Source organism: Brachionichthys hirsutus, unplaced genomic scaffold, assembly GCF_040956055.1.
Source record: "Brachionichthys hirsutus isolate HB-005 unplaced genomic scaffold, CSIRO-AGI_Bhir_v1 contig_783, whole genome shotgun sequence".
Taxonomy (NCBI): Eukaryota; Metazoa; Chordata; class Actinopteri; order Lophiiformes; family Brachionichthyidae; genus Brachionichthys; species Brachionichthys hirsutus.
The window spans coordinates 181,937-305,498 of record NW_027180366.1 but is presented as its reverse complement, the minus strand read 5'-3'; the positions used below and the strand labels follow the sequence as shown (position 1 = coordinate 305,498).

Here is a 123,562-nt window from a genome sequence, read left to right as displayed (position 1 = left end):
GAGTTTTTTTAATCACAGAAGCGGACATTGGCTGTTAACTGAGCTAACAGCTGTGCTTACACCCACCCAGCTCACAATAGAGCCGCACGGCCATTAGACAAGGTTCATTAGCTGGGGTTGAGGATACTAATACGGCTGTCTTATTAGCATCGGAAATCAAAAGAGGGCATTAGCAGGTGATATGTGGGGTAACTTCCCTTCACTCTGTCAGTCCAGGGTTATTTGGCCTCCTGCCTTCTCCCAGGAGAATGGAGCAACACTGAGCCCTGCAGGAGGCCGAGGGCAACTGCAGCAAATACAATGTTTTTATTTGTTTCACTGTATGTAACCATGAAAACAGAGATCAGAAAACATCTTTCACTCAACAGCCAAAATTCATTTAAATGTATGATTTATGACACAGATAAAGGATTGCGTAAACACGGATTACTCTTCAGCCTGATTTGTCGACTTGTGAACTGATGCTGTGGAAGCATCTGGGGTCAGAGCTGTAACAAGCACTTGTGTTAATACCTGACAATCCGTGAATGCACTGACAAAGACGCACAAGCGCGCGCACGCACGCACACACACACCACACACACATTTTTTTCAACACTTTCATCAGCAACAAGGCATCACAGGGTTATTGATTGTAAACAGAGTAAACAGTTGACACAGGACACTCAAGTCTGGGATTGTTTTACTTGTCAGTGCAGGAACCGGAGTATTAAGCATCTCACACAACTAGTAATCCAGAGTGTGCAGCAGAGTGAACAGGTTAAGAGAAAGAGTTTAACCCTTTAAAGCCGAGAGTATTGTATTTGATACACTTGGCCTTTCAGGATTTTCATAAATTTGATTTGAAAAAAAAAAAAAACCCCAAAAAACAATCAGGCACATGCATCTACATTTTCCATGCAAATATTTGTCATGTAGAACTCCTATCTGTCTTCAATCCTGCTGCAGTGTTGGATTATGTTAATGGTCTATGACTTGAGGAATCTGCACTGCACACACTGAGACATACGGCATGACATTGATTACGTCCAATCCAAAGGGTGTGCCTCTGAAGTGAGCCAAACGCCAAGAAAAAGGTTTAATAAAGGTTTACTACTGCCACCTAGCGGACACTATCTCTTTCAAATATATCTCTGTCTGCATATGATCTTATGAAATGGGACATGGACACTTCAGGCTGTCTTTAAAGATGCATCCTACAATTGTTATTCTGAAATATGTGAATTTGTCTAAATATGTGAACATGTGATATTTTTTCTCGACCTTTGAGTTCCAATCATGAAGAGTTTACAAATAATTTCAAACTTTTCAATGGAAGCTACTTGTTCTCCTCCTTGCCCTCTTCACTTTGTCCACACTAAGTTGAAGCTTCCTCCCTGCAGCCATCAGAGGGTAATTGACAGAACGCGTTGGGCTTGGGTCCCACAGGGCTGTTTGTTTACTGAGAAGACTTGGCATCAGGATGCCTCTCTGCTTTATCGCGTTGTCTTTCTGAACCAACTGCAGAATGCAAATCCTTGAAGACTTCCACTCCAACCTGCCAAGGCTCATTATTTTTCATGCTATTTTGAGATAAACAATGCAGAGCAGCTCTGTGCCAGGAAGGGTTCCTCTTATCATACAGGAATAAAGATGGAGATGCCAAACAGACCCTCAGGTAAAGAAGCAAAGGCTTTGCCAAATAATTTTCTTGCACAGTTAATTCACCTTTAGAGTTTGGGTTGCTGATTAAAAATAGAAATGTTTTTAAAATTTGAAAAAGTCAACCTTCGGTCAAATATCCAGATAGCTCTAGATTTAACAACGGAATGTGAGGTATTTGTTTTACTGATCATTTTTTTACTCCGTATACCTGCCGGATACGCTGCCAGGTCACCTTTAAGACTTAAGGCCAGTGTGACAAATTGCAGCCTCTCATTTGAATGGAGCCAGTCTGACAACACAGCAGGGGGTACCCCCCCCCCCCCCCCCCTCAAAAAAAAAAAGGAACAATGTGTGGTCACCCAGGTTAGAAGTTTAACAATGTGTGACTTCTGTCACTCAAATCCAGAGAACATTTTGATTTTTGTCAAGTTTACGTGCCAAATGTTTGTGTGTGTGTGTGTGTCCCGTCTTTCAATGGGATCTCTTTAGAAATAATCTCTTCACAAACAGGACAGGAGGAATGATTACATCTGCCAGTAACTCGTTTCATGTACATTTGGGCACATTGGAAGATTAACTCAAAAATGGGAACCCAGAGAATACAAAAAAAAGATTGCATTGGAATTAGCAAATGATTAGAAAAGTGTGCAACTCATCTTTTGCCCAACAAGCACTGTAGGGATAAATACCACTTGTTCAATTGATGACATTAATTGAATTCTATGAGAAATACTCAACTCTTATCTTTTGTCCATTTAATACACATGAAAACACACAAACACAATCCAGGTAAAAAAAATAATGAAAAAAAACACTGTCATGATTAAGAGGGTCAAACCTCCATCTTTCCCTGCCACAAGCCTCCCCCCCCCAACTCCTGCTTGTTCTTGGCCTTATCTCTATCACCATGCATACAATTACCCCTTCCCCCTAGCTCTGTGCTTTACCCCCCCCCCCCCCAACATACACCTTAATTAGCATCAGCACAATAGTTAAGTTCAGAAGTTTCAGTCTTTAACTGGCTCGATCCGACTGACTGGTTTAAACATTTGAATGTGGTTCATGATTTTGTTTCGTCTTTTATACAACCGACGTGATATATTGATATAAATTCACCGTACAAGGCCCGACATGTCTTTTGTCATGAACTAGAGCAGAACTCAGATATTACATTCAGCCCCAGTAGAGTCCAATATGATGAACTGTTCAAGCAAGAACAAAACCAAAGGTGCATGACGGTCCAGTTTATTGATATACAGCCAAACAGCAGAGATTTTGGTTCCTACAGAAAGACTATAATGCAGTGCATGATCTGTAAAACACTTTGTATGAAATAAGAAATTGAACTTTAAAAGTTATTGGAGATAATTGGATTGAAGGAATAATTGCACCAAAAATACTTATTTATATTCATGTAGCATGTAAACGTTAGAAACAGATTTGCTGGGAAATCCAAGCTTGAACAAAAGGCACATGACACAACAGTGTGTGCCACATTAGTGCAAATCAAGTGTGTTAAATGTTCAAAGTCCAAAGAGGTATTTTCTCAGCTGTGTGCATCAAATGAAAAGATGACATTACATTCAATAATCAAAAAGGTTTATAAAAAGAAAAAGTGTGCCTATACAGGCAGGCATGAATCATCACAAAAAGAAAAATTACATTTAAGGTACAGTAAAAGCATAAAAAGAGGTTCAAAAGAAACAAGCGTGGAAAAACAGCCTTTTAAAAAAAAAACTGCCACCATCAACATCTTTGAAATGCCTGTTGCCCTACAGGCAACATGCGAGGTTTAAACACAGCTAGTTTCTTTTCACACATGTGCAAATGTCTGGGAGGAAGGAATGAGCTGCGGTGGTAGTGGGGGGGGGGGCAGGCAGAGGAAAGACACATTGCATTTAGATGCTAAACCAGTGTAGTTTGTAGTCTTTAAGAACATGACAACAAGTTGCAGGTAGTAAGGTTACAAAGAAAACGCAGAAGCTGACGCACATCATTTTGAGGTTTTTCACTGCCAAGAAGTTTTTCCAGACAAAACCCCCATTTTTACAGGATTAAAGCCATGCAGATTTACCCGTGAACCAGTGACACCCCATGATACAGAGCTCGCTTCCACATGTAGTATGTTGAGCGTGGTGTGAAGGGGAAGTAGGACCTGAACTCCTTAAACGTGGGGAAGGACTTCTGCTCAAAGCGTTGCTGCAGGAACAGTTTGGCTTTGGCCTTGAAATTGGCCAGAGCCACAACATCCATTGCAAACGTCTGCTCCTCTATGGGTGCCTGAGCCTGGACGGTGTGCTTCGAGTGTGGGGCATCACAGATGGGCATGGGGGGCTTCTCTAGAGAGTTACGCATCTCAACGAATGGATGCACTTGCTGACTCGCCATCACCCGCTCGGTGATCTTGGCTTCGGCCACGGCTCTCTCTGGACCCTCGGGAAGACGGATCAATGCGCTCTGATTGAATGCCTTCTTTCTGCCGTTTTCAGCGCTACGCCACAGCCAGTAGAAACAAGGGGACATGGATGGGAACTTGAGCTTGAACTTTGTCAGGGACCATTTTGACTTTTGCACATGCTGCTTGGCGACATCCCTGAGCTGCTTCTTACTCATGTACGCCACCGTGAAGCTTCTGTGTCTTCGCCGCCAGATCTTTGTTCTGGGCAAGATGGGCTGGTTGGTGATCGGTGACAGACTTGTAGGGCTTTGGCTTTTGTCAGCATCTGAGCTCTCCTCGCTGCTGCCAGTGCTGCCTTTGTAACCTCCGTTAAACAGCATGGCTTCTCTTCTCCAGTTGTAGTAAGTTGATCTCGATATCCCTGGGAAATTCCTTTTAAAGACCCTAAAGGGAAGCGCGGCGTTCATCGCAATGCAATTTTGCAGACAGCGCTTAGCTTCCTTCATCTGGGTGACATTTTGGGCCCGCTCCAGTTCCAGTTTTCTGAGCCGCAGCCCAAACATGCTGGCTACACTGTCGTGGTTGTCGGGCTCGCCCTGCTTTGCTTCCGGTGACGACCAGCTCTCCTGTTCGGTGCTCTCTCCGGGGCTTATCTCCCCTGTTGATGAGTTGGATAAGTTTCCTCCAGTTTTCAGAAGCTCCTGTTTCCAGTTGTAGTAAGATGACCTCGAGATTTCTGGGAAAAACTCCTTGAACTGATGCAGAGGGATGAGCTTACCCTCCAAGTAGCAAGCTTGCAGGAAATACTTTGCCTCGTACCTTGCTGCCGACTTTTTGCAGCGCTCCTGCGTCTGCCTCTTCCAGCGATAGAAGGTCCTCTTGGTGATGTTGTACTTGTCTTTCAGACTCGGGTAAGACAACTGCGACTCCTGGTTCAGCAGCTCCTCTGGGATGATTGGCAACTCCCTCTCCTCACCATCGGGGCTACCAATTGTGTTTTCTCTTGCCTGGACTACGGCCACAAAATGCTTTTGTCTAAACAAGGACTCAGACTGCAGCTCGCCCGACCACATGACATGGATGGTTATTCGCTCCAAGTCATTAGGCCAGGTTCTTGGACGGATGACACGGTTGAAATAAGGTCGGATCTTCAGGTTAAACATGGGGTAGATGGAGTAAATGTTGAACTGCAATACAGACGCCAGGGCGTACAAATGCCACATGTTGGCATAGGAGCCAGGGAAGCAGGAGGCCTTGACATCTGCATCAAAGATGGCCTCCAGGACTGTCACCGGTAGGTTGAGCATGTCCTCAGACTCCTCAGCACAGAGGCTGAAGCGCACAGCCTGAAGCATCATTTTTGAATCAATCATCCCAGAAAGGTAATATTGCTTCCACAGTACCATGTCCACTACTGTCCTGACCTGCAAAGAACAATATGCAGCAATCAATACTGCAATCAAGAAGTCGACGTGAAAGGAAGTAAGATAGGCCTGCATTGATGGTTGAAGGAAAACATTAAAAATGAACCACTGCTCACCTGCAGCTCCAAGCTCAGCTCAGTGTCGCCCACTAACAGCAAGCTTACAGCGTCAAACAGTCGGTTGCCCGCCCCCTTGCAGTTTAATGGCAGAAGGCCCAAGGGTGCATCCATCGGGTAGAGGCCGCGGGCCGCGTCGTCCACACCTGCCCACTCAGGGAAATCGCGACAGGGAGTCACTGGCAGCTGGAACTGAGCGAGGACCTGGTGCACCTCCCGGGCCGCTCTGGTCAGCGCTTCCAGGCCAGAGCTCTCTGTGGCCTCTTGGAGCTCCCCCAGGACAGACAGCAAAGCCTCCTTCCTCTGAATCATATCTGGTATCTGATGAGAGCTGGGGCAAAGGAGGACGCAGCGCCAAGGTAATGAAGGAGTGGGAACTCCCAGTCAGCAGTTCTTTACATTTCATGCCTTTGTCAACAATAGAGGATTCGGTGTAAAATCAAACAGCTGCTTCTTAACTGGAGCCTGCAATAAAACGCATCTACTTCCAGCAAAATGAAGAATCTAATTTAATTTAGTAAGGCACAATTTAAATACAAATAACTTTCGTTCAAAGCAAAGAAATAAAAATAACAGCCGTTTTCCTGGTAATGATTTTCTCCTACAAACCACTGTTTAACCAAAAGACAATATTTCAACACGACAAATATAATTTAATTAAAACGATTCCAACGCTTCATTTCAGTTCCGACTTTTACCTGAACTTGTGGCGTTGAACTCAGTTCGAATTAAGTTTCGATCTGCGCTTAAAACACAACACGAAACGCAAATCCGGATACAAAAATGAAATGAAATAAATAACAACACATTTCACGGAAAGATTGCAACGCGTCATTTTCCTACCGGCGCGTCCGCGGGGTCGGTTTCACAGCTGATGCTGTTGATCTGCTGCCCCGGAGTTTCACTCCATTGTGTGCGTGGAGCTTCCAGAGTTTGTCCTCCAGTGACCACGCGTGATTTGGGGGAGCGACAAGCAGCACCTCCCTTCAGGAAATTGTTAATGGTCGATTCGCGTTGTTGTCTCTGCGTCGGCAGACGCCTCCCCCCTCCTCCTCCTCCTCCTCCTCCGCCTCCTTCAGGATGGTACATCCAGGGTCAATTTCAATGTGAAGTGTTAACAAAAGCCGACGCGTCATGGTCCATTAGAACACGGCTTGTAGCTTCACTCGATCAGTATCGGTGCTTTCAGGTTTTATTTCTTTTTCACTTAGCCAATGACGTCATTCATTGATTTGCTTTTATATCTAAAACACATTTTAATGCCAACAGTTCACTCTCAAGGTTATTTGTTAAAGTGATCCTGATGAGTTAAAACTGTTTTGGCAACATAAATGAACTTTTCTCATGTCCACTGATATATTTTGCATGATGTTTTTTTTTTTTTTTTGTATCCATCCATCCATTGTCAGCCATGGCGGGGGGGGGGGGGGGGGGGGTTGCCTGCTCAAAAAAAACACCAAGAGCAAAGACGAAGAATCAACCTGTTTAAGTTTAAGGTCTTGAACTAAACTTGAAGTCTCGTTGATTCTTCGTTTTTGCTCTTCGTGATTTACCTCAACCCGGAACCTGCACAGACGTAAGAAACAGATTTGCAGCAGCGAGCAAATGCATTTTATTTTTATTTTTTTCTACATACGAGGAATGTACTTTTTCTTCAGTCTGCGCTCCAGATACAGTGGCAGAAGCTTGTTTGTGGATTAGAGTGGATACGTGCAGACAGGGTGTGGACATGGTAGAGGAGGGTCGGCCTGTTTCTCCACTGTATCACTCTTAACACCTCCTCTTTGCCTTTTGCAGGATTTCAGTAATCAATGCCTTTTGTTCCACACACACCCACAACAATCTCAGCCACTGTCCCCAACCCCCACCACCTCTACTGTAGCCCCAGTCTTTTACCCACACTCTCACACATCAGGGGACAGCAGCATTTGGTCCTCGTGGATCCGTGCACTCCAAGCGCTTTGCAGACAAACTGGTGCCTGAGTGCATCGGGGTTAGGGCTTTGACCCAAATCTTATCAGCCGCACTGACAATGAGCGTGTGTGTGAGTGTGTGTGTGTGTGGGGGGGGGGGGGGGGGAGAGGAATTTCCACAATTCATCATACTGATTTGTATTTCTGACACCACAAGCTGAGTTAATGTAGACACCCACTTGTTAAGAGGTGTGGCGTTAAGTTCCTTCTCTTAATACAGAGGCTTCAAATTGTTCACTCCTCGCCTGGTTGAAGTTTTTTGAAATGCAAGTTTACCGTTTCCTCGAATTTGCAGCATTTACATGGCCTGTTTTGAAAGGCTGCAGCAAAAACATCCGTTCTCCTTTCAAGGTTAATATCAACATCCTAAATATGCCTCCTAACAGATCCCTGAGGGAGTCCGAAAATGTACCCTCTTTATTTACATACGCTCTCACTGATCTTATGAGCCGGGTGATTTTTGTGTTTTTTTTATTTATTTACAATTTATACTTGAATGTTGTTCTCTTACATTACCTTCACTTCTATCTCACAAAAATGCTAATAAATTGGATCCTCCTATTCCCTTCCATTTAACATGATACGAAACAGAGGCCTATAAATGACCGTGGCAAGGCTTCCTGGCTTGATTTCCAGTCACATTTTGCTGTCGATGTCTTCAACCCCCTTTTAGAGTGTTGGCTGGAGCCAATCACACGCCTTAGGTGTGTAGATTAGATGTGCTGTGCTGCACTGTGAACACAGTAGTGGGTTGGCTTGCAAGCATTTAAAATGCAAATAGGGCAACACTGGGACCGGCTCCGGCAGTCTCTCACCTGCTGTGGCTGAGCGTATCTGAGGATATGCATATGTTCGGGTGTGACTGTGTGTCTGCTGAGGGTCAGGTAGAAAAGACATGAACACGTATTTAATTTAACTTGGCACACTTCCACAGACAAACTCACAGGGTGGTGGTTTCAACATTCTAACACTGCCACCAGAGGATGCTGCATGTTTGATATTAAATGTTGCTGTTGTGTGTGTGTGTGCGTGTGTGTGTGCGTGTGCGTGTGCTATAGTGATGTTATAAGGGTCGCCAGCATGCCGGGTCCTATTGTGGTGGACAGTTCAGTAAATTAATCCCGCAAGAGGACGCTTCACAGAATGTTCATTAACTGTGCTGCATATTTCTAGTTTATGAGACGGTGAAATGTCAGATCTGACACATGGAAGTTTTGGAGATAAGGTCAGAGAGGACAGACTTCGATGGTTTGGACATGTCATGTCAGGAGAGACAGGGACTATATTAGTAAAAGGATGTTGACGATGGAACTGCCAGGGAACAGGGCCAGAGGTCGACCCAGGAGAAAATACATGGACGTAGTGAGGGAGGACATGAGAGTGGCTGGTGTTGGGGAGGACGATGCAAAGGACAGGGTGAAGAGGAGAAGGATGAATCGCTGTGGCAACCCCTCCTTCTTTTTTTAATCAAACTGGAGAATACTTATAGGTTCTGTTGTGGTAAAATTTGAAGGTCCCCTGTCAACCTCAATTTTGGACAACAGTAATGTCACTTCCTGCGCTTGACGGCAGTATCATGCATCAGATGTGGAAAACTGGTCTGACTGCTTCCACATGCGACTAGATTACGTTCCATTTCCCTTCCAGCAGATGGCGATGTGGTCTTTAAAAACTTCAGTGAAGAAATGTAGGATGTTTAGACCGTCCAACTGCTTCTTCATTTTTGTGTGTAATTGTTCTGAATCTGAATAATGAATACACTTAGGTTTTTTTGCCATTTGTAAATTGTGTTTACTATTCACTCTGAGTTTAGCAAATACATGTTCTTTCCACGCACAGTAGAAGTTTGGAGTCCAAACTGCTGCTGAATTCATTTTTATTTGCTCACATGTACAAATGATTATTGACAATTTCAGGCCAATGCACGACTGTGTTGCAAAAATATAATCTTTAGTGTAACAGCAAACTAACTGGTCAGGGAGAGACTGTCAAAATGCATAGAGGTCCAAACAAGTTGTTTATAATGAAAAATAGATGCAAATATTTACATTTCTACTTTAAAACAATCTCATTAATACAGCAAGTATTTGTTGCAAGTTTAACATCAGCTGGAGAGGTACTGTCCATAGAGTGGACAGTTACATACATAGCATGTCTTATGGCCATTTAACAGGCGACATTCACATTTTTAAATATAGTGTGTTTCGCATTTCAGTCTAAACGCCTGAGGTGACCCACAGGTGTGACACCGTGAAGGTCTTAGTGCATCTGAGACTTCTCCCTCCCAAACTCTCCAAATGGTCTTCCTGTGCCAATGACAACAAAAGATGACACATACAGCGGAAACTTGTTCTACAGGGTTGAATTTCAACAGTCAGAACAAAATACAGATTAAACAAGGTGATAAACGGCCACACACATGCGAAACGCAGCCAAGACCCACTCGTCAGAGACGCTAGCACAATCAGCTGATACGGTAAGTTCAGAAAATAAAATGAAGCCCCCCCGGTCCAGATATGTTACAGTATGTGGTACATAACAAGAGGCATTTGCAAATGCCAGTAAATAAGAAATCTTTTTGTAACCTTTAATTTGAATTTTAGAGGCGATGTACGTGCTAAGGCATCCATTTTTATTTCTTTGCACTTTATTTAAAACATGCTTTTTGTCAGCGCACAATAAAACCATATTGTTGTAGTGTCGGGTACAAATTTCCATTTGTATGTTAACACTGCGGCTTTGTATTTATATTGTCTGAAAGTTTCACAGACCTCAGAGCTCCGTCTCCAACATCCTGAACACCATCGCATTCACAAGTCTCCATCTTTACAGTTGAAAGTTAAATTATTGCCATAAATAATATACAATATTCCTTTTTAAAACGAAAGCTAAGTGCACCAGCTATTGTCCGACGCATTTGGGAATGACTGGTCTGACGGTAAAAGAGGTTTTATAGGTAGCTTTCATCTGCCTATGCTCTTGTAAAAGTGCCCCGGGCCGACAAACAAAGCCATCTGCGATGTCACAGGCTGGAAGACTCTTCCCGCGGTTGCCTCGGTGCATGGCGGCTTTGCTGAGCCGCCTCGCAGTCTTCAGAATGTTCCTCGAATCCCCGGGCGTACATGAGGACGAGCGTGACCGTGGCAAAGGTGGCTGCGTTCACGGGGAAGGCCCGAACCAATGTGGAGGTGAGGCCTTTAGTGAACACCATGTAGCCCTCTTTCCTGATGCTCTGTCGCACGCAATCGGCAATGCCGCTGTACTGGTGAACTCCGCCCACCCCGTCGGCCTGCATCCTCGACTTGATCACATCCACAGGATACGTAGAGAGCCAGGAGGCAATGCCAGCCATGCCCCCGGCGAACAGTAGTTTGGGGACCATGTAGCTGTCACCTGGCTCACAACCGAGGTTGCGCATCAGCACATCGAATGCCAGGAAGTACATGCCAAAGCTTGGCGCTTCGCGCAGAAGCGTGGTCACCATGCCTCTGTTTATACCCCTCAGGCCTTCTTCTTTGTAGATGTGTGCCAAGCAGTCCCAGGAGTTCTTGTACAGCTTCCTCGAGGACTTCTCCGTGCCTAGCAGTTGCATGCGGGTCTTCACCAGCTCCATGGGGCAGCAGACGACGCACTGGATGGTTCCTGCCGCCATGCCGGCAAGGAACTGGTTCTTGGGGGTGTCCCCTCCCAGCAGTCGCATCGCGTTTCCTTGCGCGCCGAACACTAAAGCATTGATGAATGTAAGGCCCATCATCGGGGATCCAATGCCTGAATACAAGCCCAGTAGCTGTGGGGAGGTTCAGAGATATGTCATGAGACAAAGTCAGTTAACTTCCCACTCTACAATAATTTAGCTTAAAAATTATATATAGCAACTTTCATTCTTACAAGTAAAACAGGTAAAAGCCTAGAGTGCTTTACTTGTAGGGTTATATTACTCCACACAGCCACAGTGATAGTGTTTTGTCCCACCCAACAGTTCACTTCAACACGTGGCGGAACTCAGAGATTAGTTAACAATAGGGCTGAGATATTTATCTTAGTTTTACGGATTGAACTTGACTTGTTGTTCTGGTATTTGATGATTGAAAACCGGTCTGATTGTCTGCATTTAGTATCGCTTTGACCTGATGTCTGTGAAGGCATCACATCAGAACATGATCCCATGCTACTCATTGTGGAAAAACTACAGCGAAGGTGTAAACAAAACTCGACTACAACAACTGAAGGTTCCTTATTCAACCGAGAGCGAAGCCATGAGGCAACTCTGACTTCATAGACCACAATGGCCATCTCTGTACAGCGCCGATTGTGTGGCCTTCATAAAAGATAGCTACGGCAAGCGGCTGTCGCGGGCCGTCACGTGCAGTCCTGCGGCCCGAAAGGGAAGATGACACGTAGAAACAAACAACGGAGAAACTTCAGAACCTGTTGAAATCTTCACATGCAAGGCGAGAAAATCAATCCACATACCGATTCTCTACGTATGATGGACTGGAAACAGTGAATCGTCCCACGGTACAGAGGCCTCTGAGAACTCTGGACCTGCAGCCTCACCTGGAATAGAAGACATTGCACAGCAAATAGTGAGACTTTAGAAGCCCAGCTCTCCTACTGACATTTAATGCATCATCATAGAGCGATCGATATTCAGGTCAGTTAGTGGAAGATAGTACAGCAATGACATGGTGTACGTAGCATTTAGCGCAAAGCATGAATGCATGATGGATACATCCTGATACATCTTTTGAACAGTTAAGGAAAAGTTTGAGATTTTAAAGTAAAACCTTATTATTATTATAATGGAATCTTAAATTCCATTGTTCATTAACAAAAAAAAAAGACCTTTGCCCACCTTAACCGTGTCAAATGGGTGTCCTACCAGGACTCCAGCAGCACCTGGTGACAGAGGGAAAACACACTTTAGGCAGTACTTTTTATTTGCTGTCACTAAAAATGTTCCAAATGCAAATAAATCTTTTCAAAACCAATTTTAAACCGATTAAAGGCATTATTAACCGGGGAGTGATCTTCATTTGCATTTTCATGACAATGTAAATGTTGTTACCCTCGCCGAAGAGGAGGCGAGGGTATTGCAATTGGGTGCGTTTGTTTGTTTGTCTGTCTGTCTGTTTGTTTGCTTGTTTGCCTGTCCGAGCGCATAACTCAAAAACTAGTAACCCAATCGACTTGAACTTTTTACACAAGCAAGGTTCTGTCCGTGGCTCGGTCCTCCCCAAGAATGGCGTTGATCCGGATCTGGATCCAGATTCTAGAATTATTTTTACATCTGGAATTGTGCCTGTGCTGTAAACTGCCACTTTAAGAGGGAGGGACACGAATGGCATGATGGGAAAAAGAGTCCAGAAGATGGCTTGTAGTACATTCCGGAGCAGCAAGCTAGAGCAGGTTTGACCCCTCCGATCCGGAAGCCCTGTTTACTGTCTCACAAGATCGAATAGTCTATTGGAGGCGAGGGTCTGCAATCTCTGATTGTCGTTTTCTAGTTTATTGTTGCCATTTCATTTATGTAACTAAGACGATTAAATATAGTATTAAGTATTAGTACACAATGGCTTCGTCTTCATAGCCCAGACACAGGCCTCATTTTCTGTTTATAATAAAAAGCTACACTCACTAACACGTCGGGCATATTGAACTGGGTTCATGTCCATTTGTCCAGTCTTTGAAGGTCAGACTTCCGGCCTGCAGTGTTGAGTGTGCTGCAATCTTCCCCAGAGGAACACTGCCTTATCGAGCCAAAGGCAGCTCGCCGGTCATTGTCACCCTTCAAAAATTCTTTATTGCACCTTTGAATGTTACGTAACATCAGCTCGAGAAGCGCACGGCCCTGTTCTGATTACAGTCTGGGTTTCTTCTTACCAGAGCTCATGCAACCCAAGAATAGTTTCCAGCCTGATCAAGGGTTCAGGCCGAAATGAAAGAGTATATCTGTGTCATTTGGGCTAGCGGTGAAATGAAAGAGTATCGAGCGTCTTTTCTGAAATGATTTTAAAGCTATTTAAAGCTCCACTCTCTACACCTCGCCTTAAACTTACTGATAACAAAGACAAAACAGCCACATTACTCTGTGGATCATGTTGTGATATCTCCTATTGTGTTTCAGAATGATGCATTATGGTTGTTTTTATGTTTTATGTCTTTTACTGGACATCAAAACCATTTTCATTAGCATTAACTGTCTCTGCCTGCACACACATTCCCATAGTGGGCACATTCCCATAGTGGACACTGAATAAATGCTAGGCTCTCCCTGCACCATGCCATCATTCAACTTTTACTGGAAGCATTCACATTATTCCATTGTTTATTCATTCATTTGTTCAATTAATGGTAATTGAAGTAAACAAACTGAACTTTACAACAACAACAAACAAACAAACAGACAGACAGAAACGGTACGGGAAGCGCTTCTTCATTAAGACTGATCGTTTTTCTTTACCGAATCAACTTTTTTTGCCTTTGAGAATTTATGTAACCTGAACTTGTTCAATAGGAAGTCACGTCTGCGTAAAGTTTCTTTAAATAGATACCGATCCCGTGGTTTCCTTAGTCATCAGTGACTAACATGACTTGCATCCAATCATCCTCTGCTGTAGAAGTTTTATGGGCTAAAACTTTCCATGCATTCAAACCAGTACTGACTTCTGTGAAACCCACAGCCACAACACTAGAGGGAGCTCAAACAACAACCTGATTACACCCTCCTATAAGACAAACATGGGTAAATGATCTTTTTACAATACTGCCACCCAAGGGTGGAACTGCTTGACTCCTGCCCTCAAAACATGCACCTCTTTGGCCTCCTTCCTTAGACAGGATGTTTGACTGTACTTGTACTGTAATACATCCTACTGTTTGACTGTACTTGTACTGCTCTAACAGTCGACCTAATAAATATATTCATCTTCATCAGGGTCAAATATTTGTTTTGCTCTCACTCATCATGTGACAACATTTTGGAAGCGAGACCGGTTCTCATCTAAGACCTCGTCCATTTGAACATCCTCAGGCATTAAAAGGCATGTATTCACACACACACACACCTACACACACACACACACACACACACACCTACACACACACACACACACACACACACACCTACACACACACCTACACACACACACCTAACAGGCTTAGACATGATTGACTCGTTTTACAAACGGATCATGTGACCAAACAGGCGCTTATGTGGGATTAGCCTGTTGTGGTTTGTTTACAACACACGATGATAATATACTCCTTTACAGGCCAGATGGAGACTGTTAAAGTGTAATTATGTGTTTGAATGCCAATATTATACAACAAACTGTCTGCACAGTGTCTTCAGTCATTACACAGCTGATACAAAGAGGAAACAGGGATGAACTTGGCATTATCACGTGTACCAAGGGAAACAAGAAAACTCAAACATGAACCACAAAACGCTCCTATAATTTAGGATTTGATCGATTCAGAGTAAATTGTTCCTACAAGCAGAGGAATTTAGAAAACGCACACGCAATCCTGTGATAGAATTGCGTCACACATCAATAAAAGGTGTACGGAACGACAGGCTTCTGTTTTTTGACACTAAAGGAGAAACGGCTCGTCGTTTCACCCTGACGAAATGAAGTCAGTTTGTTTTACTCATCGGACAAATGACAAGACATCACAAATCCACCCAGGAAGGACTTACCTCCGATGCACCCCGCAACGAAGTCCATCAGCCTCCCTGCGCGTCACCTCGAGGGGATAAATGTTCCTAAAACATTGCAGAGGTTCTCGACAACTATGTAAAACGCCGTTGCGTGTCAGAGCTGGTAAAATACTGAACGCTGCCCCTGGTTGTTTTATCGAATTGATGCTTTTAGTTAATAGTATAATCGCGCAAGGAACAGCACAAACGCGTCCCCCGAGAGCCTTCGTGAAGACCTGATAATGTTGACACACTTATTAAGTTCTTCAGCGTGCTCTATTTCCTCCCAAGGAAACTTTCCTGTTTCAATACACCGAACCAGCGCCTTCATTCAGCGAGGACGTCCTGTCCGCTGTCTGTCAAATACAAGCAGGTTAGCTAAGTAGCAGGGGGCGGGACTTACCGAGTCGAGTTTCTATCCAATCCGAAAGAAGAGATACAGCCCACGCCCCCGCCCGAATCCGTAATCCTAATCGCTCATTGGCTACATACCTCAAGGGCTTCCAATGTTGCACACGTCATCAGTACCGTGTGACGTTTTGCGTTGTGTGCAAGTGACGTGTTTGGGGACCTGTCAGCAGGTGGCGGCAGACTTTGAAGCTCAATGTTTGTCCTCCGCGTGACGATTGTTTCCGCCCCCTATTTGCCGAAGACACGTCACCGGGAGGGAACCTTTCGCACCCAATGAAATTGTCGCAGCTTTTTAAGTTAGCTTCACGGCAGCTACCAGTGACGTAACAGGAAGGAACGTGCCGAAGGTTCGGTTATTGCTGGAAGAGAAGCATGGACTCGCATCTGATAAGCGGTTATTGATTTGTCGCTAGCCGAGAGGATGCATATCGCTGATTTTGTGTCCGGATCACTGGCAGGTAATGGCGAATGCTTGTCTCCATGTTAGCATGAGCTGTCCGGCCTTTCTACGATATCGGGACTGCGTTTGAGGTTATTTTGTCTTGCATTTTATTTTACCTGAATGATAAGATCTGTAAATCTGTAACTTTAAGCCAGCTGAACCCGCCGATTGAATTGACCTGTATTAGTAGGTGGTACCTGAACATGCTGATGTTTTGCACACCGGCTTTCTTTGGACACGCGTAGGTGCATGTGGAGTTGCTGTGGCCTACCCTCTGGACACCGTGAAGGTAGAGGACTTGTATCTGAGACTGACAAAAGAGCTGTTTCACAAATGCATTTTTTTCATCCTGATTTATTTTTATTTTTTACTTTCCAGGTCCGGATCCAAACTCAGAAACGGTTCAGTGGAATATTGCAGTGTGCAGCGGCAACATTCTCAAAAGAAGGGGTAAATGGATACATGAATGGATGCATGCATGACTGGATAGATGCACGTTATGATGCCAGGTGGTTGTTCTTTTTTGTACGCCAGCTGAATTAATGTTTGGAAAAAGAATCTACATGAGGTAAGTCTTTAACTGTCCGTTAGTTTAACAACAACAGAGCTTTTAGCAACAGCTTTCTTAGGCAAAAATTAGCTTAGACTTTAGAACTTTCCATGCACATCTGCCTTACTCGGGCCAAAACCTGAAATGGGCAAAGAACCTCCTGTTTTTAAATACTGGTGGTTGTTAATCTTTCTCTCTCTCTCTCTCTATCTCTCTCTCTCACTTGCCTTCAGGTGCATGGCTTCTTCAAAGGCATGTCGATACCTGTTACCACAATCTCTTTCGCTTCCTCGGTTTTGTTTGGCACATACAGGAACTGTCTGCAATGTCTAAGCCAGGCAAGAGGAGCTGGTTGTGGTCCGAACACCAAACTAGAGGTTTTCCTGTCTGGCCTGGTGGGGGGCGTAGTTCAGGTAACACGTACCTTTTACCTGAGGCTTTAGACTGTAATTGCCAATGTAGTGCATCGGTGTGTTTGCGAAATTGCACTACAATTGAGCTACAAGGATTCATTGATTATTCAGCGACTTATTTTGCAGCTTGTTCTCTATTTTCACAACAACATCCTACTGACTTCAGAAGCTCAATGCCGATTGGCTTATTTCACTTGCAGTTTTTCAATTTCCACAAAGATGAGAATAATACAGATTTTCAACCACACAGTAATATCTGTATTCATTTTATGACATAAACACACAGGAAGACACTTAATGAATTAATAGAAAATATATAATCTGATTGATTTGACATTAAGCACACAATAAATGCATATTTACTGCGTTATAGTAAGATTTCTGCTCCTCACCTGCCTCCAACAGGTTTCAGTGTTGTCTCCAGGCGACATGGTGAAGGTACGTCTGCAGTGTCAGACGGAGTCCAGGCGGAATCGAAGCTGTACCACCAGCATGCCCAAACCCAAGTACCGTGGTCCAATTCACTGTCTGCTGAGTATTATCAAAGAAGATGGGATCAAGGGCCTCTACAGAGGAGCCTTTCCACTTATGCTCAGAGACGGGCCATCGTTCGCCACATACTTCATGACCTACACAACCATCTGTGAATGGCTGAGGGACGCGGACAAGAATAAACCAAGTATGTGATATCAGTATGTTATTAACTTTCAAGAAAAGGCTTAGATTTGTATGTCTTTGTCTGTTTTTACCAAATCGATGGCGTAGACCCGTTACCTAATTTTAATACTAACGGTGTGACTCCATGTGATTATTTTGTTTTCAGATAGAATTAACTACATATATCTGAAATGTAAGAAATGAAATGTATGCTTATTTGCCTCATTCTGCACTTAAAAAAAATAGATAATTGCAGTTTCATGAACTGTAAAGGAGCTTGATTAGCGTGATGACTCATTAACGAAGATATCTTAAGGGCAGTTAAGGCAAAAGTAATTTTCCTTTTATCTTGCAGAGAATTAAAACCTTTTCAAGAACTTTCAAATATCGGTGGATCTATTTAAAGTGGGTGCTTTTTTCTTTCTTTCTTCTAGATTGGAGTCATGTAATGCTTGCTGGGGGGGTATCAGGAATGGTAGCTTGGACAATAGCAACACCCATGGATGTGATCAAGGCCCGGATGCAGATGGACGGAGCTCGAGGAACGAGGCAGTTCAAGGGTTTTTGCCACTGTGTGACTGAGACTGTGAGGGTGGAGGGGGTTGGGGTCTTCTTCAGGAGCTTGGGTATCAACTGTATCCGTGCATTCCCCACCAACATGGTGGTGTTTCTTACATATGAAAATTTCACCAGGTTCCTCACTGCTGGACGTGACCACGATGACGTGCCTCAATTCAGGCTCAAGTAATATTGACTGCTTCAGGTGCCGGTGCTTCACGTTCTGCTGGGTTTGGTTGCATCATAGCAGATATATTTGTTAAAGACCGTGTTGAATTGCAGTGTCTTTGAGGGCCGTCTATTGTGTATGTAACTTTTAACAAGGTAGGGTAGCGGTATTGCAAGTACAGTACTCACAAAAATGTGCCAGTAATGATCACCACTGGCAAAAGATTGGAGTAGCCACACTTTGGCCACTAGAGGGCGCCCTCTCCCAAGTCATTGCATTTTTCTTTTTGACACAGTGCCCAGAAATCTGAGCAGTTTTAGACTAGCAGTAGAATTAATTTATGTGTTTAATATATTGAAGCTTGAATTTTCCCATGTTTTTGCAGCATGTGTGTACACAACACTCTAAAAGTCCACGCAGTAGCAAATTGTAAAACTGGATTGCCTTATTATTTATTTATTTTTATTTCGGGGAACTGGAATTATGAAGAAATTATTCTTAAAATGGAATATACTAGGAAAGAGTGGCGTCAAGCCTATAAAGTTTGTATCAGTGAAACGGACTGCGGAAGAACATGCTGTTATGAGAGGTGTAGAAATCCACGATGAAATTGTCTGCATAGCAACCGACTTCTTTAATTCTCCCTTCCTTCTGAACTTGAACTGAATTTGTCTTGCCTAAAACGCAGCCGTGCAACCGCTGACATGTGAGTGAAAGAGGCGTTCAAGGACAAAGAAATATTTACCGTACACATTTTCTTTGATAAATGTTTAGCGGTGATAAATGTTCAGTGATGCCTTAATCTGATTTACTGCCTGAATATCATTAACCTAACACAATTTCCAAGCGGTCATTGGTATGTTTGTATTATCACCAAAAAAAGCAAAACAGGTGGTTTTATGAGCACCGGGACCTCACCTGAAGTCGACACAAAACCCAAATGAATGTGTGTTAATGTGTCTGTAACATGATTCCATTAAAAAAAAAATGTTTCTCTGCTTTAGGTGCATGTGCTTCTTATCAAGGGTCAGACTGAACTAGTCAATAGCTGAAGCATTATTTTTAAGAGAATATGATTGACTTTTATTCCAGACAAATTTAAATCGTCATCTAGTAAGAAATCTGCACGCGTTTGTAGCCAATCATCCTATTTTTGCCGTAGCCCCGGAGGAACGTGGATTTACTGTAATACGAAAGGATGCAGAGGGGAAAAAAATAATTACGGTATTAAGTGTTTTCATCTGCTCTGCTTGTGCAACTGACCTGTAATTAATCTCATTGTGAGTGCGGTAAAGAGACGTTCTAAAGAATTAACCGCAAAGATTTAACTTCCTCACAAACAGGTTTTACAGCTGATTTTAAGTTTGGAACTCATCAATTGATTGGTTTTATTGTTAGCATCAGGCCCCGGGTAACGACTAGAAGGCCCTCCCCCTTTCGCCAGTTGTTGTTTGGGATATTCTGGGAGCTTTGAGCTCTCCCCTCTTTGTGCCGTGTGTGTTGCTGCAGGGTACATTTGCAGCTTCGGCGGTCTGGGCCTGCAGCTTCGCATGGCATCAATCAAAACCGCACAAAGCGTTGAATAAGAGCTGATGATGAATAAGAATGATGGAGGCAGAGGTGGAGGTGTAGAGGACTAGCTGAATAAATTAGTGTGATACTCACTGCAAATTTGCTTGTACTATAGTTTGCTGTCAGCAACATAAAATCACAGAGAAATGGCACAATCTTCTGTCGTCAAGTTCAAGACCACGCACGCACTTTCCTAGCAAGATACGGGGAAGAAAAGCAGAGCAAAACCAGAACAATGAGATGTGAAGCGGTAAGACGAACGATGGAGCTGTCAAGCAGCGCAAGACGCGACCTTCCAGCGGCCTTGACAATGGCATCTGATAGGCCAGTCTGTCCGACACGCAGCAGTGGAGGGTCAGCCGCACGCAAACACACAGGAAACTTTGGCAGAAGAGGCCAAGAAGGCTCTCCTCATCCAAATAAGAATAACAGAGCATTTCGTGTGATGCAAGTGCTGATCCAGTCTCAACAGCCCCGGCCTAGCGCCTCCCTTTCCCAGCCAGGACGGCAACCATTAAGAGCGAGAGGGTTCATTCATTGTTCTGCGATGCCTTGTGTCTGGGTACCCCCCCAGCGTCCTGCATTTTTTGCATTTAAATAACGTGAATGTTCTTCAATTCAAACCGACCATGTTAAGTATGGAAAACACAGGATTGGAGACACCGCATGAGCCTTTAAAAGAGATGTAATCAGGCACGTTATTGGTGCATTGCTGTCTTGTTGCACCAGAAATGCAAAGGCTGCTACGTAGCACGAGACACGGTGATGATGCAGAGATCGGTTGTGAAGTCATTTAACACACCACCAACATAAAGGTACCTTTTTTTCCTCTCGTATTATGCTTTCACACCTACATTGGTGCCTCAGAAGTCATCAACAGGACAGTGTTTGCAAGATGTTGGATGTGTGGAAGATTTCCACCCATTAATCTTAGATCCTACAGACGTGTGTAGATTAAACCGCAGTGTAAATGGTAAATAACAAGCGTACACAAAAAGATAATACAAATAAAGAAGTTGAAGATAACTTAAAACTAAGGACTTTCAACGGAAACAAGCCCGCAAGGGCTTTTTTGAAATGCTCCTCTTAGACAGGATGTTTGACGTTATTTGTACTGTAATACATGCTACTGTGTGACTGTACTTGTACTCTAACATTCTATCTAATAAATATATTCATCATCATCATCATGCAATGAAACACAATAATAATAATAATAAAAAAAACTGAAGGAATTAAGAGCAATCTCAGAATAAGAACATAAAATTTAAGGTGACAATAAAAAGATCAGAACTAAAATATAGCTAGGAAGTAAAAAATCAAATCACTCCTAATTTGTTCATGTTAATTTGTTATGTCTGGGGTTATGCGCTACAGGAGGGTAAGGCTACGAATAAATATTCAAAGCACAGTGAATAGGAATGAGTCGCAGGCTGCAGTTACAAACCTGAACGTTGAATAAGTCGCACGCGTGAGCTGTTTGTCTGAACTTCACCGAATCATTCCCTCACTGGAGATCAGGGGAAATAAATTTGACGCTAAGGGTTTAACGGACAGAACATGAGCTGCGTATTAAGAGAACAAGGCTCGGAAACATTCATGTCTCCCATATTTATATGATCAAGTGGCAGTTTAATCATTTAAGCCATGTAATGTCAAGTTTATGGTTTCCTGCCGCGTATTAAATAGAAGCAGCTCCTCTGAAGATGATAATCACGCCAGGCATGCAGTACAGAGCACGCCCGGACACACCGGACAGTTAGGCATGACTCACAATGGAAGACTACAATAATACCTGCGTTGTTCTTTTTACTGGATTCCAGTTCAATCTGTGTCATGTTGACAATAAATAGATGTAAAAAAATGCTGTACGATTCAACTAAGGGTTACAGTCAAAGTTGGTTTCTTCCAACCATGACTTTGTTCTGTCCCTGACTGTTATTGTACTCAAAGGAACCCTGCAGTTCAGAACTCAGGGGGGCATTGGGCTTCTTGACAAAGGACTCTTGTATCCTTTCAGAAGACAGCGTGAGGCCGCAACCTTTTGTTTCCCTCGGCTCAGCTTCAAACGTCTGCTCGGACTCGACCTCCACTCAACGTCAAAATAAAAGTGTGCACCAATTATTTTTTTGTTGTGTGTCTGCTTTGCTGCAGGGTTAGGGCTGTTGTGCCATAGTCGGAGCATAAATCAAGCAAAGTTCCACTCTGAAACGACACAAACACATAAAAGCACAGGGAGCAGAGGGCACCAGCTGGGGGGGGGGGGGTGTCGGTGAGGTTATGACCGATTTAATTTTGAGTTGGAAAATTAGAGCGGGAAAAAGTAAATAAAAAATAAGATAAAGAATAAACTGTGACAGCAGCTCCTCTTTACAAGATAAGTAATGTAAAGATAATAATATGAAAAATACATAAATTGAGTCATAGAGATTTTTTTTTAAGTTCCAGTGCAGGCTTATGGCACTGAACATTGTGACAATGTCCAACAATTACAAAGTCTGTAAGTAAGCCCATATTGTCATGAATTTAAGGAGTCTTATTTTGAAGGTTTGTTGTTGATGCGTTTGTATTCCAGTTTCCTGTTTTATTTTATAAGTTGATTCCTATGCATTGTTCTTTGGCTTTGTATTTGTGTTTCTCTCTTTCCTTGTTTGATGTTCTGCTGTATGGATCTTTGCACTTTAGCCTTCTTCTTCTGTCATTTCTTTTGTTTATTGTGTTTTGTTCTTTGCTTTGACTGCTTTCTGTTTCTTCGCTTCCATCATTTCGATGCTGCAGCCTGCAGTGCACTGCCCTCCGAGGTTTGACCATGAAATGTTTATTCGTTTTTCAACCATTAAACATCTTACTGCACTCTCCATGTGTTTCTGCCGTTCGTGTGCTGCAGCTTGAATGACTCAGGCAGGACAAATGGACACCAAAAGGGGGCACCGTCTCACTGGTCCCAAGGCTTTTGCACCGGGCTGTGGCGCGTGTCTTCTGAACAGGGGAGGAAAGAGTAGAAAACATTTGAGACAAAGACAAAAAGTGAACTAGAATGGGATGATATTAAAATACATTTTTTCTCCTGGTTCTGGTCTTTGAGTGTTTCCTTCTCTATTTGTCCTGTAACAGTTTTTGCTTTTTTACTTCCTGTCTTATTGTTTCCCACCCCCTTTAGATTGCCTGATGATTTATGGTATTGTTGCTGAGATGGACAAAACATTTTTCTTTCTCTCTCTCTCAGTTTGCTTGTTGTTTTTGAAAATTTTGGTTGATAAATCTATTAACTGCAACTCTGTCTTCCTTTTATCCTCACTATTGTTCTTGCAGATGTACAACCGGATCTACCACGCTGGCCGGACCTTAAACATGCAAAGAAGCACACCAACAAACAAACATACAAGCAAACAAACGAGCGAGGAAACACAACCTCCTTCGCTGTGGTTACGTACAGAATGTTCTCTCTGGGACAGCAAGGCTACAGCATCTGATGGGCTTGACTCACAGCTCTGTGAATCCAGAGCCAACTCTCAGTGCAGCCTCACAAACTCTGCCAGGAGCATCATTTCATTTTTAGATCGTAGCACATGAGAACAAACTAAAAGGCCTTATTATTCCTAATTATGACCACCATTCTGTTTTGGTACAGCCAAGTACAAATAACAACATTGATTACTTTTGATTCGATTAGTTTTTTTTTGACTGACCTGATTCAACCTCCAATGCATAGCTCTGATATTTAATTGTTAGCAGCTCTCCACCAGCACAGCCCCCCCCCCCCCCCCCCCCCCCCCTACATTTTTCATTGGGAGACCACCAATGAACACAATTAAAGGAACGCACAGGGTCATTTAAGATGCAGCAAATTGTAACTTCACTAAATGAAAAATGTAAATAACGATCTTGGTTGGTTTCCGTCTGAATGTGCTCTTTACACGCTCAATAAAATGTATGTGTGGTTTTTCCAAGTGAATTTCACGATTTTATGAAAACGAATGTGCACGAATCGTTACATTGTTCCTTCCACTCGCAACGTTGGCGTAACTTCATTTCTCATGAGACGACTGCATGAATGTATTTCAGCATTTAAGCATTATGGCAATTTCCTGAGTGCCCCATTTATGCAGGTGTGAATGTTATTCATCGTCACAGCTCTGAAGAAATTTACTGCTCATAGAAAGCAGAGTATCTACATCCCATAATATTATGCATCTCATTTTGTAGTTGCAATGAAGCTTCAGTAGATTTCAGACAATGTGTTTCTCTGCCTGTCCAGCAGATGGCAGCCGCCACTCACACGCATGGCGTCGTGGTTAGCGCTGTTGCCTCCCAGCAATTTTGTATGTTCTCCCCGTGTCCCCGTGGGCTTTCTCCAGGTTCCTCGGTTTCCACCCACCGCCAAAAATACGCGATTTATTTGCATTGCTTGCTCCAAATTGTCCAATTGTTTTCTTGTTTTGAAGTGTAGGCTTCTGACATAAATGTGAGGGGAAACTCGACAGACCAATTTGCTCTTGTTTGTCAGATGACATTTCCAGTCAAGCCAGGGGCAGGGAGTTCGTTGATAGTAGGGAAGCCCCTACTATACTAATTATAGTCTGGGGGCTATCAAACATTACCCATGTTAGTGGCAACACTACACGATCGATCGTTAGTTAATATTTAATTGACAATATGTCTTGTCAATCACTTTTTGTCGGAGGACGTGGCTCATTTGGTGGTTTGGGGATTTTTTTTAATGGTTGAATTTTTATGTCTGTTGGAGAAAGTTATTCAACAAGATCTCTTTCAGGGAGAAGAGACTGTAAACTGGATATCTTGAAATGAAGTCCTATCACTTTCCACAGCAAATCAACATATGCTAAATGCGGACTTTTGATTTGTTTTCAAGCTCTTGTTTTTCATGTTGCCATGGCAACAACTCGCATCATTTTTTAAGAGAAGCATTTATTGGTGCGCATCTGTTCTTTCCAATATTTCTTTTAATCTCTTCCAGGAATGATTTGGACGGTAACTCCATATTTGTAATTGCCACAATTTGTTTCTGATGGACGAAACTAAAAGTGCTACATTTGACTTTGCGTGGCGCCATGTTGAGGATTATTTCACTGCTAATTCTTTTTAATTGAGTTCATGACATATTCTAATTAATCATGGTAGACAAAAATCCATGTCTTTAGAGTACAGACTAGAGAACCTTCCACTACCAAACAACATCGTTCTCACGTCAGACGTTGGCAGGCATGGCGGATGCTCACTGCTTCAAGGTCCCCTGAAGGCTAGCGAGGTCGCCTGCGTTTCTCAGTTAGCGATCTGTCAGGTACGATAGAGAATGCAGGATGTAATTAAGGTGCTGCAGCCTGTTCTCTCCTCAAGTTGCCTACTGTTAGACTGGACTGTCAACTCTTCAGACCCCATTGGACACCTAAAGTCACGTCAGTATTTTGTTGCCTGTAATTTTACGATGATACTTGAAATCTAAGTCACATGACTGAGGGAGGGGCAGAGTCTCACTCCAAATGGCATTTTAGCTAAGGGGTCCGCCGTGGTTTAAAATGTGACCTGTTTCCTTCAGGCGTTCAAACTGATAATCCTGGCAGGACGAAGTTAGAAGCAGGACCGTACAGACTATTTATGTTACCTCAATCAGGCTCCCGGTTGCTGACTGTTATATTAAACTTAAAGGTACTTTTGCCTCATTTGCATGCGTTTGTTTAAAATACCTGAGGTGGGATTTGGGATGATAATCCCGAAGAGAACTTGGTCAACAATTGCGATATCTTTACTGCCTTTGCTGTTGCTATAAATGTACATCTCTGCATATGCATGTGTTTTCCCCTATACATGGTCCATTTGTGTTCGAAATGTGTGTTTGTGTAATTTTGAGGTTTATTGCTGAAACATGTTACACAATGCCTCAAACAGAAATGCACTCATCGTCAATGGAAAAAAGTAGGCATGGGTTTGGATTACAACAACCTGACTCTTTGTAAACAGTCCCTGCCCATGGCATCTCAGTTATTTCGCCAGATTGCCCATAGAAGAAAGAGACCCATGATGGGAAAAAGGCTAAGCCTGGGCAAATGTCCAAATAAAACGGATTAAGTGGGATTCAAACTGTCAAAGCAGTGGAAAATCCATCACAACATCCCACATCAAACCGTCGTCTAGGAGCGTAGGACTCTGTAGAGTCAACTCTTTAATGCTGCTTTAATGCTGGTCATTCACCAGGACCCACCCACCCATCCATCCGTCCATCCATCCATCCATCCATCCAGCTATCCATCTTCTTGAAGATGAAACAATGATCATTGGCTCTTCTTCAGCTGTCGGTGCCTATCCCAGTTTGGCTATGGGCAAAAGGCAGTCACCAGGACCAAAATTTTAAAATTCGTATATAAATATAAACAGTGCATTTAAAAATCTAGTTGTGTTGATCACAATAATATACTGTGGTTAATCAGGATTAATTGTAATTTGACAAACTAATGTTTTGTTTGCTTGAGGGATAAAACAAATGCAAATGATAACGCATTTTATTTTTTATTTTTGTTCTTTATAACATCGCAACTAAATTTTTGTCATTTTGTTTTTTCCTATATACGATATCCAAAATTAATTGCGGACATAACTAGCTTAATGGAAAAATGGCATCTATACTGTATATTGTCATACCAGTCAAGTCACAGTCGATTTTACTTTCATTGCCCAGCTTCTCATGAGGCATAATTTATTGTGCTCGTGTTGAGAGAAGAAAAAAAAACCACAAAAATATATTGTGAAGTTGTTTGTGACCCAATTTTCTTTCTTTGGCACAGATTTTACAGAACAATCAAATATGTAAACAGCGTGTACAACGTGTAATAAAGCAAGAGTCCGTCCCATTTATCACAGAGTAAACAAACTCTTGAGATACAAGCATTCCAACAAAGGCATGGTTGGAACATTCCCGCAGATAAGACCTGCTGTTCTAAGTTACACCTCCATAACTGCCAAGTAACCTGTTCTCTGACTCATGATGTTTTTCCTGTGCCCTTCTATTCTCACCCGCCCCTTCCACGCGGCTCCCTGTACTCTGCACACAGTTCCTCAGCGACATCCTGTCCTCATGTGACCTGGTCGTCCTGTGCAATCTCTACTTCCACGCCTGTTGCCTCCTGCTGCTCCTCCTGAGTGTCGAGGCGAGAGCCTGCTGTTGGGTGAAAAGACTCTCTCGTGGTAACTGTACCGCTGTTGCTCACATTTCACAGTACTGTGTAGCTGGGATTAGACTAATGAGTGTAACAGAAACAAACAGAGATGCCCTCTTTTTGTTGCACCTTTGGATGTTCGTTTGACTAAAAGGAACAAAAAAAACAAATATGAACTTTGTTTCGCGCTTGTTATTTTTAAGTGCAGGATCAAACTAGAAAAGTACTCAGAGAGTGCAGACCTCCGCCAAGCAGCTCATTCCCCTCCTAATTAGAGTTACGCCGTCCACATGGTGATCTGGATCATTATGAAAAGGTTCTAAATTGTTCTTGGTATCTTTATACACCAACCATGAAACGTAAAAGTGAATCGGAGCTGATTTTTAACTGATTTTTTAATCCGTAAATGGGGTTTTCAATGTTAAAATATAATATTTTTTACTGACTCCATTCTGGATCCGATCCGGATGAAATTCGTCGGTGAGATAGAGGCCCCCACATGACTGTGTCAAATTTCAATAAACATCGGTCAATAATCATGTCACGCCTCGAGGCGGGCCGGGGTCATTCCCTGACTGTCCCTCCATGTCTTCACCTCACAGAGCTCCAGCAATCACTAGATTCCCATCACCTGTGTTCCTGCCAGCACCTGCAACCCATCCCCAATTAGCCAGCACCCTATTTAGACCCGGTTCATGCCGCGCCTCACGGCCGGGTCGCCAGTGATGTTTCCACGCGTTCCAGCACCCTTCCCGCACCTGCCTCCCCGTTACCGACCTTGCCCGATCCCGGAATCCCGTCACAAACAATGCTAAAAGGACTGTGAAAAGATAGATGTTGTCTCTGAGAAGCCAGTTTTCATCGGAGAAAGCACAAGACACTGTTAGCCTCATAATGATTACTTCTGTGCTTGAAACCAAAACCCTCGTTCTCACTAAGAAGTCCAACCCTAACCCTCGGCTTTGGCGGTTGTGTTGGCAGTTTTTCTGTTATTTTAAGTAAATGTATAATAAAGACACATGATCACGTAAGATTGGTCTTTAATTATTTTACCAAGGCCTTGGGGCTTCAGTCACGCAAGCAGAAGTCCGCTTGCCTGACGATACTCATTTCAAAGCACCGACTCTTTCAGTACAGCAGATTTAATTCTCTATTTTTCTGGGCAACATTACGAACTTATGTGATGCAGTATAGAAAAAAAAAGCCAACGTCCCTGAAGACGGGCGGTGTGGCCTATCGCTTCTGCTCTTGCGGACAAAGGACGCTGGTGATCCGAGGTGATGTACCAGTGTGCATCGAAGGCTCCGTGCAGCCACAGCGGCCTAAACTGATTAGTTTGAGAGAGACTACATGACGGTTGCTTAGTAACTACAAACCTACTCAAATACTTGAGGAGCATAAAGGACGGGGTTAAATATTGTGTTTTGACAGTGAACAGTCAGAAGGGCTTTGTTTTGCAACCTTAGCAAACCTTGAACTACATAAACGTCATAGGTGGCACACACAGAATACATGAATACACAGCAATCACCTGACGGTGTGTTTGTGTCTGTATGTCCCACGTGAGACATGTTTATTCAGTGACTCTGTATACTGGACTTTTGCCACATTTGGTGGTTTTTGGTGTTTTTCCAATTCTTGGGCTGTCCTTGTCCTTGTGTTTGCTTCTCTTGTGTTTGCTTCTCTTCAGCATCAGTTTTTGTGTTTCATTGGTTCTGCTGATTTTTGGGTGGAATATTTTTTCCCCATTTCTCAAATTTGGACATAAAACGTTTTGGACTTGTTGGCAAAAACTTGAAAAATCATCACTGATAATTTGATCAAACGAATTGCGTTATGATTCCTCGGAAGTGGAAGTGAATGGAAGTGAGGGACTGATGGGGTTATTTGCATATTTTCAATTGTTTAATGTAACTTATGGAAAATAACTCATTCCTTTTTTGTTGAACAAATCACACACGTGTTATCAAGACAGGAAGACAAGGCCAACAATTTGAATGACCCAGGTCTAAATATTTTGGACAGTCCTGATTACGGACTCGGCTAGGAGCAGAGACTTGTTTCCTTATTTGGCAGAATTTCAATGACTTGCAGCAGGACTAATAACTTCTATATTTAGCATTATATTATATTATTATATCTAGTTAGAAGCTAAACTGGAGCCCTAATGTTTTCTTTTCTTGAAACTCCACACAGACACGTTATGTCTTCTCATAAACATGTAGCGTGCATTGCGTCCTTTCATTTATGACACCAACATTCAGTGGAAGAACTGTAAGATGATATTCACTGTAAACAGAGTTTAAGCTAATCAGGTCTATCTTCCGGTTGTCATATGCAAAGACTGTGCACACAGAAATTAGATCATCCTGCCAGGTCAGGTTTTGACTGGAATGGGATTTGCATGTCAGAGTGAGACTGCGCAGAGTCAGGAGACAAAACCACGTGTTATCATTTAGCTGGGTTTTGATGCCTTAGGTTGCCCATTCAACATTCTCATCTGAATGACATCCAGTTAATTGGAGAAAGAACACACCTTCAATTATTGAACTTTCATCGGCAACAATGAGGGAGCATCTTTTTCTATTGTACAATTTGAGATGCATGTCAGACGTAACAGGAAGTACTTTATGCAAACTTGGACACAGGGCTTTTATTTTCAGATGTCAGACTTGTTTTTCTTCTGCTCTATTACAGGACATCAGTTAAACCACTTTATCCTTCCACACCAACCATCAAAAATGGTTCATTTAGGAGAATGGCATCAATATACTTAATTATATTTTAATGCAGGTTCTAAATAAAAAAAATTAATATAAATTAATGAATGTTGTTATAATGTAATAATAATCACAGTAATGATATATATATATAAATGTGTAACCTGCTTTAATTGAAGTGTTATACATCACATTAAAAGCAGTATACTATAAAGTCATAATATTAAAGTGACAGATATGAGTAGAGACATATCAGGTCTCAAACACAGCAGTGAATGAGTGTTAAGCTTTGCTCTAAAAACCTTAACTGAACACCCACGTCTTATGTCAACAGGTAACTTGTTCCACAGGATTGGTGCGTGAAATGAAATGGCACGCTCAACTACAGTCTTTCTGCCGTCCCCTGGGAGCGCAGCTCACGTGAAGGGGTGTACATTTTGACCATTTCTATTATTTTACAATTAGTTATCTGATGAAACCAGCTCTACAGCCCCCCCACCAGTATTGTGTAGGACCAGCTGCCAACCCACCCCCTCATGGCCCCTCCTGCTGCCCAGCCTCATGGCCTCCCCAGAGACAATTATCCACAGTGCCCCATGGTTTCAGCCCGTCTGTGCACCAGAACCTCAATTCTTTCCTTTTGTCGAATCCGTGGCCAGGTAGCCTGGTGGTCCTGCTCCCGCTCCCCCGTCCAGTGGGTGGCAGTCTGACCGATGGCTTCTGTTCCTGTTGCACAGTCAGGGGGAAAAACCTGCCCACTACTCTTGATCTCATTGTCTAGTTGGGTGTGGATCTACTGACTGATCCTACTCTCTGTATCTTCAAATACTAGAGAGTATAACTATATATATGTAACTATGTTGTTGGGTAAAACCAGTGTCATCATTTGTTTTCTTGTCCTTTCTGACTTTAAGATGATGGTACATGGTGTTCCTGTATCTCAGCAATAGCTTTGATTACCAAAGACACACGCACACACAAAGGTTTCATCATCACTGCTAATCTTTGAACTGCAAATGCAGTAATTCAGTATTTTATTTTACTATTTTTCAAGACATATGAGGCTTTAAAATGTTTTTTTTGCAAAGGAAGTAGAAAAAAATACCAAAAAGGACAAAAAAAAAGGCTATTTCATATAACAGATTTGAAACCTTTATCCAAATTAATTTTGAAACTGTAATTAGCCTGTAAAAGGGATAAGCCCGCAAATAGTCAGAAATCACTTCTTATATTTCCAAGAGTTGTCAAGAGAAAACTCGAACCTTGACGTAATTAATATTTTTAGTTTTAAAACTAGTGGGAGGTTTACACGGGGGGGGGGGGGGGGGGGGGGGGGCAATTCGGTGACTGACTTATCAGGCATTCACGGTCTGCGTGCGCACAGCGCCCCCTGGTGGTTACAGAGGCTCCTGCGCTCGTTACAGCCCAGCAGACGAAATGTTTTCTTTTCCTTTCTTTCAGAACAAGTTATAATGAACCCACGCACGCGCCTCACGCACGCGCTAAACGCATCGGTCAGCTGTCCGGTCTTACCGGCCGACGCGCACGGGTGTCAGTGCACTCAGGTGGAGGAGAGGTGATCCCCACCGTGTGGGTGGGCGGGCGGTGCGGGAACAAGAGGCGTGCTATTCTTCTTTCTCTTTTTTTCTTTTTTTTTTTATTCAAATGCTTGCTGAACTTATATAAAGCGCGTCTTGCGTGCGTCAGATAGTTTATCCAATGGGTAAAGGTTACTGAGTTGTCTCTTTAGCCGCCCCCCCCCAGTCGCATCATAATGGCAGGGGGGGAGATGATGCACAATGCTGGCCGTGTCCAAACGGCGAGCGCGCTGAAGCGCGCAGCCATGTGCCTGATGCTGCTGCCCCGCTTCCTCCTGACCGCCGTCACGCTGTGGCTCCTGGATTTTTTGTGCATACGGAAAAAAGTGTTGCTAAAAATGGGAGCGCAACGGGACGGCCCGGACGACCCGCCGGTGTGCGTCTCAGACTCCAACAAGATGTTCACCGCGGAGTCCCTCAGGGCCGTGTGGTACGGCCAGAAATTAGACTTCCTCAAATCCGCCCATCTCGGTTGCGCGGCGCCCAACACCGAGGTGATGTCGGTGCAGGAGCGGACGCGGGTTCGGATCCTGGACTGCACCAAAGGGAAGAGACCGCTCATCCTCAACTTTGGCAGCTGTTCCTGACCGCCGTTCATGACGCGCCTGGCCGCGTTCCAGCGCGTCGTGACCCAGTACGCGGACATTGCGGACTTTTTAATTGTATATATTGAGGAGGCGCATCCGTCAGACGGCTGGATGAGCTCGGACGCGCCGTATCAGATCCCCAAGCACCGCTGCTTGGAAGACAGGCTGAGAGCCGCGCAGCTGATGCTCGCGGAGACGCAGGGCAGCAACGTGGTGGTGGACAATATGGACAACTCGTCCAACGCCGCGTACGGAGCGTACTTTGAGAGACTTTACATCGTGAGGGACGAGAGGGTGGTTTATCAGGGGGGGAGAGGACCAGAGGGATACCGGATATCTGAGCTCAGAAACTGGCTGGAGCGTTACCGGAACGATCTGGCGCGCTCCCGAACGGCGGTGCTCCAAGTGTAGTTTAAAGATGACGCGCTGCGCATTCTGTTTAAATGTTCAACTCACAGTGCAAACATACTCGGACGCTGCTGTCTGACCCAATAGCCTCAAGGCGTCATATTAAAGCCCAATTATTGGCTGTCAGATTGCTGATGGGGATTGTTTTGGGTGCTTTTTGTTATATTTTTATTTTATATTTGTAATGTTTCGTATGATGGAAGAGTCTTGAATCTCTTGAAAGTGAACATTCCATTTTTCCATAACAACAGTGCGTGCGCGTTCCGGCTGATACCTCACCCCGGTGTTCCTGTGAAGTTCGGTTTTTAAAAGGCGCAGCCAGAGAACCGACACTGATGTTTCTGACACCGGGAGCGGGTCCGTATTAGCAGGACGCCTTCCAAACAATGTATTTGGAACGATGTACAAATTAAATAAATGTCAGATCACACAACTGATTTATTGTTGAATTATGGACCAAAAACTGAGATTTACGCTTTAATGAGATGCACACTGTGTGCGCGTGCGTGTGGGTGTTGTTCTTTAGCATATAGCAAACTATGCAGTGACTGATTTGTGAAATATTTTCTCTTCAATAACCCACATTATGTCATCATATGTGTAAAATGATGTATTTACTTCAAACAGAACCCAAGTCAGTTTTATTTTGAACATAATAAACATGAATCGTTCAAAAATAAGCAAGCAAAGGTTAGAAAAGTTCGGATTATCACAAAAACGTCCCCGAATTTGACAGCAAATGAGTCATTCTGTTCAAAATGGTTTAACAGCAGTTCTCTCCATAGAATTTAAATGCTCCTTTAGCAACAGCTGATGTGATGGTGTGAGTCACAGCATGACTGATCTGACTCAGGATCTGATATAAGTTGGAGTTTGGAGAAACGCACGTGCAGCCACAAGCAATAGATCAAAGATAACATGCTGGTCAGGAACATCCTCTTATGTTATCTTTGCTGGGGGCACGGAATACTATAGTACAGTAAGCTGATGAGGTTGTGGATTATTATCTTTTACACACTGATGACTCTCACTTTTTCATCATTTCTGGAATGCCGCTTCTTCTCGTCCTCCTATGTGTGTATACACACAAAATTCATTTGATATCAGCCTACTAACTTTTTTTTTTACAATCTAGTTTGGTGTGGGGTTATTCCACGGATCTTCTGAAAGGATTTGGGATTTTTCAAATTCCCTAGCTCTTCGTGTAAACCTGTTCCTCTGTGAAAGAGGCTATACCTCGCAATTGTCAGCCTGTTCTTGAGATTAGCACCCGCTCTGAGGAGAGGGTCCTGACTGCAGTCAACAAAATGAATTTGACTTTTCCAGGTATCAAGATTCATTCAAAATAAGCTGATGAGAATGATAGATGTGAAAAAATAATAAAAGTTTTGTTCTTCCCATCTTAAGCTGTTGAAAGGCGCTTCCAATCCCACATTAAAAAAACATCTGTGAAAGTCAGCTTTTAAATGTGAAATAAATCTGGGTGAAATTTAAAGACTGCAAAACATGTGTGAGTGACTATAGGATCAAACACACTTGTCATAGTCCCGTGCAAGCACTCCCTTAAGAGGACGCTTTGCTACTGTTCAGTGCCATCACATGTATGAGCCTGGATAATTTAAGGCAACTAAATTATATATAAGGTGCTTTTCTAAAGGTATAAGGTATAACTCTCTACCGGTTATTTAGAACTGAGGAAAAGTCTTGGATGAGAGGTGAAACGTCTTCAGTCAAATTTGAACAAGTTCAATTGGTTCTTTGATTTTGCTCTTCGTTACTTCTCGAGCTACACAGAGCAGATAAAAAAAAACAGGCAGGTCAAAACACAGGAGGAAATTAGGTTCTTTTTTTTACCCTCATTTCATCCACATCCATCTTTTTGGGGATGTACCGGTGTGATGTAATTTTTGTGTCAGTTTAAGACTAAATAGCATAAAAAGAACCTTCTGACCTTCTGAAACATTCCTATTGGGTTATGAAACGACATTGTGGATGACACTAAATCATTAGATCAGAGTCGCCATGGGCAAATCAATACGTCGTCTCTGAGGAGCCAGTTCTTATCAAGAGAAAGCGCAAGACTTAATCAGCCTCATGCTGATTATTTCTGCACTAGAAACTCCATTCTGAATGATCTTTTAAACGTTTCCACTGTCATCACACTCAGCTGGAAAACGAAACAGCTACACCAAGCCTTTTAACTGCTCCTCCATGCCGGCGGTGAAGCAGGACTGGCAACCAGCATTTTTATTTGATCAATGCCAAAAATATTTTATCTTTTCTGCACAAGCTTTTGGTGCAAACAGTTTTTAAAAATCAGGGAAGATTTTGTACAAGGATCAGACAAACGTCTTCCATCAAGGAATGTGTTTTGGAATCAGGTGTAATATTTTCAATCTTACCGAAGAACATAATAATTTAGAGCTAAAAAATAGATGGAGCTGTTAAAGTAAGTATTTAAGTGCTAAGTCCAGACATATAATGTGCCCTGCAGTATAGAGGGTCAAACACTGATGATGACTCTGATTTAATCAGTCATCATTGTCTTGTGTTAATGGACAGATCCTGCTCCACTCTCCATTTGAAAGGGAATATCACTGGGACAAATGAACAAAGAAACAAGTTGGACAGAGTGGACGGAACTGTGGACACCTCTACTCGTATACATGCTTCATGACTTGCTGTGGATAATAAATCTTCTCATTTCATGTCGTGATTTTTCCACACACACTCAAAAGGTCACAGGTAAAGTCCAGGTTCATACAGTGAAATTGTTACCAGAGAAAATAGATTTATTTCAAAAGCCAAAAGATAAATTATATTTTGTCATCCCATGCTATATAGTTACAGTTTTGCAACTTAAAGATCACCTATTATATTTGATGCCGTGGCATCCTGTAAATGCACAGATGGAGATGTTTTAAATGGAAGAAACATAGGCCTATCCATGTGGATCTAGATAATGCGTCATAAATGTCAGGGCAACAGTCTGAACCCACGTATGGAAGCGCATCTATGCAAAATACATCTTTTTATCTGACTGGGCTCCAGGATTTTGTTGGTCAGACACACATCATGTTTTGCCACCTCATTTAATTTTTTTTGTAAGTGTATATATTTAGTTAAGTGGTGATATTTTCACTCTCTCTCACTTTAATGATGCTAAAGGAAAATAATTGCATCACCTTTGTTGATCAATATCAAAGGCAGCCTCCATGTAGAGACACTGCAGCAGCAGTGCTCGCTGTTCTGACGCAGGCGTGGGAGATTCAGCTGTCACACGCTGCTCACATAGCCTGCGCGTCCGATAGGTCCTCCACATGCCGTTACATTACCCAGACAGGGAAAATGTAAGTGGCATGTACTCATTATTAATCAGGAAAAATAGTGAGCTCATCTATGCTGTTAAATGCCTGTGGGAGGAAGAAGTTTCAGAATTAAAATGATTACATTGCACATCCAATATAATATATCCAATATTCCCTAAATGATCAAATGCTAATGATAATATTGTGGTGTGTTTTTTTTTCTCTGCTCTGCTTTCTTGATGCATTTCAGCGCAGTAAAGCAGAAAGTTAGCTGTTTACCTTCTGGTTCACCTTATGTCTCAAATATAATCAACACACACACACACACACACACGAAGGAAGATATTAACACGTAAACTACAAGACTCCAGCAGGATGATGCAGCTCAGCTGAGGAGAGCAGCATTTGATTAGACCAGGCATTAGTTCATGCAGTATACAGAGGAGCAGACGCCACCTCTCGTGAAAATAATATACTTCATATCAAAATATAGAAAGCAGATTTGATGGAAGCTCTAGGGGGACTCAGAGTATATTTCATTCACTCTGCAAACAACATATATATATTATTAGTTATTATTATTATTGAAAGAATCACAGGAGCCTGGCAGGCGATGAGTCCACCGGAGGCATTCCTTGTTCTTTATACTTGAAACCAGTGCTTTAAGTGGCAAAAGAAAAAGGTGCCAATAAAAAATAAAGACTAATTTCTGGATGCACCAAGAGCTCAATCCATTAAGTGCTCGCCTCTTGATACGAAGATCGCTGGACTGAATCCTGTAACACTGGGACATTATGACGCTGAGAACATTGGTTTGATCCAAGTGATCTTTTCAGCATATATAATGTGGTATTCTGTGATTTATTGATCACATGTGCTCAAATGCAAATCCCCATTTCAATGTCTGGGTGAATTACACTGATTTATGTTTGTCTTCAATTGAACCTTTGCCAGACTCTACAATCAGCATATGGATTTCATATTGTATCTAAATATGTACATTTAATTACACACCAGCTTTTTCCCATTTTGAATGTGAGTGTCTTTTTTGTGGTGTTGAGCCTCAACAGTAATTTTGCCACCCACTGAGTGCGGCGTGGGTCTAAACATAGTTTGTCTTTGAGGTCATGCATATATGCTCCACAGAATTCTCAATAGGATAAGGACATGATGCTCTTGAGCTGCTCAGCATTTCCCCAAATGAGCAACAGCCTTGCATCACTGTCACATATTTTAATAGGGCAGTATTGTGAGACAGTTTATGGAAACGGTAGAAGCAAAGTGAAAGCGGGAGAAAATGGACAGATGGATTTTAAGAATATACCAAGTCCTACCCAACCTAAGGTCATAGTCTTTGTTGACAGGGACGGATGCTGACTCTCACTGTAACGAGTGAGATTGATCCTTTGTCCTGTAACTGGCTTTGCCCGCCGCCTTTGGGGACAATAACTAGTTTGTTTTTTTATCTTTTCCTTTTTCTTCGGATTGTCAAACCTTAGCTGTGATAAAACCTCGCAAGCCGACTGTTGGACTTTGTTTATCGGCTTAACATGTTATCGGCCACATGTGTGCACACTGTTTTTGTTATCTGATAAAAGTTGCGTTATTACATAGTGGACAGATGATTAACCACCCTGACAATGTTTTAAAGATCTAACAAATGTGTAATTCCTTATCCGTCACCTGATAATTGCCTAGAAGGATTTCCAGCTATGAAGGGTTGTATTGATGACACTTCTCCCCTGATCAACACCCCTTCATTTTACACTGAGCCGCAAAACATCATGTAGCAACTTTAAGCACAAACTGGGGGATGAGGAGTAACATGAATGGTCACATTCTCAAATTAAACACATTTGTTTTCAACAAGGAATGTAGCTTTAGTCTGTTTCAGTTGGCCACTTTCACATCACAACTCACACAATGGTAACACGCTCACACACACACACACACAGAGGAAGGGAGGTCAAAATAAAGACAGAAAATAAATAAATGAAATCTTAGATTGCCATATTTCCTTGACTCTCACATTCTTGTATTGGTACACAGTATATGCATGAGAGGAGTGACTGGCGATGTTTCAAGTAACCATAATATTTAGCTTTCATTTGTGATCAGTGTTTTAGGGATGCCTTCAGTCAAATTAGACTAAAGTACTTAAGGCTGTTCTGTGTTCAATCATCACTGATATTATTCGTTTTTATATAGATATATTTATTTCAAATGCAAACAATAAAAAAATACATACTATACATACAACACCCATAAAAATTAAAAACAAATCCAGTTTCAATATAATACACAATACTCAACTGAGCTATGTAAGAAAAAATAGAACAAAACACACAAAAAAGACCAAATGAACAGGCGCGATTATCATCAGTAACTTTGACACTCTGTCTTGATTTCTGTACTTCTCAAAGATATGTCTCTAGTACATTTTGTTTTTAATTGCATTATATTCATACTTTGTTTAATATTCCTGAAGTAGACTATTAATTATGGTGAGACTGGGCCGCTTTGAAGAAATTGAGAAAAAGTAATTGGCGCAAGAAGGATAGGGAGCCGGGAGGTGATGGTAGGAGGCCGATGATGCAGGCGTTCATTTCGAAACGGAAAATGGATGAATCATTCAGTCTTTTTCTTTTGGAAAAAGTGTCAGTCTGGCAGCAGATCGCTGCTCATACCTCCTCAGCATGGCACCTGTAGCACCGATGCCATGGCAATGCAGTTGCTATGAGATCGATCTATCTGGACACCTGGCGCTTGCAGATGTCACAGGGCGATGCTCTCAATAACAAAGCCCCAGTCAAATTACAGACAGTTAAGGGTCACACTCATCTCATATTCTGGCCCAGACAGACAGAGAGAGGATTTTAACAAAGACAGAACCGCTGTTTCATGCATTTTCCCCATCTCTGATCCTCCTGCCAAAAATACTGAGATCGACAAAGTACTAGCAAGATGCCAGTCATGATCAAAGTACGCCCTGACATACTGCCCCCCCCCCCCCCCCCCCCATCCTCCTCCACTCAACGCTGCACAGTGTGAGCCCTGCATGACGCATGTCTCTGCCCGTCTGATGTGTGAATCATTTGCAACAGTGGCAATGCCACATACTCGCTATACCCAGTAATAAATAACCCTCAGCAGTATATTAAAATATATTTACTGCTCGTAGCTTCTGTCAGCCAGGTGAAGGTAAATAAAGAAGAATCAGCTGGACAGTTCTTCAGAACTGAAGAAGGCTCTTTGGATGAGATTTAAAATGTCTTCCACTAAACTTCAACAAGTCCAGTTGATTCTTTTTGCTCTTTGTTTACTGCTCCTCCTTCTTGATCACAAAGTGAAACGTTGTCCCAGGATGATTAAATGAAAATCTGGCCCATGCAGAGTTCATTATTCTTGAGGTAAGGTTGATGACAATCATAATAAATAATTCATATAATTTTTGTTGAATTGATTATTAGTCTGACTGTTTTTTTTTATGGAAAAATTACCAAAGTTTCTCCAATGTAACATTGGCCTGTGAATCTTCTTGGTCACGTGATACGTTACTCAATAAAATAAGACCCTAAACTAGCAAAATAAAAACGTGAAAGTGAAGTAGAGAAGCAATTATTGCGTCCACAACGTCAAACAATGTGTGCGTTATGATGAGTAATATTGGAGTAATAATTGTGTAATAGCTATAACAAGTGCATAATATAAGGTTTAGTGGTTACAGTTACATTCCTCTTTTTTTAAATTTAATTACCTTTGACCTTTGTTGCAGCAAAACTCCAGCTGGCTCCTTCACACTTTCTTTTAATGTCATTGAGCCGACCGCGTGTCTGTCTTGAACGCACAGCCATCGCTGATGGCGCACAGCTCCTCTCAAAAGATCCTTGATGTAAGCTGAGCTGATGAGTTTTCAAGTGGTTCTCATTCAGACTGTAACAGTAAGCAACCCTGACTGTGCAAATTATATTGGGAGGGTCAGATCGTGAGTCGAGCAGCAACACAAGCCTCCTGAAGCTGACGCTGGGCAGCCTTCTCGTATGAGGCAGCATAAAATCAGACAGCTCCTGTGGGCTCACGTTTTACATGCATTTCTTAATGTGATGCATTTTTATTCATAAAAAAACCTCTCATAAATAAATTGAGCAGAAAGAATTCCTTTCTCTACAACATGCAAGCTCACAAAGAATAGGAGGGCGTAGGGTATGGATGATGATATAGAATATCCATTCATCCTTTCAATGCAATGCATGTAAAAACAATGTTCAAAGTGAGTGCACAACACCCATAATGCATCCCTCAAATGCTGAGAAAATTCATTCACCCAAGCGGTTTATCCCTTTTTGCTGTGTCAATCTGTAAACATCCCCTTCTACAAAAACGGCCTCCGTCACTTTCTGCACATCCGTCCGTCGCCGAGCCAAGTGGAAAGAGCACGAGAGTGTGAAAGACCTCTTTCTCTGCTCGCCTGCATGCGCTTCCAAATCCCCGTGTCTTCCCTTGTCTTATCTCCAAACACAGGCCAGCGCTCGATTCAATGTGTTCTGACCTTTTGTGCTGAGCGCAGCGGCGTTTCAGACGGTCAGGTGAGGACACGGAGTCTCCACTGTTCTGGTTCATCTGCCTCACTTATAGCCAGGCTGTGTCCCTCTTATATACGTTTATGTGTCTGTCCGGCCTCCGATGTCAGGTGTCCCAGACACTAGAAGGGTATAATAAAGGTTGTGTGTGTGTGTGTGTCTATGTTCCAGACAATTACTGTGGAGGAGCCCCAGGTATGCTGCTGCATGGCAGGCAGAGACATTAGTGTCATAGTTTTACCCCCAAAAGACAATAGAATCAAACATAATAACAAAAACAATAATAGCGAGGCTTTATTTCCTTTTAAATTAGGGCAGTACATGGTGTGGCTTTGCGTCACTGAACTTCAGATGCTGCAGAGCATCGGAGTGAGAAGAAGAGGTGAAGAGGTGGATGTACGACCCTGAAGCCAAGTCGGATCGCAAACCCCTGGGGTGGGGTGGTGACTCAGCTTCTGGCTTCCATCACTTTGCACACACACACGAATCCACCAACTCCGATACACACATCAGGGTAAAGTCATGTAGCACTGAATGCTGGTCTTTAAATCTGATTGGATGGACTAACAATGCGGATTGAGGCTGCAAACTTTTCAACACCGTTTCCATGGTGATTCTGGCATCTCATACTGTGACAAGATGGTGGGGTTTTTTTTGGGATGCGAGGACCCGGAGGCGGGGTACAGATGGAACATCGCAACACGATCGACATTAGAGCACGAAGAACGAGCTGGATGAGTCTTTTTGCTCCACATGGAAAGCACATGTTGGTTTTCAGTGGCGCATCCAACCCTGAGGGATTCTCCCTCTTCCACAACTATAACACAAAGTTATAATGAGACCAATTGGGTTTTGTTAATGACAGTTTGCAGCCTCATTAGGACGACCATTATAGACAAAGGCTGCAACATTTAGTTCTCCTCTAAATAAATAAATATGATCGGAGGGCTAGCCCGTCACGCAGTCAAAAGAGAATAGGTTCAAATAGGCAAATAAGGATTGCAATGTCTTTGTGTCATCATCACTGTCAGTTGAAAAACAATGCATTTTTCTTCTTCTTCTGCAGGGGTCACTTGAGTTCAGCGCAGATCTCAGCAGGCCCACTAGACACAAGAGGGTTGGCAGACCTGTGCCAGACATCACTGCTGTCTTCAAGTGAATAGAGGAACTTAAGTGGCCTCAGACTTGCCGGTGTTTGGGCAACTGAACGGCAGCACCGAGCAACGTGTAAGAAAAGCAAGCAGCATCCTTCAAATGATGCTGTATGGAAATATCATCGTTATGAATTAAACCAGACCGAAGACCCGACTGAAGCTGCACGCAGACGTTGCTTCGTGAGCCCTTCTGCTCTGCACGCGGTTCCATTTCTTCCATGATTGGTTGCTTTAATACAATAAAATGTTTGTCCGAGTTTTCAAACGACGAAGCGAGCTTACGTCTTAGGTTGTGCAGTGGAAATGAATCTGTCATTGTTTGACTTAAACCCAGTGATCAGAAACAGTGATCGTCAGGCGTTCAGGGATGCTAAATGTTTAACCGACCTTGTCCAGCAGGAGGCAGCAAATATTGGCCTGATTCTGATACACAACTTGCGTACCGGTAGCCAATGTATATAAAAATAAAAGTTTAAAACGGGCACATAAACATGTCTTTGTTTGGAACTTATGTCAGTTTTGTGTTTCACATTTTGCATCAACTTTATTCCCCAAATTAAAAATCAGTGTTCTTAAGTTTCAAATGTCCGAATGGATAATACAAGACTACTTTAAGACACCAGTGTGGTGTACAAGTACTGAACATTGTGTTAAATTCACAATGCAATACATTGAAATACCAATTTCTTTGACTCATCACTGCAGAGAACGTTTTGTTCCCGCTCGCACCGGCCACCAAGAAGGAAACCTGCAGTCGGTTCATTACAAACTCTGACAGGCCGTTTCTGGGCCGGAGGCGGGTCGGCGTTCACCGATCACCAGGAATACGACCAATGACGACACACAAAACGCTTTCTGGTTTAGGATGAAAATATAAAACTCACATGTTCTCTTTATTTGCTGTAGCTAGATAGATGTACATCACTAGAGATTTGGATGAAAGCACACACAAAGAGCTCATGTATGGAGAATCTCAACATACGCCCGGAGATGAAAACAGAGAAAAAGATTTAAAATAGATTTAAAAAAATGAACCATCAAAATGCTAAACGGCCTCTAATTTAAATAGTCACATGTTTGTCTGTGCCACATACCAATTGTCTGCATTTTCTAATAACCTCTATTATGTACATGGGGTATTTTGTACAAAATATTAAATCTACCATTCAAGAATTATTATAACATGAAAGTACATTATATATACAAATATCAGATGAAGCCAATTAGTATAAATACTAACAGACACTTCATTCTTTTCAAAGAAAGAAAGCAAAGCTTATTAAAATGCTCCGAAGAAGCCAATATTAAAGCCATTTCCAGAAGAGCAGCAGCCACCAATGAGACGACCGACAGAGGATGAAGGGAAGGGACGTCACCGAAGCCACCCGTTGAGGGACGACGTTCCGAAAAGCCTTTGGTGAATGTTGCTCTTCAAGACAAACGTGGACAGAAGGGAACAGTGTGACCGCAGCGTTATTTACAGTTTGCACATTCAGGTGAAACGCCGACAAGGAGGTTCTGCAGGCAAAGGCGGAATACGAAGCACAACAGAAAGAATTTGTCAGCATCCAGAAGCAAATCAATCAGATGAGCAAATATCAAACCCTACGGGGTGCTAGGAGATACGGCCAAGTGTGCGGCTCTGAATCGATGGTACAGAACTGAAGCAGGATGGAAGTTGAGTTCCTCACACACAGGCGAAGGACAGCCCACACGCCAAGATGGACAGCATCACGGATTTCAATTCTTTACTGGTTTCTTTTGTGTGTTTCTATTTTTCTTTCAAGTTTTATCAGGAAGTGCTTTTGTTGCTGAAGTGGTTTGGGGCAACCACTCTGCTTCTTGCCCCACGCTTCGACGAGGCGTGTGCCGAAGTCCAAGCGGCCGGGAGTCGGACAGATACGAACGTCACCGCGTTACTATTTCCTTGATGAATCTACCATTTTGTTTCGGTCGTCGTACTTCTTGATTCTCGTGTGAGCAAGTGTCCCCTTTACACCATAAAAGGCACTGTGGCTTAATGACCTCTTCAAACCGAACACAGCTCAGTGCTTTATAAATAAAAGGGTCTCGCTTGAGAAGAGTAGAAAACGTCCGTCAGCACAGCTTCTGCCCCCCCCCCCGTTTCACTTCTCTGACACACAGCGATGTAGCCTCCAATCACAGGAGAGGAACTGCATCGCTCTCTGACCTCTCGTAAGCCTCACACCGATGACAGAAACATGTACTCATGTTAAACGCACTCCCACAATAGCTGGATGCAAACGGGCAACAAAAAATAAATCCTGCAGGCTCAGCTGAGCCCGGTTCAGGTCCTCGTGGACCAATCGAATGGAACCAACTGGCTTTGGTTAGAGCTGCAAACACACAGCGACTCCACGGTAACTTATTGCCTACATGTATGAAAGGACTACCTTAATGAGCTGTTGGCACCAAACAGAGCTTCTATCTGCCTGTCCAGTAAAGACCCCCCCTGAACCTGTCATACCAGCATTGTTTCATCTCTCGTGACACCAAATGGGGGCCCCCCACCCTAACTCGGTCCTGATCGACAAAAAGGGATTCATCCTCATAGCTGATGGAGAAAACGAAAGCGTGCTCCAGCCAGTCACCGACACAGATAGGAAGTCTGAGGAGCTCATAATATACTATGTAGGAAAAAATATAAACAGCTGTGTTGTTAAAATAGTATGAGAAAATAGCTAATATTAAATATATAGAAACAACTGAGGCTCTCATTAAGTGATGTGTTTTTTCTTTGTTTGTTTTTTTTAAGTCGGGGGCTCATAATATTCGTACAAGCACCTGACATCTATAAAGAAGAGGCCAGAGGACGACGCTCACACTGAACAGAACACCTGAGAAACATGACCAGAAGGGGGCAGCACACCACCCAAACATAAAAACAACTTTAGGACAAAACGTAAAAAATAAAAATAAAACAAAATGAGAAGGAGAGAGACGGACATTACAGTATCTTCGCTGAAGTTCGGAGCACGGTGCATGTTGTCATGCAGGGCCGTCCAGCATCACAGATGTCTATAAGGGTCAAAAAACAGGGGGGTGGGGGGGGCCGGACTCAGTGGGCTCTGACCAGGGTTTGTCCGGGAAAGCCGAGCCAGGCTTAGAAGTGCGGTTTTATACATTTTCGGCATCAGGTGCTCAGACTGCTCAGTTCTGTGTTGTGCTGGACTGAGATGCAGGTTATGTTGTGCTGGCCCCCGGGGGGGGGGGGGGGGGGCGTGGCTCCTCTGTGGTTGCTGCTGCTGGTTTATGGATCTGGGGGTGGTCTCTTAGTGGCCGTCATGCGTTGTCAACATTTCTTCAGCTCTCCGGTGCAACTCCAAGGCCGTGACGGTGCTGATGTCCCTGGGCAGTTCTGATTTCCTCCGCATCAACGGGCGCTCCCTGCGATGATCGATCAGGATCTAGGCAGCATCGGGGACAGAGCGGGGGGAGGGGGGTCAGCAACATTTAGCACCGACTCCGACTGTACATGAATGAAACAACACTTTACTCTGTGTCTTCAGACGGAGAACAGAAAAGGCTAGAACCTGAAATTCATTCCAGATTGAAAGCATGGTCGAACCATAGAAATGTCGATGAACCCGGACGGAGGTTTGGACCGGATCCAGGTTAGAACTGGTTCCAGAACACACTCCCACTCACGGACAGTCATTGGCTGTCTGAAAATACGTTGTGTCGACCACATGAAGAGCCGATAAAAAGATCTGTGCCTTTTGTTTTTCATGCTTCCCGGGTGGTGAGAAGATGGCGACACTCACTCTGACTAGCTCTGTTAGCCTCATGGATTCCATTTGAGCCTCAGATCATACACATCCTAAACTATAAATATATATATCATTTTACTGATGCAATGAATGAACACACCTGACCTCAGACTGTAGACAAAGGCAGCACACACACACACACACACACACACACGTTATTGTAAAAGGTCAACTAAAGTTAGAATTTGTTGAGAACATTTTGTCAACCACTCGCTGGTGAATTTCAGCTCCAGTAGGATTCTATAAAGTTAAAGGCACAACATTCTAACAGCTATTTTACTGCAGCCTCAGTTGCCATCTAGTGCAGTATGTTTGGGCTTCAGCCAAAAATACCAGCCAGAGCACTCACGTGCACGCACACACACACACAATATTAAACAATACACTGGATTAAGCAAAATCGTAATGTCCTAACCGGTGTGGCTTCCTCCTCCACAGCTTTCTTCAGCATGTTGGCATCAAGCATCGGCCCATCTGTCTCCACGTCCATTGGGCTGTCTGAGTTTACTGAGTCAATGTACATCAGAAACTGGAGGAGGAGAGGGGAGGGAGAAGGAGGAGAAGATGGTGATCTATAATCAAAAATAGTACAACGTTGTGAATTTTGTTCTCTGCAGGGTTCATTATAGAAAAGAGACAAATTCATCAGTGTAGCATTTATGGTTGATGCCACTGGTTCCCAAAGACCGGGTCACGACAAACAGATGGTTCACAAGAGATTTTATTTAGTCACCAAATAAAAAGCTTTGAATAACATTTTTCTAGACGTTTATCTGCAGTTCACATTTCAACCACATGAGGGAGCACGTTTCCAGAGTTCTGCTCCATACAACTCTGGGGCGGGAGAATCGCTCACCCACGGGTTTGACTTTGCAAGATTCTCAATCTTCAGCCAAGCTTCTTCTCTCTCTTTCCATTTAGCTTTCTCTCTGAAAGACCCGAAACAAGCAGAACCATTCAGAAAATGAGACAAATAAATTCTGTGTCCGACTTTGAGATTTTCTACGATATTTGTAAATCACACGATGCGATGCGCAGAGCCGTCGCCGTAACGGGATTGAGGAGACGATGCCTCGCTTCAGACCTACTTGCTTTTCTCTGCCCTGAATTGTTGAGTGCAGTCGTCAAACAGCTTCTGGTTCATCTCCATGAAGAGCTTCAGGGCATTGTAGATCAACCCGTGGATTGTCCTGCAGGTGGAGGAAGATTATTCGCAGCTCACTTTGGAAATCGGTGGTAGTAGACCGGAGTGGCAAACTGCAGCTCACTTGTTCCAGTGGGTCTTGGAGTTGCGGTAGAGCGACGGGAACATGATAGGCAGGATCTTGGCAGCGTTGTCACTGATCAGGCTCATGATGTACTCATTGTTCCAGTAGTATAAAGCCCGTTCTGCCACCTAAACACGCATTAGTTCACAGCCTGGTCAAACGCATACTAAATCACATCCTTCGCCACGTGCGCCGCTTCTACTGTCCGACCTGAAAGTGAGGGCTGGACACGCATTGGGCCAACTGTCTGAAGAGGGGCTCCATGACTTTAACGAACTCTGACGGCTCAATGACATCCAGGATCTCCTCCAGCTCATTGAGGAACATCACCTCTTTCGGACTGTGCGTCTTCGGCCAGTACTTTAACAAAGCCGTCACCGTCTGCACAGAGAGGGGTGATGAAACGTGAAGCGACGCCTCCGACCCGACACTCGTAACGGAGCTCAGCAGAAACGCAACTGGAGAGATTAAATGACGTGTCCCATGCGCTTTACCAATGTCCTAAAATCATAGAAGAACATAACGCTGGAAGCCAAACATACGTCACCCATTACAATGAAGAATTTAGACTTTGGTAATGGAGTCGGCGCGTTCTTGCAGGCTGACTAAGCTCTAACAGATGGGATATTGGAGGGTAATTAAATTAAATCTTACCGGTTCCGTCAGGGTGCTATCCTTCTCCAAGAACTGTACTACACAATAGGCCAGCTAAAAGAGAAACAGCAGAATATAATTACTCGTAGCAACACTGCAGCTGCATAAGAAGGGCTGTTTTCAGTATTTATTTTGAGAGAGGGAGAGAACAGTAAAATATCACACAATATTCAAGAGCGAGTTTACCTGCGGGTGATAAACACTAAGAGACTTGACCTTGTGTAGCGGCAGCAAAACCTTCAGCAGGAATATTTTGTGTTCTTCTTTCAAAGGTAAAGCGAATCCATTGATTATGCTGTGAAGAGAAAGGTAGTCAGCAGAGCCGCCGGCAATTGAGAGATTCATGAAGGTTCATGTTTGTGCTGAAGTGTTGCATGTTATCCTGCTATTCAACAGTAAAACACCATTTGATTCCTACGGTCTACATCATAGACATCAAAACTGAAGACATCAAAACCGTGAAGCAAGATTTATGGAATATATAAGTCAGAAATTGTGACACAAATCTAAATATGTTTTGATGACTGAAAGTAGCTTCCCTTTGCTTTGGAGACAGCTTTGCAAACCTTTCACTCATGAGGCAGTCACCTGGAATGGCTTCCACTTCACAGGTGAGTCTGTGGGTTTTTCTTGCCTTCTTAACTCTTTGAGTGCCATTCACATATAAAGACGTTTTTTTCTTAACCCAAACATTCACTCCAAACCCTGACATTGAAATCTGCCTCTCTTCACCGGCCGATAACTCCAGAACGGAAAATGACAACAACTTCAAATATCTCTCCAAATGCTGTCACAAAAACCACGAAGTGCAACGACGCGAGGCTGAGAGTCACCCCTGCTGCTGAGGAAGTTGGTCCGAGTTACCAGCCTCAGAAATCTCAAGTTAACGACATCTCGGATTAGAGCTCAGATAAACGGCACACAGATTTCTAGTAGCAGACACATCTCTACATTAACTGGTCAAATAACTGTGTGTGTGTGTGTGTGTGTGTGTGACTCCTGTGAATTTATTACCTGCCTAATATTTCCAGTAATTCTGCTATTCCATTATGATGTTCAGTCTCATAAATGAACCTGAAAAATGACAGTGAGAATTAACAAAGGTACATTTGAAAAAAGACAACTCCATTAGTCTAACGGTCACTAATGCTTCTCACTCACCTATAAAATATGTTATTAATGTGCTTCCTAATGTACGCTCGCAGGCCCAGGAACTTGCCATAAATGCGATGAAGAGTGGTCTTTAAAAAATCTCTTTCCCTGGGATCTTCACTGTCAAACAAATCTAAAAGCTTTGCACAAAAACAAAAAAAAAAGGTCAACGAAAAACTGAATGCGAGCGCAATAAACACACAGAAGGGAATGAGTCATGAAAATCCATTATATATCCTTACTCTGAAAAAAATATAATTTTGAGCTTACCTGCATAACAAACTTCTGGTCAATATACTTTTTGGCTATATTTGGTTGAAAGTCAGGAGACTCTAAGAACCGCAGGAAGAATTCATAGACAAGCTGAAGGAGGGAAAGCAGAGGTTTATAAACTTTAAGTAACGGCTGAATGGATTCATAGTGACAAAGTGTGTGTGTGTGTGTGTGTGTGTGCTGTGAACCTGGAGATGTGGCCATGCTGCCTCGAGTGTGGGCTCATCTTCCTCAGGGTCAAACTCAGCACCTGTGGGGTTTGACGACGGTGGCAAGGCCCTAAACATATTCACATTGAACTGCAGAGGGGGGGGGGGGGGGGAGGAAAAAATCAGTCAGCTCAATCAATAATCCACTGAAAATTCAACACCACTCCGCCAACACTAGCGATTTAAACCGTTTATTTTATATTTTACAATACAAAATGATCCGAAACTACTAAAATGAAATGAGAACGGCAGCAGAGGCGTCAGATTAATCTGAAACGCTGAAAAACACGTCTGATTACATTTACTGTGATTTACCATCAGCTGGCGTTTCAGTTCGCTGATTAAAGCTGATGAACTAAAGCCAGAATGAACAGACGCCGAGACAACAGAGAGAAATATTATGAGATTCAATTATGTTCCAGTTGATTATTGGCTCACGGAAAATGTAAAACAAATAACTGAAGAAAGACTTCAGTCTGGTGGAGAGATTCTATCTGTGACATGAGGATACGTTATCTACAAACGCTGAATGGAATCACTGAAAGCAACGGACAACACTGGCCTGTTTTCCTCTACTAGCGCAGGATGTCCAATAGGGAACTGGGCATTTACCCACAATGCCCAGTGATATACAATACCCCTTTCTGCCCTATATAAAACTAGATTTAAGTGAAAGAAAATTGCCTGAGCCTTAGCAAACATCATCTCTGCTTCGTTAAGGTTTGTCTACTCTACACGCTGCCATGGCAACCGGCGACCAAAGCGTTCTTCAATAACGCATCTGACTGTGAAAATAATGATGAACCTGTCTGAAACGCTCCGATCCATCAGCCCCCAGTGTTTGACAAGCAAACAAGATCATACATAATCCTTAAATCTATTACGATAAATAATCCGATGTTTGTTGTGGGGGTCACGTGAGATGCAGCGTGTTGGGTATCACACTGGAGACCACAGTAACACGGAAAGCAACAAGGACAACGGGAAACAAAGGTCACATTTGCGCCTTCATTACCCACAGTTTACCATGAAGCGTTGAAACAGGCCTTTGATTAACATCAAACACTTTCTTTCTCCTCCTCCTTTCGCAAACCTGCGCCGTGAACAGCAAGAACACATCTAGGCCACCAACTCGGACAAAGCCATTTCTGAGAAACACAGAGTGCAGCCCAAGTGAACGTAACAGGTTCAGGACTGCAGAGGTCGTTGCAACAGGTCGTCCTGATTTAGTGTCCAGTGAACTTCTGGTTCATTTATAAAGATTACCTAATGAGGAGTTTAAAGTTCAAACCCCTTTAAATTTGAGTTCAGTAATTCTCATGTGAGTTTCCTATGACTCAGTGACGGGCCAAAAAACAAAGTCTGCAAAATGAGTCTGCAAGCAGTAAATATTGATAGTATTTATAACACAGTACATAACTGCTCTCTTGGGATAGAAATGAGCCAACATGAAAAATAAAGTTCTCCTATCTATCCTTGTAAAGGGGTCGATGAAATATAACAGCAGGCTACAGCCTACCGAGTCAAATGGCTCTTCACGGCCACGATTGTTTAACGATACACACAGCAGAGCCTCATTCCCCAGAATGCATCAGAACACAACAAAAGAAATTCACCTCATCTCAATCGGACTCGACAACTCAGAGAATTCAAATGAGGAAACGTGACGGGAGGCAACCTGTCGCTTTACATAGCTAAACAAATATAGCCAAGTCCTCACATGATAGGTTAGAAGCAAGAAAGAAACAGTCACAGATTCTAATGTGCATACTGGTGTGTGAGACAACAAGATCACATGAACAGCATGCGCTACGTTCAGAATGCGCATGGAGGGTCAGACCTCTGGTAGAACTGGTTTTACAGCAGTAATGACTTAGTAATTGTCACAGTAGATCTACTACAATACACATCAAAGCTGTCTTCAACAGTTTTGGAGAAAACACGTTCAGCTTTTGGTTGGTTTCGTGATAATGCTAATATGGACTCTTTTCATTAACACAAACACAAAGTCTCCAGCTACCCAACACTGACCATGTGAACCACTTCAGGGTAGATTGGTTCCGTGATGACGTTCCTGTTGTGGGTGATGTACTCCACCATCTCGCTCAGCGCCGCCCGTTTCACCTCTTTCCATTTCAGATCACTCAGTGGGTCTGAGACAAAATCGAAGAGGACGCAGCACTGCCGCAACTTCTGGACGAACAGCTTCTCCTGCTCTGCGAGCGGAACATCTACGAAGACAGATGTAGAGGAAATGGACGACGTTGATTACAGCCCGCGTGTGACCATTTCTGTCTATTGGACTATAGTACCATACAGTTTGAGAAGATTTCACTGCATTCTTCCGCTATTGCAACACAATAAAAAACCAGATGTTTGACAAGAGTTACCCAAGAGTAATCCAAATAATAAATGTTTGTAATGATATGGTAATATGATGTGATTACCATCTACTCAAAGTCATTTGCACCAACATTTTAAGGCTATTTATTTTCAGTCCAGCTGTAATTTGCTGCCGTCAATTTTATGTGGTGACATTAAGATACCTAATTTATGAATCAATAATTTATGGCCTAATTCACGAATCAATAATTTAGCCTTATATCAATAATGCAGAGGCACCAACCAAATCAGCCTCCAGAACATCCATTTTGGGTTTCTGTTCAGTACTTTAAAGTTACTGCCAGAACCAGAGGACCTGAAGTTCTTCCTTCACAAGTCCAACATGTTCCAAAGACAAAGTACTCCAGGCCACTGTCTTACTGCTTTAAAAACAACTAAAGGAAAAAGTACATGAAAACTACACCCAAACTGAAAGGTCATCATTGCAGGGACAGTTTTTGGCCTTGTACACCTCCAGACAATAACAATCCAGTTATTCCATTTTAAAATAAATGCATGTGTGAACCCCGAAAGCCACTTCCTTCCAGCAACTGCTTCAAGATGGAGGTCTTACTTAGGAGATACCTGCCAAATTAAACGACACAGGATTCTACAAAGGGATATTATTTATACTGTACATAAACCAGATACAAGTAACAAGAGCAGCATTAGACAGAGATGAGGGAGTCAGCACTCTGGTGTCAAGGTCATATGGATCAATGCTGTTCAGTTGGTTTATATAAAATCAAACTGGTTTAAGCCAGTTTAAGACTGGATATACCGGTACTATAAAACCGACTCAGCCCTAATTCTACAATGCAGCGGTAGTAATACACAGGATACTCCGTTATGATCTAGGTTCTGCCATAACAAACACGTTTTCATTGACAAAATGTTGGTCTTATTTTGTAGGAACTTGTAAAATATATATATAAAGTAATCCTGAAAATATTAACAACTCCAGCATGGAGATCAGTTACACAAAACTAAAGGTCACCTCACAAAAACTGCCTATTTACCGACCCGGTTCATATTCAATACAAACTGGGAGTCAAGAGAAGAGGAGAGAAAACGGCTCAAGGCATTCTGTAACATTTAAAGAAACAACAGCCATTTTTGCGTAAACTCAAAAAATAAAATGACGAAGTCGTACACGACAGAATGCAGTTAGTGAAGTGTAACTCTTACAGCAATGGAAAATCCTGTCCTGTCAAGCTCCAGCATGTTAAACAATATTTAAAAGTCTGTCATCAAACATCGTCTTCACTTGCAGATCTATGATTATTAATTAACCGGTTTATCTTCTGTACTGCTCTTTTGAATATTGTGTTCAGGCCATGCGGGGGGTGCATTGTTCTAAACCATCTTTAAAATACATTTACTCTGCATAATAGAGATAAGTAAATTCAAAGAGATTTAAGTACTGTGGGTTTGTGCATACTCCCACGTGCACTAGAAGCTGAACCGGAGACTGATAGCGCCAACAGACGGACTTTCCCTCCACCTTCACAACTTTGAACGACAGCTGGTAAACACAGCTTCCTGTGTGCCGCCTGTACCTTCTATTTTCTCTCCTGCTTCCCTATTCATGCAGACCTTGAACCAAATTATATTTTATGCTATTTTTCCCCCCTAAACAGAACATATTTAAGAAGAGATTTTCGACTTGGGATCTGCCAGAGGAGATCCTTTGGCAACAGCATTTCTTTGAGCGTATATCAATAACTTTTATGGTCTTATTTGTGCCTGCAAGTATCCAAAAACTTGTAACAAACAGGATGCAACCAACCACAAAAAAAAGCTGCTTTGCCACTGTGCTTTAGCAAATTCTTAGTGGAGAAGCTTACTGGCGATCTGTTTTTGTCTCACCACCGTGTTCTTTCTTTCAAACAAGCTGCTGCTTTTTGAATGCACAACATAGCTTTTTCTGGGAAAGTTGCTGCAACTTCCTGAACTATTTACATCCTGCCTCTTTATATACATTACCCATTAGACCTGGCAGTCAATTGTGAAACTGAACAGGAAAGACAAGACATCGATAAACAACATTAAGAACAGTTAAATTAAAAATAAAAAACGGTTCAGTGTTTTAAAAGTGAGAGACCACCATGCAGCAGCTTCCATGTTTTCAGAAGTCTTGAGGATAAATTCAGATAATCTATTCAGAAGCAAAGTTCACCGACTGAAATTCACCAGAACTCGAAAGATCTGTCGCCTCTCACTAATGAGCTGAAAGTCCAGTCCACACAAGAGCTCCCCATCTCATCAACCCCCCGAGCGAGAAGAGGTCGACCGGCTCCCGTTACGCAACAGCACTAGGGTTTCTGCACAGTCCTAAAATATTAAGAGACACACGGGACTCTCTGCATGTGAAGGGAGAATAACCTTTAATCATCTTGACCCCAGCATGCGAACAGGAAAGCAGTCCAGAGCACAAAATACCTCCTAAATCCTGCAACACCAGATGGTGAGCATGTAATAAGAGTTTTTTAATAAACCGTCTGTGGCAGCGTAAACGTAGACATTGCATCTTTGATGACACTCAACACAAGACAAAGGCCCACATAGACGGCTAGTTTTGACCTCACTTCCTATGACATCAGGAGTCCTGATGGGGGGATGGGAGACACAAAAGTAGCACCCCTCACTCTCTTGCCTTCTACTGACTCCAGCTGAGCAAGGCAATGTCTTGACGAAGCCCAAACACAATCCCCTGCTTCATCTTCCAAAGAATGTCCTGCTACCAATAATAAGTGGATGCACACTCTCAGGCTATTTATGCAACTTTCAGAGAGGTCAATTTACACGAATCTTTTCACCTGCAAAAAGCTGCACAGAAACACAGAACAGCAGAGAAGGCACATTTCTTATCCTCACCTCTAAAATGCATGAGGGCCACAGGCTGAAAAGGCCCGTTGGAGTTTGCTGCATCCAGAACCATCCCAGTGGCAGCTCTAGCACATGTCAACATCAGAGAGCTGAGGCAGGAGAAGGGGGGGGGAGAAAAGGGCAGCCCGGGCTAAGGCGAGGAGCCAGTCTCCATTTTAGCACGATCACTCGCAGCAGAAAATGAAGCTCCCCTGCTGCTGGAGGGAACCAGCTAGTTAGTGATGTCATAGCTGACTGCAGCGGCGCAGTTGGCTGGCTGCAGTCACATGGGCGGGCTGTGAGAATACATACACATGAGGGAAGGGATTGGCTGAGTGGGCTGAAGGGAAGAGGGAGGGACTCTTGTGTGATTGCATCTGCATCAGTCAGCGTTCAAGTACACAACTGCAGATCTGCCAGTTTTGTTTCCATTGTAACTGGAATACAAAAGCAAGACCAGGAAATACACCTTCTCCTCCAACACGGAGGCTACGCTGGATCAGGGTGCTTCAGAGCGGAGCTAAGCTGCTGCCCCTCTCATTCACAGCTTGACACCCAACAAGAAATTCCAACGACAAAACTGGAACAAATCCCAATACTACAAGTTCAACACAGACCACAGGGTATGCAGAGACATGATTTCTGCTCTATGTGTTAAAGCGCAGAGATCAATTATATTTAGCATTTTTTGCACTAGGCAGGAATGTCAGGCACCATCAGATAAAAGCTCTTTGCGTGTCAACTTGCTTGAGTGTGTGTTCTTCAATTTATCCTGACAGATGGCTGTCCAGGACCGCAGCCTGAGCCCAGGTGTCTGTGGCAGCGAAACAGGAAGACAGGAAGTCTCGGCGTGAGCAACACAGGATGTGCATATGTAGTGAGCAACACTCTATCAGCAGCACCGCAGACGAGACACTGTGCAGCTTAAAGGGCGAATTTGCAGTGGCGCAGAGAGTTAAATGCAGTAAAATCATAATCACAAAACTAAATAAATCAAAAGAAATATCACTAAAGGTATGATAAAACTATTCATTCAAATGCAGTAAATCAACAACTATTTTTCTCCACGAGAGAGAAAGGTTGTCTCAGAGTGTGCATCCAACCAGTCACGGCATACACTACCACCCTGTATGTCCTGTGTGTGTCACCACACTGCAAAGAATAGGGGTATACTCAAGTACACACACACACAAATGACTGGAACTGACTTTGACATTCTGCGTTTTCAACGCAAGACAATGACAATGCAGCACAGGAGGCATTCTTCACATTTCTGAAGAATGTGAAGAATCAATAAATAAGAATGCTACAGCTTTCTACGCACAGCAGCTAGCCTGGCACGATGAAGGAATAAGCCATTTCCCATGCAGTTCGTTAACCCCGAGTCCTTTGTCCAGCACATAGAAATACTTTTGTACCGTTAGCGAGCTACTCCAGGTTTCTACATCTGCAGGATCTATTTTTAGGTCAAAGACCAGCTGATGTAGCAAGTCAATGAATAAGCAAGCAAATCTATCTATGAAAACCATCCATCCATTGAGCAGGGCTCCATAGCTGAAGGAACGGGAATGAATGACCCAGTTACAAAACACAACTTTGCCTAACGTCAAGCATAGCCGGTTCTAACTGGGGCTAGAATGCTCTAGTCTATAAAGGGATCTTTGGTGCCATTCTGTTCTCTAGCTCTGGGGCGAACCTCCATCAGATGATCTGTTGTTCTGAGAAAGCACATGCACTGACGAAAGCTCCCCAAAAACCTTGTCGGGCACATGGATTTCTCAGGCTTGTTGTTTTGCCGTGTCTCTGCTATTTCGGCTGAACTCAGATGGGATGTAGAAGAGCTCTTCCGTAATTCACCATTGATAGAAGTAGGTCAGCCCGAAATACACAGCCGAGGGGTTACTTGACTTAGTGGCACCGTCTTCCGTAATTAGCACTTAAGCCAGGATTAAATCTATTTAGAGAATAGGCATTAAACTCAGCATCTTCCCATTATAGAAACACTATTACGGAGCAAACGGCTCAAAACCTGCAGCAGAGTGGGTTGGGACGTCCACAGGACTATCTTTATTTGATTCTGCGGTAGCAGATGCTAGTTCACCATTAGTGGAGTTGTGACAAAGCCAGAGCAAGGTATTTATGGTAGCACCGTGTCATAGCCCACGAGATATCATTTGTTTTTGGGGTTTTTGTGAAAGATGTTTAACCAAGGAAGCGTCTTTCATGAGGAGTCTCCCTTTACCACCTGCAGGAGTGGGACAGGAAATCCTTCCCTGGATCCCGCCCCATTCTTTTTGCATCCTGCTTTAATTATCAGGCACTCATGTTAAAAAAAAAAATATATATGTATGTATATGTCCATGTCTCACTGTCACGTGTTGTTGACACATGATTCTTTAAGCAATCGCTGTATTATGCTCAGTTTTTTTGTACTCTATCCAGCAGAGGGAGACAATATCTCTGAGCTATTTTTTTTTTTTTTCAGCAAACAGATAGATTGTTGACTTGGGTTTTTGACAATAATGCTTACACTTACACAGAACCGTTAATAAACAGCACCCTGTAGAGCTTTTCACTCCTGTTTATGAGTTGTCTTTTGATATCCACAAATGTGTTCCATTTTTCAGATGGGACTAATGACAGTGGGACGGTGATGACCGCAAGTATATCAACTGCAGGAATACCAAAGATGTTGGGACATTAAGAAGTCCTCTGTTGTAACAACAAGCAGACTTTGTTTTGGGGGCAGGTGGGTGGGAAAGGCTCGCTCCTGGACAGGGATTTTAGGCTTGCCCCAAAGTTGTGGCTGTGCGGGACAAGCCCTCAGACATGTGTTTCCATCGGGAGGTGGCGAAACTTGCCTGGAGAGAAAACAGGCAAAACGAGAAGCATGTTTGGACAGGACTATGTGATAATATCTACTTGGCCACCATGGGACAATCTTTGCAGCGTGTTATCAAAGCTTTCATTTGGGATCTTGGAAATAAGCAATTTTAATCACGAATTAAATGAGCCTTTTTTTGACAGTAAAAAGGAAATAACCAAGATAATGAAATAGTTACATTCCATAGTAGAAAAAACTCTGACACCGTCTTGTCCAATAATGAACAATGAGTAAATGCATGTCTCACCTGCCTCCTTCTCTTTGACATTGTAAAATATTGTTTTCTTAGCAGCTTTGCCCGTAATCGGGTTGTGCTGGAGCCTATCCCAGCAGTCTACGGGTGAGAGGCGGGGTACACCCGGGACAAGCCGCCAGTTCATCGCAGGGCCACACAGACAGACAATTATTCAAACACACTCATACCTATGGACAATTTCCTTTAGTGTAACCAATTCACCTAATTTGCCTGTTTTGTTGGTGGTGGGTGGAAGCTGGAGATTTTATTGGTTCACTTTTTAAAAGCAGCAATGTCAGGTTGCACTGCCAAGTTTCACAATTATTCTTACAGCACAACAATATTCGTGCGTGTGTATTCACGCATACATATGGAGAAACATATATAAAGTGCCCAGAGGCCTCACAGCAACATCCAGTCATTTGCATCCGGTGCCATTCTGGCTCAGAGCTCTGACAGGAAAAGTCGATATACATCTGAAAAAATTCGTACATTTTCTTTCACAAAGGGACCCAAAAAAAAAAGGAACAGAAGTAAAGCTGACAGACATGCTGGTCATTGGCAACATCCTCAAACACAAAGACCGTGGAATTAAGGATTTATCTCTGGATTATCACTAAATATAGATGCTGGGGTTAAATCCAACCCAAAGTCCATGCCATGCGTGTCCCCTGGTTCTGTGTATTGCATAAGGTTCTGCTTAGCCTGGTATTAAAAAGAAGATGACGAAGCATGAAATGCTTATCAATCGTTCAACTTAAAACCGAGCAGAGACCCGTGAACATGTATATCTCTGAAACCTGCTCCTGTGTGCAGATCGCAGGGATTCCGTCAAAGATAGTCAAGAAGTCAAGCTAAAAAAACACTTTAAATTCATTTTTACTCTGCAAAAAGAGAGAAAAGGCAAACTTTTACCAACTGCACATGCAAGCACAAATCATTCCTGCCTGGATACAGCAGGCATACAAATGTGAAAGCGTGTGTCAATCTACACATTAATTCAAAAAACAATTAGATCACCAGGTTCACAACCCCTTCTGTGATTCGATGACAGCCGTCGTAGCATTGATTACCTTTGAAAGCAGGCAGCTTCTGCAGCTCCCTGTTGCTGCTCAAGCTGAAGCGAGAGGAACTCTGCCTCTTGTCCTTTTTGACAGGTGTCTGGGAGCCCGTTTGCTTCCCCTTCAGCAGCTGAGTGGTTGGGGGAACACTATTGTTGGTCTTCCTGTTAGTGTTCTGTTGAAAGAGGAGAGAAGGCCACATCAGTGAAACTGAGATCGAACAAGCAGTGAGCGTTAACTGGAGGGGCAGGCATCGGTTTTGAAACCAGATAAATAATAAATGCGTGCTGAGAATTTCACTTGCTGAATCAGATAGCTTGTTTTTATGCTATGTGGTACGTCAGTAAATAAATGTGTCTCGTATTACGTAACTACACTTTGTCCACAGCCACAGTGCTGCGTCTCAGAAGGGTTTATGGGGAAGGTTGGATTCCTGATGCAGGAGTGGAAGTTTCTCACAGCTTGTCCCACCTGCCCACTGGGGGGGGCACATACGTGAAGGCACACTTAATTTACCAAATGCAGCTGTGGAACTGTTTCAGTTCGAATCTCAGGGGAAATATTACATTCATTTAAGACCAGCTAAGGTTACACAAGCACACAGCGAAACAGGGAGTTTAGGAGCAGAGGCAAAAGAAAGCAGTCCTATTTAAGCGGGAAATAAAGCTGATGTGCTCTCTCTGACTAAATAACATTATAAAGTAATAACCTGATCAGATACCCAAAACTAAAGGTGTGAAAATTAAAAAAAATCCGTGACCATGCCGTAAAATAATGCCACCCAACAATTTAAACCATATTTACATGTAGTTACTGGACCAACGTCGTGTTTCAGCTTATAATGTGGGCTGAATATTTCCCTTTGGCCTTTCTAAATGCGAGAAAATCCAGATGATGTAACAAAACGAATGGCTCATCAATCATGTTAGAATGTTTTACCAGTTTGTCACACACGCTCGGAACAAATTCCTAGCAGTTATGCTGACAAAAGATTTACCTGGATTTATGTCAAGAGGTGTGACTTTACTTCTGAGGTAATTTACGATGCATGAATTTCAGTGCTCCGGGGCGTGACCTTTTGCTCATATGTGCCGATTCTTCCGGGGTTTAATCAAACAGCTTGTATTGAAATAGACATTATCACACGTCTTCTCAACAGTTTAGCAGATGATGGTTTGTAGTCTTCTTCATTGCTTTTGTTAGATGTTTTAGGAACGCATGCTCGCTCACAATACAAAGGTTGCACAAACACTCTTAGTTTCTTTATTTCTACATGTTTTTTTTTAACTGGGGCATGATCTCATTCCATCTGAGAATCACTGCAAATAACAACAAGGGACATTTGATGCAAGTATTGATCTTGCTGATAATGCCAATGTAATTAAAAAAAAAAAAAAAAAGGTTTCTGTGTCAACTTTGCAACTTTAACTTGTGTCTGATAAATACTTAGGTCTTCTTTGAGGTATCGAGCACAGCCCTGAGCTAATCTACCTCATGCTCTGGGTTTTCTTGTCCTCCACTCTTGCCCGCTTTGACCGACTTAGACGTCTCCTGAACAAAGAAAAAGAAAGAAACAAGTTTGAATACTCAAAAGTGCAAAATGAGTTTTCAAGCAGACTATCGGTGAATGCCTCAATGCAAAAAATATTTTTCTAAATATAGCACGCACTCTCGTTCGTATACACTGGTAAGTCGACTGCTAGCTAGCAAGGGTTATCTCAGAGGCAAGAGCACCCCGGCATTCAGCTTTAAAAAAAATAAAGTAAGTCCTTATTTTTCCAGTAAAGTACTCAAAAACATAATTCATCTTGGAGATCACATGTATTTATTTATATTTGTCTATAAATCTTCTTCTGGATAATGCTAACGTTAACTTAAACAAAGCGACATAGCGTACCCAGAGCTGACATGTTGGCTAGCTGATGTAATTATTGCTGCTTGGCTAACATTAATGTGATGGGACACTGAACTGTTAGCAAAACAACAAGACTTTCTCCGAGGCCGGTATTCCAGTAAATACACAGAAATCTTTGTTTACAACAGTCTTCATCACTCTGAAACTCTCAACCTACCTTGTCCTTTTTCGTCTTGTTAGGCATTGTCCACCCGAAACCGCCCTAGCTAGCTCCCTTTCTCGGATAATCCACAATCAAAACCTTGACTACCAGAGCCCCACACTCTGAGGCGCTTCAGACCGTTCTCGACCCCTGATTGGCTTCTGCTTGTCATCTGACTCTAATTCTCTGAGTGACACACTGAGAATTACGACGCAGTGGGCGCCCCCTGTCGGTGAGAGGCAGATTTACAGCGGCATCGTGGAAATGCTAAGAACCAAAGTGATAACAGCAAAAAACATTATTAATGTGTAAATTGAGGGGGGGGGGGGCAATTAAAAAGATTTAAAGACAGTTAAAACAGATTAAATTGAAATACCAAATAAAAAACAAACTAGGAAACAAGTCTTGAAAATGATAAATTGTTTAAAGAAACACAGGGTTATGATGAATGAGAATCATTTGCAACTTTAAATCTGCTTGATCAAAGAAAAACATATTTGAATTGACTTTGTCGAACATTGTTAAAATATCATGAATGAAAATCCACATCACTACTGCAAAATAATTCAAATGTAATTGAATTGTCATGTCGAGCAACCATTGAGTTTACCATTTTATTTCTGGTCTTTTCTCCTCCAAGAGAGATTAGAGTTTAGTAATCCACAGTTTGACAGTTTTTTTATCATTCATCACTATAATTTTATTCACATTTCATATTATCTTGTCAAGCAAGGATGAAAAGTAGTAAAATACTAAGAACATACAGAATTAGTCAGGATAAACCCAGTAAACCTTTATTTATGTGTACCCCATTTGAAACTGATATTTACAGTCAAAGTAAGAACATACAAAGAACAGTGAAACATAACAAACACATAAATAAAAGTCAAGATACAAAAAAGAGATACCTCAAAAATAAAGTTCTAAAGGGAATGAATCTGAAAAATAAAGTTCTAAAGGGAATGAATCTGAACTAAGAGCTCCATGGTAACTCCTCTCCCAGCTCATTTACAACATTTAACGTTTATCACATTGCTGCTGAACACAAGCTGGCAATAGAAAGAGGCCTAGTCCACCTCCTCCATCCTGGATGAGTCATCGTCGTCTCCTTCAAGAGGGGGCATGTCCTCAGTGGGAGCAGAGGTGACGTCATCTGGCGTCAAATCATCTTCATCAATACCTAAAACAAGGAAGGAGGAGGTTATGTATCAGAGAAACCAGGTCACTGCATTCGCTCGAGCTATTACCCCATGATGACTTGAAATTACCGCAAAAGATTAAAACCGTCAATAAACTAAGATACTCACCGAGACCCAGCTTAATCATTCTGTAGATACGATTGGAGTGGGTTTGGGGCTCATCCAAGGTGAACCCTGAAGACAGCAGGGCGGTCTCAAAGAGCAGGATGACCAGATCCTTCACAGACTTGTCGTTCTTGTCAGCCTCTGCCTTTTGCCTCAGAGTCTCAACGATGGGATGCTCTGGGTTGATCTCAAGGTGCTTTTTAGCAGCCATGTAGCCCATGGTGGAGTTATCTCTCAGGGCTTGGGCCTTCATGATCCTCTCCATGTTGGCTGTCCAGCCGTAGGTGCTGGTGACGATGCAGCAGGGGGAACACACCAGCCGGTTGGACACGGTGACCTGCGGAGGTGGTTAAAAAGCCTCGTTCACATAAAGGACAATGAACGATAAATAAATCAACTCGGCTAGTTTTACTTCTGCTCACCTTCTCCACCTTCTTCTCCAAGATGTCTTTCATGATTTTGCACAGTTTCTCAAACTGAGCCTTCATCTCATCCTGCTTCTTCTTCGCGTCCTCATCCTCAGGAAGCTCCAGGCCCTCCTTGGTCACTGAAACCAGGTTCTTGCCCTCGTACTCCTTCAGCTGCTGCACGCAGTATTCATCGATGGGCTCGATCATGTAAATGACCTCGAGGCCAGCTTTGCGAAGGCGCTCCACGAAGGCAGAGTTCGCCACCTGGTCTTTGGTCTCGCCTGAAACAGAGATATGGAAATGTTGTCAAAAAAACTCCACTTGCCTGATATTAAAATGCGTTTCAACCCATTTAAAAAATGCCAGCATTTGTATTTTACCAGTGATGTAATAAATGTGTTTCTGTCCATCTGTCATTCGGGTAACATAGTCCTTCAGGGAAACCATCTCATCTCCAGAGGCGGAGGTGTAGTAGCGCAGCAGCTCGGACAGCTTCTTCCTGTTCTGAGAGTCTTCATGGATGCCGAGCTAAAAGACAAAAAAATCAGCAGTACAACGTTAAAAAGTCCCACAATAAATATCCGTTTAATTTCAATTTTGTAGTGGAAAAACAAAACCTCGATGTTAACAGCAGATGACAGTAAGGAGCTTCAAACAAGAAGTAAGCAGCTTTGTGTTTGGACAATATGTTCAAAGGATCAGACAGATGGAAACTGTCGAGGCTCTTAGCAAAAAAATAAAAAACAGCCAGCAATGACTTCAAGTGCACATATTTGACATTTTAAACAAAGCAGGAGAAAGTCTATATTTACAGGGTTATGCTTGTGGGTGGGTGCATGGGTGCCAAGTGGGGGGTGTTGAATGGAGGTATTACCGCATGTTCATCATCAATTCAATTAGTCAGCAATGAACTATTTTACTTATCTTTTTTTTTTTTAGCATGTACGTACATATGGAGCTGTTTATGCTTTTTCTCCCTTTTTTTGCACCTTGCTTTGAAGCTGCTTAGAATCTTGGCTAATAAAACATAAACAATAAGAGCTTGCATGGCACGAGGTGAGAATACTAACCTTGATGTTCTTGGAGAACTGCTCGTAGCACTTTTTGTAGTTGTCCTTGTCCTCAGAGAGTTCCGTGAAAAGTTCCATACACTTCTTTACCAGGTTCTTGCGGATGACTTTCAGGATTTTGCTCTGCTGCAGCATCTCTCTGGAGATGTTCAGGGGCAGATCCTCAGAGTCAACCACACCCTTGATGAAATCTGAAATTTAGATTTTTGTCAGAAAGATATTTGGGTTCATTGTCTGGTATATTATGGCTATTATATTCAAGAGCACATTGAGTAAGGAAACCCACAGTTCAGCGAATACTCACTGAGGTACTCGGGGATGACCTCGTCGCAGTTGTCCATGATGAATACCCTGCGCACGTACAGCTTGATGTTGTTCTTCTTCTTCTTGTTCTCAAAGAGGTCAAAGGGAGCGCGACGAGGCACAAAGAGCAGGGCGCGGAATTCAAGCTGGCCTTCGACTGAAAAGTGCTGTGAGGAAAGAAGGGTCAGATAGACACGGGCTCCAACTCGGTATTTGGTTAAATGCCTCTAATGGACAACTTATAATGTTTAAAAAATAAACATCACAATGAGAGCTACCTTGACAGCCAGGTGGTCCTCCCAGTCATTGGTTAGGCTCTTGTAGAACTCGCCATACCCTTCATTAGTGATGTCATCGGGGTTACGAGTCCACAGGGGTTTTGTCTTATTCAGTTCTTCCTGATCGATGTACTTCTCCTGGATCTTCTTCTTTTTCTTCTTCTTGTCATGGTCATGCTCATCATCTGACCCAATATCCTCAATCTCAGGCTTGTCCTCCTTCTCTTCTTCTTCTACTTCTTCATCTTTGTCTTTCTCCTCCTCCTCCTCTGCCTCGTCATCGCTCACCTCCTTGTCACGCACTTTCTCCACCTGAATGAGAACATAACTTTGTCATTGGATTTCTGTGCCCGACACTGATGCGGAACATCTCCGGAGTTCAGACAATTCACTTACAAACAGGGTGATGGGATAGCCAATGAACTGGGAGTGCTTTTTCACAATCTCTTTGATCCTTCGCTCCTCGAGGTACTCCGTCTGGTCATCTTTCATCCGTAAGATTACCTTGGTGCCGCGGCCAATGGGTTCCGCTACACAGAAAACACAGATCACTGCAGAAGGACCTCCTGCTGATGTCCGTACTCCAATAAAACTCCATATCTCATGAGAACAAACGCACAACCTCGACCGTACTTACTCTCCGATACTTTAACTGTGAACGAGCCTCCAGCAGAGGATTCCCACGTGTACTGCTCATCATCATTGTGCTTCGTTATGACTGTAACCTTGTCGGCCACGAGGAAGGCGGAGTAGAAGCCCACGCCAAACTGACCGATCATAGAGATGTCAGCTCCAGCCTGCAGCGCCTCCATGAAAGCCTTGGTGCCAGACTTTGCAATGGTGCCCAGGTTGTTGATCAGGTCAGCCTTGGTCATGCCGATGCCGGTATCGATCAGGGTCAGGGTGTTCTCATTTTTGTTGGGAATGAGCTCAATTTTGAGGTCCTTGCCAGCATCCAGTTTGGAGGGATCAGTCAGACTCTCGTATCGGATTTTGTCCAGAGCCTGAAATGAACACAAATCAATGTTTTCACAGACAAGTCAATTTTAAATCATTCCGTTTTTGTTAAATATTTCTTAGAGCTGCAGTGCGTAAGACATGATTTACCGTCATCCACATAATTTGCATAGTTCCAAAAAAAACATACTTACATCTGAAGAATTAGAGATAAGCTCCCGGAGGAAGATCTCTTTGTTGGAGTAGAATGTATTGATGATCAGAGACATCAGCTGAGCAATCTCAGCCTGAAATGCAAAGGTCTCACAAACCTCCATTGGTTGGTCATTAGGTTCATCCATCTAAGCAGAGGAGGCACAATCAAATTGGTTTTAAAACATAGATACGTCAAGGATTCCAAAGAACTGGCAGTAAATCTTCCTAAAGCGCAGTAGAAAAAAAGTCATATGCAATTACAATTAAAGAGCCAAATTGTCAACACTTACAAATCTGATAGAATCTCTTTACTTGTTCTTGTATATATTTTGTAAATTATGCAGGCATGTCATGGAGCCGTGTGCATCCTCTTTCATCTGTGAATCACCTGCCATACAGATAATAGCAACACGGGAACACCTTCAACAAGCGGTGCCAATCACGCTTGGGTAATAACGAAAACACAACTTGTCAAAGTGCCTCCGATTTAAAACGGCAAGTCAGCCATGATGGAGGGCTTAGAAACAGTGGCTCTGAGAAAGACAGGAGGCAGAGCGAGAAGTGGCGGAGATGAAGATGCCGAGGTTCTCCTTGGGAGTGACCAGGTTGGGTAGGATTATAAATGAGACAATAAGAGGGACAGTGAAGGTTAGACGTTTTGGAGACAAGGTCAGAGAGACCAGACATTGATGGTTTGGACATGTCCAGAGGAGAGACAGGGACTATATCGGTAGAAGGATGCTGAGGATGGAACTGCCAGGGAACAGGGCGAGAAGATGACCCAGGAGAAGATACATGGACGTAGTGAGGGAGGACATGAGAGTGGCTGGTGCTGGGGAGGACGAGGCAAAGGACAGGGTGAAGTGGAGACATTTGATTTGCTGTGGCGACCCCTCAGGGGACAAGAAGAAAGACAAAGAAGTCTCAGTAAATCTTCTTTATTACACTGCTTTTACATTCCACATTACATTATTATATGTAATAATATCGCCATCACCTTGAATTTCCGTCGTGAAAACGCGGCTCAAACAATGAGTTGGTTTGTTTATTATCTGCCTGCTAATAATCTTTCTGATTACGCCTGACTTACATAATACAATTTTTATCTTCCAAAAATGCTTAATAAATAATGTGAAGGACACACAAAATTCATCGCACAAAGTAAATAAAATAATAATAATAGCTCATCACAAATTCTTTTTTTTTGGTTTCACATCCAAAGACAACACCGATAAGAACCAATAAATGTGCATAACGCACGACAGCATATTTATCATCTCGAGTTAATCGCGGATCAGAAGCGCGCATGGCTGGAATTGCAATTCGCCATTATCTCGAATGGCTCCACCTGCCGGTTCCACAAGCGCAATGCAGTTTCTATAAAGTATCAGGAGCACAGAAAGAACTGGAGCAGTTTCCTTCAAATAAGAACCTCCTCCTTCAACTCTGAGACATACAATGAACTATGGACTGTGAAATGATGACGGAACCGGAAATCTGATTTAGTAAAATTATTGTGTTACACCCTGCTTGATATAATTCCTGCTTGGCAAGTGTGGTTGCTACAGAAAATAATATTAAGATCACCTTCACACAAAATTAATGTCATATTTTATCAGCTGTAGTCTTAGTTGTAAGTCATTATTAAGTAAGAAGAATTAAATTGGTTTACCTTCAGTCTTTAATAAATCAAACGCACCTGCGTAAACGCACGAGCGCCGCTCGAGAACACGCAGCCGCCTCCTCGGGCCTCGGCTAATAGGATGACTGGGGCGGATCGAGAGGCTGGACGTTCGAGAAACCCGAAGAACCGTCTGGAATCTTCCTCGTTGCTGCTCGGCGGTGGGCGCTGACAGGCCCACTGGGCTGTCAATCACTGTGTGCACACGCCTCCTCTCCATTTTCAGATGGGAGGGGGGGGGGGGGGACACCAAGGGAAGGGAGCAGCGAATCAGGGCAAGGAAAACATGGGCGTCATGACGTATGAATCATGCAGTCCCCATTGAGAACATTTCTTTTCTTTTCTTTTCCAAATACCAGAGAGCATGGCATTTAACATGCAGCAGACATTAAGCAAAAGTGCATGATATTTCTAAATATATTTTTATTACAAATTTCAAAGCATTTCTTAAAAAAATGTAACAGTTACAAAAAGAGACTGAAGCCAGATTCCCAATGGCTTTATATCACTCTTAATGATTGTCGGTGGTTTTATATGAGCAGTTTGTTTGAGATGCACTGACCACACTGTGGCCTCCATCAATTCCATGAATGAACTTCTTTGCTCTTCAAGAGAGGAGCGTTGTGTTATGACGAAATGCGTCTTCGAAGAGGAATTATAACTTACAAAAAAATAACATTAAAGAAGCGAAACACTAAGTGTGTTTTAGTCGACTTCTTCCATTCTCGATGTGTCATCCTCTCCTTCCAAGACTGGCATGTCTTCCTCAGCCGGCTGGGCGATGTCTTCAACTGCGGAATCATCATCATCAATGCCTGTAAACGAGAATAACAAACAAGAGCATGTATTAAGGTATTAAGGTGAATGAACACATTGGTTTCTTTGCATCTATGGTCAGTAGACAAGAGTGTGGGGGGGGGGGGGGGGGGGGGCATACCAAGACCCAGCTTGATCATTCTGTAGATGCGGTTGGCATGCGTCTGTGGGTCCTCCAGAGTAAATCCGGAAGACAGCAGAGCGGTTTCGTACAGGAGAATGACCAGATCCTTCACAGCCTTATCGTTCTTGTCAGCCTCGGCCTTGTCCCTCAAGGTCTCAATGATTGGATGCAGAGGGTTGATCTCAAGGTGCTTCTTAGCCGTCATGTAGCCCATGGTGGAGTTATCTCTCAGGGCCTGAGACTTCATGATCCTCTCCATGTTGGCTGTCCAGCCGTAGGTGCTGGTCACGATGCAGCAGGGGGACGCCACCAAGCGGTTGGAGACGGTGACCTGTTAATGATAGGATATTGTCTCATTGTTATGATTGTATCATGTCTGGCATGCCATATTAGCACAATAGCACAGCCATTAACCTTCTCAATCTTCTTGTCCAGAATGTCCTTCATGATCTTGCAAAGATTTTCAAATGTATTTTTCAGTTCATCCAGTTTCTTCTTCTCTTCGTCATCCTCAGGAAGCTCCAGGCCCTCCTTAGTCACTGAAACCAGGTTCTTGCCCTCGTACTCCTTCAGCTGCTGCACGCAGTATTCATCGATGGGCTCGATCATGTAAATGACCTCGAGGCCAGCTTTGCGAAGGCGCTCCACGAAGGCAGAGTTCGCCACCTGGTCTTTGGTCTCGCCTGTGGAGGTTAATGCAGATTTAATGACACTTTCCCAACTACAAAATCTAAATTTGAGAAGCCATGGCATGTGTTTGAATAGCTAACCTGTGATGTAATAAATGTGTTTCTGGCTGTCCTTCATGCGTGAAACATAGTCCTTCAGGGAAACCATCTCATCTCCAGAGGCGGAGGTGTAGTAGCGCAGCAGCTCGGACAGCTTCTTCCTGTTCTGAGAGTCTTCATGGATGCCGAGCTAATACACAAAATGATGCGTTACAGATGCTGAGCTCTAAATGCAGTAAATCCAAATGTTCTACCCAAAATAGATTATTTCCACCAACCTTGATGTTCTTGGAGAACTGCTCATAGTACTTTTTGTAGTTGTCCTTGTCCTCAGAGAGTTCCGTGAAAAGTTCCATACACTTCTTTACCAGGTTCTTGCGGATGACTTTCAGGATTTTGCTCTGCTGCAGCATCTCTCTGGAGATGTTCAGGGGCAGATCCTCGGAGTCCACCACACCCTTGATGAAATCTGAAAAGAGGAGATAAAAACTGAATAATCATCCAAATCAAGACTTAATTTATTTGCAGGTCAACAACACAGTAACTTCATCAAAATGATGACCTTAGAGAGTAATAATGCAGTCTAAGTCATTAATGTCTTCAATCAGACAGATAATATGTGTGTTAGTAGTTAGTATTGTGCTTCATGCTATTCATGTTACTTACTTAGATATTCTGGAATCAAATCCTCACAGTTGTCCATGATGAAGACCCTGCGAACATACAGCTTGATGTTGTTTTTCTTCTTTTTATTTTCAAAGAGGTCAAATGCAGCCCTCCTGGGAACAAAAAGTAAGGCACGGAACTCCAGCTGGCCTTCCACTGAGAAATGCTGCAAAGACCAGAATGAAGTATGAATTAAATAGCTCACAATATTTTTATTATAAATGATAATAGGCGCAAATACGTCGTGAGTTTTGCGATTTTTCCTTCAGCGGCAGACTTAGCTTACCTTGACAGCCAGGTGGTCCTCCCAATCGTTGGTAAGGCTCTTGTAGAACTCTCCATACTCTTCATTCGTGATGTCATCGGGGTTCCGGGTCCAAATTGGTTTGGTCTTGTTCAGCTCCTGAGCATCAATGTACTTCTCCTTAACCTTCTTCTTCCTCTTGTTGGTGCCGTCCTTTGAGTCCTCGTCTTCATCCGAGCCGACATCTTCGATCTTAGGTTTGTCTGTGTTCTCTGCGGCATCTTTTTCAGCTTCTTCTTCCTTCTCTCCCGCTTCCATATCCACTTCCTTCTCCCTCGTCTTCTCAACCTTTAATATATAAAACGCATGTCAGTATCTCAGGATTTTACTGTTTTAAAAATCATTTTCCTGATGAAAGTTAGAACCTACGTAAAGTGTAATAGGATAGCCAATGAACTGCGAGTGCTTCTTCACAACTTCCTTGATGCGCTTCTCCTCACAGTATTCCGTTTGGTCTTCTTTGAGGTGCAGGATCACTTTTGTCCCTCTGCCAATGGGCTCCCCTAAAAGATGTTGAGCGTATGGTTAATTGTTTAAATTAGTCCTCACGCTTGCAATTGGATAATGACTCATAACAGCAAGGTGAGTCAGACGTACCTGTGTCAATTTTCACTGTGAATGATCCTCCAGCTGCAGAATCCCACGTGTACTGCTCGTCATCATTGTGCTTTGTTATGACTGTAACCTTGTCGGCCACAAGGTAGGCGGAGTAGAAGCCCACACCAAACTGACCGATCATAGAGATGTCAGCTCCAGCCTGCAGCGCCTCCATGAAAGCCTTGGTGCCAGACTTTGCAATGGTGCCCAGGTTGTTGATCAGGTCAGCCTTGGTCATGCCGATACCGGTATCGATCAGGGTCAGGGTGCGAGCATGCAGGTCAGGCCTGACCTCAATCTTCAGCTCCTTGGAGGACTCAAGTCTGCTTGGGTCTGTCAAGCTTTCATATCTGATTTTGTCCAAGGCCTGTCCACAAAGGATATGTTTCTTTAAACAGTAATGTGTTGTGGCAAACAATGGAGAGGTATGGGGAGCGATTTGTGATGTCACTTACGTCTGAGGAATTGGAGATGAGCTCTCTGAGGAAGATCTCTTTGTTTGAGTAGAAGGTATTGATGATAAGAGACATGAGCTGAGCTATCTCAGCCTGGAAGGCAAAGGTCTCAGCCTCTTCCTCCAGAACATGTCCAGCTTTCTCAGGCATCTGAAGACCAGCACATATACATATATATAATATATGTAAAACGTTTGTATTTAAAGAGTGAATGCAAATACAAATGAGATAATTACATTTTCATGCTTTTTCAGAATTAATAACATTAATAACTTTTTAATTCAGACAAAGAAATGTTTTAATTTCATTCCTTTTTCTGAAATGAGGAGAAAATATAATCCATTTCATTTTCTGAAATCATTAATTTATTATCACAGGAACTCTTTTTTTTATTATAAAAAATAAATGTGTTAATTGTCTATATTAAAGTATAAAAAAATTCCAATTGACAAGATATCCTGGAAATAAATTGATGCTGTTTCATTTATTTCAGCCGCGTGGCTTGAGAAGGCTGCCGGTTGCTGACGGCGGATGAACACATGCCCCTTCTGTCAATCAAAGATGTGCCATTTGGAGAATGGGTGGAGACCCGATGCTTTACCCAACCCCCCTTAGTGTCAGCGTGTGTCATTGAACACATTTAGAATAAAGCAGCTAGGAATTAAAATCAGATTTAAAAATACATACAAGAATGAAGCATCTGCCTATTGGTCATCTTTTTCATTTACTCTATCTTCTATTAAAAATAAAATTTTCTTCAAGTCCTAAAAACTAAAATGGTTAAAATAGGTCAGACAAGGAGTTGGGATTTATTTGACTCCACTGCACTCATGCACTGCTCCTAAATGTAGGAGTTTAGTGCACAAAGAAATGAAACAGCTGATGGTCAACCAGTTTCCTTGCTAAACCGCCATTGCTCTAGCACTCTGGGTCACCCTACTTGCCATGTGCTCCTTGCACGCTATGCCTGACAAATATACTAGATGAAGAGGATGTTCAGCCACTGAACAAATAAATGATAGTAAACATCTAAATACAGATTCATTTGTTTGTAGAATTCCTTTAGTTTCATCTTTAGGCCTTCTAATATGTATGACGTTTTATTTCATCGCTGCATTTAGGCATTTATCTCTTACCTTGACTCTACTTCTTTTCTGTGCTTCTTCAAGGTAATTGTCAAATCACTGAGCTCCACTTCTCTTCTCAAATAGAGCTGCAAATGTGCGCTCCACTGCTGCTTCTGTGGGCAGTGTGTCTCTCTTGGTGAAGTCAAGTGAGTGTTTTTTTTTTCCTCTGCAGACTCCACGCTACCCCGCCTCAGTGTCTTTTTATACTTCAGGGGGTGGTTTCTCGAAGCTCTCATTCAGAAGCTTCCAGAAGGTACGTCCACAAGTGATGGGGGTGTTAAAGGGGGGCTGGCATAAGACACCAGGGTCCTAAAGTTTATGTGTCCTTATAGGGCTGCAGAGTCACAAGGAGTGCCTGTCACTCACAACGAGAGCGTTCCTGATTGTCTCGCTCTGATATGAGAGGCGGCCTGTAAGCACCACAGCTGCCGAGTGCCTTTGCTATCACCTGCTGTCCTGGGTTGTTGGACACACACACACACACTAACACACACAGCACATACCACAGGGCCTATTGGGACGGAGGGCCCCTTTCTTTCTTTGCTATGTAAGGTTTGGGGAGGGGGGGGCATTTTCACAGACCACTGCAAAATGATGTGAAACAAAGTTCAGGGAAGCTGCTGATCAAATTCTAAAATAATTTGCCACTTAGAACATTTGTGAGTCTGTATACAAAATCCTTGTCCACTAGACATTTTCCAGATATTTCAGTCACTCCTGGCTTTTTGTCATTGAAAAAAAATTGGGGAAAGGAATCAGTTGTTCTAACCTGAAAATATCTCAGAGTTTATTGGGAAAAGCAGCAAAATATTATTTTTATGGATAATTATCAGGCTCTAGTCTAATGAACAAATACAGTCTTAAGGTTGGACTATTTTGGATTCAACAAATTTAGCAGTGTAAGTTCTGACCTGACCAGAGGATGGCAGTAAATTACACTTGATACAGGAGTGTTATGCAATCAAAATGGTCCACGATGCTAGTTAAAGCTCCCTGTACACGTTACTGAGAAGCATGGAGAACTGTCGCAATCACTGTCAGAGGATATCTTCTGAAGCAGAGAGTTGGACCCCTCATAGATCAAGTGGTGTTTTTGGACTATGATGCTGAGTCCATGCATGCTTGAATTGAAAGGCAATAGAAAAAATAATGATTCTTAAATCGAAGGAAGGTGTATATTCTGATGACTAAGGACACATTTGTTTACATTTGATAAGCTAAGATAAACTCCACGAGTTTCAGCCAGTCTGTGTGTCCTATCCCTGAAGATCCTGCATCTTCCATGTCAATATTTCTTTTATCTATTGTACAGTAAATTGGACAAGTGATCATCTTGCATTTTCACTAAGTTAAGAAAAAAAGAATAAATAATTAAATCGGAATACTTTATATTTAGGCCCGAGCGCCTATTCTAGGCGTAAGGGGCTATTGCTTTTGCAACGCAGAAGACGACAAGTTGACGAGCGCAGCTCGTCAACTCTCGACAAAGTTGACGAGCGCAGCTCGTCAACCCTCGACAAAGTTGACGAGCGCAGCTCGTCAACCCTCGGCATCCAACACACTCACGCACACACACACCGACACTCAACAGCACACACACACACACCGACACTAAACAACACAAATGCACACACACAGAGATCCACAAACACGAGTTGACGAGCGCAGCGAGTCAACTCGTGTTTGTAACTGTCTTCCGATGGTTGACGAGCGCAGCGAGTCAACCATCGGGCGACCAACACACCCACGCCCACACCCACGACACTCAACAGCACACACACACACACCCCGACACTGAACAACACAGACACACAGACACACACACACACACACAAACACGAGTTGACGAGCGAAGCTCGTCAACTCGTGTTTGTGTGCCCCCACAGACGCGTGGCCTTCGTCGAGACCGTTCCGAAAATGTATTTTGTGTAAAAATCGCATACTCAGAAAAAAAGTTATATTGTTTTTGCAAAAATTCTTTATTCTTCTTTTTTCTTTATTCTTTAATCTTCTTTATTCTTCTTTGTTCTGCTGTTTAAACGGCAATTTGACCCCCTGAACATGCTCGAAAACTCACCAAACTTTGAACCAAGGTCAGAACCGGCGAAAAATTAATTATTTTATTTGTTTTAAAATTGGGCATGAAAAAGTGGCGCGCTAGCGCCACCTACAAAAATCACAATGCATTGTGCCTATGGGGGGTCCGACGCCAACTTTGTCGGACAGCCACGAAATTCGGTACACACATGCGTCAAGTCAGGGCAAAAAAAAAAAAGTATTATGGCCACGCCCCCAGACACACAAGAAGGCGGCCATATTGGATATAATTTTAAAAACTGCAGAGTCAGCGTTTGCACACACACACACTCCAATCCAAACCAAATTTTAAACACTTATTGACCCTTCCTACCTGGACACTTTAAAAGGGAAACTTTGACAATCAGCCTTACAGCGCCCCCTAGAGAACGATAACAAAAATTGAATGGGAATTCAAAAAATACTTTGCCAGAAATGATTGAAACTTACTAGAAAAGTCCCTCATGTGGTCCCGATCAAAAAACACAATCGTAACCATGTTGTTGTTTTTACGCCGTTGCCATGGCGATGGCAACCCCTCCTATGGGGAGGGGTCCGATGCCAACTTTGTCGGACAGCCACGAAATTCGGTACACACATGCGTCAAGTCAGGGCAATAAATAAATAAATAAAATATTATGGCCACGCCCCCAGACACACAGGAAGGCGGCCATATTGGATTGAAACTTAAAAACTGCAGAGTCAGCGTTTTCACACACACACTCCAATCCAAACCAAATTTTAAACACTTATTGACCCTTCCTACCTGGACACTTTAAAAGGGAAACTTTGACAATCAGCCTTACAGCGCCCCCTAGAGAACGATAACAAAAATTGAATGGGAATTAAAAAAATACTTTGCCAGAAATGATTGAAACTTACCAGAAAAGTCCCTCATGTGGTCCCGATCAAAAAACACAATCGTAACCATGTTGTTTTTACGCTGTTGCCATGGCGATGGCAACCCCTCCTATGGGGAGGGGTCCGACGCCAACTTTGTCGGACAGCCACGAAATTCGGTACAGACATGCGTCATGTCAGGGCAAAAAAAAAAAAAAATATGGCCACGCCCCCAGACACACAGGAAGGCGGCCATATTGGATTGAAACTCCTGACGGCAGATGGCCATATAATCCAAATAACGATTTGACTAAACTGTGAGCTACTAATGCAGCTAAAATCTAAACACTTGCGAAGCACTCAGGACAAAAGCGGCGCGCGTCGGCGGGTCAGCTCAACGGCCTGTCGGCCGGCGAGGGCCTACAACGCCGCTTGCGGCTTTAATTTTATTATTATTATTACTAACTATTACTATTACTATAATTATTATCACACCCAAGATAGTAACCCTGCTAATATTTCTGTCAATTTTCTACATTTTTCAACACTTGATTACGACTTTGTATTGGGCTATAGCTATGTCTGGGTAGATAATAGTAATATCAAGTGTTATAATTGGTAATCTGTAATCTACATAAAGCAGCTGTTTAGATTTTGTGTTTTTCTATTAAGTGGCTGTAAATTGGAAAGGTTTATCTTTTAAGAGTACTCATTTTGCCATTGTTCGTCTACTAAATCGGAATATTATCTTTGAAGCAGGTTTCAATGTTTGCGTTGTTAATTTTTCAACTTTTTTTTTAAATCTCACATGACTGCACGCACGGCTGGAGGACTTGAGCAGCACTGCGCATGCGCGCACGGTAACATCCGGGGCTCTGACAAGGATGAACGCCAATTTCCAAGATGGCGGTGGAGGGAGGAGGGAAGGAGATGAACGAAATTAAAACTCAATTCACCACGCGAGAAGGCGTCTATAAACTTCTCTCTCACTCGGAATACAGCCGACCGAACAGGGTGCCTTTCAACTCGCAGGGCTCCAATCCCGTCAAGGTCTCCTTCGTCAATGTGAACGACCAGTCCGGCAACGGCGACAGGATCTGTTTCAATGTGGGCCGGGAACTCTACTTTTACATCTACAAAGGCGTGAGGAAGGTAAACAGTTTGGACTACGGTGACGAAGTGCGCCGCGTCCCGGAGGAGTCCTTTGATATCGCGTCTCCATATGCGTGGGGTAGTGCCTGTCAGTATTTCTTAGCTTCTGCTATTTTAAGTGCGCAGATTGCCATGACAAGGCCATATGACGGACCTGGCGAAGTTCGGAGCTAATTAGCATTCTCGGGCTAATCTCGCCGCAGCATTTGTTTTGCTTCGTGCTCTTCAGAGCAGTTTGAGATCTTCGTCATTGATTCAAGGTTACATGAAATGTTCTCGTGAACTTGATAACGATTGTTGTGCCGCGTTTGTTTATCATCGTCGTTTACGTGGCATAGCAACATGTGGGTGGCAGATTGTCAAAGGTAGTACTGAGCGGTGTTTGTTTTGTATGATGATATATAATGTGACCCGTCTTTTGGTTGCTCACAATGTTGTCATTGCCTGAAGCCCAATGTGGCCTTGTTTAGCAGAGAGGTATAAGTGGTCATGCTGCTGCAGATAATGAATTCCATCCTTCCTACACTAGTCTAGTTGATCCAGTCAGGAGCTTTCGGTGAGATGAGAGAGGGTTCATTGTTTTCTGTAGATTATATTATGGGGTGTAAACGGAGTGTTTGGAACATACCGTAAATGTGTCATTAATTCAAATAATGACTTGATCGTGATTATTATGGGTTTACGTAGTTTGACCCCCCCCCCTCCCCTCCCCCCCCATCAGCTTCTCGTATGAAGCTATTCAGGCTTATTAAACTGAATCTCGACTACTTGCTTTCATCAATCCACTTTCCAGACAGTAATGAGTGAGCTGAAGGCTGAGCTTATTGGTTCATTGATTTGACGGGGGGAAAGAGAGCTGCCTTTGCTTTTGAAGGTTAAATAGTGATAGTCATGTCCTACCATTTACAGCGTTCAGGGAATGCAGGCATTGTGCAATTGGTTCAGTCAATCAACTTTTTGTTTTGACCGTTATCCCACTTTGAAATGAGCCCATCTCTCCTGCAGCTCATCGTTTACCTGACTCTCTGAGATTTCATGTTCTTTTACTCTCTCGTAATATTTCAGGATCAGGTTTGGCTTCATTGCGTCTCTAGTAGCATGGTAAAATCACACTGGCTGCTTGGAGAGAGAGAGTATTTACACCCTTAGACGTCACTCTTAGACCTGCTAAATATATAGATAATAGTCTTGTATTCTGGCACAGAATGGTCGTTCTAAGATGACAGGGTATCGGTAAATGAAATTAAAGGCCAACTCAGAGCACCACATATTAAATACGTCAGGAGTTTCACCGTTTGTTTTAAAATGAGTTGTGCTGCCAGCCACCTGTTGGAAGACAAACTGAACAGTTCACCTGTGCTTAATCAAGCGTGGCTTGTCTCCCTCTATATTTCTGGTGACTGAATTAATTGTTTCCAAGATCAGGGAAGTTTAAGTTGGTACTTTGTTTAAACCAACAAAGCTGACAAATTAGAATAAGGTAATTAAATAAGGTAACGTAAGTAAATAGAGCGGCGGTAGACGAGATGATTGCGATCTACTAGATAGATGGATGGAAGTTAGGTTTTATTTTGAGCTCAGTAAAAACACAGGTTCTTTCCCAATCATATATTTTTTTGTCTTTCCTATTTATGTATAAATGTTTGACATGAAAATGTTTTATTTTGAATAATTCGTGACTCACATCGTGCATTTCTTATCGTTTTAGGCTGCTGATCTTAGTAAGCCCATAGACAAGAGGATATACAAAGGAACGCAGCCCACTTGTCATGACTTCAATGCACTGACGGCTACAGCCGAGAGTGTCTCCCTGCTGGTGGGCTTCTCAGCAGGCCAGGTGCAGCTCATAGACCCCATAAAGAAGGAGACGAGTAAACTCTTCAATGAAGAGGTGGGTTCCAGCGTGGTTTAAACCAACCAAAACCCGCCGAATACACTTTAATCATACTTAATCTAACTTTCTGTTCTATCTATGGAGAATTTTCACATATAAGAGAATCAATTGAGAATTTGACCGTTTCACACGCGTACCTCAATGTAGGCGGGGCAGTCCATGTCAGGTGTGGCTTCGGGGCTGATCCCTGGGTAGATGAGGATTCACCCGGAATGGACACATCTGCAAAGATGACTGTCATTTCACATTTGCAAGTCCTCGTTGATTTGGTGCTGTATCTTCATCATAGACTTGGATAAGAGTCTAGCAAATACATTGAATTTATTAAGACAATGTGTGGGAAGGTTGTACAGCAAATTCTTTAATGATTGATCATTCTCCTCCACCTCTACCTCAGGATATGGCTGTGCTATGAATTTTCTTTTTTTTACTTTTTATTGTTGCATTGATATTGATGTGCATTCATATGGCTATGTCTGAAATATAATTGAAAGATGCTTATGAAATAATGAAATAAGCGGGCTCACAAAGAATCAACTTTCCCACTCGTTCGCTGTGAATTCCCCGGGTAATGTCTGGTTAAGTTCAGGGTAGGAGACGATGTGTAAAATGGACTTCAGTAAAATATTAATGATCTAACATTTACTTTGTTTCCTCTTTCCCTGTCTCTTTTATCCTCATCTCCCAGAGACTTATAGACAAGTCACGAGTAACATGTGTGAGATGGGTTCCTGGCTCGGAGAGCCTGTTTTTGGTGGCTCACTCCAGCGGCAGCATGTATTTGTACAACGTGGAAAACACCTGTGGCACGACGGCGCCCCACTACCAGCTTCTAAAGCAGGGTGAAAACTACGCTGTGCACACCTGCAAGAGCAAGTCGGCTCGCAACCCGTTACTGCGTTGGACGGTGGGCGAAGGCGCGCTCAATGAGTTTGCCTTCTCTCCGGATGGCAAGTACCTGGCTTGTGCGAGCCAGGATGGCTTCCTCCGGGTTTTTGGCTTTGATGCCGCAGAGCTCCACGGGACAATGAAGAGCTACTTTGGTGGCCTGCTGTGTGTGTGCTGGAGCCCAGACGGACAATATATTGTGGCCGGCGGAGAAGACGACCTGGTGACGGTGTGGTCATTTTCAGACTGCAGAGTGATTGCACGGGGGCACGGTCATAAGTCGTGGGTGAGTGTGGTGGCGTTTGACCACTGCACCACCAGTGTGGAGGACGGCGACCCCCCTGCCGAGTTCAGCGGCAGCGACGAGGACTTCCACGAGCACGTTCACTTTGGTGTGGGCAGAGACCGAGCCAACAGTGCGCATTCTCGGCTTTCTAAGAGAAACTCTACGGACAGTAGGCCCGTTAGTATGACCTATAGGTTCGGCTCAGTGGGCCAGGATACCCAGCTGTGCCTGTGGGACCTTACAGAGGACATTCTTTTCCCTCATCTTCCTTTGTCTCGCACTAGGACTCACACGAATGTCATGAGTGCTACAAGCCCACCAGCCACTGGACAACCTTCTACTACTACGTCTACTTCTACTACTACTACTACTACTACTACTGCTGTATCCACCACGAATCCAAGCGGCACCAATGGCAAAGACGATGCGAGCAACAGCAGCAGCACCACTGGCAACCCAGCCAACTCCATCCCCAGCACTCTGCCTCGGTCCAACAGCTTGCCACACTCCTCAGCCCCAACAGGGGGCAGCACTCCTAACAGTAACGCAGACAGCAGCAGCAGCAGCAGCACTAAGGGCAACAGCATCATTGACAGCGCTTTCATCGCCACCGGCGTCAGTAAGTTTGCAACTCTGTCACTACACGACTCGCGCAAGGAGCGCCACGAGAAGGACCACAAGCGAAACCACAGCATGGGTCACATCAGCAGCAAGAGCAGCGACAAGCTCAACCAGCTTAGCTCGTCACGGACGGCCAAGGCCGAGGTCGCCAAGACTCTCGGCACCATGCTGTGCCCCCGCATGGAGGAAGTGCCAATGCTCGAACCACTGGTGTGCAAGAAGATTGCTCACGAGAGACTCACTGTGTTAATCTTCCTTGAGGACTGTCTGGTAACAGCCTGTCAGGAGGGTTTCGTTTGCACATGGGCTAGGCCTGGGAAAGTGGTGAGTGACAGGCCTCTGGAGGATGCTGTCATGTGACACTTCTTAAATTGGATTGTCTTTAATACAGGCATTTTTCAGTCTGCGTTCTAAAGCTGTCGGCGCCGCTGTGTGCAGTTAAAGCTAGCTATTTCACCCAAAACTTCCACTTATCCCTCAGCTCTTTTGATGGTTTATAGCACATTCTCTTTGAATGCAAACCCCCCCCCCCCCCGTCCTCACTATTCTGCCGCCTGTTATGCATTGACGTAACACTGTTGTTTGTTATCAATGTGTGCTATCTATCTGTCTCTCCACAGGGGTTGCTATCATCTCAAAACAACCCAGCCAACTCCCCAAGTGGAACAGTAGTATAGCCCCCCCAGTGCTGGTGCTGCTAATGGCAGCTCCATGCAACAGAGGCGGGGATGACCAAGGCCAAGGCCCTGCAGCGCTTCTTCACACACTGTCACTCACCACATGACCTCCAAGCGTCACCGTCATTGTCATGGTTACAACCACGCAGCTCTCTTTGCCCTCATGCTTTGATAACTGAGCCGGGGTTAGAAACGTGACCCACACGTGGAAAATTGGGTTCAAGTAAGCGTGCGAAGCTTTAAATCGTATTGGTGTGAAAACGAAACACATTATAGTACCCTATTCTTTGTGCCTGTGGATTTTTCAAAGACTGACACAATGTGCTGACTCATCGTATAAGGTTAAATGAAGACATTCTTATTTTGTTTCTCCAAATGCATTCAAAAATAAAGGGAATAAGGTGAGGGGTTGTTGCGGAGTAGCAATGCCAGGCCTCATTCATTCGGAACTTCCTGGGCGATTCTTTGTGCGGCTCCAGTCCTGTTCATGAGAGGCTGGAGTTTTCTTCCTTTATTAATATCTTAATCAGATGGGTCTGAATTTGCACAGATATTCTTTTTATTTTATTTTATTCATGACAGCGGAAAACAGGCAAAACTTTTTGAAGACCGCTTTGGAAGCACTTGGGGGGTGAGCGTGAGGGGAACTTCCTGTTATTGTCCTCTGTCTCAACGCTGGATGCTGCAATCATGGTTTTTATATGGAATAAATTGTTTGCACTTAATAGTTTGTTAGATTAGAATGGCTTTACATTTTTGGAGTGTGTAATGACTTGACAAGGTTGAAACATAAATAGAATAAAAAAAAGCCCCACCTTTGTATCTATCGAACATTTATTTTAATATTCTTTCAGATTAGATTTCCTCTGTATTATATGTAAATATTGTACCTCAATGATCTACTGGTGAAATGATCATTACAACATAAGTTTAAAGAACCTTATTTGAGAAAATAGTGATATTTCTTAATACAAAAAAAATCTACATATGAAAATTGTTAAATATGCAGGTGAAGATGTTTTTTTTGTTGTACATAAAGAGAATTCAGGTGTATTTTTTATTAATCATGAAGCATTTGGTATAGGAGATGTCTATGAAATCCTCTTATCTAACAGGTAGTGCTGAATTCTAGCTAGCCTGTCGCTGCAGATTCCTTTTACAACATAGGCAGATAGGCGCAGGTGCGCTCCTCTAATCATCCAAGCTCAGGTAAACGGGAAGACGAACGCCGGCATAGTTCCCCTGACTCGCCTCGCCATCAGTGTGCAGATTCACCATAACTAACGGAAGACTGGCAATGTTCTGCTAGCAGGGCTGAAACCTGTGAACCCTGTCATTGTGAGTAATAATTGCTGAACTGATGCTGAACTTGTGAACAAACATTTGACACTGTGTTGAATACGAACTGATTAATGTCAGCACTAAATGATGGAATAAATGCTTGGGGCGTGAGTTTGTCTAGCACCCACCCAGGAAGATGGGATTTTAACGGTTGGAGCTTTTTCCCCCTTCCATGTGACGCCTAATTAAAACAGCCTTGACAGATGACGTGTTCCATTTGTTTTACTTTACTGAGTGCATTGTGCTCCGTATGAATCGGTATATTCATGCAGCCTATAATGAGTGTGACGCCTCAGTAAAATCATCTTTCTTCCCTCATAAGACCAGGGGTCAGGGCCACGAGGGAAATAGTTCTATTAGTAGAATGTAGGTCAGCCAGAGAGCTGGAACTACAGTAAGTAGAGACAAAGGAATAGATTTGCTGAAGACTTAGAAAGTGAAAACGCCTGTGGCGTGCTGTGTCTTTGATATCAAGGGTAAAAGGTGTGAATCAACGCCTTTGTGGGTGGGCCAGACTGTTGAGGGCATCGATCAAAAATGTTAAAGGTGTTGAGGTGGATGAACAACCATCAGGAGAATATCGCATTGATAGGCCGGACATGTAACCGATGAAAATAAATTACGTGTGGACTTTGTTTTAAGATTTATTCTGAAAGCACATAGAAATTGAACAGAATTAATTAACTGACGTTTAACCTGGACTTGGCTATTTCCTGATACTCTTCTACCCAATTAAATGTTTCAAATCAGTAGTGGAATGTAGGCCAAAAGTACAAAGTTGGAAGTGGGGTATAACATGATTGGTTGTCACATTTATCAGATTCCATTCCCTGGAGGCGTTGCTAAAATGTTTGGAGTTTAGGTCAGGGCTGATTGAAATTCATCTCAGCGGTGAAAAAAAGGCAAGTTTTACGTGAAAGTGGTTTTCATACCAAAATGAAAGTATCCAGCTCTTGTGGATTTTCTAATTAAACAATTTGAATTGTATACGGATAGAGCTTTTTTAGGTTTATTATATAATGTGTTGCTTCACCTGGACTGGCTGCAGAAGAAGAAGAAGCCCCAATCTGCCTGGGAGTCTGTATCTATTTTCTGTTTTGAGGTTGTACGTCATAACCTCTTTTTTAAAACCTGTCCAAGATGGGACTGGGGCTTTCTGTACCAACATTACGAAGTCACAATGGAAGGACACCGTTCCAGAAGACATTAGCAGAGGTAGCAAGAACAGCAAACTAAAATCTGTACTGAAATGAGAGGCAGCAGGACAGGACTGGTGTGTAGTTCTTTGTGACCCACAACAAGTGGGTCACACAAAGGGATTTAAACTTGCAACCTTCTTGAACCCTGTCGCTCCATCATTATTGGTGAAGAGGGAGTAAAATGCACACGTCCTTTGTTTTTTTTTAAAACATATTCAGACAAGTGGCCCATCTGGCTACAGCATTACAATACAATTAACCAATAACCACTAAGTGAGTAATGGCTTTCTGGATTGCCCTTCATCAGGCTTTTTTTCCATTAATGATCAAAAATATTGATCTGAATGTTTTTTTTCAAGCAGCAGTGCATTAATTTCAGTGCTCACCATGACTCGCAAAAGGAACAGTGCCATTTCTCCTCCGTCCAAATTCTATTTTTAGCATCATGCCCCTTGAGAGGTGGGTCTAACAATTGGGCCACCACCATGGTAACAGCTGCACAATTTGCCAGCCACACTTCATTAGGAATTAAAAGTTGACACATTGGGAATAAAGAGAGACGACTGACCTCTGGAGACAGCTTTCTTTGCTTTGTTAGGCAGCATCAGTGTCCTTTTTTCTGGAACATTTGTCTTGGTGAAAAAAAGAAGTGCTGCAGTTATGTGACTTAAATTTAGCAGGCCATACAAAAAATATTGAATAGATACAACCCTCAATCCCCCCCCAGGAAAAAGTTGCTCACAAGAAAGGATGGCCTGTGGTTCACCTCTTTGACATGATCACGTGAAGGATGTTACTTTAAGTCTTGATGACTTTAAGACTTTACAAATGACTGCACTGTTTTAATGTTTTTCCCATCATCTCAACTCATTTGGTTGAATTCATTAAATGGAAAATTAGCAATTAGCAAAATCCACTCAATTATTCCAGATTTTGAAGATTGTGCAGAAATGATTGTTACATATTCCTGGGAGGAGGAAGCGGTAATCAATAGACCTTAGGAGAAACCACTGCGCTTGGGTCTCGGCAGAAAGCATCAATAACAGAGCGGTGGTCTAAGCACTTAAAATGGAAGCGGATCTTCAACAGCAGGAACAGGAATGCTGTATCGGTGCCTTGGGATGTCTCCAGGTGCATTGTGCGCATCAATATTAAATAAAAATACGCACAAAAAAAGATAAAAGTGACTGACTTGGCATCTTCTATGTTTTAGTATTCTGCCGCACAGCAGAAAGCTGCAAGTAAATGAAACAATTGCTCTGCACTGGCCGTGTGCCAAGGTACAAAAAGACTTGGAGCTCTTCGTGTGTGGCCTGCATGCATCACTGGTCAGTTGAGTGATGCTGTGTACCTATGAGGTGACATCCTTTCATGACTCACAGGAATGAGAATCTTGGCTTGCTCTGGAAAAACAACTGAAGCTAAGTCGAAACTTTTTCATATGGAACAAGGTGTCTCAGAGGATCTCCTTTGATCTTAGCAAATATATGTGATAAAAATATCTTCAAATTAATTATGCAAGAAACAGCTGGACTGCTAAATCCAGATTCCCCTAATTTTCAACTATTTAAATATGCTCTCTGATTAAGGCAAGTTAAGATAATCAATGTGAAAGCTTTGCTTTAGACAAAACAGTATTATGGAGTCTTGTGAGAATAAAGCACACTTGCTGTGAGCTACTTAATATGATTTAAAGACGCACTTGCATAAAAGAAGCCAAAAATCCAACTTTCATCTTTATTTGGAACAGTCCAATAAAACAGGCAATATGAAGATAAAGATTTACTTTTAAAAAGCTTATTTCTTTATAGAGGATGCAAAAGACACAATAATATAGAATTTTAGCAATTAAGGTCACTGTAATCGAACATAACTCTTGCAGAGTTCATGGTCCCTAATGTCTCCCCACCCCCCATTTTTCACATGTGGAGCCACCCCTCCGGCCCCGTTGGCAGGCAGTCTCTTCGTTATCAGGAGGTTCTTAGGGAACAGCTGGTTCCCACTGCTCTGTAGTATGTTTTCTATCTTGGTTTTCTGGCTAATCGGCATGCAGGAAGCCTTCTTGTGGTGCATGCCGCAGTCTCCGGCATGGAAAATCCGTGGAGCCTCACTCACCATCACCTTCCAGTAGGAGGGCAGGCAGGACACCGTCAGGTGTTGTAAGGACCAGTCCCAGTTGTAGTCATCGTACGTGCAGAACGTGCCAGTGCATTGGATGAGCTTCAGGTATGTCTCTCTGCTCAGAGCCATCCCCATGTTGTGCTCTGCGGACTTCCAAGCCTTGACCTCCACTTTATTTGCTTTGCTCGAGTAGCCGATGTGGCTGTAGCTCCCCAACGAAAGGATGTCACAATCAGCACACTGCTCCGCTTTAAGAGCCGACATGAGTTTCAAAAGGTGAATAAAGTCTGGGGACATGAAGTGGTCCTCCTCGATTAGTAGGACCAAACCCCCATGGTCCTTGAGAATCCGAACTCTGTCCCACACAAAGTGCAGCTTCCACCACCAATGGTGCTTGGTCTGGGAGAACTTTGCTTCTCGGTAGTGGCCAAATGAGTCGGGGTACTCTGCATTGATGCAACCCAGCTTTAAGGCGTCTTTTTTGGGAATGTCTCTTGGGCAGTCTCTGGGATCGTTTCCGGGGAACTCCTGGGGGTACAGCTGGATGCTGAAAGGGAAGAAAATCTGAAGTACTTGGCAAAAGTCAATAGAGGCAACCGCTTTATTTATCTCAGGAGACCAGAAGTCATGGCTGAATATCAGCAGGACTCTCTCCACACCTCTAGCCTTTTTCAAACTATCCACTAGTAGCTTTAGGTAGTCTGGTCGGTTATGGACCTGAACCACCACGACAAGATCGTCCTTTTGTCGCACTGCCTTAAACTTTTCCTCATTTCTTATCGTCTGGTCGAAGTTGAGCTGGAAGACAATGCCACGGTAGACTAAAGTTGTGTTATCTACCTCTGGCTTATGCATCTTCTCTCCTGCCTTTGCTTTTTCTTGGTGTGTGTCATTTGCTTGTCCAACAGGAGGTGGAACAGGCACCCGGCTAACTACAGCTGTTGCTGGGATATGATTGTTGATGCTACTGCTGCTGCTGCTTCTCCTCGCCGTCTCCACCTCCTTGGAGAACGACCCGCCGTCACTCTTCTTCCGCATTCCACTGGTCCAAAAAGCAAGGCCACATATGACAACCACCAGGGTCAGTATCACCACTTTCCTCTTGTAGATTCGGAATCGCATGATAGGAGGTCAGGCTCTTCCAAAAAGGAGAGAAGTTGATTGTAGGGGAAAAAACAGCACAGGGTTGCAGTTGTGATGGTGTGTTTTAGGTAAAGGGTAAGCCTGATCAAAAAGTAGGCGTTGGCTATTTTTTAGAAAAATGACTTCTTGTTGTAAACATGGATCCAACTGGAATGTCAATGATGGGGGATGAATGTCCCACAAGGCATGACGGTTGCTGAAGGCAGCAGAGTAGCAGTGAGAATGAGCCACCTGGATAGAATAAAATAAAAAATACATAGAAATAAGACAATAAATCAAGCAAGCTGAGCAATACTGGGCATCCAACCTTTAACAACGTCACGGATCAATAACACAGTCAGTATCACAAAATGATATACCTTTCAATGATTTGTTTAGTTAGCAGCTCACAAGATTAGACAATACTAGTTTAATATACAACTACCCCAATGTCTAAAGTTTATACATAGATATGCTTCTTAATAAATACTGATTGGTCTATTCTGCTCTTGGTATGCTGAGCAGAACTCCATTTTATATTATTCAAATTAACAGCCTCAATGACAACCAAGCATTTGAAATGCTTTCTCCCTGCCTGAAGACAGCTCAGCTGAAACCCTTGACTCACCCTGGCAAAGAAAAACACATATTTGCTTTGCAAATGGGATATTTAATATATTCTTGGTAACACGTTTAAAAGACAAGTAAAACAAATACAACCAGGTAATACACAATTCAGTACAACATCAATTGCACTTGATCAGTAGCTTATGAACAACTTAATGCCTGAAGGAAAGCAAAACGGCAGCAAGAGAAAGTGAACATGACGGTTTTTATACTGTATTTGCATGAACAGTTTTAATATCGATAATGTCTCTCAGGGTTATTCACGCCTAAAGCTGTTATTGCTAATTTAACCGTGAGCAGGCGATCTTTGAGTACACACCGTTCCTCCTATTTCAGCAACTTTTACGAAACTGTCCTCGTAGAAACTAAAAACGAGAACTGGCATCGCAGCCCCGGGATTTTATGACAAGCATCCGGGGGGGAAAAAAATATGCAAGCGGTAAGTTAGCAGCGGTTTCAGGGTAGCAATTTAAGAGCAGCGCGTTACGATAAGTCCTCGTCAACATCCGGATCCGAACAAGCGAATGCATTTAACCGCGTACCTAAAACGAGAGTAGCCGCACGGTCCTTTCAGTGGGAGACATCAGCAGGCCTGTGGCGGCGTCCCATTCTCCTCCATGCATTTCGACGGGCTGCATTAATACGCAGCTGCGAGCTAGCAATCCCACAATGCATTGGTCCAGCGCGGGGGGGGGGGGGGGGGCGCACCCGGGACACACGTCAGATATTTATATTATTAAAACTGTGCATGGTGAAATACGTCGTATTTAAAATCGAAAGCTTGTTTTTTTAAAGCGTTACAAAGAAATGTTAACACACGTATTTCGTTTGTATAAATAATAATATATTCTATAATGTCATAGATGAAGAAGCTTCACTGCCAAGTAGCGCAGCGATTTACATTTATTATCATGACTGATTTTGACACACTTGTACAAAAAATAGGTATTTCAAAGAAAGTGGCTTCCGTTTGAGCCTGAAGTTCTGTACTTTATTCGCAAGTTCACGACACAGCGGCCTTGCAAGCCTGCAGTAGTATATTCCACCTCCAGGAGGCGCAACCCAAAAAAAACACAACCGGAAGCACATCAATTGAAATCTTAATTTGCGCATGCGCAACATATCTTCTTCCTTTCCGACGCTCGAGTGAAAGAGTCAAGATGGGCCATCAGCAGCTCTATTGGAGTCATCCCAGAAAGTTCGGACAGGGATCCAGATCCTGGTCAGTCCGACTCTAAACGTGTTATCTATCGATACGTGTGCTTAATCGATCTCATTTTAATGGGTTCGAGGCCTTCAAGACGTCGGAATTTGTTTTCCCAAATAGCCGCCGCATGGAAGCTGCACCTTAGCCAATATGGCGGTGTTGGGTGAACCTAACTCTGTCAATAGCGTTAGCATTGTCTAGATAGAAACTCACCGGGTCTGAAAACGACTCTAAATATTTCGGGCTCCAGTTCGTATTAATTTCCGTTTGCTGTATTCATGAAAGTGTTTAACTGTTTGAACAAATGTGTCCGGAATATAGCAGAGATGTTCAGATAATTGTACGCAAATGGCGTTCGTGGTCGTTTCAGCAATTCTAGTGTGAATGAATGATCCCTAACTGTATCATTATTTACCTTTTTTAATTTGAGCTTATTAGTAACCTTTCTTCATACTTCTTTCCAGCCGGGTATGCTCGAACAGGCACGGTCTGATCCGTAAATACGGACTCAACATGTGCCGTCAGTGCTTCAGGCAGTACGCAAAAGACATCGGCTTCGTCAAGGCAAGTACATTGCTTATTTGGTCTCAAATATTTATTTTTTTATTTTTTTACAGCATGCCGTTATCTTGGAGCTTCATACATGATGTATTCTTATCGAAGTGTTATTAAAACTGCATGTAATAAACTGATTTGTCATTCATCTTGGTGGGATGTCAGCATCTTTTATCCATTGCACTCACGTTATGATTAATTCTGTATGACTGAATAATTTGGATCAATCATGAAGAGTACATGCATAACTTGATCTAATCTTGATTTCTTTTACTCACAGCTGGATTAAACGTTTGCTGAAACGTCCTGAAATGGGTGAAGCGATCTGCAGAAGGCTGGCAAAGATGGCATAATTCAGAACTGAAAATAAATGTTTTTTTTTGTCCAAATCAAAGTTCCTGTTGTCATTCATACAAGTCCTTCCATATATATTCCCCCCCACAGTTTATCAGTTTTGGAACATGTTTTTTAATATTGATGGAAGAGGAAAGACTGATGTGAACGACTCACTCTAAATATAACACAGGCTTGTTAACCGCTGTGATGTCTCAAGATAAACCAGAATCCTGTGCTGCATCATTCTATAGATTAATATCTGAAAAAAACAGTCTGAGGTGATAACATACTTCGGATTTGCCACCTACAGCGCAAGGATGTGAACTGTACTGTGGTTTATTTTCATTTAACTGGTTTATTTGACAATATTATAGATGGTCCTCACTTCATCATATGCTTGTTTAATGACTGAGTTATGGCCGGCTTTTTAAAATTGTAAATGTATGTTTAGCGATGAGTAATCACTTATGAGTAGAATGCACTGGCTGCAGAGTTATGAGTATAGTACCTGTTCTAGTACAGATGGCCTTGTATGTATGGACTCGTTTTTTGACCACAAATTGTTGGTCAACAGTTTGTACTCTGCAGGATATTCGGAATGCAACTATCACTAAGTTCGGTGTTCTCTGTGGATGCATCTTGAAGGTTTAAGCTATCTATATTACGCAGCACCCTGCTTTCATTTTTTGAACTTAAACTTTTGTTTGGACCACGAGATGAAAATGCTGTGTTGCTCACTAATTGCAGATTAGTCCAGCCCATCTCCCTTCTCTGAACACCCCTGCATTCTTCAGTGTTAGTAGTTAAAAGCTATCCTAAGGTGCATCTGAGGATTGGTGTTAACGCTGAGGTACTGAACTTGTTCAAAAAGGAACGGAATCGGCCCCCTGTGGAGTTGCAAATTGCTCAGTGCCTTGAGACCAAGAAGCTCAGCAGAAGCACGAGTTTGTTCACTGCTGTCCTGCAGATTGAGCATTTTCCATTTAAAAGGTTAGGCCTGAAGCACTAGATGGCAGCAATACTTCACGTAAGATCAATGGCCATCAAAATAACTCGCAAAAGAGAAAGAAATATTTAGATATTTAGCATTTATCAAATGCAAATGATCCGTCATTTTTGACCCCTTTTCAACAAGAAGCATTACATATTCAAGTTTTTCTCAGTTGCAGTGTTCAGTGATGTGAGATTGGGGACTCATGAAAATGACCCTTCCAGAAATGCTGGAGGAGCACATTTACTCTAGCTTCTACAAAACTTGAGCCATGGAGGTTATTTAGACCACACTTTACTCTTTGATGGTTTATCAGCCAGAAGCTTGGGTCTGTTCTGGTCCTGTTTATGTTCCTCGGAGTCACGTTTATCATAAATAACATCTTTTTGTACACAGTAGGATTAAGATGGAACTTCAATGTTTCCAGTGGAGGAAATTGGAAAGTAGCAATGAAAAATGTCATCCCAGCAAGATGAAGGTTATAAGAGTGCACGATCTACGGGAGGAAAAAAAGAAATTACATAAAATGAACTAAAAAATAAAAAGACAGAATCATGTGAAATACGAGTAATGCTGCTCCACATACGATGTGGAGCAGCACATACGATGTGGAGCAGTGAATTGAAGGATGCATTTGTTTTCATATTTTCACAGATGAATATTTTTGCAAATGGTCCAGCAGCCCACAGCTCATTCTAAGTAAGATCCGTTCACCAGGCCCTCACTGTGTGACATTTGGCCGGATTCTCCACCAATGATCTCCCTCTTCATCCCCTACTGCTAAAGTTTTTCCCTCCTACTATCTCTCCCCTACTTCTTTCCCAAAGTGATCCTCTCCAGCTTTCCCCACCCCAGGGAGAGAGACATGGGACTTAATTGCAAGTCCAACCTATATCTCCATAAATAACTGCAGGGAGGGTGCTTCATCAAAAATAACTCGGCTATGCAGTAATTCTCTGGCAGCCCTGAGCCAAATGGAGAAATGACTTGTAAACACTGTTGTTCTTTGACTTGAATATGAGTTCAAATTTTTCCCCACTGAATTTAATTAAACCCAGTTTATCTTCCATGGAGTTTATTATTTGACATGAATTAATCTTAAATTCACCTTTGACTGGACTGATTTTACACAGATTTAAGTTGATTGAAATGCAGTCAAACTGAATTGTATTAACTTGAACTGAAATAAAGGAGAACTCTGCTGAGAAGCACTGGCGCCCTCGATTCCAGCAGGATGTCTGCACAGAGGAAAGACGGAATGGAACAAGAAAGTGATCCTGCCCATTAACATCTCTCTGTGCAGAGAAAGAAAATGACAATACAAACACATGGACGCTCATCTGCATGTTGTCCACCATAGACATAACGTGCCCGAAACGCAGGCATCCCACGCTCTGCAGAAAGGAGGAAGAAATAGTGTCAAGAGTTGCAGCAAATATCAGGAGAAATAACAAGGGATAAGAAAAGCACATAGTCAGTGTTAATATCCACTTACCTCTTGTAATTTATTATAGAACTGATATGTAAAGTTTGTATTTATTTTTTTTTACCTGCAAAGCCGCCTTTTTCCATTTGTCATCTAGAGAGAGGAGGCAGAACTCAATGTGAAGTGTGTGAACTCTCATCAAAATGATCAAATGAAATGCGATTATCAGAAAATGAATGTGTGAATGAATAATCTAGCCGTTCTGCTTCATTCTCTTAAGGCTCTTATTAGCATTCCTTGTCCATCAGTCATATGTTTCTGAGGGAGAGGAAATGAGAGAGGAAGAAACAATTAGAGGAGAGGAGAGACACACAGACGGGGGGAGAAGACATTCGTCAAAGAAGAGGGGATGAATCACGAGGAAAGAAGACGACTCGTTTATCATCATTGTCAGAACTTCTGATGAATACTGAATCGGATCGGGATGCCACACGTCCAACACTGATCTGACAAAATACAACTGCATGCAGACGATTGAATTTACTGAAAGAGAAGATGGATGTTCATCGAATCACGCATATAATAAGCAAGATGCTTGTTCTTTTTTTTGGGGGGGGGGGGGGGGGGGGGGTGCACAATCAAGCAGTAAAATATTGTCTTTAAAGTTCTCACATAAGAAGTGAAAATGTCTCAGATTGATATCTGTGGTTTGTGTTTCACCCGAGGGTAACCTTCAAGATTGCTGCTGCATTTGGAAAGATTTCACAAGGATAGTCAATGAAAGCTCAAAACACCACAATGACCGTTTCCTTGCAGATCCAAGCCTGTGGTTTGTCTGTCATGCCGTCCTCCCACACGTGCTCAGTCAAATTCTCTGCTGTCCTTGTCGGTTATTACTTGAGGTACGAACTGTTCTGCCATCCGGCCACATCTCTGCAACAGCGGCACACCTACGCTGTTAGCCTATCACCTTGGTGCTAGTTTAAAAAAATATATGATTCTCTCCCTTTTAGTTTATTCATGCTGCCGTTACTGGATCTCCTGCAAATCATCACTGCGGATTCACCAGCTGCATCATTTCTCTCAGAGTGATGATTCTGCCAACCTGTGACAACCAGACTGATCACTTTCCATTTGTGCATCAAACACATTTACTCTTCTGATTGAACAGTTATGTTTTGTGCAGAGCACAGTACACAATAGACACAAACATTTCCTCATAATGCACAGAGTCCGAGATTGGAAGGCATTTGTGATACATTTGAACCTAAACTCGTGCACGCAATGAACTTAGTTTCATTTTCAGAGGCTTTTCTGACAGAGCTGTTTGAGACAGAAAAGAGGGACGCTGTCCTGCAGCATCTGTTTGCTATTTAGACCAAAGACTGCCACATATATTTCATACAAGTGTCTGGGAACCGCATTATCTTGTGGAAAAAGGGTATACTATTGGACCTTTAAAGCACGGAGACACAGGGAGGATAAGAGATAAATAGACTTTACAAAAGCTCAAACAAAATGAGAGTAGCATGACTGGCTGGCGTCCAAAACATGCAAGCAAAAAGTCAAAGCCAAACAGAAAAACACTTGAAGAAAGACGCAAGAGTAAATCTAAACCGAGCCTGGCTGAAACCACAACTAAAAACCGGAACTATAAAGATCACAGCCAAAAATCCATAAATCCATACAAAAAGCTGCAGCAGAGAAGGGGATGGGCATGAGGCAAGCAGAAGGTATCATCAGGCGTGAGGACCGGGCAGAGCGTGATTGAGAGATGAGCTGCAGGTGATCACAGAAGCACAGGTGGCTGGAATGAGCTTATTGCAGACAAGGCAGACCAGAAGCGTTACACTCTTTACTAAAGTGTAAGGGAGCTCAAAAGGATCCTCCTCCTCCTCGCTCTCTCGGCTGTAGACGAGGTTGCTTTGTCTACAAGAAAATGGATGGATGAAATTAAAGTGATAATTAAATTATAAAGCATGTTGTTTGGTGTGGGTGCCACCATATTATTTGATGGTGTATTACGTTGTATTGGTGACTTATTGAATCTTCTCTCATTACAGCCTCCAAATACATACATATTTAGATAGTATGTTGAAAAAAAACTAGGAAACAATTTTTCTTCTTCTTCAAAAGGCCTGTAAGCAAACACCATCAACTTCGACCTGGAGGGATTGGTATTGGCTGAGTGAAGGCAAATAAAGGGAATAATAAAGTGTGGCATCTCGAGACAGAAAGAACAAACATAGAGATTAATGGAAGAAAAAGAAAAAGAGCCACAGGAATGGCAAGGAGCTTTTTATTCTCACTATGAAATGAAACAGTGATTCAGTTTATGGTGTAAGCAGCTCTAATAATTAGACAGTTAATAATTAGTGGATACCTTGCTCGTGATGTAACTATAAAGTTTCAGAAAATCATTTTCTAAATATAACTTTATTTGTTACCAGAAAACAATAAACCACCATAAACTTCTTCAGACTACAGTGTTTTCCAGGATATTTTCTGCTTCTCCAGTGTATTCCCTTGGGAAGGAAGCTTTGCACTACGCTTGAGCTTTACTACAGCACCTGGTTGACTCAATAGTTCCAGTCAAACAGGTCCTAATTCCAGGAATGCTACGGAATAAGCATTTCCCTTCTGCAAAGCCTCAATTTAGGCTAAGGGGACTTCTGCAAACATTCATTTCTCCATAGATTTCTCAGGGGATTATGAAAATGGAGAAATCGCTCCCTGCAATGCCCAGGACTTTATTCATATCACACAGCACAGGGAAATGGGTCGAAAAACTTTCAAGCTGGTGTTACATGAAATAATGAAAACTCAGCGTTATCAGACGTGTGCGAAAGACACAGATCCAGAGCCAATTGCTTGACTCATTCGCGCCTTACATGCCACGGCATTAATCACACAGGTGTAATTAATAACAAGCTGACTGCTTTCAATTTGGGCGTGCTAGTTCAAGCATTGCTGCTACAATTTTGTCCCACTGGCATCCCAACTGGGGCAATCCAGAGGAACAGAGGCGCTATCAGTGTTATTAGTTACACCTGTGCTCTCTCCGTTATGACAACTGGAAATGGCTGCCATGAAAAATCGCGCTCTGTAGCACAGAGGAGCGTGATGCGTTCAGCGTGACTCAGTGCAGAATAAAGAGACTACATGGCAAACTGAATGTTTACAATGTTGCATTTCTAAATTTTGCTTCAATTGAAATAAAATATATCGGTTAGAAGTCAGTGACTGCTCCCCATGCTCCCCATTTAGACCCCCACGATTTCCCTTATTTATAGAAATAAATATAATGTGGGTGGCACGGTGGCGTAGTGGGAGCGGTGTCGCCTCGCATCAAGAAAGTACTTCCTATCTGTGCGGCGTTTGAATGTTCTCCACGTGGGTTTCCCCGGGCTCTCCGGGCTTCCTCCCACCTCCAAAAACATGCAATTTTGGTGAATTGATCACTGCCTCTGAATCAATATGTTTGTCTAGTGCATTAATAATGATCCCCTTAGCTTTGTTATTTACCCTTAAACGCCGGACATTTTGGCCTGACTAAGAAAATACATTCGAGTCACTGAATGCATGAAACAGAAATATTCACAGTACATGCCAAGGCAATATGGCAGAAGTAGAGTCTTTATCAGGGACTTTGCTATCTGGGGGGCAAAAACCTCTCCAGACTGTCAGTCTTCATGTGCTTCAGACGTCTTAGTGCTTTGGTTCTGATCTGAACGGTGTCCGAAAGAGACATAAAAACGACAATAAAAGCAGACTGTGTTATAGAATACGATGCAAAATCCACAACACAACATTGCAGAAAACAAAGCTCCAATAAAACAAAATAATATAGGGAAATAAAATTGACAAAAATCCAGTTTTCAGCTAATGTGCTGTAATGATTATTTTAAAAATAATTCAATGTTTTTGTTGTTTTGTTGTGCATATCTAACAATTAAGCCAGCCAGTGAAACCCTTTCTCTGTGCAATCCACTGAAAGAGAGGTTGCTCATCCAGACACACCTGTTGGGGCAGTGTTGCACCACAGACAGGAAAGTGAACGTGTCAAGGAAATGCGTAAAGGGAATGGAATGGTGATGTGACAGGAGGTGCTGTGCTGCTCTCCGGGGAGCAACGCTCCAGTCACCGTGGAAAAAAAGAGAGCAGGAGAGAGATGTGCAGCCTCGATCGGGCTGTCAGCTCGGGGCATATCTAATTGAATATGCCATGCCATTTGAAGTGTTTGAGTGCAGCTGGAGCAGAAAATAGAAGTAAGTGTGGGACAGACGCAGCAGGAGAGCATCCTCGACCAACAAAAAGATGCTCGAACAGATAGCCCTGATCTTTGCTGTGCGTTCGACGTCACCTGCTGTCTTCATGTGGTTGCTGATGGCGAGAAATATTTTCTGTCTATCTTTGTAGCAGTTGTGGTTTTTTTTATTTTGAGAATGCTCAAATCAAATGATTTTTATGGGATGTGGGAAAGGATCCTGTGATGCGATTTTGTATTTTGTCCACCACTGGTCACAACTTAATATGTGAAAGAAAAAAAAAAAACTCAGACTATTGCTTTATAGATTCATAGGAAGCATAATATGATGGCTGGAGGTCAGTGGAGTTTCATTTGCCTGCTATATGTAGCTTAGCACATCCCAGTGCTTTGGGGCAGCAGGAAAAATATTACTTGTAAATGGAAAAGATCAAATAGCGGCATTTAACAATCCACGGAGAAATGGTGTCACGGAGGACCCTCGTCTGAAAGCTCTCTCCAGGCTAAGAGGATGTGATGTTCCATCAGCATTGTAATTTATTTCTCACACAGGTCACAGCTGGTCAATCACACCATATACTTTACTTTCTCTTGAGCAAACCCCATCATGGTCATGCACACATAATGTATGCATTCACCAAGCTGAATCGGTGCAGTCAGACTTTGAGTCTCCAAGAGACCCGGCGGAGCCACAGCTCCCTATGGAGGATGGAAATATCTACCCATAACCTCATCCGTTAAGATTTCTTTTTGTATGCCACTGGGGTTCCCGGCGCATGGCCGGAATATGACCCATGCTTGATATTTAACAGTAATGCATTGATGTCACTGTCCTACATGATTTGCAGAAACGCCGCTATATTACCGTGCGTGTTTATGAAGATGGATTTCTCTCACTATCACCGAGAAGACGAAACGAGGAGCCAGGCTAGAAATGATGGGGGACGTTTTAACAGCGACATCTAAGCATTTGACATGCACTGATACAATGCTGCCTCCAATGAAATGTAAATCCCCAAATTGTTTGATGAGCAGATGTTCTGGATGGCGAGTGAGCAGCTGCCACCCACTGATCTTATTAGTTGTTGCTAATTCTTTCCTCTGCGCCTCCAGTTGTGAGACGTTTGTTGTTTCTGCTATCCGACTGCCACACTCTCACTGCCGCTAGGCTGAGCTGTGCTATCACCTCTAATCCAAGACAGGAAATGAACTGTAACACACTTTTGATTGTTAAAAGAGGCTGCTGGTCTCCATGACAACGCAACGGCTGATTGGGTTTGGAATTATGGGCAGGTGATATTTTTCCATCCTAACCTTTTCTTTCTCTCTCTCTCTCTCGCTCTCTCTGTCTGCCCATTGTGAATATTTGAAGGCGATCATTTAGACGGGGCGACTGTGGCAGATGCTGCTCTATGTTCCAGGATGGATGTGTGAATGATGCAGCCAGAGAGGATTAGAGACGTGAGTGTAAAAAAAAACCCTCACCAGCTCAGATGGAAGCACGGCGAGCAGTCTCTCCTGCTCACTTCAGCTCCAGCTCTTCTTATTTTTTTTTATTGACCCCACTGTTGCCACAACCATTACGCCTCTGGATATTATGCAGAACATCTCTGCAGAACGACCAGCACGTCGGAAAATGACTGGCATTAAGTATGACACATGGTCCTCATGCCATCATCGCAGAGAGGGCCATTTTTCTCTTGAATGAAATGGAGGATGGTGCAGAGTGGATGTTTTTTTTTAAGGACCAACCGGTCTTATCCATATCCTTATTTGCAGTTTCCATACTACACTGCTAGTTGAAATCCATAACAGGCTGCCCCCTGTCGTGAAGCAGACTCAGAGCAGAATTTAAAATGCAGAAACAACAATCGTGCATCATCGTCATGTACCGGCTGCCATTCTGACCTTTCGGCACTCGCTGTTGTTCTAAGTGAAAGCCTCCCTGCGGTGAGCGGACTTCATCCCAGCCGCTGAACAGAGAGGATTCCTGATCCTTCTAAAGCTCCGGCACTGAGATCTTCTCTCAAGGACGTGCTCTCTAGTTGAGAGGTCATGTAAAATTCTAAAATGCATCTTGGATTTTGTCCATCGGCATTCGCTGATGTTGCTGCTGATAAATGTTTCTATATTTCGTATATTATTTTCAACACATTATCGTGCGAACAGTGCGTGGTATTTAATTCCCATGACCTCCTCCGAGGAGACAAAATAGACTGATTGATTGGTGAAATTGTTTGGAAGAGTTGAGCAGCTGATGCATGATAGGTTAAATGCTACAGATTCCTCGATTTGCTCCTTGATCCAGATCCAGATCGTCCTTGCCACAAGCTCAATCCGCCTCATGTTCCTTTGAGTGTGACTTAAGATATTTCGAGTTCGCGGATCTCATGAGGTAAAATCAGTTGGTCACAGGAAAATGGTTTATTGCCTACAGCAGTGACAAGAACAGGATTAAGACGTCCCACAGAAAAGGATGCTATGACACATTGTTGTTTGGTGCTGAGATATGTCTTTCCCAGATCTGCTGCCTGTTTGCCCGAGGCAACCTGACCTGCACACTCTCGGAGGCATGCCGCTGCTGCTGCTGCTGCACTGGGATCCTCTCTACCTTTATTGATTTCTGCCTGTCCGCCCACCGGAGAATCCAATAGCAGTTACCATGATGCCGAGTCCACACATTTAGATTCCGAGGGTATTAACAGACCAAACTCTGATTGGCATAATTGAGAGTGACGGAGATCAATTAGAGCCAGGTTACAATTGATTAGGCGTGTTTATAAACAGATCGTGAGATCAATAGCGGCAGGTCAATAGAAATTATAAGCATTTTAACAAGCACCAGTGATAGACACCAAGACTTAAGTAGATACTATAGATTAATGCCAGGCTCCTATTTTAGCCTTGTGAATACATGATTGTTCTTTTTTTTTTGTTTGGCCTTTTTAAGTGTTACACAGATGAAGTACTGAATACTTGTTAAAGGTGTAAAAACAAAGAATAGCTTTGGCACAGATGTCAACACCAAAACTTTTATGGTCCAAGGCTGGAACAAATCCCAGCATTGAGGGCAGTTGGAGAATGTCCAGCCTGCATAAACATAAAAATAAAGTTTCAGCTATGCCTCCTATAGTTTTACATCTTTTACTGCGTTATTATTATTTTGGGTGTCTATTTTATGAGAAAAAGATACTTTTGCTTCATGTGTGGAGTCATTTTTCAACCTGTTCTTAGATTCTTCTTCAGCCTTTAATTTACTCTTAGAACTATTTATTTATTCTGCATTTATTCATTTCCACTGTTGAAAAGGTGTTGTGTTGTAATTTCTTTTTGCTGCTTTTTTTTTTTACATAGAAATATTTTACATTAACCAGCCAAAGTGACTGATCTGATTATTTCTCAGCAAACACAACTTCACAGAGAGATTACTCCACCAGCCTATTTGCATATAGTGCTGGCAGTCCATCCCTCATTGATGCTAATACTTTGCTTTATTTCATCTCATCTTGATTTGGGGTGTTGCTCAATCGAGCCTCTGGATGTAAATAAAACAGGAGATGAGATGAATAATCGCAGGAATCGAGTCTAATTCCGGGCTCTGCCAGGTCGAGCATGCACGCCTGCATCGTGCCCCGGTGGCACCCGCCTAGCCTATCTTGGTGGTGGTCACGTGCCAGCTGTGATGGTGGTGATGTAAGGAGAGACAGGCTTGGCATGGGGCACTGCAAGACAAGGTTTCTTGCACTGCTTTGGACAGCACTGGGGGGATTGTGGGAGAGCGCTTATCAGTCTCTGTCAGGGTCTATCAGTATGTTTGCTCCTCAGGTGCGGTGGCTGCTGGCTGACTGCTCTGCCAAGGCTCCTTCATATCAGCCAGCTGAGAGCTACCTGGGAACACAAACAGAAACCCACCCCCCACCACTGTGTCCCCAACCTTCCCTACGCACCTGTAATTCACGCTTTCTCTGTATAACCTTCTTTTTCCACAAAGTTTACTTGTATTCTCCACATTTTTCAGCCTCATCTTGCCTTTGTATACCCTCCTCACACTCTCTGGCAGGGACTTGAGGTGAATCATCCTGTCACAGGAAACCGACAGACCCAACCTTTGCTTTCCCTCCCTTTATTCTCAAGTCAAGTTGCAGAGTTTTGGGCCCCATGCATCTATTTGTGGGCACGTTAAACACTATTTGCTTGTCTGCTCTAACAGGAGCTTCTAATGTGTTTTCCAAAGAGGGCGGGGTCAACAGGGAGAATGTGACGCAGCAATGCGAATCATAGAAGCGGAGTAAAGCAAAACCCAAAATGTAACTGGAATATTTAATGATTGCATTGAGGCTGTGCGGGTGCAACAGAGAGAAGCATACGCAGAAAGGTGAGGAGAAAAAGTTCCAGTGAGAGAGAACAAGAGATTTGAGAGAGATTGTCAAAATGTCGCAGGTGGAAATGTCAGCATTGAAGTGGAGTGAAGTCAAACTGAGCGAGAGCAGGAGTTTGAAACCATAATTTGTGTCTGTGAGTCACTGCTACTGGCCCTGTATGATGTCACCTGCTCCCCGTCCTCTGTATCCGCAACTGAGGACAAGCTTAGGGACGAGCACATCCTGGCCTCTGGCCCCTCAGAAGAACATCCTGTACTCGCTTCTGTTCTCCTGCTGCACAGCCTCCGGGCTCCGGCTCTGCCTGCATGTGTCGACTGTAACGACCTCGTCACTATTTATGGGGGTCAAGTTCAAGCCTGCTGTGACTGCAGATGAGTGTGTGTGTGTGTATTTGCATGTGCCTTTCTCTTCCAGAGTGCATTGCTCTTTTTTTTTTTGGAACAAAAACGGAGCAGCTGATACATAACTTACAATAGAAACATGCCGCTGCAGCTAAATATAGTCTGTCTGACCACCTCACCAGGAAATCGATGTAACGTTGCAGCAAATCAGAACACTGCGCTGACCAGCCTGTACATGGCCTCTGTGCATTCCTCCCTCCCCAAGGCGGACGGCCGTGGTCCGTGTCATTCTGTTGTCTCCTCGCTGCAGTATCGCAGGGAGACAGGCAGCCAAGCACTGTGAAGAAATAAGCTTGGGAATGACAAGCACCCACTTGATCTCATGAACCGGCATGAAGAATGGTCCTCAGAGGCATGGACATGACCGGCGGCATGAGAGATATAGGAAGGCTGAGGAATTCAGGCAGCACAAAGAAACAAAACAGGATTATGGTTCAAAGATTGTGGAAAGAAACACTCCGGCATGGCGTGATTTATTTACATTTGACAACATAGAACAATATTAATCATGCATACCAAAAATATGTACATTTAAAATGGAATAAAACAGATGAATTCATAATGAGAATTAATTAAAGTGATGCGTTTTCAGTGCACTTAACAGTTATACATATGTTCCACAATCACAGCTGAATTACATTGCGTTTCACCGTACATTGGCTTTCTTGCTGCAGAGCTAACTGTACCAACTGCAAGAACATTAACCTGCTAAAGCATGAACGGCTGGGACAAATGGTGCATTCCATGTGTGCTGGAAAATCTAAATGTTCAAGCTCCCTGTCAGAATTTGCAATATAATGGCTCCCAGTGATGGACTTGGAGGAAAACCCCCAACCTCATAATCCTTGGTGGCTTTTCCATAAATCAACAGACTGGAATCTTAAGTGAAATGCTTTTTTATTAGTGCTTCTGTCTAGTTTGCATCTCATTGAATCAGCCGTGCACCTATTACTCATTAGCAGCAAATGTTTTCTTGGACGCGTTTACTGAACTTGGTCCGCTCCAGGGTGACGTCACTCCTAGCTCCATCGTCTGACCTCTGAGGTAAATGAAACACGCCGTGACATTTAATGGGGACATAGAATGGTGTCGCTTATGTGTCTGATCTAACGTCACAATCTGATCACGATGTGAAATTTAAAGATTTGAAATTAGATTTTAAAAGTCACCAAGCAACAACTAACCCCAAAATCCTGCCCGACTGGGCATTGTCCACTTAAAACTACTATCAAAAGCATTAAAAAAACAAACACAGAGTCACACTCTTGGTATGCATACAACCATGAATAAAACATAATCACACTGTCTGGTTTAATTTGGTCTTTAGAACGCTGAAACAGTTATTTTTGGAAGTTGCAGTGACCTTCTGTTGACATATTAGAAGGATTAGATTTCACTAATTTGAAAGTATTTAATGCAGGAAAAAAAAATATATATATATACAGTGAAACTCAAAAACAGCAAACAGACCAGTTTCTGACCTGAGGCATCTGGTGAGTGTGCATCACAGAAGCAGATTAGAGATTAATTCTGACCCTGGAGGACTAATAACGTCTCTAAATGAATCATCAGACGAGGAAATAAAATGTGGTGCAAAGACACCGGCTTCTGAGGCAGTTGTTCCGTCGGCGTCTGGCACGCGCTGTGCCGGGATCTGCTGATCGTGTTAGCGATGCGCCGCGTTAAACAGATGGGACAAAATGGAGGGAGAGACACGTTGCTTGTGTGTCTGACCTAATGATGTACAGTCGGGGGCTTGGGCGAGAACACTGGTGCTGAAAATAAGCATGCTCCTCTGTCTGCCTGCTGCAGTTCTCATAGTGTTCAGCCTCTCATGAAATTATGAAGTCTAAAATACTGTGCTCCAGGGACTTCGCTGTCGTGCTTCCACTCTTTCTCCCGATCAGTCTGGCATGGCGTGATGCACATAGATGGCTTCCAAGCTCATCTGTCATTTCGAGAAGATGCTGTCTGATTCCACCTCCCTGTGAAATGCACACCTTTTTGCATTCGCTCATCCTCCGCCTGCCTCGTATGCGACAAACCCTGCACACATTATAATAGACACGAAGGGGGGGGGGGGGGGAGCTTTCTTTGTGCTTTAAATGAATGTTGCAGCCGGGCATGACTGCCAAAGCAAATCACAGTAACACCCAGCATGCCTCTGTCCCCCCCCTGCCCAAAGAACAACAGCAGCTCCTTCAAGTCATCCATACTCTCTCTCTCTCTCTCTCTCTCTCTCTCTCTCCAGCAGACAGCAACACACAGCAGTACATTCTCCATTATGTATCTAGTGTATGCTTTGACCTCATTTAGGAGCCCGTGTTTCATTACTGTACGACACATGGGAATACGAATCGGCCCTAAAAAAACAGGAGCAAACCAGGGGAGAACTACTTTGTCACAGCGCTCATATGTTTGCATTCATAATGTATCGATGGCAATGGCCGATTTACGATTACGTGGAATCTTGGCAAAACCTGCTAAATAGATTTCAACCTGTCTTTTTTTTTTTTATTAATTCATAAGTGTCAAAGAGGATCACTGTGGGGCAATGACAAAAGACTCAGCGAATTTCAAAGTCATAGTTATAAAGGCAATTTAAAAGGCAGCATCTCCTGTTGGGCCCATTCCCTCGCTCCACTCCTCTCTCTCTTTGATCGTCCGAGTTTGCCGCCACCTCTCCCTTCAGCCTCGACGTATCAATCACCGCTTTATATGCACTTCATCAAAGCTGCTTCAGGGGGAAATAGTAACCTCCGTAGAGGACATGGTTTGATTTGTGACATAGACCTGAACCAAACAGGACAGTTTTGCTTTCCTGCGTGAAACAATCTGTATTAAATCCGGCTCCCTCGGAGACCTTTATCCCCGACGTCTGGCCGTTTTGCAAAATGGAATTTACGACAGACTTTGATACAGCTTAGCTATCCCTATTTTCACACCTTTCTACTTTGGTAATATCAGAATCAGATCATCTTAATGTAGGTTATTGGCTACATATAAATATGGTACTGCTTTCCAGAAAAACCTGAAATAAACTTCACATCGTTGCGGCATCGATTGAGATGAGTTCCACCTGCTGGAACATCAATTCTGTGCGGTTGCTTCCAGTTGAGAATATGTCGTTAAATGAAAGAAAGGAGCCTTTTCTCTCGCACATAAAAACACAAAACAATATCCTTTTCAAAATAACATCCGCAAAAGATATCTACCCAGCTGTCCAGAGGAATAAGCCAACGCCATAACCACCGGATGGAAGTGGCAAAGTGTCAATACAATAAAATACCACAAATGTAATTAAATGACAACGCTGTGCTTAACACCACATGTCTTCCCTTGACAGCAGCCTCGGCCGTTCTACGCTGTTATTATAGAACCGAGAAACATCTGCTAGCTTCTGTTAATACCTGCCTGAATAATTCCCAGGAGACATTCAGGTAAGTGTGAATATTATATATGTAAGCAACACACATTGTCTCTTTAAAGACCGCTATTAGGGCCATGAATAATTCAGCAGCTCTGGACACAAGGTTGTTATTTTTTAAGAGAGATAAGAGTGACAACATGTAATTTATGATTTATGTGCGCTGGGGTCGGGGGGGTACACTGTCATTGCACATCTCCGCTCCTCAGTTATTACCGCTTAATTATGTTTATGACACACATGTGACACATGAACCAGGACAGACTGGCCGGCCCGGCCGCATCTTCGGGGAGGCTGCATCTTCATTACGACGTCTGAACTCAGCACAAGGCCTTGCTCAAACAGGCTAGAACTAATTATTTAAATTAATTTGACGCACTTCTTCCCAACCTCATTCTGTTCAGAGCATCTGCCTCAGCTCAAGGAAATGATGACGTACGGCCCTTAATTTAGCCTTGAGAAAGAGAGGAATGACCGTGGCCGGTTGTGGCCAAATGAAATTCACATGAACTGAGTTTATCAAGGGGTAAAGGACACGGGGATGCTCAGGTAAGAGGTTTATCAAGCTTAATAAATGCAGGAGGCATCTCGTCCTGGGGGGGGGGGGGGGTCAAATGGACTTCACCTCATCTGTGCCTGCAAATGACTGCCGATATTACCTCTGTTCATTTCTGGGAGTTAGTGCTGCCTTTATGAACACGTCTCACAGCAGTTGATGAGGAGCATGTTGTATGGCGCTGGTGCTCAGCGAAATTACCAGTGACGCTTCAGAATGGAAGGCTTGGAATGGAGCGTCCCCCCGTAGAGCCTGCCCAGCGAAATGCAGTAAGAGATCGAAAAAGAGCTGTAACAACAGCGGCCCAAATGTCATTATTACCCGCGAATTACAGCGGAGCTCATTTTAGCCGCAATGAAATCTTAAATAGGGTCACGAGAGCATCATCGCCATCACCACCGCGTATCACCGAGGTTTACAAAGTCATAGATCCGAATGGAAACTTTCTGCCAGCTTTAAGGAAGCATGAAAAGCATTCCCAGTTTACCCAAAAAAGAGAGCAGGAGGGAGGGGTGAGATGATAAATCAGGAAGGGTCTTTCATCGTTGCATTCGTCTTTCGAAATGTATTTGAATGTCAAAATGATTTGATCATCAATTGAATTTGATAATCAAGGATGGGGTTGGCTTTAGGTTGGATGGATGGAGAAACCCCACCTGTTTTTTTTTTCTGTTTTTTTTTTTAATCTAGATGCACTTTTCCATGAGTTCTCTTCATCCCATTTGTAAACCAGGGAAATATAATTGCCTTTCATTCCATTCCGATCCCTAAATTCTCTGTCATCGCTGACGTACAGTGGCTGCAACTCTGAACAACAGCCCTACATCACAAGTAGGGGTTTGTTGAACACACTCGTGGCTCTTTGGTCGGTATCCATCTGAGGATTTGTCTGGAGGAGAGCGATGAGAGGCGCATCAGAGAGCGAGCAAAAGCCGTGCGACCTTAGAGAGTGATTTATCATTTCTTTCTGAGCAGCAATAACCTGTTGTTTCCCCACTCCCAAACAGTTGCACAGGGTCAAACAAAATTATACAGAGAAGCGATAAATCCTTCCAATGGAATACAAATACTGAGGATCAAGTAAATATACTGCTGCCAGCGTGGCAACTGGCATACTGCTGAACAGACTACTATAACTTTTCAAGCCTGAATCCAAATAAAAGCCTCTTGGGCATGGGTATATTACCGTGTTAGCCCACTCCAACTTATAGATTCACATTTACGTGGGCGCCGGGATGCAGCTCTGTGTCACGCTTGCTAATGAAGCCGAGGGACGGGAAGAAAGAAACCTTGTTTATTCAATCGAGACAATAACAGCTCATCACCTGCCTGATCTGAATCACTAATTGGTATCATTATTAACCTGAGGGACAACGAAAATAAGATAAGTTTCACATTTGCGTGGCAAACAAGAGACGAGAGCTGGTGTTGCATGTCACCCGCGGAAGAGGAACGTCAATCGTGGGATGCGATTGAATGGGCAGAAATAATATATTCCTTTCTTTTCATGAACACAAATAGACAACATCATGCAGTGAGGAGAATTCACGTATTACCAGGGTTGGTTCTCACTTATATCCTTGGAGAACACTTTATTTATTCTTGAATCTTAAAGGCTATAGCCCAGAATCATGGTACAGACTAGATTTATACTTTTAAATATATATATATTTCTGACAGTTTAATTCATCTTCTGTAAACACGAGATATACACATACATGCAATTGTCTTATTTAATATGCGAATGGGCTTGTCAGTGATAATCAAGCTACCGTAAAGACTCCAACTGCTGCAAACAATTTCCTTTGGATCTATAAAGCCAGCCATCCTCTGTGATTCTGCTGATGTGGACAACAGCTGATCTGATCTAATCCATTTGTCCTTACATATGTCTGTGATATTGCTTTCCACTGAGTTCTGTGAGAGGTGACGCTGACGTGTGCACGCATTAGCCGGCTGCATGGCAGCAAGCTTAAGTGAAATGTCTCTTTTTACAGTGTGCCTGATTACATATGCCTATCTGAATGACACCAACCGAGCCAGTCTTCTTCTCGCTGGATATTAATTTCACTCAGATGTGCCCATAGTGGGCCCGAATGCATGAGTGGATCAATGCACACCGTCACACAGTCACAGCCGCCCCCCCGTTCGAGATTTCATTATTGCTATGAATTTATTGCAATTACCGCTCTTCAAGCGGCTGATTCAGGAATGAAATGTCACTAACCTTGTTATTTGCATGCTGATGATACCAACGTGTGCAAGGCTGGCGTCCCTGCATTGTGTCAATAGCCCCCCCCCCCCCACACACACACACACACCAGGACATGACTGCTCTTTCCGGAGGATTGGTGGATAAAGTCAGGAGGTAGTTATAAATGTGTGAAATATGACACATGAAATACAGCCCATTTTTACACCCCGCTCTGTGATCAAACATATCCATTTTATGGCCAGTATGTGTCTTTGTAGTGCTGACACTTGGCTATAACTGTAAATGTGATTCATGAGCCAATCTGTCATGAAACATTGCATCACTTCTCACAGAATTCACAAACAAGATCAGCTCTAATGGAACATTTTGGGGGGAAAAACCTTTTCCCAAAAAAGACAAGATGGGAACACTCAAATGAATATTCTGAGCTGTATATCCAGCAGCAGTATAGCTTAGCTTAGCACAAAGATTAATGAAATGAAATCCTCTAATAATCGTCTCTAAGGTTTGCCAATTAAGGAGATATAGAGAGATGATTCTTCAGCTTTAGAGTAGCTGCTTACACCTGTCTCCAGTCTTGATTCTGAGCTAAGCTGATGGTCTCCTGGCTGCGCCTTAGTATTTACCTCACACACATGTGAGTGGTGTTGATCTGCTCAACACCACTATTTACTCACTTGACAAACAAGTGAGTAAATACATTTTCCAAAATGTCAAATTATCATTAATATATATTTTAGAGCTCTCCCAACTCACGGCTCCTTGTTGCAACTAAGAAGTCTCTTGCAAATCACTGAAATGGATGCAATGGAATCACTGCCCTTGTTTTGAAACTGCACAAATATTTTTATTTTCTATTTTTACATGGGCTGTCAAAATACTCACTCAGTTGTATTGGCTGGAACCACTGGAACCACATTATAACCATAAATTGGCCCACATGCAACTGTGGAGCCTTCGATTAATCAGTAGGGTAGGACAGGAGGGCTGGGGAGGGGGGCAGATCTTAGGTTTCTTATTGATGCGCTCATCACTGTCAATTCTACCAACCATAGATGGTTCCGGGCGAACAATCACACGCCAGTAACTCCAAATTGGCATGTATTAAAGAAGAAAATAGATTTAGTCCATTATCTTTCCTCTGCGGTGTATTTTGAATGCCATTACTGAGCTCATATGCATCAGGCATCAGAACTCATTACAACAGTGAGTGGGAGGAAACTATGCTCTCAGATTCTATTTCTATGGAGTAATTTGTAGTAAAGGTGCTTAAGTCAGGTCTCTGACAGTGGCCTTTAATACATAGAGTATTATGTATGCAGTTGTATATGTGTGTGTGTTCTTATCTGTGTGTATTTGTACTACCTAGATTCAGATGATGTTCCTCCAGCCAACAGAAGAACATTTACTGCTACCCTGACTGACCTAAGACTACTTGATGTGAATAAAATAGCTTTTCCACACAGTTGTTAAAGTATCCGACGTACCCGCAATTTAGCAGGCTAGCTCAGTGCCGGGCAAGAACAAGAAATGATTGATTATTTCATCCGGAGGCTCCTCTGCTTAGAGTCCTGAGTAATTGGTTGGACAATGAATGCAAACACTGGCAGTCGGTATTGAGCCAGTGCACTAGGGTGGTAATTATTTCAACAACATTAACTTAAATACACGACCACAGTCGCCCCCCACACCGTGCTCATGTTGTGTCCTATTTGTTGCGCTTTCATTGAGAAGGTGCAGATATGGGCTAAAAAAAAAAAATGAAAGTGTGTCAGTCCACACTAATGTTAATTGAATCGTCTGGTAAATTCAGAAATTAACGAGACTGCATTAAAGAAAGCTTGATTCATTTTAGATATTTCACTTGTTTGAGCTATTATTTATGATGTGATGTTGTGATTACCTCACCTGTAATGAAGGAGGGTAAGGTTGGAGCACTTTGGAGCTGCATTATGGCACCCTATATTTTAAAACTGACTAAAATAAATTGAAAGTCAGTGCATTCATGCTATTACTATATGGTAGTATATATGTGTGGATTAATTGTGATAGTCTTGAGTCTGAAGCCCGACAGTAATGTTGGTACAGGAACCTACTGTAGGACTGTCTTTTGCCACAGGAACCACCTACAACCCGACACCAGGAGCTGTTCATTGACTTTGAGAAGTCCAGACCCAGTTCTGATCGAGGGAGTTGAGGCGGAATCCGTGGACTCCTAGAAGTATCGTGGCTAAACAGTCGATTGGACTTGACAACCCAATTCATCCACCTGCACAGGAAAGGCCAGCGCAGGCTGCACTTCCTGAGGAGGCTGTGTTCATTTAACATCTGCAGGAAGCTCCTCGTCATGTTTTATCAGTCTCTGGTGGCCAGTGTCCTCTCTTACACCATGGTCTGCTGGGGGTGGGGGTGGGGGTGGGGGGGGGGGGGGGGACGACATGTCAAGGCTGAAAAAGCTGGTAAAGCGGGCTGGCTCTGTGCTTGGTATGACGCTGGACTCTAGAGAAGATAATTCTGATGAAACTGCTGGGCATTATGTACGTTGCCAGTCACCGTCTGCACACCAGAGGAGCTGGTTGCTGACTGCTCCTTCCCAAGGGCAAGGCTAATTGATCATTCTGTTGTACTCCTCACTCGGGGGGAAGACAGAGGATGGGAAGGAACAGGAGCTAATAGCTATTGATCAGTAGTGTATCCACATACAGCACACCTGTAAATAGTCACATACAGATTTATTTGTTGCTAAGATTCCATGTATATGCTCATTTGTATTTTGATTTATTCTTATTTTATATTCTCTACTTTGTGTGCTCCTGACTCAATGATGCTGCTGGAACCTAAATTAAAAATCATCAGGTAATATCATGAAGGTGAAGATGTACAATTGTGCATTATCTGCATAACAAATGGAAAGATAGCTGGCTTCTGGATATCACATGGTTAGAATAGGATTGTGGGCCGGAGACAGACCCTTGGGGGAACTCCAAGGAACACTGGGAATCTCAGAGGAAAAATGGTCACCAACTGTGACTGAAAACCTCCAATTATAACAGTAAGCGATACATAATTTAAAGGGTGTCACGGAAACACTGACCCCAAGTGAAGTAATTATCTCTGGGTGAAATGAAGGGATTAAAGCATGTATTGTATTTTAATATCAGGCAAGATCTGTGGAATCTGTGGGAGAAAGATTTGGTGGTATGTTATCAAGAATTGTCTAGACTATATTCTACTTTGTCAGGAGTCATCAGTCCACTGAGCTGTATTTTTGGGCTCACATTGTTAATCCCTACATTATCCTCCTGTGTCGGGAGAAGTAATAATGCTGTCTTCCTTTCCCTCCTCTTGCTGCCGGCACCCCTCTTTGATAAACAAATAAACTTGGGCAGTCTTGGATGTCTGGATAAGTAATCCTGCCCAACGCACAGACTAAACGTCACGGAGACATACACACCTGGAAATGCACATATAGTCTGAGGCATATATCCCAAACACACATTCTTTGTCCACTCCTCCCTTCTTTTCTTCCACATCATGATGAGTGGAGGTCCAGATGAATACAAATCAGCCATTTCCATCTTTCTGGGTTTAGTGGATTGCAGCTTGGTAAATAGTCTGAAACAATGTGTGAGCAAATGGGATGAACAGTTGGGCAGCTTTCTCATATGACACTATTCGTCAACACTGGGAAAGAAGATGGAGCTGGGGATCTGATTTAAATCATGAGCGCAAGAGCATTATTCAGAGGATGATGATGCTTATCAAACATTTGGACGTCTTACTGTAAGCCTTCTCATACATTCCCAAGCCTATTTGTCAAGAGTCATACTAACTATTTCAGAGTTAGATTAAAGGAGATGATTAAGCAAAGAATATTTACAGAGAAGAGAAGAAGGAAAACATGATTTATGGTTCGGTAACATTCGTAAACTGTAACCTGTTTCCATGCTTAGTAAATAATTTCTTGCTCTTTAATTACCTGCACCATGGAGGTTATGTTTTCACCTGTGTTTGTTTGTTGCGTGGTTGGTTTGATTGTCAAAAACATTATGCAAAAACTACTGAATAACGTTCCACATAATTTGATGGGAACATGGTTTCTTGGGCCAGAACAGACAGCATTTTATTTTGTTGCCAACTCAGACTTTTCTTTCCACTCGATTTAGCACTGCAAGATATTTCAACACGAGCTTTAAATTCTTTAATTGGAAATAGAAGATGTAAATACAATGAAAGAAAAATCTGGCATTTTTCAATGTGTAAATAAAAATATAAATCTGAATCCACTAGATTTAAATTGTAGCCAGTTGAAATTTCACTAATCTTGAATCACAGTAACAGGGCTCTGATTTTTGACTTTAGGTAGGGGTTGACAAAATTAAAGGGGGACTGTTGGGCTTTGGTGAAGGTGCTATTCATCTCAGTTATTCGAGTAATAAGTATTTTCCACCAGGTCAGATGTCAAATGGTTTGTTGGATCAAAGAGAAAATCAAAAAAACAGCAGCCAAAGGTATTCTTAATGTATTACTAATTATATAAGGCTTTTGTTAGGAGTTATTAATCATTTATGAGGAGGGACTTGTCAAAGCACGATACCAATTTAAGCATCATTGAGGTCACACTTCAAAAATGTATAATGTATCTTCACAGTTACCAACAGAGTACTTACCTGATAACTAGCTGGGTTTTATTAAATTTTATTTTCTGTCAGCTTCCTGCAGCTGTGTAAAGTCACTGACGCATGCACAGCTGTGTATTCCCTCATGGTACTGTTTTTACTTCCTCAGCAAATTGTTTCCTCTAACTACCATCTACCACAGTGCTAAAATAACCTCTCCTGCTCCTTTGGGGGGGAAAAAGATAAACAAAAAGCTAATCTATTGCAAAAGTCCTGCCAGAAATCTTCTACATTATTTTCGGAGAGCAAGGAGGACGAGTGGGAGTGGGGGTAGAGGTAATCCATTTTAATAGAGCTGTCTCTGTGTCATTGGCAACTTTTCCTTCATGCACCTCTTTTAAGTTTCATATAAGACACTACATGCAGTATATAGTGTTTGTGTCAGCACAACTGTAAATAATAAAAGGGCCACAGCAGAGATGGGGAAACTGAAAGTCTTGAAATAGCTTTGAGGGTAGAGAATATTTATTCACTTTAATGATCAAGCCCTTTATTGACTTTTTGGAAAATCCAATATTCCATCTGCAAGCCAGTGAGAATCTTTTTCATTGTACCGTAATTTCACTATGGTCTCTGGGACAATAAGCATTTATAACCTTCGAACAGGCATCCCAGACACACACAGACTCCACATCCTGCATGTAGGCAGGAATATACTGTATATACTGATAATGTCTTTGTCAGCTAATTTTTATTCTGGTCTTGGGCCTGTGTCAAATGTCCTTATTAGTTCTATCGCATTTATTCAATGTTATCCAGTTTCTTTTTATCTTTTTAGTGAATTTTCTTTGGTGGATGAATATTTTGCGAGTGTAAATAGAAAGCCGCTGTTATTATTGAAACTATATTGGAGTATTTTTTCTGTCAAAGATACTTGTGCCTCCATTATATATAGCTAAGATAAAGCATTCATTCATTCATTTTCTGAACCCCTTTGGCCATTACTGGGCCGTGCTGGAGCATATCCTGCAGGGCCACACGCAGACAGACAATCATGCAAACACACACACACACACACACACACACACAATCACATCTACGGGCAATTTTGTGTAACCAATTCACCTAATTTGCTTGTTTTTGGTGGTGCGAGAAAGCCAGAGAACCCGGAGAGAACCCACGCAGACACGGGGAGAACATGTAAACTTCTCACAGAAAACGCCTAGTCGGATTCGAGCCTGCAACCGTCTTGCTGCGAGGCAACAGCGCTTACCACTGCGCCACCATACCGTCCAATTAATTAAGAATTGTCTTGTGAGCTCTGGTAAATTAAATACTTTTTCACTTGTTTGATTTTTTAATGTTAGGAAGGTGATGCTGTGATTACCTCACCGATGGTGAAGGAGGGTAAGGTTGTAACAGTTTACAATTGCATTATGGGGCAGTACCTTTCTAATATCTCAATGGTCAAGAACTTTTAAGTCGGATTCAAACCTGTGACCTTGCTGTGAGGCCAGTGCTAACTACTACGCCACCGTGCAGCTTTGAGATAAGGCACTCTTTCAAATGGATTTGAAAATTGGAAATTAAGTAGAATCTAGGCACAAATCCTTTCCATAGATCTAAAAAAAAATTAAAATAAATGAATATATATATATATGTAAAAAGTCACCTCCTGTTACCGTTGTCCCTTCTCACACCTGGCTTTTGTTCTCTTGTTCTCAGTGTCATACTTTGTTGGCCCTCATCACACCGCAGTAGCCTAGGACAAGACAAAACATGATTTTGTCTGGCAGCCAGTTCCTGGCACTGCATTGATACATGGTAATCCATCTGTCAGTGGGGAGCTGGGGGGGAAGAGCTGCAAGAGGGAACAGAGGGAGGGAGGAACAAAGACAGCAGGGAGGAAAAAATGCAAAAAAGAATAAGTCGTAAAACAGGCAGTACACATTCATATGTATGTGTGATGCAGACACTTGCCACTTAGCAGTATTACAGTAGACATGTGGAGAGTCATCTATCCATATGATGTGAAACTGAGTTCATGGATGGATTTTTGAACTCGTTGCAGCTATAATCAATATTTACAGTATTCAAGCTGCTCTAGCATACATACAAAGATTTGTCATTTTTAATTGACATTATTAAATGAACGATCCTCACTGTGTATTTTGCCAAAGAGATCTTTAATAGCTGCATCAAAATGCTTATAATTTAACTTGATTTTTCCGTCTCACACGTTTGATTTCACCATTTAATTGCTGGACTCGCAGCCCTCATCTGTACTTGTGCTGCCTTCAAGGTTCAACATCATACTTTTGTATTCTAGAATCGAGATATTGGCCCAGGCTTTGCTGGCAAACAATTTGCACTCATCAATCATCAATCATGTTTCCAACTTCTGAAATCAGATTTCTATTGAGCCAAAAATAAAATAAATAAATTCTGCAATCCACAATGTGAACGCAGCTCTGTGGCTTCACACTCGCCACATGCATCAATCTCCACTGTAGAGTATAGGGATTAGAAGAAAACACATTTCTGACTGAAGGGGAACTTTAAGTTATGAAACTCCAGTCGGAAATAATGAGTTCCTGATGTGTTTGCGGTGAAGACAGTAAAGTTGAATGTGTAGAAGTACAGTCACCTGTTCACATGAACCAAGGATTTCATTATCAACTAGACAGGAACATTCATCAGCATCCCAGAACCATCACCTGTAATACCAGTAATTTGGGTGAAGATAAATGTGTGATTTCACTTCCTATATTTCATTAATATGAGCTGGAATGTGTTTATCTCCACCCTTTATCTGCACATCCATCACACAGCGGTGCATGAATGCATTAAATGACATTGCCATGAGAGAAGCTATCAGGAGACGCGCTGTCTGTACTGATGAAACATCTCCAGTCTCAGTATTGATGATATATTGATTTTGCAGTTCGCTGGGGTAGACTTGATGGCAAATCTCAAGTGAAAGCTTTTCAATAAAGATTCTCCAGCAGTCTTAATTTCTTTAAACCACTTAACCGCGAAGAGCCTTCATGTGGTTAGGATAAAATCAAATCAAAATACAGCCTGGTACTCGGACTCTTCTTCAGACGACACATTCATTGTGTCTTGTTTTTTTTTTGTGTGTGTCGCATTTTTATCACAATTGTGTATTTAATATTGCATTGCAGTGAGTCCACACACATGCCAACGTTTCATGTGCTTTGTGAAAAATAACTGTCTTTATATAATCAAAGGGGTTTAGATGATTTAATCAGCTAGTTATTATGTGATTATCTGATTGATATTTAAGAGTTCAGATGTGCAGAGCGATTGTGGCTGGTTTTGGTAGCAACAATCAATAAATTGGAACAATGGTCCAGAAAGGCTGAGATAGAATTGAAAACAACCTGTGCTCCAAAATGAAATAAATGATTCACATAAAAGTCTGTAATTTGTTGAGAGACATTTATATTTAGTCAATACTTGTGGTTGAGTTAATACATAAACGACCAAACCCATTCCGTTCGTGTATTAGTGTGTGTCTGGAGCGCAGAGTTAAATCCTGACAATAATGCATGCTTAGTTGTAAAATGTCTTTTCATGCTGCATTTGTCATATTTACCATCAGGATCAAATTCAGTCTGCATGATGTGGCTGGATGGAGTTGAAAGTTTTCAGTTTGCTCTGTGCTTCTTGCTGTAGTGCACGAGCAGATGCACTCAGCAGTATTTGACTCCCCATGCTGAACGTACTGAACGGCACCTAAACAAAGCTGTGGCGCTGGTGAAAATCGTGAAGCAGCACCAAATAAACAAGAGTGGCCACATTCACAATATATTGAAACACGGTGATTACACTGCTCTAATGAACCTTATATCACTGACTGCATTATATTGCATGGGCAAACACATTTTGCAGCACACAGCATTAGCGGCGTTATGGAGCCCTGAGGAGGGCACTGTGGAGGCATAGACAGAAACACATAAGTTTGGAGTGATGCAGTTCAGCAGCACAGTTGACCGGACCTAAACCCGGCTCTCACGGGGCCATGGGATTAATTTATTATGCATCTTGATAATTCCTCCAGCTCTAGGGAGAGCAAAATGAACAATGCAATGCTTTTACAATGCTTTGAAAATTGTATTGATTGCGCAGATTTATTTTGACCATATCTATTTGCTGTTTCTAATTATTTTTTAGATTGGAAGTGGAACTACAGGGTATAAGTCGGCATAAGGGATTGGGCATTTTCATTTTGGATATTTAATGCTACAGAGCGCTCTTTTTTTTTTCTTTCAGAAATGAAATTTTGGATGTTGGAATTGTCTTAAATTAATAGTGAGAATTGTGAGTGAGTCTTAACGCTAAGATTATCATCATAAATGAGCAGTGGCAGATTCCAATGCAAAATACAACACAGAGGATGTTTATTAATGTAAGCTTCAAGCATGTTTATTTGAGCAATTTCACCTTGAAATAATAGGATACGTAATTTCTGTCGTCCATTACACATATTATGATGTTACAAAGCACCATTAATATATGGATATTAATCAGAATCAGAATAATTAATTGATCCAGAAGGGAAATTGTTTAATTTCTTATTCATTAGTCTTCATGACGTTAACAGAATTTCATTGAAATGGAAGGACACACTCTTTAGTGTGTGTGTGCGTGTGTGTGCGTGTGTGCGTGAGACAGAGAGAGAGAGATGCTGAATGGATTGATAACTAATCAATGGACAGAGTGCAATGGAGATAAGGACAGCAGATGCTCATTACGGAAGTGATTAGCCCCATGCTAATTGCAAGCAATGAGAGCGTTATTAATTACTCAGCATACAGAGAAGACTCTGAGCCACAATGAGCCACAGTGAGACTTTACTGTTAGTGTCTCAAAGTCTCTCATGGATATCAACATATTCATATTGTAGAAAAGCCGCACACAGTTCCTAAAAACATTTGGTGAAACTTGTTAAAGCGTCTACAACTTCAACTTCTCTCACCTTCCCGAAACAAGCCAGCAGCTATGTCTGTGGGAAATTTATTTGCTCAGGATTTTGTGGCTAAAGAACTGGACTAAAGCGGGAGCTAGTGTTAGAGTTTTGTTTTGTGATAATGCACACATGATTTGCACTTCTTTCTGATCCTGCTTAAAAAAGGCCAAAATATAGAGCAAATTGATACATTTTATATTTTAATGTTTAAAATTCAGATAACTTAATCCCTTAATCTGTGTACTTAATCTCTGCTACAGTTATCTTTGATAGCAATGCTTTGCTTCTTAATAATAACACACAAAGGGTCAATTAAACATTGTACCATAAGATGACTGACCACGATCATGTTCTACAGTCTCCTCATCCTCCTGACAGGTTTTTTTTAAATCTACAAAACTGCACAGAGCCTTGCAGATTTGCATAACCACATAAACTTGAAACAAACTCTTTTCCTGTCATCCATCCATCCATTGTTTGCAGACATTAATCATTCTGCTTAATGGTTGGTGATGTATTGTAAAGTGTGTCCTACACCAGTTGCTGTACTGGTGCTGTACACACAGAGAACCTGGATGTATTTTAAAGCTGTGTGTGATTAGGTGAACTAAACAGTGAAGAATATCCCCTCTGTAAAAGAAAAACACATGTTATGTGAGTGTTTTATGTCAAAACAAAATAAAAATGCAATCATAGTGATATGATTTAAAATTAGTGCTTCTTCTTCTTCTACCTTATGACCACCCAGAATCTAATATGGAAGTAATTTTGTTTAGCGAGTGCGCTTCATAGTTTGTGATAAGCAATTACTGCAAGCAGAGAACTGCAGGGGCCTGAATGTAATAAAAACAAAACCCAGAATTGATAGCACAGTCATAGAAAATAAGCAATATAAAAAAAATCCTTGAGATTATAACGTGGTATAATTTTGAATATGCAAGTAAATCTAGAATATGGTACAGTGTTCAAGGTTCAAGGTTACTTTATTTGTACCCGAAGGTAGATTTGTTTTGCTGTGAGGTAAAGTTAAAACATCCAATATCCATTTAAAACCAGCATTAGTGTTTTCTAATGAACATTTGAATAATGACTCATGAACATGCAAACTATTGATTACCAGTTGAACACACTTTACCCTTAGGAGCTCATCCCCAAGCATGAAGCACATGCACTAATGGACAAGCCACTCTTTAGTCTCTCGCCATTTAGTGTGGTGTATGATGTTTCTTTCCTTCCACTAAGTGCACAGAAGAAAAGGTGAGTTCTTTATGGATTGGACCGCCCTCAGAAGGCAAGAGACCCCTTTGGCATCTCTGTCAGCAGAGATGCTTTTGAATAGTGTTTTGTAGATTTCATGTTGAAAGAGCTGTTCAAATTGCTGTTTAACTTGACCCCAAGAGCGTTAAAATCTTTCAATATAAAGTTCCCTTGTCATGATAAAGGCAATCTTCGAGGTGGAACCTGAGTTCATGAGAGCAGCTCATGTAGAAGTGGGTTTCTTCCACTCTATTTATGGTACATCGGGACTTGCTTTCAGGTTGGCTATTTCAATAGACTGCTTTTCAGGTAGGCAGCGGCACTGTAGGAATAAATACGTACCTGCAATTCAGTAATGGATCCAAATGATGTCACCAAGTATGTTGTAACAACAGCATTAAATTTGAAGGAAGAAGTTCTGCTCTGACCTGAGAGCAGATTTGTCGCTTCTGTGTACTTGGATAACTGAACTAAAAGAAAAACGCTGAACGTTCATGCAGAATTCGATTATATAAAAATATAGAGTAAATTAACTCTCAAACGAAAAAAATAAAAATAGCAGCAAGAAGGGGCAACAGTATGCAATGACAGCTTTACCAAAGAAGAAGAAACACCAACATCACCTATCCAATACACTGATATGTACAGACGTAAGCACAGTGCTTACTATAAATAGTATGATTTTAAATAGTACTTTTAGACTCCTTCTGAACACATTAACAATCTTACATACTGCTAAGTCGGGTGTACTTTAAAGCATGGAGGGGATGTGTTGAACTGCTTAGCTGACTTCTTTCAACAGCAGAAAAGCCAAAGCCTAGAAGATTTATAAAAAAGAAAATTCTTCATGCCCATAAAGAACTTTGGAACAAGTCTGTTATGCAAAAAAGAATGACTGATATAAAGGCAGTGGTACTTTAAAGGCCTTACTTAGGAGCATGTGGAAACCTTTCCACTGCAGACTTGGAAAAAGAGACACAGGGACAGTCCTTGTCCATGTTTGACAAATTCTGTTCTGCATAGTATAATGTTGGGATGAAATGAAGGATGTTTCTTTTGAGCATTTGATATGCATACTCCCCGAAGTATCTCTATCATTTTTCATCCCTCTACGATGAGCACATCATTCTCAAAGTACTGGGAGCTCACAACGGACGAGACAGATGATGCACACACAGGTGTGTGCACACCAGGTATATCTTATATGGCAATGCCTTTGTTTTTAAAACTTAACTCATGGAAGCTGGAGAAATCGCCCGGGGAATTGGAATCAGAGCAGCTCCTCCGATTGATTCTGATGTTTGTCCACTCTCTCTGAATCTAAATGAGGACAGGGAATGCATTTCAGTCCTGACAATGCAACCAAGACAGTCTCAGCCCAGTCCCCTCCGGCTACTCAACATGAATTCATTAGACGGCATGCCATGCTTGGCACTTAACATTATGTGCGATATCTGTTCCAGTGCATGTGTTTCTGCATATGAATTCAAATCACCAGTTCATTTACCTCACCAGGATAAGTGATATAAATCACATTTGCTTCCCTGACCTTGCTTTTGTGCCTATTGCCAGTTCTGTTCTGCTTCTACCATCTCATACCTCCTACATTTTGGATACTCTGCAAACATGCACAGATAGTTTGACAGAAACATAGGGGGTCTGTTTCCGACTTAATGTTTTCTATCACCTTCTGTCACCAGAAGAAATAAAAAGTACATGTTTGTTTACCTATACAACTGGATGATTTAAACAGGAAATGAAACGTTTTTTTTTTTAATATCATGAAACAAAATGTACCCAGTAGAAATGATAACACACAACATGTTGGAGATTCAGATCCTTTTTTATTTTTTATTACAGCTGGGGAACATTGTCAGTGGCCTTTTCATTTAAAGATAGAAACCCTCAGGGATCCAGCAGATGTCAAAATGTTTGCAGGAAACCGGGCTTCTGCTGAGCATCGCGTCATCTGCAAAACAATAAGAAGAATGATTTGCCACAATCCCACAGAGCATTTGTAGTTTTCTTCTCAGCCAGCAACATTCCATGCCAGGCATTAAAAACAATGAGTGTGTCATTTAATTTAAATTCTTCCCCTTGTGAGATCAGATGCATAACGTATATAGCATTGCTCGCGCTCCTAACTCCTTTTCATGCATATTTAGATACACTTGCACGCTACTGTTTCACAACCGCTGAGAGGAATATGGCATTGTCTTTTCCTATATTGCAACATATGACCACAGGTAGGTATACATGGTACAATTAACCACATACGTGTCTTCAATTTGAAGGGAGCACTTGAGCCCAGTGCTGTCGGTGCCACACTGTGCCTTAATTTAAAATTCTCAGCAGGTGCTTCCAGAACCCACACCCGAACAGCGCTGTTTCACGCTCAGCTGCAGTGTGATGGTGCCCACGCACGACAGAGATGCAATAACACAACGGTCAGCTGACTGCGTGCCCATGCAGGAAACAGGAAGCGAGAGTTGGTGACATTTATGTTCACTTTGCTGAGCATTCTGCTCTGGTTTTTCCTCAGAGTGATACACCCACGTTTCTGTTTCATTCATTTGACAGTTTTCGGCTTCAAGTCCCCTTGGTTGCATAATGAAAGTTCATTCCTTCTTCATAATGTTGATTCCAAAACACAAAAAATGCCTTCCAGTGGTGCATTTGGCCCCACGCAGGTAGTTTCAGTCAAAGGGAAATCAGTACATGCTGTCATTTTCTTCTTTCTTATTATTTTGTTCTTATTCCCATTTATCAGTTTTCTGCTTGCAAGGAGATTATTGAAGCTTTTTTAGCAATTCTAGACGACATCTTGAATAGCTGTTCCACATGGTACATCATATATCTTCTTTCCTTGATATGTTGTTTCGTGCATGTTTTCTTTTGGAATAAAATACTTATATTTATTTTTCTCTTAGTATACTCCACTGATTGCTGCAGCGATGCACCAGGCACGACTTTCATTGCGTCGGATCGTAAATAATGAAAACATGAGCCGTCAATGACATGGAGCATGTGGAGCGTTTCCTTAACTTAAAAAGAATCTGATGAATGAATCAATGAGTTTTATTTCAATTCACATTTTGATAAAACAAAGACAAAGGCCAATGTTTCAAAGGCTTGTCAACCCAGAAGAAATGGGAGGCGGTAGCTTGAAGGAAATGCTTATTTAGAACGCACCCCTTTTCTTACAATGACATCAAGAACACTTTTTTCTTTATTACAAGAGTTTCAAGAATCTGACAAATACTATTGAGTTAGATGGAAGATTTTGAGTGCTGCAACATGGGCTGTGTGTTCGACAATGCGGACCTTCCAGTTGCCAGTTCTGTTTATTTTCCTGTGACACACAGGCACAAAGACATTGGCCTCCTATTGTAAATAACAAAACAGTTGACAGCCATTAGTTATTATTAGTTTTATTTGCAGATCTAGGCACCATTTTTGAATGACACTGAAAGCAACGCTCATTGCCTGACGTCAATCAGATGAATTCGGCCTTTGTGTGATCATTTTTTGTTTGATATTAGTAATTAGATTTTTTTCTTTTTCTTTTGTCCAGTTTGTGATTTGTTCTTATAATTCAGTGTGAAAGGGCCATCCTTGAAACATTCAGTCATTCACAAGCTAAAATGGGGAAACATCGGTGATACTCCAGGCAGCGCTCCATAGTACTCCATCCCCTCTTATCCTGTGACAAGGAAGACCCTCTCTGTTGAGTGGGCCCAATGCATAAATAGAGGTGTTATCAGTAATTTGCCATGAATGACATCTAAGACGAGGCTCTGCAAAACTCCCTGCTCTTGAAAAAAATCCCGAGGATATTCAATTGTGTGCACAAGATGACTACATGAAGTGATTGAATCGTGATACAACAGCAGAGTCATCTTACAAGGCCCAAATATGTGATTCAAATTCTGTCTCTGCATCCAAAGGGAAATAAATGTCACTCGGGGATTGCTTAACTTACACTACTAAGATATTATTTTTGGTAGATTACAGATGGATATTTGCCTGTATCTAATTTCAAAGATTAGCTGACAACTCACATTTCTTAATCTTGTTGCTTCCTATCACAAAATATTTATGGAAAGGCTCGGCATTCATATGCTGCGCCTGAGCCGTAGCCAGTTTCTTATTTTGTGCTGAGAGCGGTTTTTACCTCAGAGGGGGATAATGCTTGATATTAACGGCATCTAATTGCTTAAATGCTTCTGTGATGCCCTTTCTGTCTATCGTTCATGAATATTTTTTCTTTGTATTTATCATATTAAATTGATGTGCACAAACAGCAGATAGGGCCAAACAGATCAACAATCAGGACATAGTGATTACAGAGTGATCATCCTCTCAATCCAGTCTGCAGTACTCAAGATTGAGCACTAAAGAGGAGGCAGGCTGTAATTTTTGGTAAGGCTAATGAGCTATTTTTCACCTCTGCGGAGCATAACTCTGCCATCTGCTGCAGGGAGCCTCTCTCAACAGCTCGTCCCTCTCTCTGGAACGGAGAATGGGCAAATAGCAACCTGAGAGTCGCGCTCAGCAGCTGAGGACAGGAGGGCGCACATGGACTATTCTCACCTCACCTCATCTTGCCGACCACCCCGCCCCTGCTCACCAAATGTATTTGTACAAGTCAGTACAAATAATTCTAGCACATTATACAACACCTTCTGTGTTTGGGTCCATCTGGACTAAGAACAACTAGAAAAGCACTAAGAGAGAGCAGACCTCCACCAAGCAGCTCATCCCCCTTCTAATTGGATTTACACCGTCCACATGGTGACCTGGAGCATCATCAAAAGGTTCTAAATAGTTTTTGGTATCTTTATACACCAGCCACGAAAAGTAAAAGTAAATATGAGTATTTTTAACTGATCCATAAATGTTTTTTCCTGACTTCATTGTCAGGGTTTGGTTTTCGTTAGTTTATTTTGATCATTTCTGTTCCTGTTATTTCATTTAATTCATTCTGTTCTTTCTCTCTGGGTAGTGGGCGTGTCAGAGGACAGGTTGGCAGAGCAGAGCAGACACACCTGTGATCCATCTTCCCATCATTGGCCTGCCTTTAAAATCACTGCTCAGCCCTCACTGGATTATGCTTTGCCTCTCATGTCTTCCTCGTGCTCTTTTACTCATATCAGTCTGTGCTTTTTTGAACCTTTTTTTGCCTCTGTCTCCGCATTGTCCTCTTTCCTGCTAGTTCCGTACCGGGAAGTAACACTCATTCTGGATCAGATCCAGATGAAATTCGGTGAAGATAGAGATCCCCACCCTACATGACTGTGCCAAATTCCATAAACATTGGTCAATAATCAAACGAGAAATTGAGCAAAAAATCTTGAATCTCCATTGTCTGCAATGTCACAGAAAATGTCGAAGTGATCCATAATCCAGGATCTCTTCTGGATCATCACCAATGAGTCATCTGTTCCTGGTAACATTACCAACATTTTCTGAAAATTGCAAAGGACATTTTAGCTTAGCTTGTATGCAAACTAAATACATGAATGTAACAGAGAATAAATGTATAGACAACATGTGATATCTGTCACTCATTTAGTGAGTAGTGCTGTATTGAGGACTTGGTTACAGATTGTGTAAAGTAATTATAATTTTTTTTTTTCCACAATTCCACATTTAACTTTCTTGCCTGGATTAGATATATTAGGACACAGCTTTATTGCCCCTCTAACTAAAGGACAAAGGCAAGGTGAGATAGTTTTGCAACTCGAGGCAAGACAAGGAGAAGGAAATTACAATTTAGTAGAGTGACAAGCCAGACCTGGAGGCACGAAGCCTCATTTTTCCTCGTGGATGACAGCTGGGGTACACTAGCCTCTTTGACGCCACAAGAATACAATAGTGACTGCATACTGTGTGTGTGTGTGTGACCTGTCTTATCCTGTTTGCCCGTGTCCATATGTGTGATTCCACAGTCTGTGTTTACATGTGTGTATGTGGCTGTGTGAAGGCAGAGGGCTGCTGAAGTAACCCTTGGCACTGCAGAATAAAGGAGTTATGTTTTTTTTCTGATGAGCAACACAGTTATATGATTCGGTTTGTTGTTGAATTATGGTTGCGTTCTGCCTCCAGCTTGCAGGAGCTGAGCAAAGAGGCATCTTTATCTGCATTCTCTGCATAGTCAGAACGTGTACTTGGTATTCCTGATCGGACAGACCAGGCGAACGGAGCTTTCCTGGCAGTTTGGCTGCTGTACAGATTAAAGCTCTGTTGTGGCACGTGAGACTAGCAAGTACAAAAACAAAAACCATCAGGTATGCTGGGACACTGAGTTATCGGAATGGTCTGCGTACTCATGAGAAGAGTAAAATAATTGGACCAATTTATGCTGTGTGGATTTATGGCAAGATGTCTCACATTTGGTGCAATGTTCCTTCTCCCCCCCCCCCCCCATAATTTGATTTGTCTGTGATGTGTCAGAGTTGAAATAAATGGGAATGCATAAATGTGTTTTTTTTTTCTTCAATGTCTCTAATGTTGCTGAAAGAAGAATCTGTGACTCTGTGCAAGCAGACAAATCAAAAATAATCACCATATTTCTTATCTCGCCATTACAACTAGCAAAACAGCCGAAATGGAAACATGGAAATGTGACTCGGTCGACCGCGACGCAGATCTGAAAACGTCTTCAAGGCTGTGGTGCAT

At 42.6% G+C, this 123,562-nt stretch overlaps 9 protein-coding genes across 10 annotated transcripts; 3 read left to right on the top strand and 6 right to left on the bottom strand.

The window, feature by feature from the left end:
- Positions 1-3,714: 3,714 nt before the first annotated feature.
- LOC137914118 (vertnin-like) lies at positions 3,715-5,897 on the bottom strand. Its single transcript, XM_068757735.1, has 2 exons — positions 5,583-5,897; positions 3,715-5,466 (listed from the first exon to the last, which is right to left on the bottom strand). Exons 1-2 carry the CDS (start codon positions 5,892-5,894, stop codon positions 3,715-3,717), a joined length of 2,064 nt encoding a protein of 687 aa, XP_068613836.1. The 5' UTR covers positions 5,895-5,897.
- A 3,466-nt stretch (positions 5,898-9,363) lies between these two features.
- LOC137914110 (mitochondrial basic amino acids transporter-like) lies at positions 9,364-15,355 on the bottom strand. Its single transcript, XM_068757727.1, has 4 exons — positions 15,258-15,355; positions 12,411-12,454; positions 12,029-12,112; positions 9,364-11,342 (listed from the first exon to the last, which is right to left on the bottom strand). The coding sequence occupies exons 1-4, from the start codon at positions 15,283-15,285 to the stop codon at positions 10,578-10,580; spliced, it is 921 nt and encodes a 306-aa protein (XP_068613828.1). The 5' UTR covers positions 15,286-15,355; the 3' UTR covers positions 9,364-10,577.
- A 734-nt stretch (positions 15,356-16,089) lies between these two features.
- Positions 16,090-18,478, top strand: LOC137914112 (solute carrier family 25 member 47-A-like). Its single transcript, XM_068757728.1, has 6 exons — positions 16,090-16,126; positions 16,356-16,399; positions 16,489-16,560; positions 16,894-17,073; positions 17,479-17,752; positions 18,165-18,478. The coding sequence occupies exons 1-6, from the start codon at positions 16,090-16,092 to the stop codon at positions 18,476-18,478; spliced, it is 921 nt and encodes a 306-aa protein (XP_068613829.1).
- Positions 18,479-31,710: 13,232 nt separating this feature from the next.
- LOC137914113 (thyroxine 5-deiodinase-like) lies at positions 31,711-32,517 on the top strand. Its single transcript, XM_068757729.1, has one exon. The coding sequence runs from the start codon at positions 31,711-31,713 to the stop codon at positions 32,515-32,517; it is 807 nt and encodes a 268-aa protein (XP_068613830.1).
- A 12,332-nt stretch (positions 32,518-44,849) lies between these two features.
- LOC137914119 (serine/threonine-protein phosphatase 2A 56 kDa regulatory subunit gamma isoform-like) lies at positions 44,850-60,476 on the bottom strand. Of its 2 annotated transcripts, XM_068757736.1 has the most exons (16): positions 60,406-60,476; positions 59,825-59,884; positions 58,346-58,508; positions 50,935-51,134; positions 48,883-48,993; positions 48,692-48,784; positions 48,431-48,561; positions 48,284-48,343; positions 47,456-47,564; positions 47,270-47,323; positions 46,826-46,996; positions 46,616-46,743; positions 46,436-46,537; positions 46,204-46,276; positions 45,763-45,876; positions 44,850-44,984 (listed from the first exon to the last, which is right to left on the bottom strand). In XM_068757736.1, the coding sequence occupies exons 1-16, from the start codon at positions 60,430-60,432 to the stop codon at positions 44,850-44,852; spliced, it is 1,731 nt and encodes a 576-aa protein (XP_068613837.1). In that variant the 5' UTR covers positions 60,433-60,476. The 2 variants fall into 2 exon arrangements, with proteins under 2 accessions (XP_068613837.1, XP_068613838.1); XM_068757737.1 differs by lacking the exons at positions 58,346-58,508; positions 59,825-59,884; positions 60,406-60,476 and adding an exon at positions 54,163-54,256.
- Positions 60,477-61,055: 579 nt separating this feature from the next.
- On the bottom strand, positions 61,056-66,653 carry LOC137914115 (heat shock protein HSP 90-alpha). The gene is made up of 11 exons (XM_068757732.1): positions 66,580-66,653; positions 64,907-65,053; positions 64,393-64,759; positions 64,152-64,285; positions 63,756-64,067; positions 63,479-63,644; positions 63,175-63,365; positions 62,485-62,632; positions 62,117-62,385; positions 61,698-62,031; positions 61,056-61,570 (listed from the first exon to the last, which is right to left on the bottom strand). Exons 2-11 carry the CDS (start codon positions 65,051-65,053, stop codon positions 61,458-61,460), a joined length of 2,181 nt encoding a protein of 726 aa, XP_068613833.1. The 5' UTR covers positions 66,580-66,653; the 3' UTR covers positions 61,056-61,457.
- A 338-nt stretch (positions 66,654-66,991) lies between these two features.
- LOC137914116 (heat shock protein HSP 90-alpha 1) lies at positions 66,992-71,562 on the bottom strand. Its single transcript, XM_068757733.1, has 11 exons — positions 71,415-71,562; positions 70,279-70,428; positions 69,824-70,190; positions 69,596-69,729; positions 69,209-69,514; positions 68,923-69,088; positions 68,535-68,725; positions 68,299-68,446; positions 67,943-68,211; positions 67,526-67,859; positions 66,992-67,403 (listed from the first exon to the last, which is right to left on the bottom strand). The coding sequence occupies exons 2-11, from the start codon at positions 70,426-70,428 to the stop codon at positions 67,294-67,296; spliced, it is 2,175 nt and encodes a 724-aa protein (XP_068613834.1). The 5' UTR covers positions 71,415-71,562; the 3' UTR covers positions 66,992-67,293.
- A 3,659-nt stretch (positions 71,563-75,221) lies between these two features.
- LOC137914109 (WD repeat-containing protein 20-like) lies at positions 75,222-81,431 on the top strand. Its single transcript, XM_068757726.1, has 4 exons — positions 75,222-75,473; positions 77,182-77,364; positions 78,056-79,486; positions 79,783-81,431. Exons 1-4 carry the CDS (start codon positions 75,225-75,227, stop codon positions 79,837-79,839), a joined length of 1,920 nt encoding a protein of 639 aa, XP_068613827.1. The 5' UTR covers positions 75,222-75,224; the 3' UTR covers positions 79,840-81,431.
- A 2,678-nt stretch (positions 81,432-84,109) lies between these two features.
- LOC137914114 (alpha-1,6-mannosyl-glycoprotein 2-beta-N-acetylglucosaminyltransferase-like) lies at positions 84,110-85,622 on the bottom strand. Its single transcript, XM_068757730.1, has one exon. It carries the CDS (start codon positions 85,620-85,622, stop codon positions 84,234-84,236), a length of 1,389 nt encoding a protein of 462 aa, XP_068613831.1. The 3' UTR covers positions 84,110-84,233.
- Positions 85,623-123,562: the final 37,940 nt, after the last annotated feature.

Excerpts from the sequence above, each read along its gene's own strand:
- LOC137914116 (XM_068757733.1), bottom strand. The coding sequence starts at position 70,428 with ATGCCTGAGAAAGCTGGACATGTTCTGGAGGAAGAGGCTGAGACCTTT. Across the intron at positions 69,730-69,823 it reads CACAGTGAAAATTGACACAG|GGGAGCCCATTGGCAGAGGG; the intron begins GTACGTCTGACT and ends AACATCTTTTAG. Across the intron at positions 67,860-67,942 it reads TGGACAAGAAGATTGAGAAG|GTCACCGTCTCCAACCGCTT; the intron begins GTTAATGGCTGT and ends TATCATTAACAG.
- LOC137914109 (XM_068757726.1), top strand. The coding sequence starts at position 75,225 with ATGGCGGTGGAGGGAGGAGGGAAGGAGATGAACGAAATTAAAACTCAA. Across the intron at positions 77,365-78,055 it reads GTAAACTCTTCAATGAAGAG|AGACTTATAGACAAGTCACG; the intron begins GTGGGTTCCAGC and ends CTCATCTCCCAG. Across the intron at positions 79,487-79,782 it reads GGGCTAGGCCTGGGAAAGTG|GGGTTGCTATCATCTCAAAA; the intron begins GTGAGTGACAGG and ends GTCTCTCCACAG.
- LOC137914110 (XM_068757727.1), bottom strand. The coding sequence starts at position 15,285 with ATGGACTTCGTTGCGGGGTGCATCGGAG. Across the intron at positions 12,113-12,410 it reads ACCCATTTGACACGGTTAAG|GTGAGGCTGCAGGTCCAGAG; the intron begins GTGGGCAAAGGT and ends CTTCTATTCCAG. Across the intron at positions 11,343-12,028 it reads CCATCATACGTAGAGAATCG|CTACTGGGCTTGTATTCAGG; the intron begins GTATGTGGATTG and ends ACCTCCCCACAG.
- LOC137914118 (XM_068757735.1), bottom strand. The coding sequence starts at position 5,894 with ATGATTCAGAGGAAGGAGGCTTTGCTGTCTGTCCTGGGGGAGCTCCAA. Across the intron at positions 5,467-5,582 it reads AGCTGAGCTTGGAGCTGCAG|GTCAGGACAGTAGTGGACAT; the intron begins GTGAGCAGTGGT and ends TGTTCTTTGCAG.
- LOC137914112 (XM_068757728.1), top strand. The coding sequence starts at position 16,090 with ATGCATATCGCTGATTTTGTGTCCGGATCACTGGCAG. Across the intron at positions 16,400-16,488 it reads ACCCTCTGGACACCGTGAAG|GTCCGGATCCAAACTCAGAA; the intron begins GTAGAGGACTTG and ends TTTACTTTCCAG. Across the intron at positions 17,074-17,478 it reads TGGTGGGGGGCGTAGTTCAG|GTTTCAGTGTTGTCTCCAGG; the intron begins GTAACACGTACC and ends TGCCTCCAACAG.
- LOC137914119 (XM_068757736.1), bottom strand. The coding sequence starts at position 60,432 with ATGCCTAACAAGACGAAAAAGGACAAG. Across the intron at positions 58,509-59,824 it reads AAGAAAACCCAGAGCATGAG|AACACTAACAGGAAGACCAA; the intron begins GTAGATTAGCTC and ends CTCTTTCAACAG. Across the intron at positions 46,744-46,825 it reads TGTCCAGCCCTCACTTTCAG|GTGGCAGAACGGGCTTTATA; the intron begins GTCGGACAGTAG and ends ATGCGTGTTTAG.
- LOC137914115 (XM_068757732.1), bottom strand. The coding sequence starts at position 65,053 with ATGGATGAACCTAATGACCAACCAATGGAGGTTTGTGAGACCTTTGCA. Across the intron at positions 64,286-64,392 it reads CACAGTTAAAGTATCGGAGA|CGGAACCCATTGGCCGCGGC; the intron begins GTAAGTACGGTC and ends TTTTCTGTGTAG. Across the intron at positions 63,366-63,478 it reads GGTCATCCCCGAGTACCTCA|ATTTCATCAAGGGTGTGGTT; the intron begins GTGAGTATTCGC and ends TCTAAATTTCAG.
- LOC137914114 (XM_068757730.1), bottom strand. The coding sequence starts at position 85,622 with ATGCGATTCCGAATCTACAAGAGGAAAGTGGTGATACTGACCCTGGTG.